The sequence below is a fragment of the Zootoca vivipara genome, chromosome 7, assembly GCF_965207765.1.
Source record: "Zootoca vivipara chromosome 7, rZooViv2.hap1.1, whole genome shotgun sequence".
In the NCBI taxonomy this organism is placed as follows: Eukaryota; Metazoa; Chordata; class Lepidosauria; order Squamata; family Lacertidae; genus Zootoca; species Zootoca vivipara.
Genome location: NC_142590.1, coordinates 29,789,999 through 29,911,894, shown reverse-complemented (window position 1 = coordinate 29,911,894; position 121,896 = coordinate 29,789,999). Strand labels below are relative to the sequence as shown.

General features: G+C 40.4%; 4 protein-coding genes and 1 long non-coding RNA gene across 73 annotated transcripts; 3 read left to right on the top strand and 2 right to left on the bottom strand.

Moving 5' to 3' along the window:
* Positions 1 to 587: 587 nt before the first annotated feature.
* Positions 588 to 30,152, top strand: NEXN (nexilin F-actin binding protein). 33 transcript variants are annotated; one of them, XM_088673177.1, is made up of 14 exons: positions 588 to 725; positions 13,439 to 13,524; positions 14,312 to 14,503; positions 14,718 to 14,793; positions 15,242 to 15,390; positions 18,654 to 18,698; positions 21,540 to 21,737; positions 21,930 to 22,109; positions 22,521 to 22,709; positions 24,591 to 24,788; positions 25,086 to 25,307; positions 27,054 to 27,239; positions 28,532 to 28,892; positions 28,990 to 30,152. In XM_088673177.1, exons 2-14 carry the CDS (start codon positions 13,498 to 13,500, stop codon positions 29,001 to 29,003), a joined length of 2,037 nt encoding a protein of 678 aa, XP_088529303.1. In that variant the 5' UTR covers positions 588 to 725; positions 13,439 to 13,497; the 3' UTR covers positions 29,004 to 30,152. The 33 variants fall into 33 exon arrangements, with proteins under 33 accessions (XP_088529303.1, XP_034978210.3, XP_034978211.3 ...); XM_035122319.3 differs by having other exon boundaries at positions 27,054 to 27,248; XM_035122320.3 differs by having other exon boundaries at positions 588 to 1,690.
* Positions 30,153 to 30,278: 126 nt separating this feature from the next.
* FUBP1 (far upstream element binding protein 1) lies at positions 30,279 to 61,932 on the bottom strand. Of its 35 annotated transcripts, none has more exons than XR_004693026.3 (24): positions 61,719 to 61,932; positions 57,662 to 57,752; positions 56,827 to 56,889; positions 55,980 to 56,021; positions 50,058 to 50,097; positions 47,683 to 47,732; positions 47,523 to 47,594; positions 47,197 to 47,254; positions 46,547 to 46,709; positions 46,362 to 46,460; positions 46,167 to 46,268; positions 45,395 to 45,497; positions 45,205 to 45,305; positions 43,797 to 43,938; positions 43,221 to 43,381; positions 42,556 to 42,707; positions 42,051 to 42,130; positions 41,502 to 41,627; positions 38,826 to 38,900; positions 35,267 to 35,326; positions 35,036 to 35,181; positions 33,487 to 34,663; positions 32,612 to 32,657; positions 30,279 to 31,788 (listed from the first exon to the last, which is right to left on the bottom strand). XR_004693026.3 is itself a non-coding variant. In XM_035122331.3 (23 exons), exons 1-23 carry the CDS (start codon positions 61,830 to 61,832, stop codon positions 31,751 to 31,753), a joined length of 2,124 nt encoding a protein of 707 aa, XP_034978222.1. In that variant the 5' UTR covers positions 61,833 to 61,932; the 3' UTR covers positions 30,279 to 31,750. The 35 variants fall into 35 exon arrangements, 22 of the variants coding, with proteins under 22 accessions (XP_034978222.1, XP_034978221.1, XP_088529286.1 ...); XR_015950797.1 differs by having other exon boundaries at positions 33,487 to 33,584; XR_015950803.1 differs by having other exon boundaries at positions 33,487 to 33,584; positions 61,815 to 61,932.
* A 344-nt stretch (positions 61,933 to 62,276) lies between these two features.
* DNAJB4 (DnaJ heat shock protein family (Hsp40) member B4) lies at positions 62,277 to 79,914 on the top strand. Of its 2 annotated transcripts, none has more exons than XM_088673205.1 (4): positions 62,277 to 62,436; positions 71,412 to 71,688; positions 74,429 to 75,003; positions 77,548 to 79,914. In XM_088673205.1, exons 2-4 carry the CDS (start codon positions 71,478 to 71,480, stop codon positions 77,779 to 77,781), a joined length of 1,020 nt encoding a protein of 339 aa, XP_088529331.1. In that variant the 5' UTR covers positions 62,277 to 62,436; positions 71,412 to 71,477; the 3' UTR covers positions 77,782 to 79,914. The 2 variants fall into 2 exon arrangements, with proteins under 2 accessions (XP_088529331.1, XP_088529330.1); XM_088673204.1 differs by lacking the exon at positions 62,277 to 62,436 and adding an exon at positions 67,704 to 67,827.
* LOC148685027 (uncharacterized) lies at positions 71,987 to 87,081 on the bottom strand. 2 transcript variants are annotated; one of them, XR_015950809.1, is made up of 5 exons: positions 86,948 to 87,058; positions 86,137 to 86,228; positions 84,409 to 84,458; positions 72,615 to 72,689; positions 71,987 to 72,071 (listed from the first exon to the last, which is right to left on the bottom strand). It is a non-coding gene; the product is annotated as an uncharacterized LOC148685027 (long non-coding RNA). The 2 variants fall into 2 exon arrangements; XR_015950808.1 differs by lacking the exon at positions 86,137 to 86,228 and having other exon boundaries at positions 86,948 to 87,081.
* GIPC2 (GIPC PDZ domain containing family member 2) lies at positions 87,001 to 110,031 on the top strand. Its single transcript, XM_035123689.3, has 6 exons — positions 87,001 to 87,652; positions 96,264 to 96,449; positions 98,269 to 98,449; positions 101,213 to 101,322; positions 102,308 to 102,389; positions 106,789 to 110,031. Exons 1-6 carry the CDS (start codon positions 87,335 to 87,337, stop codon positions 106,938 to 106,940), a joined length of 1,029 nt encoding a protein of 342 aa, XP_034979580.3. The 5' UTR covers positions 87,001 to 87,334; the 3' UTR covers positions 106,941 to 110,031.
* The last annotated feature ends 11,865 nt before the right edge of the window (positions 110,032 to 121,896 follow it).

Here is a 121,896-nt window from a genome sequence, read left to right as displayed (position 1 = left end):
AGCATAGTCCCATTTTGTGTCCAGAAAAAAAAGCAATTAAATCTCTCTCTGCTGCCATCTACTCTGTAAAGTAATTCAGGAACAGAAGTAACTGGTTCAGGATGTTCAAGCATTAATTTCAACAATTGCATCCTTGCAAGTATGAAAGGGATTACTTTTAAAATGTGTCTGTGGGAGGAGGGGTTTATTGGTTTGTTTTGCTTTTGTTTTATTACGAATTTTGTGTTTTCATTTTGTACTTTTATGCTGTGAACCACTCTGGCGATCTTCAGATGTAGCATGGCATTCAAATTTAACAAAAAAATAAAATGCTGGTGTTTATAGTAGGCTGATCCTATATTATGAACACTAGCAAAATATTCACAACACACAAATACTATAGTCATAATTGGAACAGACCCATTGAAAAGAAACACACATTTATTTCAGTGGGTCTACTCGGAGTATGAGTAATGCTGGATATCACCCATATAGATAGGGTACTGAGTGGACTTCAGGCTGCTACAATTATCTGGTAAGTTACTATTATTAGTTACTTGCTCTCAGTCAGTTTAGAGCTATAAAAAAGCCACCAGGATCTCGGAGTCAGAACAGTTTTTTCTAATATACAAAAGTGAAGCTTGTCAGGAGTTGATCCACTGCCCTAAAGTACTGCCATCAACTGGACCAGAAATACTTGTATGCGTGAAGGGAGAAGGGGTGAAATACATTTTCAAGTCTTGATAGTAAGTATTTTTCTAACTGCTAAGTAATGACTGCATGAGTGCCTTTTAGATCTAACGGATCTGTTTTGAATGACACACTGATATTTTTTTTGGGGGGGGTGCCTGTTTACGTGGACATCTTCGTTGAAGGATGGTGGTGACCCTACGGAGTCTAGTATATAAGGCATTGTGGAAGCTGAGGGTTAATTGGGTCTGTGTTTTTGAAGAATGAACGAGGAACGAGGTTTCCCCGTTGGACCTCAGCAGAGGACCTCCCCCCCAAAAAAAAAATAAAAATAAAAAAAAATTGATGGGCATTGCCATTCAGAGAGAGAGAGAGAGCCTGTCATGTGATCGAATGTGCGGGTTGGGGCTTACCTGCCCCCTCCCAATATTTTATTCCGGAGCAACCAGTCCTTGGAGGAAATGCACTCCGCACCTGGTCAAGGACACTTTTGCAGCGCAGAATGAGCGCTGGCAGGGATGCCGGCTCAAAATGATAGCCTGGTCTCTCTTCCCCTCGTCGTCTCCATTACCCCCGCTTTTCATTTCGCCAGAGCCCCCCACCCCTCCAGGACGGCCGGGAAATTCTCCAGTTTCCCCGAGTCCCTGGGTGTATTTATAGCTTCACGGCGCTTCCAGCCTAAAATAACCCGGCTGGGCCAGAGAGAGGGGCCCAGGCGGCGCGGCCAGGGCGCTGAGAGAGGAGGAGGAGGAGGGGGCGGCCAGGGCGCGCGTGTGCTGCGTCGGGACAGCTGCAGCCGGGCCGGGGCTCGCTTGGAATGCGGGAGCGGGCTGCGCACCGGGACTTTTATGGAAACTTGCAGAGCCCGGCGCTGCTGAAGCGGCGGCGGCGGCAACAGCAGCACCACCAGCAGACGGTAGCAGCAGCAGCAGCAGCAGAGCAGCTTTCCAGCTTCCCTCACGCCCACCCAGCCGCTGGGATTATCTGGAGACGCAGAGCGAAGCGCGCAGGGGGCTCTCAGGTACGGGAAGCTGCCTTTGGGGGCACGAGAGAGAGTGTTTGGTTTTATTTTGGCACCAAGGTCGGCCTGAGAGGCGGGCGTTTTGGCGCGCAGTGAGGCGAGGGAGCCCCAGGGGGGACGGTCGCGAGGGAGAGCTCTCTCCCTCTACAAACCAGAGGTTCCCTTTGGCTTGACCTTGTCCAACTTGACTTGTATTTTGTCCTTAACTCGGTCTTCCTGTAACAGGAGAGAGGGAGGGCTAGCAACACCCCCCCCGTTCCCCATGGCTTTTTTTTTTTTGGCAGTGAAAATTGCTTTTTCTCCCCCCTCCCCCCTTCTCTCCACCAGTCAGCGCGATCTGTTTCATGTCTCCTCAGACGGTTGACTTTCTCTGTCGTTCTTCTCTCTCTCTCTCTCTCCCCACACCCGCCAGTCGCAGGGCTTTAGTTTCCCTTGACGTCCGAAGAGCAACAGTTGGCTCACATTCTTGTCTAGACTAGAAACGGTTTTTATTTGGAAGAACATTCTGGGGAGGGGGGCTTCCCTGTGGGTCCCTTTGCAGCTTCTGAGTTGGTCGGGCTAGTTGTGCATTAACAGCCCTGAAGAAGTAGGCTGTTGCTTGTGTGGCACCGCTGGAACAGGCTAGTAAATCCATTTCCAACGAGGGCCCTCTTCTATTCTGAAACAAAACTCCCTTTTGGACATACCGCAACGCTCAAAATCCGGAGCCAACAGCTCTCACTTGGTGTTTTTTTTAATGGAATTACAATTGAATGCAACTTTCCCAGGGCGAGGGGTGGGTTGTGGAAGGGAGTTGAACTAAGTCTTGGAGAGAACATCTTGGATTAAATGCAGGTGCCTTTTCTGCTTTCCAGAGGTCAGAAACCTTTTGCTGAAAGGTGTGGAACTGATCAGTGGCTAAGGAGATGACAACTAGGAATAAGGTGCTGAGCTAATATTAGAGCCAAGGGGGTAGGGCGGCAGCAGCAGCGATAGTGTCGCCAAATAAGTGGGTGGGTGATCTCTAAACCCGGCTCAGCAAGCCTTCCTTGCTCTTGTCATTTGTTCGTCTTGTAGTACTGTAGTGATTTCGCCTTGTTTTGCGCTTATGAGATGTCAGAAAGCTGGTCTGGGTGACATTGATAATCTTCATAATTCGTTAAAAGTTGCTCCTCGAAGTTTCAAGTGTTTTAGCTGCTTGTATCCGCTGCGTAGCCCTTTTACGTGCTGAAATGCAGAGAAAGATATACTGTAATCATAAATGGAAAAGCAAAAGGTTAATTAGTCAACAGTGGAACCAAAGGAAACCTAAACTAGGAATCCCATAGCTTCTTGTTTAGGAGATATATATTTTACAAGTGAATCAGGGGTGTGAGGTTTGTGCATAAAATATCAGCTGCTTTTAGGTAGAATATTTTGAATTTAAGACTATTTGAATAAGAGGGGTGTGCTATGGGCGAATGCACCTTCATGAATGCCTAACATCAGAAATATTTTTGTAGTTGCATTAAAAAATATATCAGATTTGTTGCTGAAACAGAAAAATGCATTTTGTTTCGTGTGCCAAAATATCGTCAGCCATACTTTTTATTAAACAAGGTGGTGGGTGGGCAACCATTGTTGCTTTTTCTTTTATATCATCATGTAGCTGATCTATTTTACTAAATGAAACTTTTTTATTTTTCTTTCTTTTTTATTAACTTTTATTGATAAATACAATACTCACAAACACAAAACAAACTTATTATACATATATACATACAACTCCTTAATTCCTCTGAAAGAAAACAATTAAACATACATTAACCCAAAGAAATATCAATTTAAATTACATAAAAAACTAAACATAAAAACATAAATCTTGACTTTCCTCCACCTATGTGTGGCTTCCTTTGTTTCTTTTATTCTTTTCGCTGTGTTATCAATATTATTCTTGACTACCTCATCTTATAGGGGACCCAGGTGGCGCTGTGGGTTAAACCACAGAGCCTAGGGCTTGCTGATCAGAAGGTCAGCGGTTCGAATCCCTGTGACGGGGTGAGCTCCCGTTGCTCGGTCCCAGCTCCTGCCAACCTAGCAGTTTGAAAGCACGCCAAAATGCAAGTAGATAAATAGGAACCGCTACAGCGGGAAGGTAAATGGCGTTTCCGTGTGCTGCTCTGGTTCACCAGAAGTGGCTTTGTCATGCTGGCCACATGACCTGGAAGCTATACACCGGCTCCCTCGGGCAATAATGCGAGATGAGCGCGCTACCCCAGAGTCGGTCACGACTGGACCTAATGGTCAGGGGTCCCTTTACCTTTACTTTTACCTCATCTTATATCCATTTCTTCTTAATTTTTTACTCTATAAATTTCATTCATTGCATATTGATATATTTATACCAGAACAATGCTTTTTCATGTATTCCTTCACGCAAGTCCACTCCTCTATCAGTTTTTTATCTGCTTGGCCTCTCACTACTTCTGGAAGTCTTGCTGATTCTATGTATTCACAAAATCTTATTTGCCATTCTCTTATTGGGGGAGTTTTTTCTCCCTTCCAATTTTTTGCTATAATCATTCTAGCCGTAGCAGTTGCATATAAGAAAACTTTTTTCCTAGCAACAGTAATGCCAGTCGATATAATTCCCAAGAGGAACACCTCTTTTTTTTTTGTTACATGATATTTAAGCATCTTTTTAATTCATCTTGGATGTCACTCCAAAACTGTTTAATATGAATGAAACTTATTTTTCATTGTGACACTTCTCAAAGCTCTGGTGGTATTTTATCGCAAGGAGGTCTGTGTGAATGCCAACCCAGCTGGAGCAGTTTCTCTGTCAAACCCTAAATGTATATATATATATGCAACTAATGGTCAGAACTATTATGTGAGTAGCAAAGTGCACAATCAGATCTGACCTCTGCAATGAACCTATTAGATTAGATTAGCCTTCCCCAATTGTAGTCCAATTATTGATGTTTTGGACTACAATTCCCATCATTCAGGGCTCACTTGAGGCATTTTGACACCAGAGGCGAACCACAAATTGGCACGAGAAGGGGGTGAGTTAAGATCTATGTCAAGAACAAGCAAGGATCTGATGCCCATGTGGATCCTTCCACCTGAGGCAGTTGCCTCATCTTGCCTCTTGGGTGGAACGCCCCTAGCATCATTGGCTGTTCTGTCTGGGACTGATGGAAACTGTAGTCTAAAACATATGTTTCAGTACTGTCCATGCTGACTAGAGATGGCTTTCCAGGGTTTCAGGTAGGGTTTTCTCCCAGCCCCACCTAGAGACCCTGAGGTACCTTTTGCAAATAAGTAACATGTTCTGCCACTGAGATATGACTCTCCCTCATGTAGCGTGCCTGATATCTGGTTTCCGTGCAGGCCCAGCTGTCATTGACATCACATACTCTTGCAGGTTCCTGATAGGCAGTTTTGGAATTTAAAGGAAAATGCCATTTTATTTTAATTAGTGTGTATTTATGCGTACCTAGAATATCTCCCCAGTATGTAGAAGTCATTACCTTCTTTTTGGCTGCCCCATTTCACTTCCATATTGATACGTGCTCAACCACATGAGTAATTAGAGGGAACCTGCAACAAAATGTTTCAGTGTATCTTCACCTCCATGTCACCAAGGTTAGCTGGCCTTCAAGTGACAATGCTGGATCCAGGACTCCCCAAAGACTGTTTCTTCAAGGGGAATGCAGCCTCATCCAGAACAGACTGCATACTCACTTCCTGAACATGGGAACCATCTATCTGTAGTGCATCCATCTTGTCAGGATTCAGCCTTGGTTTATCGAGCCCATTACCAAACCCAGGCACCAGTCCAGCACCTACGTAACCTCACATGACTCGGATGACAAACAGACCTGTGTTTCAATGATACACTGATGACAGAAGTGTGCATGCACACGAAAGCTCATACCTATGACAAACTTAGTTGGTCTATAAGGTGCTACTGGAAGGAATTTTTTTATTTTTTGTTTTGACTACGTCAGACCAACACGGCTACCTACCAGTAACTAACACTGATGACAGCTCACTCCAAATCCTCTGATGACCTCAATTAGCAGTTTCATCCACATGTTGAAGAGCATGGGAATCACAATGAAACCTTTCAGAGCTTCACAGCACAGTTGTTGGGGCCCAAGCAGAAGTCCCCCAATGTTACTTTCTAAAAATGACTCATGAAGTAGGAATTATGTCATATCACCATGTCTCCAACTCCCATTACACAGAATCAATCCAAGAAGATACCATGATTGATAGCATCAAAAACCATGGAGAGATCCAGGAGAATCAGCATGTTTTGCGCCCCCCCCTCCATACACCATCAGAGGACCAAGGGATGTTTCAGTTCCAGCCAGGTCTGAACATGGATGAAACAGGCCACCATCTTCTTAGGTACCTTGTCCCTAAAAGGGGGATATCAGTGACAAGGTGGTAGTTGTTAGTCTCATGAATCCAAATAGGGCTTCTTAAGGAACACCTGGGACCCAGGTGGCGCTGTGGTTAAACCACTGAGCCTAGGGCTTGCTGACCACAAGGTCGGCGGTTCGAATCCCTGTGACGGGGTGAGCTCCCGTTGCTTGGTCCCAGCTCCTGCCAACCTAGCAGTTCGAAAGCATGTCAAAATGCAAGTAGATAAATAGGAACCACTACAGCGGGAAGGTAAACGGCGTTTCCATGTGCTGCTCTGGTTTGCCAGAAGCGGCTTTGTCATGCTGGCCACATGACCTGGAAGCTATACGCCGGCTCCCTCGGCCAATAATGCGAGATGAGCGCGCAACCCCAGAGTCGGTCATGACTGGACCTAATGGTCAGGGGTCCCTTTACCTTTATGCTACAGCTCCCGGCACCTTCACACAAAGAAGAATCAATGACCACATGAACCTACCCAGTCAATCCCTTCCAGATAGTTCTGATTCAAGAGCAATCCTGTTTTGAACTAGGTAAAATAGTTTATTATAACAGTTTATTTGCAGTTGCTATGTGAATATGTAAATTGAATGTATTCTGGTTTAACTGAAATAAGGCACCAGAACTAGGGTGGTAATCTGAAAGCTCCCTGGAAGATCTGAGTTTTGAGGAGGGTCTGAACAGGAAATCAATAAAAGTATTTGATTGTATGTTGTTCTTATATTAAATATAAAAAAATATTTAAAAAAAGAATAGTAGTTGCATTCCAAGAATAAGAGGCAACAAGGAAAAATGGCTAGCATCATTTAAGGGAGCTGGAGACCTTTGGACAGCTGCTGGTGGGTATAAATGTATAGGGCTGCTTGTACCTTTTATTTTATTTTTAAGAAAGCAGTGCCCCCATGCCATATGGCATATTGCTTTTGAAACTGAAGGGAATTATAACAACCAGCTTGTTTTATTATGATGCAGAGTTCAAAGGCAAAAAAGAAAGAGTAGAACATTCTTCTGACTGCAGAAACTCTCTTGTATGACCCAAGCAGCTCTTTGAATCCTGGCCTACCTAAGTTTTTTTTTTAATAGGACTATTCAAGGCAGATACAAAGTGGTGTTTCTAAAAATGTTATAAAGTGACCCAGAAATTTGGGGTGGGGATGCCAAGGAAGTTATGTTGTTCTTCAGTACCTTGGAGCACCTTGTTTCCGACGCCTATTCTGAATTGCTGGTATCTTGGGAATCATCCTTGACACCCGCAAATTGCTACTGGAATGAAAACTGCTAGGCTTTGCACATTCATATTTCGTTTATATGCTAGGCAAATAAGCTGGTTTCATTGTTTTCTCTGTTTGCGGTTTTATTGGTAGCAGTGGATGAGCATTTTTGTCTTTTGTGCAGTCTCCTCTTCTTGCCATCATAAAATAATGCAACATCACTGTTTGTAGAGTCTGATGGGAAAATAAAAAGGGGTAAGATGGTGTGGTATATGTATGATGATGACTTCCACATATGGATGTGGAATAAATAATTCAGTTAACAAGATCAAGGAAGATGTTTTGGAACAATGTGCTCCTTTTTCTAATTTATGTGCTGCAAGTCTGCAGTGAAATGGAAACTGGCAGCTATTGTCCAGGACAGGCTGTTAAGGACTTTTTTTTAATAAATAAAGTAGACATATAATGACTGGACAACCACCACAACCTAAACCCTAAAACCTGAAATAAAGTAAAACTCAATGAGGAATGTAATGTTGAATATAAAATTCAGCTCTGTGAAGCCTTTTAAAAGTTCAAGAGATCACATGGGAATTGTATAAAGCAGTCAGCAAGCTTTTAAAAAAAGTGACCAGACTGGTGGAGTGATGGGGAATTAATGATTTTGAGTCCACTTGCTGACATAAGCTCTATTTCTATGTCTTGCATGGTATAATGCAATGATCAGGAACATGTCCTCAAGATGTTGCTGCATTAGATCTTCCAGCATCCTTGATCCTTAGCAATGCTGCCTGGGGACTGGATTCCAAAAGGTTCCCCATCTCTGCTATACTGGAGTGGTTACATTGTGAGCAACAAAATGCCAGTAGCGTTCAGGAACTCCCTAGTCTACCCTGTCTGGTGCTTTGAGTGTTTGTCTAAAATGCCATTTTCTCGTTGGTTCATATGGATCTGCCCTATTTAAGGCTTGAAGATAATACCTGGTGTCCAAGGCCTTTGTTCTAGAGCAGGCATGTCCAACACGTAGATTGTGATCTACTGGTAGATTGTGGGGTGTTCCTGGTAGATCCTGGTAGATCTTTGGGCCCCCTCAGTGATCCCCCCCAAGAAGGGGAAAAACAACAACAACAAAAGCTCAACATCTTTGTCTTCCTAAAGAAAGCTCAACAACTTTGGTCCATTCAACGACAATGGGTAGATCAATGCCAGTTTTTTATACTGTGAGTAGATTGCAGCCTATTGGGAGTTGGATGCCCCTGCTCTAGAGAATATTCCCCCCCACCCATATATTTTGATCCCATCCCTATTCCCACATAAGATCAACAACATTCTGTAGCTTGACTGTGGATTAGACATGAGCTACTCCTGTCCTGAATTGTGGAGGATTACTACTTTTTCCTCTGGTCACCAGAGTGTGGTTTGCCTGAAATTTTTTAATATATATAGATATATATATATATTTAAAAAGAGCCAGCAGGCTGAACTTCAATGTGCTTTAAGAATAAAGTGATTTTGAAAAGTGAAATGAGGAAATGGGGTAGGGTTCCTAATTAAGTAACTATCCTGGCCTCTCTTTTTTTACAAACTTGTAATTCAGGTCTTGTTATATCTGCACACGTTGCCAGGTGTTAAGGCAGTGTTATTTGCCAGAAGTGCTTGTTCTCACTTGTGTTGAAACAATAATACTGGTACATTTTGTTTTGCATGTTGATCCTTTCTGTGAGGATCTATTTCTTTTATTGGTGTGCTATTGAACTGTTGCAATAGACTTCAATTTAACATTACTTCCTACAAGGATGGCCATTTGACTGCATCTTGATGTTATTATGTATAGCTGACATGTCCTCTTCCCCCTGAAGTACTATGCAAACTATAGCTTGAGGAACAACCCACAAGAAGGGTTAAAATAGTAAATCAAGAGAAGGAGAGCACCCAAGACATGCATTTTGCAAATGTCAGAGCACCTAGTCTCTTACTTTTTAAAGACTGTGCAGAAAAATAGCTTATGGTTATTTAAGTTTATGATTTTTAAAAAATATCTATAGGGTTATATCCTCCATGTGCACACATGCAGTATGTTATGTTTTTATTTTCCTTTTTTTAAAAAAATGGTTTTGACTGTCAAAATCTTCAGCAAGACGTATATAGCCCTGATTTTTTTTTGATTTTTTTTTCAATCAACTGCATTAGCACAATTATGTGTGCATGCAAACACATCTATGCAAGGGGACCCAACTAGCACCCAACAGCATCAGTGTTGCCTCTGTCCCTCTACTTGTACATACAGGCATTACATCAGCGCACCTGTTCGTTAAAGAGGAGGTTTTGCCTGCTGTACTCTCATCACTTAGAACAGGGGGAAGCAAACTTTTTCAGCAGAGGGCCGGTCCACTGTCCCTAAGACCTTGTGGGGGCCCAGACTATATTTTGAGGGGGGGGGAGAATGAATGAATTCATTTGCCCCACAAATAACCCAGAGATGCATTTTAAATAAAAGCACACATTCTGCTCATGTAGAAACACACTGATTCCTGGACAATCCGCGGGCTGGATTAGAAGGTGATTGGGCTGGATCCAGCCCCTGGGCCTTAGTTTGCCTACCTATGACTTAGAATCTCTAAGTATTAACCTTACTGAGCCTGGCAGAGGGGGCAAGAGCCGCCTCAGCTGCTGAGAGACCTTCTGCTATTGTAGAGCAGCTACCGGTAGCAGGAAGAAAATAAATGATAGCTCCATTAGCTTATTGAGGCTGCCATAAGTCTTTTTAGCTGCCATAAGATCCTCCATCTATTTGTCACCTATGTAACACATGCATGACAAATATGAAATGTTGGATCAAATAATAGACTCTTCATAAATCAGATTATTAATGTCTAGTGCAGGGGTAGGCAACCTAAGGTCTGTGGGCCGGATGCGGCCCAATCGCCTTCTCAATCTGGCCCATGGATGGTCCAGAAATCAGCGTGTTTTTACATGAGCAGAATGTGTCCTTTTATTTAAAATGCATCTCTGGGTTATTTGTGGGGCCTGCCTGGTGTTTTTACATGAGTAGAATGTGTGCTTTTATTTAAAATGCATCTCTGGGTTATCTGTGGGGCATAGGAATTCGTTTATCCCCCCAAAAAAATAATAATCCGGCCCATCACATGGTCTGCGGGACAGTGGACCAGCCCACAGCTGAAAAAGGTTGCTGACCCCTGGTCTAGTGAATGTACCATCTCCTACTATACTCCTATACTGAATAGGTTATCCATATTGTCAAATAGCCCCTGCCTTCTTTCAGACATGTACTATTTGCACAAGCCCTCACAATATGAATTTATCTTTTTAACCAACAAGTGTCTATACATTTCCCTCACATTTTAAATTGTTTAAACATATTTATGGGCTGATTTTATCATATCAGTTGTAAGTTACCTTGATGTACTTCATGTGGACTATAAATTCCTGTATGTGATTATGCATGTGGGTACATGAATGCATAGAAAGAGTTTTGTGAATAGAGCTTTTTTCCAGCTATTATTAAAAGCAAAGTTGCTATCATATAAATGGCTGTCAGCAGCTTACATGCATAGCTTGCTCATGTATCCACAATCACAAGAGGTTATTCCAGCAAAACATATAAAATTCAAATACTCCCCTCCTTTTTTTGGAAAAAAAGAAGAAGTATGTGCTATAGAATTTTCAGAAAAGAGATGAATGTTCTAAATGCTTCTATTGTATAGAAAAGATATATTTAGAGACAGTGCGAATAGAGAACCAATGTTAACTTTGAATAGTAAAACAATGCAACAGCTCGCATGTGGCTCTTCTTAAACTCTGACTCCTGGCTACTTATCTGTTTAAGAGTGGCACTCATCATGTGCCCCTTTTCCAATGGGTGATGATGTTAACAATATAATAGCACTTAAATGCCATAAACAATGCTTCTTGACTTTTTATGGTTGCCATGACAGTGCAATTGGAATGCTAGCCTTACCCCCAATTTTCCCCCAAGAATGAGTTTTGATGGAGTATACCCTCCATAGTACTCTGGCTGCACCCCTTATTAAGCTGTTTCTGTATATTACTGAAATAAAACTGTGGTCACTTACCTGGCCTTGGAAGCAAGACAGGGTTGGAAAAACTTGTCTTCTACATAGGGTTGGATTAAGGGAGTGCCTGCCTGCCTGCCTGCCTTCAAACTTCTGTCCCTTTAAGAGAAGCAAACTGCATATGTATAAATATGCATTATTTAAAATCCAATGGATAGTTTCCTAATGGATAAACAACTTGGGTGGCAGCGGCAATGGAGTGGGGGGAAGATGAAGGGAGTTTAACACCTTCCATCCCTACCCACTATTATCTTCCCAAGCAGCTTGCATCTCACATCATCACCTGTTTTTTTTGGACCAACTGCATTTTCTGGGTGGCCTTCATGGGCAGCCACCATGTAGACCACACCATAGCAGCCTAATCTAGAACATGAAATACTGGTCTGGTTTCTCCTCCCATGTGTGCAGCTAGTGTACAAGGCAAAACTGGTAAAAAGCGTTCCTTGGCAACTGTTCCAATCTAGCCATTTAGAATTTGGGCTGGATCCAGATTGCAAACAGGCTGTTGCAGGAAGTGCACCCTTGCCCAGGACAGGCTGTACACCTTATTCCTGTCCAAAAGTGTCTCTCTCTTGTCTGGATTTAGATTCTTAGTAAGTGAAATGATAAATACATACAAGCCACCATGTGCCAACACTCCACATCTGCTAGCAAGTGACTCTCCCAAGGCAAAATTACTTCATTCAAGCCAGGGAAGTAATTTCAACTGCAAGAATGTGGGAGTCAGAAGCCATTAGCTTGGTCCCTTGTAGCAGATATTAGGCTTCCTTGAAGCTTTTGCAGACGACCAATCTCTTCGCATTTCCCCTCTTAACAATTTACGGTATGTGAAGGCTTAATCAGGATGCAGATTTTACTGTGGTGATATAACAGGGCTAGAAGAAGGAATGGGGGAAAGATTAGAAGAGCCTGAGATTGAGATCATCTGCATATGTGTGGTTGGTTCCAGAGCTAATGTGGTTTAGTGGTTAGAGGGTTTGAACAGGACTGAACAGTCCAAGGCCACTTTCTATCTCTCAGCCTAACTTACATAGCAGGTTTGTTTTGAGGATAAATTAGGGTAATGTACTGTGCATGATACCTTGTTTTCCTTGCATGAAAGATGTGATATAAACAGAATAACATTTCTATGTGGATATGAGGCCTTAATGTTTTATAAGACATGTTTTTTTTGTTTTATTTTTTTAAAATTATCTTTATTTAAATCATTAAAATGCAATACATAGAAAAAAGAATATGTCATTTACACAAATATTTGTTAAAAAGAAATAAAAAAGTTAACTTCCCAGTCACCACACATCACTTCGCTTCTAAATTCTCTTTAGTTTGCGTTCCTAACCATTGCGTTACATCTCTAGTTGAAATTATACAATCCCTTATTATTTTACTTATTTTACTTTCCATTTTCCCATCCTTTTTACAACTTTCCCCATTACAACTTAATTTAGACAGATCATCAACTCCATTTTTATATCCCTTTTCTTAAAATATTCCTCCACTACCCCCCATTCCAGTTTAGATTTTTGTTTAGGAGTATTCCTGATTGCAGCCATCATTATTTCCAAATTCATAAATTCTATTAATTTTATTTGCCAATCTTGGATTGTGGGCACCTCAGTTTTTCTCCATTTTTGAGCGATCAATAATCTTGCTGCTGCACATGCACACAAAAAGATACTTTTCCTATTTGCAGGCATGTTTTCTGGCATTATACTTAATAAAAGATATTCCGGTTTTTCTCCAAAAGTAATTTTCAGCATTTTCTTCATTTCTTCATATATTTCTCCCCCAAATTTAGAAATTTTCCTACAACTCCAGACATGTTTACAGGCTTCCAACCTCACTGGAAATGTAAATGTGCAGTTTGAATTTACTGGGAGGCGGGGGACTCAAGGCCCCCACTTTATTCTCTACTGGGATAGATACTGCAGGGACCTAGTTCTTGAGTACTTAGAGAGGGAGAGGGAGAGAACCACCACCACCCTCCTTAGTAATGTTTATAGATATATCAACCAAGTGAGGTCATATCTCTTTTTTTCCTTACAAAGGTAAAGCCTGGACACATCCCTTTTTGCACACTGCTGCTGCTAGATCACAGAAAGTAGCCATGAATGACGTTGCACAGAAGGCAGAGGTATGTATGGTGGTATGAAGGGGGAAGTACAAAGAATAAACTCTGGCTTTATTATAGTAGCCTAAATTAAATAATATAATATAACCAAGAGTCTTAGATCCTTGATTCTCAGCATGTGTGAAGTAGGCACCTGTAGGGTGAAGGGATAGTTGTTAGGGAATGCACACATCTTAGGGCTCTGCATATTTTCACTCTGTCCAGAAAACTGTGTGAGTTCACATGCACAAGGGGAAAAGGCATGCACAGATCATCATCCACTACTACTGAATGAATGGGGAAGCCACATTTGATAGGATTTCCATTTGTTACAGAAACTGTCCCTAAGATGTACATCTGACTTCTAGCCCAAAAATAATGCGTGTGTGTAATCCTAAAGCAAAAACTGTAGAGTATTTCAGTTTAAAACAGTACAATTGTCAAATGGTGAAGTTGTTCTGTGGCATTAAAATAAATGGAAAAGTAAAGAGAGGCAAAAAGTCTGGTTTAATTAGAAATTGTGTTGTTTTTTTAATTACAAGTTTTTCTAGACATGACTGTGATCCAACTGTTATTGGAAGCTTTAAGTTTAGGTTTAATACAAAAGCAACTTCATGAGAGCTTCCTATACCTGTGCAAAAGAAAGAGTCTGTTTTTCTCTTTAAAATCAAACATTGTAATGCAGCTCAGGTTCCGATTTATTGCCTGTCTCTTCAAAAGTCTCACATTCTGTCTAATATTCCATGCAATTTCTCTTCATCTGCTTCTACCATCTTTCTCTTGTCTTTGCCTTCTCCCTGTCTTCACAAAGATTCTGCTTTCTTCATCTAAACCTGTCCCAAAGTCCTATGTGCCCAAACTTCGAAAGGGTGATGTAAAGGATAAATTTGAAGCCATGCAGAAAGCAAGGGAAGAAAGAAATCAAAGGCGATCTAAGGATGAGAAGCAAAGAAGAAAAGAACAGTATGTTAGAGAAAGAGAATGGAACAGGCGAAAGCAGGAGGTCAATTCCTTTGCAAAAATTCATTTCTGTTACTTTTATTTCCTTTCAAGCTTTTAAAAATAACTTACCAACTTCTACACTGCAGTACTAATAAATATACTTTGATCCAGCAATATAAAATATTTTATAACCTTGCATAAACTCTCTAGATTTTTTACGTTTTAAATCCTTCAAAAAAAGAAGTGAAAATTGATGTTTCTTGTCCATTATTCAGATGATAGAACTACTTGCTTCTGATGACGAGGAAGAAAAGTCTAAAGTTGAGAAAGCTTATGTTCCAAAACTTACAGGTAAGAATTAAGAGTTAAAGTCTATTTTGCAAGAGATTGGACCTCCGTCACCTATCCTTTGGTAACAGCTCACCTCCTTCCTTAGGAAGTGTATTGCTCTGTAAATATACAAAAGCAAGGCACACTATGCTCTTTTTCCTATGAAGGGCAATTGACCAATGGTGGAAGTCATTCAGGAGCCACACAGCACCATGTGGCTGTATAATACGTTTTCTGTGTGCCATCTCATTTCTGGACCACTTGAAAATTAGTGCAAGAGCAGTAGCATGTCTCCCACAAGCTGCAAGGTCCCTATCCAAGCTCTAGACTATGCTTCTGTTCAACTTGCTACCTCCTCCTTCGCATTTCAAAACAAATATATTTATACTAATGAAAACTAGTGTTTTACGAATAAAGGATAGTCAGGTGATAAACTGAGGCATTCATTTTTCCCTTTCATTTTCCATAGGGACTGTCAAAGGGAAGTTTGCAGAAATGGAAAAGCAGAGGCAGGAGGAAGAAAGGAAAAGAATGGAAGAGGAAAGGAAGCGGAGGATTGAACAAGACATGATAGAGAAAAGGAAAATTCAGAGAGAACTAGCAAAGAAAGCACAAGAGGTAGGCTTATAGTAATTTACAATATCCCATTCAAATGTTAAAATTAAAAAAATCCCTAGCCATGTAAATTATAAACAGTAGTCTTCCACTTCTTACTGTACTCCCAAGACAAACAGTGCATTTGAAGCAACAGGTAGTATATGGAGCTTTTAAAAGCCTCTTTACCTACCACATCAGTATTTTGTTTACTATAACTATGTATTCTTCCATTCAATTATGTTGGGTATTTGAAACATTTTGTTTGTTTGCCTACATGGTCACAGAGTGTCATATTCAGAAATGAAGGAGATACAATGTTCTGATGTTTTAAATTGCTGAAAGTACAATTTGACCTCAGCAGCAAATGTTTATTTACAAAATGGAAGGGTTGCATTTGAATGTTAAGAGACTAACTGACCCTGGCTTGACTGTACTTGGTCCTCTCTGCAGAAAGTGGGTAAAACCAGGGCAAGTTATAAAGTCTCTTACCTACTGTACTGACACTGAATATCAATTCTGTAGCCATTTGTGAATGCAACATAGCCACATTCTTCCTTGGGGAGTGTCACATTTGGTGTGTTGCCTGCATTCTTGGCATTCAGTATTAAAGCGCCATTTTCTTTATGAGAATTGGGTGCTAGGATCAGGTGTCACATGCATTAATTTCCGAATGTGTGTATATGTATGAATGACTGGTTGCTATCAGTAGAAAAATGCCCTGTGCTGTGCCGGTACAACCACACTAATCAAGCCAATTTGCCAGTAATGCTCATATACCTTTCAGGCTTATAAGATGCAACATGTCACAAGATGCTGAAATATATGTTTTCTGGTATTTGAACAATAAGAGAAATAGAGAAAAGGTTATGCAAGGCAGTTTTTTACTGGTTTGAATAAGAAAATGCTCTTCTATTTGCTACGGAGGGAGAACGGTATGGTATGTTATAAGGTGAATTGCACTTGGAGTATCTGTAAAGGATCTGTATTACTGGTACTTATTAAAGTGTTTTTGTATTTTGAAATTGATAATCTATCAGTTCAAAAGCAGTTATGAGGCCAGTATTTTGTATGAAAAATGATTTGTTTGTTTCAGGGGATGAAATGTACAGAAGCAATTAAGATGCTTGTGATCTAACACTAATTATGGGACACGGCTGTTGTCCAGACCTTGTACTACAAGCCATTGCTCACAACTATAAAATAAATACCATTAGAAGTGCGTGTTCCTCAAAGCCACCCTTTACAGCATTGAGGAAGGTTGGCGATTTTTTGCCCTAAGGGCCCAAACAACCGCTTGGGTTAACTTGTCTGCTGTGCTACTGAAAGCTTTTTGCAAACAGGATAATTTGTGCAGCCATGCTTTCTTTAAAGCATTCCTTTCCAGCTTAACTCCTAAGAGCTGCATTCAACATTATGGTCAGAAGCCACCAGAAACCCCATGCAGTGTTCCCTGCTGGTTGCATGCTTCACCTTTATACTTCTGTGGAGCTGGAAGTTCCAGAAGTACAGATACGACATATGACAGGAGAGGCAAGATGTTAGCTTTACATGCTGCAGAGCCATAGCTGCAGGGGGGTGGCTAGCCAGGTTTTTTGTCCCAGGTGAAGCCTCCATTGGGGTGCCATTGAGGGTACCTGCCTGTGTGTGTGTGTGTGTGTGTGTGTGTGTGTGTGTGTGCAAATGTGCAAATGCACATGAGGAGTGCCAAACTCGGTCTTCGACCCGGGTAAAATAAAGCCTAGTTTTGCCCCTGCATGCTGTGTGTTGTGTTGTATGTTGACATGGGCTTTTGGGTGACCTCCACACAGGCATTGTAGCATTTCAATTTACCCAAAACTTTTGATCACTGGAAAGGTGCCCTTTTAGAATTCTTTCTCTTGTTTTACAATGCAACAAACATTCATTGTTGCTGTAGACAGTAACTAAGCCACCCTCAGCCTGCCAGAAATTCCAGTATTCTCAGTATCATAATGAAAGGTGAAGCATGAGTAATAAAGGTCTAACTGAACAGTTAACCTTACAGACTGTGGCAAGTAGTGGTTGCCAAATATTTAATTGAAGCAGAGAATGCCTGTGTATTGTGGGAACTACAGTCATACCTCGGTTTAAGTACGCCTCGGTTTGAGTACTTTCCGTTTAAGTACTCTGTGGACCCGTCTGGAACGGATTAATCCACTTTCCATTACTTTCAATGGGAAAGTTCGCTTCAGGTTAAGTACACTTCAGTTTAAGTACTCCGCGGATCGTCTGGAATGGATTAATCCACTTTCCATTACTTTCAATGGAAAAGTTCGCTTCAGGTTAAGTACGCTTCAGGTTAAGCACAGACTTCCAGAACCAATTGTGTACTTAAACCGAGGTACCACTGTAAAGGATGGTTTTACACATTAGATATTCACACTAGATGTTATAGGCACCCTCAAATGAATACAGTGTGTGAAATTTAGGAAAGCTACCTTAAATTGTTATTGTTGTAATTATATTTATATTTATATCCTGCCTCCCCCCCCCAGTCCTAACCCAAACTCAGTCCCGGACATTATCGAGGAAACAAGAGCTTGGTCCACTCTGATCACATTTGAGTATTTATATGTGCAAAATGTTACATGTGGCTCATAGTTGAAGGACCTACGTATCCACAAATGAGCACAAAATAGGGTTGTGTGAAGGAATCGGCACGTAGATTAAGGCCTTGGGCAGACATTATTCTCCAGGAGGAAATCTCAACCCAGTAAGCACGTTAGGCTGTGGAGTAAGATACAAATTAAGGGCACTGTTCTGGAGTAGCAAGAATTTTTAAGGCTTTCCAGATCACAGGGACAAGGAGACTGTGCTTTTCCAGTGGGCATGCTTCAGCTCAGTTCACCTGTTACCAACCCTTCACCAGCCATCTACTGCAGGTCTCCTGGGGCCTGCTGGTTTTGCTGCTTGCACGAGAGGACAAAACGGGGGCTCTGTCCAACACATCACAGGCCATGGTACAAAGTTAGTGGGTTGTGTTCAGCGTGGGAGCTTTCTAGATGTTGCACATGGTGTACGTTGGAGGGGGGCATGCTAAAGTCTGAACCTCTTGCGCAGTTGAGGTAAATACATCTGGAGAGCAATGTCTGACCAGCGGCTGCTTAGATTAGATGTACACACTGGAAGCGCACCTTTTAACGCCACATTTCGACTTGTCATTCGGCACAATATTTTCATATTTTTTTTTTAAAAAAAATGTTTTTTTTGCAAGGGGGAACCAAAGAGCCAAAGTAACATTATTGTGTGAAATTCTTATTTAATAGATTGATGAGCAGTTAAACAATTCGGGAAGCGAATCGGCACCGGAGGTAATCATACTTCTTTACCATGAAACATTCACCTATTTGTGACTCACTGTTTATTACATATCTAGTAATGGCTGGGTTAAACAAAAGCACTTGGGAAAGACACGAAAGCACACTTTGGTAGCAGAGTAGACTATCAGACTGATCAGTGCTTTCGGCACTCGCCATGAGGTAAATGTGACCAGAATGACAATGACTTTTCCTTCTTTACACTGTGACTTTTCTTGGCTCTTTGCCATTTGCCGGTACCTGCTGATGACATGGATGCCTGCAAATTATTTTACAATGCTGTTTCTTAATCTGTTTACTTAATCTGCTTCTCGCCGGGGCTGAAGGGAATGGTAGTGTAATACAATTGGAAGGCACCATGTTGCTTAGCCCTATTCTTACAGTAATGTGAAGTGCATTCTGAAATGAGGTCAGTAGCCCCAAGGTAAATGTTGTGGTCTCATAAACCCTAAGACTGCTACCGTATTTACTGCTTCAATTTATGTAATGCCGTTATAGACACATTGTATGTGGCCTGTGGGCTACCTGCAGACAGCACTATCTTGATTCCACTATGGCAGTTGCAATACATCTACCGTGTTTCCTTGAAAATAAGACACTGTCTTATATTTATTTTTCCTCAAGAAGACACACTATGGCTTATTTTCAGGGGATGTCTTATTTTTATTACGCGTCCAGCCTCGCCTCTTCCTTGGCACCCTCCAGAACTGCGCCTATCACTATGTCTTATTTTTGGGGTATGGCTTATATTGCACAAATGCTTAGAAATCCTGCTACGGCTTATTTTATGGGTATGTATTATTTTCAGGGAAACAGTGTACATACAGTAATTAACAGGAATTAGGAATGCATCTACACATTATGCTCTGAGACAACATTCCCCCACCCCCCAAAAAGTTGTGGAACAAGTTAATAGCCAAATGATTAACTAGACACAAGAGTGTCTTAATTAAAGCCAGCTTAGGCTTTCAGAGCTGTTCACTTTCTAAGATTGTCTTTATGAAGTCCTTTGAAATTTTTATGTTATTTGCCTTGGCAGTATCTTTTAAAATTTAAGATCCCTCAAGAAACTGGCTACATTTTAAATGACTAAGATTTAGGTAGTCCCAGATGGGAAAGGACCCTTGCTTGAAGCTAAGCTGATTTGCATCTGGTCAGTACTTGAGTGTGGGGTTGCTTGAGAATCCTAGTCTTAAATTCTATAATGGGAGAAAACATAACAATCAAGTGAATAAAAATGACATTGCTGAACTCTCCCCACCCCTTGGACCACTTGAAAATTGCTGATGGACTTGGCAGGCCACTTAATGGTTTTCCTGCCTGTTGTAGCAATTTTAACAGCTGTGGTAGATGCTGTGTGATTTTTCATTGTATTTTCATTACTATCTGTTGTGTTGTATTTTAACGCTGCAATCTGAATTTTATAGATTGCAAATGGTAATCCAATAAAATACAAAAAAAACACACAAAAGAAGCAATGAAAATCAACATGAGTATTTAATATCAACGTGCCTTGGACCACCTCAACGAAAGCTCATGGGCCATTGATAGTCCATGAATCACAGTTTGGGTACTCCTGTTCTAATGTATTTACCAGAAATTAGGCTAACAAAACGTTTTCAGATATCCTACCATGATTCCATGGAGTGTAACTCCCATCTGCTGACAGTCATCAAAATAGCTGCTACTGCATGAAAGTGAATTCTTCTGCATAGTGGATGAGGAGCATAGAATCTGACACAAGAATTACTACACTGCTGCATGGTCCCACAATTTTATCATGCCCTTTGTGTGGTACCACCAGTTATTAACACCATGGTGTTTTTCTGTATTTTTTATTTTTGCATGGAAAGTAGGTTTGAGGACAGAAGAGGGTACCATCCCAGGGCTGTGTGTATGTGTGTGTGTGTGTGATCTTCTTTTCCTAGCAAGTGTTGTAATAGGAATTGTAATACTGAAGTGTAGTAGATCTGTGCCTGTATTAGTAGTACTTCCCACATATTCATTTATATCATACTCACCGAAGTGGCACAAATAGGAGTGCCCTGCCCACTAGAGATGGTCCAGATAAACATGGACCTTCTATAGTTTTATTTGAGCATATGCCCCAGGCATTTAATAACCATATCTGCTCTATTTATTCAAGAGCATCCTTTCACACTTCACAACATTTACCTAGATCAGATTAGGAAAGGGTATTTACTACATTTGGAGCTAATCTTCTGTACCCCCCACCCATCTTTTAATGCTTGAAAAGTAGAAGTAAAGCTCAATTAAATAGATGTTGTTGTCTTGAAATAACTCTTATCAACTTAAGTACCTGGTAAGCAGCATATCAATGTCAAATTAGGTGCTCAGCTTCTATCCGGACTGGGTTTTTACCTGAATGACCTGAAGTTTTGAGAAAAAGATACAGTAAATGGAGTCACAATATGTTTGAATCTCTCAATTGTCACGGACTTACTAGGTGGTTTAGGCAAGTCAGTCTTAGCTTCTCCATCAGCAATATAGGAATAATACTCACCTACCTTACAGGGTTGTTGTAAGGACTACAAACAGCTTCATAGATATATATTATTCTGCTGAATGTTCAGAAGTGCTGTGCTGATGGCATGATTCAAGTATTCACAAATGATTGACAGCAGCTGTCCCCAGAGCTGGAGCAGCATCTCCTCCTAATGCCATTTTGCTACCCTAAAGACAGTCAGCTGTGGCCACAGATTTTGTACAGACACCCTCCAAGAAATTTAACATTTTGGTGGAAGCGTAATTCTTCAAGGCAGTAGTAGTCGCACAGTCCAAATGTTCACAGCGACATTTGTTTTTTAACAACAGGAAGGTGATGATTCATTGCTAGTGACAGTAGTTCCCGTAAAACCTAGCAAAACACCTGGGAAGATGAAAATAAGTTTTGAGGACCTAGAGAGAGAGAGAGAAGAACAAGAAAGGCGAAAGCTTGAAGAAGAAAAGCGATTGAGATATGAGCAGGAAAAGCAAGCTCTCAGGGAAGTCAAATATTTCTCACCAGATGTGGTAAGCAAGATTGCATGGGGAACCCCTTGCATTTGACCCTAAGCATGCTTCATTGGAAAAAGGCCCCAGTTATTACAGCAAAACTTGCTTCCAACTAAATGGATTCAGGAGTGCAGGGAAACCTGGGATTTTAAGTCTGCATGCATTGAATATCATGAGGATTTAAGTCGGAATAACAAACTTTGTATGTAGGATGAAGATGAAATGCTTGACAGCGAAAGAAAAGAATCACCCAGCCCTGGCAAAGTGAAACTAACATTTGAAGAATTGGAAAGACAGAGACAAGAAAATCAGAAAAGGCAAGCAGAGGAAGAGGCGAGGCAACGTCTGGAAGAGGAAAAGCGTGCCTTTGAGGAGGCAAGGCAGAAAATGGTAAGCATATGGAACAAAATATGGTCTTAGTGGAGGATGGATGGACTTGGAGACATGTATGCCTGACCATATGAATAGTCAAAGCACGGGGACACATGCAACCCTGCCTCAGTGTTCTCTCTCACATCATGTCCTCCATGAATCCTTGTGCTGTGCACGGGACTTCCACTTGCATTTGCTTGAATATTACTTGAATTACTGTACTATTTAATTATATCTATTTTAGCTTCCATGCATGACCTTTGGTATATTTTAGTGGGAAGGGGGTGGGAATCTACCGGTATATACATTATTTTAATTCTAAACCTTTTTCTTGGTTACTTTTAAAAGTTCAATAGCTCTCAAATTTGCTGCACCTTTCATTATTATTATTATTTACCAGTAAATGGTTTTTTCCCTCTTTCCTGAAAGCTAAATGAAGATTATGATGATCAGGAAAATGAAAATTCTGTCAAGGAGTTCCGTCCTGGGAAACTGATACTTACCTTTGAAGAAATAGAAAGGCAGAGGCAAGAAGAAGAAAAAAAGAGAACAGAAGAGGAAGCCAGAAGGCGCATAGAAGAAGAGAAAAAGGCATTCGCTGAAGCAAGAAAAAGCATGGTAAGTCATTTATTTATTGATAAAAAATACTTGTATACCACTATTTTACAAAAATATACAGAGCAGTTTGCCAATTATATCTATACAATCAAAACTATGTAATAATTTTAAACCATCAACAAATTTAAAGAGCATCAACAAACTATCCCCAAAGTATTCCCAATTGCTTGGATAAGCCTAGCAACATAGAAACGTTTTTAGCAAACACTTTAAGGTCAAGGGGAGGTGCCCACTAAATCTCTCTTGGAAGAGCATCACATAGGACTGGGCTGATGACACTATATGCCCCATTTCGTGTTAATGTAAAATGAGCCTCAACAACTTGCATGATGACCAGCACATTTTAGTCACTTTGGTGGCATCTCTCTCTCTCTCTGTACACACAAGAGGAGGAATCCAACAGCTTAGTGGGTCACATAGATCGCTCAAGGCAAACTGTAGCAGGAAAACCAACTAGTCCATAAGCTTCAACAAACTTGCTCTTCAGTCTCCACATGACAGGCGTTTCCCACCAAATTTCCCTTGTAGTGCCCATGTCTCCTTTCTGTTGCAAGAGCTCCCCCACAATATTTGCAGAGAGGCACCCAAGGGTGCAAATTATGCTCATGGGATTATAATCTGCAGAAGATCAGAAACACACCGTTCTGTTTCAATTTACTGAAATTAGCACACATAAATACAAAGCATGTCCTTCAAGAACTTGTTTCCATTAAATATGCAACTGGTCCCTGTCCCATAACCATGTTACTCTGTTTCATATGAGCTTGGCAAAGGAAAAGGCTAGCAGTTTAAGAAGTTAGGATAAAAAATGCCATCCTCTAATTTAGCTCAGAAGAATAGCACTTCTTGGAGCTACTAATAAGTAAGTAGGGATTGCGACCATTGTGCAGAGGGTAAAGATTCCATCTGGTGAGGAAATGGAGCATGTGGTGTTTTGTTTTAAATGTGGGAACATCACGGAGCATTTGGTTTCAATTTCCTATTTGAAATAACTGATTAGTGTCCAGATCCTGTGTCAGCATTCTGCTGGCAGTGTTTGTAGGGTTGGATTTATTTAGTATTTCACTTTTCACAATCCTTTAATACATTAATGTGCTTTGGTACATTAACATCTTACCTTTCCCCGGACAAGCTGTAACTTCCATATACATAACTGCCCTGTCGACTGAAGGTGTGTGTGTGTGTGTGTGTGTTTTATAATCAGAGTTCATTATGAGGAAGTTGATCCCCTTAATTTCAATGGAGATTTTATCCAAGAAGCAATCTTTTATATCAAACCCTTAATGCAGAGTTACAAATAAGCGAACATATCACAACTATCATTAAGCATAGCTGCACTCTAGACCAAAAAACACCTGTACATATAAATTTTATAGGTTTGGAGCAAGAGAAAAGCCTGCAAAGGAGGCCTAGTCGAAGCTGATTTTCTTAGTTCTTTCTTCCAATCAGGCGCTGCCGTCACCCCTGAAAAGCTTTTCCAGACTTTTGCTGAATTGAGATGGGGGGATAACATGGGTGTAGCCAGGGTTTTTGTTGGGGGTGGGTGGGGCAGGATTTTTGTTAGTGCAGAACCAACGTGATTGGTCAGTTACTTAAGTATTTCTATTGTTTTACTTGATATGGGAGAGCAACTCCCCCCCCCCGCTCGGCTACGCCCATGGGGGTTAAGGAGAAGGCATACTGAAAAATCATATAGAAGCTCTTTTTGTGAGTGCCAGAGGTTTGCTGGGGGATGTTGAGGAGCCAAATAAAGTGAACCTCTTCCAGGGTTTCTCTAGATCCAAGTCACTTTGTGGATCTAAATTATAATATAATATAATGGGATGCTCAACACAAATGTAATCTTTCATCAGTGCAATGATAAAACTATATTTTGAACAGAGTCCAGATGATGAGCTTTCGTCAATGTCTAAAACTGTATCCCAAGAATCTCTCACACCTGGAAAACTGGAAATTAACTTTGAGGAGCTACTGAGACAGAAAATGGAAGAAGAAAAGAGGCGTACAGAAGAGGAGCGCCGACAAAAACTGGAAATGGAAAAGCAGGAATTTGAGCAGCTCAGACAAGAAATGGGAGAGGTCTGTCAATTCTTAACATGAATGGTTGTGATAAGTGCATGCAGAATTTTCTGCTTCTTGAATTAATATGCGGGGTGAGAAAAGCATGCAGTTTAAAAGCTTGTTGTGAAAAATTAGAGTTAGTAGCTAACTGGACTTCAAAATAAACAGCAGGCAGGGGGTTGCGGACCCAGGCAATTCAATGCCACTGCTCAAAGCAATGTAAATTACATAATTAATGCTGTGTTATTTAAGCACTGCACATATTTAGGTGTTTTTTGCATTTGATAACTTTGTGGCATATTTTCCTTTAAATAGGAAGAGGAGGAGTGTGAAACCTTTGAGCTAAGCAGGGAATATGAGGAGCTAATACGATTAAAAAGAAGTGGTTCTATTCAAGCAAAGAACTTGAAGAAAAAGTTTGAGAAAATTGGGCAGCTGTCCGAAGAAGAAATACAGAAAAAAATTGAAGAAGAGAGAGCAAGGAGAAGAGCTATGGATCAGGAAATAAAAGAAAGGGAAGCAGAGAAATTTCAAGAGGTAGGTCCCATTTTAAATTCAGTGGCTCCCTTGCGCTAGCTTCTGCGAGAGCTTGTGTGGCTACAAGACTTGAAGCCTTGCTGATAGCTCTGAAGCACTGTTTGTGTAAACCTGTCTCCACACGGTTACTACTTTTGCATAACTGGATCCTATGGGATGGTGGGAATGTTTCAATCTAGCAACTGCAGGTAGGAAAGGTCACATACAGTTACCAAATTTAGATGTTGCTGCATTGTGTGATCCAACCACGGAAAACTTGCAACCATAATACAGACATGTACTCTTATCTACCAAAGGAGCAGTATTCTGAATCTGCCTCATGATAACATCTGAGCACCACTGGCTTGGATGAACAGGTCTTGTTTTTGTTTTTCTTTAACCATTTTGAAAAAAATGTGAAAGTGCTTTTAAAAAAAAAAAAAAATTGCATAGTGTGCACAGGACAATACAGTAGTACCTTGACTTACGAATGCCTCGACTTCCGAAGGTTTCGACTTACAAAGTCCGCAAACCCGGAAGTATTTTCGCCATGCACGCGTTCTGCGCAAAGCACAAAATCGCACTTTGCGCATGCGCAAAACGGACCGCCTTCGTAAGTCAAGGTACCACTGTATACTACAGATTTACTGTAATCAAGCTGTAATTTTACACAACTAGTTATAGGTATCAGCTAGTAGCCCAAGAAGTGGATGTGAATCCCCCATTTGGACGCTTGCAAAAACACTTTTACTTCAAACAAGCCTATCCAGATAAGCATTTGCTTTTAAATTTTACTGATTTTCCTGGGTTAAAATGTAGTCTTATACGGTATGTATATACAGTGTCTGTGTGGCTAAACAGAAACTATGCTGATCACCTTCAGGCATGGCTCTGCTATGCCAGCAGACCAGGCATAGGCAAACTTGTCCCTCCAGATGTTTTGGGACTACAACTCCCATCATCCCTGACCACTGGTCCTGTTAGCTTGGGAGTTGTTGTCCTAAAACATCTGGCGGATGTCTATGCCTGCAGCAGACCGAACAAAGTTGTTCCAGAGATCTACTAAATTTAAGAGTACAAAAAGAATCCTCTGTGGTCAGAACAACCACATTCTGTCTAATGTTTTCTTTCCCTGCCTTTTGAAATGGATTTGGGCAAAAAGGAATATCTAACTCCAGGAACCTATTAAATATGATGCTTATCTTCAGCATGTCACATCTAGTCTGAATGCTACCATATGTCACACCGTTAATGCCGTATATCTGATTGCTACTGTATAGTGACAATGAAATTTTACTTTTTTTGCCCTGCATCTTGTTTTGATGCCCTGCATCTTTGCTCCTATTTTACCTCTAGCGAGGTAGATGAAAATTCCTTTTCAGATTTCATGCGCATTATCTCCACAAAATGGAAAGATCAAGTAGGCTTATAGGCAGTAGTATTTATGATCTAAGTTTCCTGCAAATCATGTAGCAACCACCACCCTTTCAGGATTATAAAGCTTAGAATTTTTTAATTGTGACAGGGCACTGTAATTTCTTTTCCCTGAAGCATTAAATTATGGTGATACTAAAGGATATGCTTTATGTCAGTAGAAACTTGTTTTGTTTTGCCTTGACATCTTGTGGTAACAGACTATATATATTCAATTTATTTAGTAGCGAGTTTTCTGCCTGCTTTCCATATCCAGTAATAACAGCTCTCTCGCTCCCCTACGCTTTCCAAAAACTTGGTGCCACCTCACAATGTTTTTAATTATTATTCCAGGAAGATGAAGTAGATGTAAAGCCAGCCACAAAATCTGAAGCTCCATTTACACACAAGATAGACATGAAGGCTCGATTTGAACAAATGGCAAAGGCAAGAGAAGAGGAGGAACAGAGAAGAATTGAAGAACAAAAAATGCAACGCATGCAATTCGAACAGAAGGAAATTGATGCTGCATTGCAAAAGGTGATGCAGGTGATTTTTGCATGCCCAAGCTATTAGCAAAGTGTCAAGTCAAGTGAGATCAGGGATTTGCTCTGTGGAGTCAGGAACCCACAAAAGTGACTGGGTTTAGTGGGGGCAGGGAAGGGAACGTAAAACAAAACCAAGGAAATGCCCTAACCTTGAAGGGGTGGGAAAGTGGGGCTCCCCCCCCCCCGGTGCAACAGCGAATTCCCTTGGAGAAACAGCATCCTTTCTCTTTCGTTATCTTTGCTGTGTGACATTTCCCCTACCCCAGTCCTTCTTTGGGGCTCATTCTCCTTTTCCCACCGCCTTAAAATTCATGTTAGCCACCCCAAAGTAATAAACTCTTCCCTTGCAGAACCCCTGCAGCCATAACTCCGACATTGGGGAGGCCTCATCCCCTCAAAATGGGAGACCATACCTGCAAATGCGTCCACGTCTCACGGGCAATAATATACTTTAAGGTGCTCTGCATAAATAGCCTTAGGTGCAACTGCTTACAATTTGGCAGGGTTCATCAATTCTGGAGGGGCTCCTATGCCTGCAAATTTTATCTATCGCTCTGAAAACGGAAAGCGTATTTAGGGTATTGTCCTTTACAGTGAATAGAAGGAAAGCAGGGGTTTTGTTTGTAAGAGATAAAAATTTGCTTCTCAATACGTCAATTGGAAAGTGCTTCGATAAGGCTGCATCCTGTTGTTACATCCACAAGTTTAATCTTGGAGTCAATGCACATCCCTAAAAAGTTGAGCTCTTAAAAATTGAAAGCCTATCTACATGCAGGTTTGTTAGAGTAAGAGATGATCTATTATCTAGCAGAAGCTCTGGGTACATCAGTGGAACCCATGCTTGTTTTTTTGGCAAGCGGGCAGGGATTACTATTGCATTGTTCTACAAGGCCTAGAAAACACAAAACATTAAAGGCTAAAATAGCCTGGTTATCCCACTGACTTGTTTTTGAAACTTAGGCTTGCTTCTCTTTGCAGAACTCCATCCTTGCATTGTTTTAGTTGTCACACTAGTGTGGTTAGTGAGACTGTTGTGATAGATGTTGAGAATAGCTGTACCTATTGTAAAAAAATAGGAGGGACCCAGAGGATATTGTCCAAACCTCTGCAATGTAAGAATACACAGCATCCCATACAGGGATCAAACCTGCAATCTTGGTGTTATCAGCGCCACACTAAACCAACTGAGCTATGCAAGCTATGACCATACTGGTACTGTTCAATGTGATGTACAGTATAATGTGTTTTAGCATTTGTTGTTGCAATTTATATTTCAAAATGCAGAAAAAGGAAGAGGAGGAGGAAGAGGATGGCAGCATTGTTAACGGCTCAGTCTATGAGGATGAAGAACAGCAAGCACGATCTGGTGCTCCATGGTTCAAGAAGCCTCTTAAAAATGTGTCTGTTGTGGATAGCGAACCAGTAAGGTTTACTGTTAAAATAACTGGGGAACCCAAGCCAGAGGTTACTTGGTGGTTTGAAGGTGAAATGTTGCAGGACTGCGAGGACTATCAATATATTGAGAGAGGAGAAACCTACTGCCTTTACTTACCAGAAACCTTCCCAGAAGATGAAGGAGAATATATGTGTAAAGCAGTGAACAGCAGAGGAACAGCAGCTAGCACCTGTATTCTCACGATTGAGAGTAAGAGTTAGTGTTTTTAAAAAGTTCTCAGATCTTCAGTTCTTGCTCATGTTTGTTGATCTTTTCTTAACTTTTTCTTTTCTTTTCTCTTCTCTAGCTGATGACTATTAATATCCTACTTTTTCTGGAGCCTTCCTTCCCTAAATTTACTGCATCCATCTTTCTTTCTCTCTCCTGTGGTGGGGCCAACAAGAAGTTGTCTATCATTCCTCAAATAAGATACCCAATTGCCAGATTTATCTCATGGTTTCAGACTGAAGTTTGGCAACAGAAGTTTTGTTCATTTGACATACAAGGGCTCAATTTCCAAATTTCCACTTGTAAACAGCATTGTGGCTGCTTGTTAATGCCACTGAAATTGCTTCTGTGACAAGGAGATTCTTATCAGGAAAGCCAAACTGTTCATATGAAACAGCTTGTCATATGATCTCATCAAAATGCACGATTGTCTTGAATGTGATCGGCTACTTCATGTAAGGTTACCCTAAGTAGCAGACTACTTAATGTTAGTTTTCATATAGAAAATTCAGCCAAAACCATATACAAAAACAGTATTAAATCCAAAGACCACTTAATTCGCACTACATAAAAATGATATTTATTTCTTTGGTCCTGGAAGCTTTGAGAGCAAAAAGTATATTTTTTGGTTAAACTATTAAGTAGCCAAAAATAATGTAGTGGTTTATTTAAGTTATGCCTTTGTTTAATGCAACTTTTCCTTTAATATGCTTTAATAAAATTAAACCAAGATTATAATGGCTTGAAAGCAGAATTATGTAACTAAATGTGTACACACATTTGTATGTCATGTTCTTTGAAATAAAACATTTGCATTTGTTTTGTATTAGATGGTAGGCATTGTCCAGCATCTTGCTTGGAATATTGAACCAAATTTGCATCTTTCAGGTTGGAAGTGTTAGAATCATAGTGAATGTTTCAACTTACATCTCGTATTGTACAATTTACTGAATCATCTCACTCAGTATTTACCAGACACAATACAGAAATATGTATGTATATCAAGATATTACAGCCATGCTTTTTGCTACATGAGAAGCAACCAACTAAAATGTGTGCTGGAATGGAGAGATACGGAAGAAATTTGCATAATCTTCCATGGGATTTTGGCTTACATTTATTGAACAGGAAAACTGATTTACATTTTATGCAGGAGATAACTGGGTCTCTTCCTTACGATGTACCAAATGACTTATTCTGTACCCGAACTGGAAGGTTAATAAATATGTTCAGTTCCTAAAATTGAGTATGTTCTTTATTTAATATTTGCATAGCTGCAAACACTGGAAGAAATGATAAAGCTTTCAGGTGGAAGATGAAGTGTTAAGTACCTGCCCCCTACCCCACAAAAAACCCACAGGAGACAAATTACCCATTAGTTTACATTTATTGAGAACTTATACAAAAACATTACAATTAATGTGTATTCATGAGTACATACAGTGTCAATATTGCAAGCTCAACACAACATACTGTAAAGCATTTGATTTACCTCACGTCCAAGCTGCATGTCCCTAAGATACTTCCCATCACAGTAGCCTTTAAAAGACAATCTTCTTTTTTTAACACGGGTAGTTTCTGTAGAGAACACTATCTCAGGACGAAAATGCATCTTGCATTCATATAAGATAAAGGTTGCATAAACACAGGACTTTCATAGGGTACTACCAGTAGGAAAGGAGGAGCTACTGTTTGCATTCTGTAGGACCAAATGTTTTTCCTTATGAACTGCTAGTACACACAACGAAAACCAAAAAGTTCTTTCTACTGCCTAGATTATGAAAAGAAAGATTTCTCAGCAGCTGATGTAATATTTTCAGAGAGGTGAATGATATAGCCTACCTAGTTACTAAAATAACTGCAATTTACACGAATCTAAAGATCACTTTTTAAAACTAGCAAAGCATATCCTATACAGCACACATACTGAAGGGTGATCTGTAAACATTGTTAATAGTTGAAATTAAGATCAGCTTTTCAAACATTCATTACTCTCACTGCCTAACATTCTGTGACTGGGAAATTTGCCCTTATTTTTCCCCTGCCATAGCACAAGAACCGCTCAAGGAAAACGAGGCAACTATGTAAGTTGGATATAAAAGTTCTAACTCAATGAATGGAATGGAACCTTTTGATTCAATGCAAGGTTTCTGACAGAAATCAGACAAAACTGAATACCACAACTACACTTGGTGCAAGAAGATGCCTGTAGGTCCACCAGCAAATTGATAATGAAAATAAAAAAATGCTTAGTATAAAGATTATCAAAGCAGATGCACAGTACCCTATGCCAACAATTTCATTCTAGTTTCTATTACATCCCTTCCCTTGAAATTTCAATTTAAGCTATGTTTATTAAAAACTGAGCAGCGAAAACAAGCTGTTTTAAAATGGAGAAACAAAATCCAACTGAGATGAAGCTCTTCAGCACGTATCTAGTTCTCATATAATAATGAAATCTGACATGTTGAACTACAACAAAATATGAAGTGGCTCGAGGGAATTCAAGTACAACTATTAATTTAGTTGTGAAATGCAAAACATTATCTATGCTTGACTATTTAGCAAAGTGTAAATTGATAGATGGTTTGTATTATTACCACATAACAAATTATGGAACATTTATGGTCAAGCAAATAGCACTTTAAAGAACGAGAAGCGATTAAAACAGGCAAATTATACCCTACACCATTAAGTATGGGATACATTTAAAATCGGTATTGTTTTGCCAATTTTACCTTCTACATGGAGCCCTTCTATGGTCCATGCTCATCGGCTCATCATGGCCATACACTCAAAGGAATCCTCTTTATTGGAAGTAACTATCTCAGGACCTGATTTTATGAGCTATGATTTGGTGCTTGCAGCATCTTCAGCACTGTGTGTGAAAATGAAGGCAGGGTTTTTTGAATATTTTTCTTTGATGCAGAGAAAAGCAGGACTTTTGATAAAATCAAAGCATTTTATTAAGTGACAAACAAAAAACTGATGGTACTGCCTTAGCATCGTCTATCTAAACTGAAAAAAATGCACCAGTTAAGCTATCTAGATAAGCCATATACAAAACATTTAAACTGGCAAAAATATACAGCGATTCAGCTGAAATAGCAAAGTAGGAAGGAGTTTCCTATAACAAGGAAATATTTGCTGAACTGTTAACATTTTACTGGTAATACATGCTTTCTACAACTATTCTGCAAAATTCAAGTCTAAATTTTCCTTCTTTATCAAATAAGCAAGCTAGGTTATGTTTTATGGTGTATAACTTAAAATCCGTTATTGCCTTGGGAATGAGAAACACACAGTATGCTTGAATAAGTAGTATTGGGTATAACATCCTTTGAACATTATAAAAGCATTTGTGAAGGCTGTTGAAATTCTGACCAATATTTCCTGTATCTTGAAAAAATATTTTATATTCATTTGTAACAACTCTGTTATTGAGGGAAAAATAGTAAAAGTGACTTACTCAAAAATTATTGCAGCAATCCACTTATCTTTTAAAAATAAAGATACACATTTACCCAGAAATGTAAATAATTGTTTCAGACTTTCCATTGGAATTAAACCATGAATAGCAGAATACATTTGGGGAAGATATTGGCAGATTGCTTTTGAATACACAAGCACAAAAAATTCTCACAGGGACAACATTAATAAACTGAAATATGTATTTATACACTTCCTTAGGTTGTGCTTACCTGTGCTTTTTGCAGCAGAACCTAAGGTGGAAGGTCTGGGAAGGCACTGTGAAGTATAAATAATTGCACTGTTTGCAATTAATAAAGATTTTATACTTTAAATGAATCAAAATCAACAGCCTCCATTTGGTGAATGATAAAGAATCTGGTGAATTGTTGCTCTGTTTAGTTAGTAACTACACCATTTTCCAATAAGCTACAGACTAATCATGCAAAATATTTGATCTAGAGACTTTATAGCCTACACTAAATATATTTAATAACTTCCTAGTAGTCTTTTCAAAATTTAAATCCTAACCTAAATTGGGATAAAAATAATTCCCTCCTGATTCTACAGTACAACAAAATGCATTTTTAATTATTTGTGCAGTAAAACTACTTCATTTCTGATCTCATTTTGTTCTTTTCTTGCAGCCATCCTAAGAGTATACTCCAAAACAACAAAATAGTTTTCCAAAAATAAGGCTAATAGTTTTAGAAATTAACATATACTTCTATCACCAAATAAATGCAGACAACTCAAGACAATACAACTTCCTCCTGACAAGCATTTCAAACTTTTGTTTTTAACAATGCACAAGTTTATATCTGAATATATCTCATTTTTGAACCCTAATGAACAATTATTACTTAGGTAAATGACAATTTCTTTTGCTAAAGCTAAATAGCTCAAGAATACTTACCATTAAAGCTCATACACATACATTTATGAACACCTAGGTTTCTGAATTAAGAAGCAATTATGATTTGCTAAAATATCAGCACTGTATTTTATTCCAACATAATATTCACACAGGTATGGCATTTGCATTATGTGGAACACTGACAAAAAGATACTGTTGCAGTTCATCATTTTGTCATTCTGATGTACTTACAGTGCAATGCTCCTTGAAGGAACAATCAAGGATGATACACAGCACAGTCCTCCTCACCCCTACAGAGCTAGTTCTATACTGGCTGGATCAAACCTGCACTTCAACAGACAATGGCAAGACAGACTGTATTGCATGTAATCTAATAGATGCAAAAAAAGCAAACAGTGGATTTTAACAGTATACCAATTTTCAGTATGAATTAGTAAAAGTAAAAAAGTTTTATGGAGATTTTTCAAAATATAACTTAATGACTAGTCTTCAACATTTAAAAACAGAGCTCATCTGCAAGACGTTTTTTCTGTTAAGCACTCCCAGGCTCCAAATAGCATATTTCTAACACAAACGCAGTTTTAGTAACTAAAAAGCATATAATCCTTACTACACTGAATTCTTAAGCAAAGTGCTGCAAACCGATTGCTTAGCACATATTGCCTTTTAGAACGATTCAATAACAAGCCTGAAAAAATATACTAAAGAATTAAACCATGTATAAAAACAAATGTTAGCTATAGCAGCTATATGGGTCTGAGACAGTGGTCATGGATAAAAAAGAAAATGCAACTGTTAATGCAGTAGAAGTATGTCAAGGAACATCTTCATGTACATGCAATTTTTAATCAAGTAGAAAGAGGAGGATATCAAGATGCCAAACAGCAAAATACAGTAATGAAAAAGATCCTTCTATAACTATTCTGCAAAGGGAGAATACCAATGTAAAGCTCAAACTTTCAAGGAAAAAAAAATCTTAATTGTGTACATGTACAGCATTACTAAGAAACCCTTGAATTCTCCGAGTACCCACATATCCAACTTACCGACACAGGAGGTTTCATATTATTTATTGTAAAGCACAAAACAGGCATTTAAAAGTGATCAAGTATACATTGAAAAAGTACATTTATATCACAAAGCATTGACCACATAATAGTTGCAAATACATTTGCTGGAATGTGTACATCTACACTAATGTACTAAAAACAAACCAATTTCCATTTCTACACAGAAATATTACCTCCTATCAGTAGTGATAGATATTTTGTACATTTTCAAAAACACTATTTTTAAACCAAACAAAATTATGATCTTCAAGAAGGCGTCTGCATCCATACATTTAACAAAGGTATTTTCCCCCACATAATGAAGCAAATACTGTATTGTCCACTTCTTATTATTGGCCCTGTGCGAAGAAATACATAAGAGATACACAAAAAGTTAAAGAAAATCTTTTTTAAATTGTGCTAACTCAGGAGTGAAGCCTTTAAGAAAGAAAAATTGGTTAATGTAATGGTGGTGGCTTCCTGCATGGCTTCAAAAACCCTGGGAGGAGAAATTTTTTGATCAAAAACATCGAATGTATGCAAAGAAAGACACAGAACTCCAGTTAACAGAGCATAAATCAATTTACGGATTATCATTTACCAGGAAAAATAATGCATACTCCAGGTAAGATATCAAAGTGGGAGACATGCAAAAAAACAAAAAACACCCCATGAAATAAAGGTTAAAAAAATCACTAATATATCAGCCAAATAAGTCAAGATTGTTATACCTGTGGTGCTGGAGGATGTTGTGGCATTCCTTGTGGACTTGTCTGGGCATAATAGGCTGCCTGCTGTCTATAGTATTCAGCCCACGCTGCACTATAATCTGGCTGACCCGCTGGTGGGGCTCCGGCTGGAGCTGGAACTGCCTGACCTAGAACAAACATACATTACACAACTCTGGTGCCATAAAAGGGACAAAAGAAGCTCAAAATAATCTCGTTTCTAACAAACATTACCTTGCTTCTTGTAATATTCCTCCCAAGCCTTTGAATAATCTTGTGGCTGCCCTTGTTGACCTGCAAAACCCCCCACATTTTAATGTAAACACAGCTCCCAGGTACACCAAAATTACAGACAAGAATACAGTGGAAGAGTTCTTTGTGTTTTATTTGACGTTTAGTGCAAACAAAGAGAGATAATATTAAATCTCTAATTTGTATAATATTTTCTTCTACACATTGTTCCAGAGTTTAAAATAAAGATTTAAGCACTGTATGCCTACATTTGAGCTCAGCATTTGTAGAATGGTTCATAGCCCCACTCCTCAAAAGTTTACGGCAGAAGTGTGTGTGTGTGTGAAATCTATAGCATGAGATGCCTCACTCCATATAAAGTATATTGTTACATACATAAACTATCCCACCCGATCCATGTTATTGCCCCCTCTGTGAGAATTGTATTGCATTTTTTGGGGGTGTGTGTGTATACACAATATTCTACAAAGTGGCACACAGGAGTCACTGCCGTGTTCCTACAAGGTGAGCCAGCCCTGAAGTGTATCAAACTGAGAAAGTTGGAATATTACTTCTCCCAACACTGCTTCAAAAATTAAGAATGCATTTCCTGTCAAATCATGTTTAACACACATTTAACGACATCAGATTTTTCAATTGCTGCCTATGCAGTACATAGAGGAGTCAGGTTGGTCAATTCCTAGTGGCCACATGGGTCCCTTTAAATTAGTTCACTGATTAATTGTGTATGTTTTAATTAAATAATCAAAATTAGATTTTCGAAGCATATTATATATCCATAGTGAATGAAGCAAGATTTAAACTTAATGAATGAAGCAAGATAAAAGCCTTAAAGTTGCAAGTGTCAGCAACTCTGAAACAGGAAAGAGTCACAATAAAAAACTAAAAGAAATCAAGCCTGTCCTTGATGTTTTCCCCACGCCTTCTAAGTGAGTTGGCATGTAATAGTGGGAGAAGGAACTCAAGGGATTTAGAAGCACCACATCCTGCCATTCCTCCAAAGAACTATCAGATATATGGAGTTACACTTTTAACATCACAAAGAATCCTGTGAAGTTGGTTAATCTATGAGATAGAGGTCATCTACTGAGCTTCATATATAATATCATGAGCCCCCAATTTCAGGTAACAACAACATACATATTAAATTAAAAGTTCTGTAACTGGCTCATATCTTACTTTGGAATTATACAAGTCCAAATATAAGGACATCCATGGCTGAAGGCAAAGTACTGCTATACTGATGTGTTACAAGTCTTTTCTGCGAGTTGTAATTGATCAGACCAAAAAGTGGCCTCCAAGTGCCTACTGTTAATTCTATTCCTTAAATAATCAAGGCGGCTCAAATGTTTAGGAATCTTTTAAGTACTGAACACCTTAGGAAAATTGCAGGATAGAAATACTGAAGTAATGTTTAACATTAATGTGATATTTAAAGTATAGCATCTTGTTTCAATTTATCGATGCATGCTTTAATTTTTTACTATAAACAAGATATTAACTTGATCCATGAAAGGATTAATTCTACATAATTTTTAAATACATCACTGTATAGTCAAAGGGAGTTGAGGGGACACATGAACAAGAAATGCACGCAAAAAACTAGTGCCAAGTTGTAGCAAAACTTTTGCCAAAATGGAAATTGTTATACTAACATAACAATTTGGTTGGATACTGTTCTTGGTGCACAGCAGCAAATGTATTATTTTCTGACATTTAACTTAAGGTGGTATACATGGTTCCCAGATAGTTGCCCATCTAAACACCATAACTACTTAGCTTCAGCAAGGTGCTGACATTATTGGACACATACTATACACTGGGACTTAAGCCTTTCAATCTGAAGCTGTGCAACATTCAGGAATTGAGGGCATAGATATTTCCTGCAGTGATGCTAATAAGTTACTTTTAGAAGTACGTCAGTCATAAAAATAATAGACTTGGATATGACTACTATAATCTTTGAATTGATCCAAAGATCCCACTGCATCAATGTAAGGCATTTCTGCTTGTCCGCAGGAGTGTTTTACTGACTCTACCACCCTCTGTTCTCAAGAGCCATTCTAGAGTGTCTACCTGGAACCAGGTTAAATGGATGCATCACTTCTTTCAAAATGCCCCTCCACCTGAGGGAAGCACTTTCTACTCATACAGTTGGGTCTCTGGATCCAAACCTCTATTTTGCTCTAAAAAGGTTTGAATAAATTTGTAGCAGAGTAAGTAGTAGAAAACCACAAACAAGGGTGTTATTGTGAATTAATTCATACAAGAACTCCTGGTACAGTTTATACTCATCAAGTTATAAATATTAAGAAAGCAGTACTAGGGTCTTAGCAGTTCCTTAAGAGAAACATCATTTGGAATTGCTGTAGTTGAACTAGTCTATAGATCATATATGCCAGGCTGATTAAAAATATTTGGAAGAATTCAAAACTCAAGAAAGTGCCTACCGTACCTTTATGTGCTAATAAGGCTATTATGCCCTCAAGAGCTAATTTGGCATTCCTTGAAATCTGACTGAAAAAACCAGTCGTACATATACTCTATTTTAAAATCTCTGCTTCACAACTCAGATTCAGTCATGCCTTTAATGAAAAACATGGCAATATCCAGAGACGGGCAGAATAGTCATGACAATCACTATCCCTCCCCCCCCCCCGCTCTGCCACACACAATCAAATGAATCCAGGAGTAATGTAACATAATTTTAATTTACGGGCACACCCAAGCACAAATACCAGAATGGGGCTGGTCTACGTTAAGAGATTTAGCATCCTGTCAGACCTATTTCCTTAATTGAGAATACCTGGCTAACCTTAGGTCTGAAATATATGGGATTTATTGTGAATTTCTGAATTATGCTCAGGTTAAAAAAAACCCCAGGATGTGATAATTCAATAAGAATGGTTAATGTCCCTTGAAATTCCAAAAGGACTCAAGTCTGTCTCAACCACATTTTTGTTTTTCCTGCCTCAACCTAATTCACATAGTACAGCTTCACTTTTCCTCTCTTCTCTTTGCAGGCACAGTGACACTGAATTCTGGTGTGTCCTTCCATTAGAGAAAGAACTACTTGGGTCTTGTCGTGACACACACCTACATGATGCTGGCTCATGACAAAACTGTGAGATGGTGTCAATTAAGCGTGGCAGACTTTTCCATTTAGCTAGCTAGAGATATGCTCATTACTGGCAGTGTACATCATCTGATATGATGATGGTCATTACATGTAATGGCTGTTGTTATCAAACACTGATAATTCCACAAGGTAGGGAAAAAGATGGTGAGATGTTTTGGTTACAAAATCTAAGTTATTCTACACTTTATGCAAAATAACTATCCTTTCAATTCTCTGAGAACCCACTTTTCTTGATACGTATTGAAGAGGTATTCATAAGACACTCTCCCAATTCTTAATTTCTGGAGCAACTGAGTAAATTGTCTTGCTACTTAAACAAAAAAGCATATGAAACAGCAAAGCTTTTTAGAGAAGTAAATAATAAAAGCCTCCTTTTTACATCAATAAAAATGTAAAACATACCCATTTTTTTATAGTACTCTTCCCATGCCTTGGTGTAATCTACCTGCCCTGCTGGTGCTGGATTTGGCTGATCTCCTACATGAAAAGAAAGTTAAAAGAAAAAGTTTTTTGTGCGAACATGCATAAAAATACTGGCAGAGATAGTTCTGCATTTAAATTCACACACATAATGCGAAGTCAACAGCTGACAAGAGACCAAAAAACCCACAAGGTCAACTGGAACGTATCTCATGGCACAATGAGAAAAATTACATTATGGGGTGAGTGTCAGTCACTTGTTTACGAACTGCATAGGAAAAGCTTTGCCATATCGAGATGCCAACACTGAAATGTAGAAGCATATAGCTTTATGCATCCAGCTGATGCAAAATACAACACACACATTTACCAAGTAGTCTAAAGCAATGATTCTGAAGCTGGTATTTTTTACAGTAAAGACTCAAGGCATAGGACATATACATGATGACTGTTGGTGGGCACCCCACACCCATCAATGTCCTTTCTTCAAAAAGTCAACAACAAAATATCCCTTCCACTGATTTGTATGGAGCCTGGTTAAGAGTTGCCTCAAACAAGAGTGGCTGGGTTTCCCTAGCCACTCCTTTGCTCTACCAAGGCTTCCTCAGATTCCAATCTGACCAAGTCTTTGGCCACATGTGTCTGAAAACATGTATGCATTGCAGGTTTTTTTTTTTGCAAGAGTTGTTTGATAGTTGGCTGTAGTACCAAATAAAAGCACTAGTATTTTGATCTATTAATGGTATCAGCAAGCACACCAGTGATGAAATATAGACAAAATTTGGGCATCCTACAGTTGTCATGCACCAAGTTGTTCAGGACTAAATTTCTACCCAAATGCACAGATTAGTATATGGTATCTGGAGCACTGGTTTCTTTTCTATGTGTTCTACTACAGGTGTTTACACTCTGGCACTTCCAAGCAGGAGCTGAGTATGTATGGCTGTGACACTAGCCTTATCCTATCTCTGGATAGAAGGAAAGGTGGAAGAAATGCAACATCAATGATTTGTCACTATAGGTCATGAACAGTTTAAGGTTCATGTTATTCTTCTTGCTACTTACCCACAGAGATCCAAGAATTTCAATCCAGGACTTGCAAACACATGATTTGCATTTGCCAAGCTTAATGCAGCTGTCTGGATATTATGACAAACTACAGTTTACTGCTAAATCAGGACAAGAATCCTGAACTGCAATGGTGAAAAGGTGACAGCATGTCAGCCTCTGACATAATGTTCACAACACTATCATAGCAAAAAGAATGAGAAAAAAGGGTAAGAGAAAAAAGGGTAAGAGAAGGGTAGAAAGGTGACTGATATAGCAGCAATCCAGTGGCAGCCAAGACCTTGACAATGCCCTGGACACTTTTGATAAAGTAAGATTAAGAGGATAGAGCCAGAAAAAGTGAAACTTTGGATAGGGTGAGGTAGGACATATATACGTATCAATCTTTCTGTGTACCAATGAGTACTTTCCCTCCTTTCCATTCCATACTTAGGAAAGGGACTGAAAATAAAAGTGCCAGAATTGCAACACAAGGATCATACTGGGATAGCCCAGTTGGTAGAGCATAAGGCTCTTAATCTCAGTGTCATGGGTTTGTTGGGCAAAAGATTTCTGCATCGCAGGGAGCTGGACTAGTTGATGCTTGCGGTCCCTTCCAACCCTACAATTTTATACAATCTATTGTAAAATTATACTTGGAATATGGTGTACAGTTCTAGTTGCTTCACTTCAAAAATGACATGGTAGAGCTGGAATAATTATAGTAAAGGGCAATCAAAATGATCAAGAAGATTAAGCAACTTCCCAATGAGACAAGATTGCAACATTTGGGGGATTTTTAGTTTAGAGAAAAGGTAAGTAAGAAGGGACAGAAAGGTGCATACAATTATGCATGCTGTGGAGAAAGTAAACAGTGAAAAGCTTTTCTTCCTCTCACAAGATACTAGAACTTTGGTGACATCCAAGGAAGCTGAATCTTGGAAGATTTAGGACAGGAAAAACTTGAGGTAGAGATGGCCGCTGACTTGGAAAACTAGAGGATTTGACGTGATCCAGCAGGCACTTCCTAGGTTATGCCGATTCCCCTTACATAAACTGGTAATCTCTAGTCTCAATGTACCAGCATGCCACATAGTGCTCAACACAATTTTCAATTCCAGTCTTAGAAACATCTAGCATTCATTTTTGCTACAAATCTTTTTTGTTATACCATCAAATTCTCAGAATTTCAGGTGGAATTTGTGAGGCAAGACTGTGTGTCTCAGATTATATGTGACAATCTGGTCATAACAATGCCCTGGGTTCAAAATTTTAATGAACTCAAGGAAGTTCATGAAATGAAATTTTGCCACCCCTCCCTCCCACCAACTTATGCCTCCCTGAAAAGCCTCTTCTGCGGACTGGAGATTTTTTAATGGACAATTTGGGATGGGAGAATCAGTCCAAATTGAGCAGACCTCTGCACCATTTTAGGTGAATCATCCCTCCAAGGGATTCTTGCACATTTTCCTACATTATTCAGGAGAGGTCCCTGAAGAGCTTTTTAAAAGAGTCAAACGTTCCTTCAGTGAACTTCCTTAAATTCAAGTTCTTAGGATCCAAGTCTCCAAATACAATGATCTTACAAAACTGAGTTTAATTAATGGGTACCTTGTCCATTGGTCTGAGTGGCTGGTGGTGCACTAGGCGGAGCTGCAGGTGGTGGCTGTGCTTGCTGTTGATAGTAGTGAGCATAATAAGCTGCCCATGCTGCTGAATTAGGGTCTGTTGGCTTACCTAGGAAATTGAACATTACTTTAAGTTCAACATATCTTCGGTAGGCTTCCTTTATTTTCCATAAACTATAGTTTAGTCACACAGTTCATGTCTAATTGGCTGTATACAAACCATATATTATCTCTTAACACTATGGCATGCACAGGGATTTTGCTTTAAGTCAAAGTAGCCCAGGTCAATTTCTTAAACTTTCAACAGTATTTAGTTTGTAGTCACATGACTCAAATTGCAATCCTATGCAAACTTACTTGGGAGTGAATGTCAATAAATTCAGTAAGATCTGTTTCAGAGTCAACATATTTAGGAATTTTAAAAATAATGTACCATGTTGTCTCTCATTTTAAACATGGAACTCAATGCAATCGAACACAATCTTGGCTGGACACGAGAATACATGTAGTTTTAAAAACTCTTTACCCTTACCAGGATCTGGAGGATTCGGTGGCTGCCAGTGTGGATAAGCATTACCCCATCCTTGCGGAGCATATGGTGCTGGAGGGCCACTAAGGAGGAAGCGTATGTGCAATCATTATTAAATAGAAATGGACAGCAACAAAACACAGCAGCTGCAGCTACTTCAGACTTCTAAACAAGTCACATGGTTGCCACTGGTGCTTGGAGGTGCCAATTTACAGCACTTTCCCCACGCAGTGCTGGAACACCCCATTTCTGGGGAAAGCTCTAATTAGCTATTTGCAGCTGCAACTACTGTAGCAAATGCATTAAAAGCAATCCTGGAAATGGGTTGAAACCAAAGGGTTGTACAATAATATTTTTGGTTACTTGGTGAAGAAAAATGTTAATTTACTAGCACTTAGAAAATGTTCTGGCCTGAGTTCTACTGATGTAGTCCCGTGTTCGAGGAGAGTGAAGGTGGAGAAGGGATCTGCTCAGTTTTGTGGTTTATTTGTAAGAGTAAGTTACTTACTGAGGTGCAGGACCAGGAGGGCCAGGTGTATAGGGAGCTGGATTGTAAGGTCCCATTGGAGCTCCAGGAGGCGGCCCGGGTGGCCCATGTGGCCCAGGGACAACACCATGAGGTCCATGTGGCACAGGTGGCCCCAAAGGATTTACTGGACCCTGAAAGCAAAGATAAAATGACATGGATGAAGTTGCTATCAACCAACTGTAAGAACAAGCTTGTTCAAATATCCAGCTAATGCTCCTCTTCTCTAAATATTTTCTTCGGAGAAGGAATTCCAGCTCTCTATCCCTCCAGAAATCCTTTGCTGTAAAAAGATTCTGCAGTCACACTAACATTTACAGAACTCACATTATTTGGTTCTCATGTAACTTCTTGCAGTAATCAGTGGACTAAGAGGACATTCAAACTTAGAAGTAATAGCTCCTTTACTGCTAACAGTTCATGGGGTAAACAGCAATTGTACTAGGGCAAACAGCTTGACATATTTGCTACTCAAATAGCTCTATGACATGTGAGAAAATGCATCAAGAATGCAAAGTATATTTTGTGTATTTCCCCCCAAAGCTGCCAATTACTAGCATCATGAGGCAACTTCCACACAACTATCATAGGAGCTGGTTTCCTCTTACTTTACATAACAATTAAATATGGTTTTCCAGAATACTTACTCCAATCTTTTCTTCTATGAGCTGCCGAGCATAGTCAATCTGCTGTGGTGTCCCCCGGATGGTAAACAATTTCATATTTGGATCTGCATTTGGTGGTGGGTTTCTCTGCAGTTCTATTCTCGCACCAGATTGCTGGCTAATGCTCTTGATAGTTTCACCACCTGAAATTTTAAGTACAAATTATTGCACTGAATTTGTTGCTAGTTCCTAAAGAAACAGAGAAGGGAAATTTTAAACAAGTCTATGCTCCCCTGAAGAAATATCAGCCTAAAACAGAGCAAGACCTCTTGAACAGATTCACGTCAGGCTATATTTGAATTTGTGGTGGGAACTTTTTGGTTCCATTGTTTTACTGGCTCTATTCAGGAGGAGGAGGAGGAGGAGTAACAAGTCACACATCCTCTAGCGCAAGGAAAAGTGACACTTCCACCACCTCAGTCCCAGTGCCTAATGGATGACAGTAAGATGTTGTCACACATCACTCAACACTGAATACAGCTACCCCATTCAGAAAATATCAGTTTAAATGTAACAGAAGATAGAAAAGCAATCTGCCAAACAGATCAAGTTTATTACCTTTCCCAATAATTAATCCAGTTTTTCCAGTCGGGACAATGAAATTAAATTCTTGCAATCCACCAGGTGGTCCCATATTCCAATTGCCCTGACCTCTACCTCGTCCACGACCACCAGGTCCTGGACCACCAGGATTGCCAGCCTAGGTTCAGATGAATAAAACAAAACAAAATAAAAAACAATTCAAAATTAGTGCAACCTAAAAAGCCTAGCAATTTTCCCCGTCAAAATTACAAAAATGCGATGTCTAAAAAAGAAGAGGAACAATATTTTTGCAGATGTTGCAAAATCTATTTTACCCTTTTCTGATCCTTCTGATACCATGGGGATGGGTAAGGCAGGGATAGGGGTTTAGCTAAAATATGGCATACATTTTATGTGCACCTGGGGCAGAGATGTGAAACATAAAGCATAGCTATCACTATCACATGTAGTTTGGTCTTTAGCAAATGTCTGCCCAGGGTATACTGCTTCAAACTGATGATGCGAGTATTGCTCTATATAGTGGGGTAGGAGAGCTGAAAGTAATGCCAATATATTTAACAACTGGCAACCAAAGGAGTGCATTTACCTCCATACCAAATAAATGGCATGGAATAGGGTCCATACTTAGCCCTTCTTTGACATGCTATTTTTCTAAATACAGTATTTATTTATTTTTTGTATGAGCCTATACCTGCCATCTGAAGTAACTCAGTGCAGACATAGCTTTAGGGATACAAGAGGCACTCTGATGGACCAGACCAATGGTCCATCTTATCAAGCATCCTGTTCTCCCAAGGAGCAACCAGATGCCTATGGGAAGACTGCAAGCAGGATGAGCACAACCACCTTAGTGAAAACCATGTCGTTGACAAACAACCTTAGCTATCAATATCATCTGTATTTCCCCAGAATGACAGCTTTCAGTCAACAATCTTTCTATGTACCTAACCCACACTGAGGTGAGGCTCAGCATTTATCCCATTGAAAACCATCAAATGCCAAAAAGCTTAGAAGGACAAAGTTCCATTAATCCTAGAATTAAAAAGTGTCTCATGACAGCAGTTTTACATATGAAAGCACACCCCAGAAACTGATGAGAACTCGTTTAATACCATTAAATCATTTTGCACAATATTTTTTCCTGAATTGCGGATTTCTGTAGCCCTGCAGTGATGAAAAAGAATCACAAACAGGGACTGACAATTTTGCAGAATTGATGTTTTCTTTTAACCCAGAATGGCTATCATAGATAGGCTAGCAAATATTTTTAGTTTCAAGGTAGAAATTTGTTAACACAGCTATTTAAGTAACTATCACTAACGCTCCCATTAGCCCACTTCCTTTGAAGTTGAGAAATGTAAAAGAAACCCAGTAATGCTTTATAAACCACTCGATTTCATATTCCTAGTAGCTATGACCCAACCTGAACACTTCGAAGAAGATCCGTAATAATTTCTGCTGCATGTTGGCATCTGTCTGGAGGTCCTGTGATTTGGGCTATTCTGTCTGGAGTTGTTCCATCATCTGGAAGAGGAATGGAATATTAAAACAAATTTCCTTTAAAAATTAGGAGAAAACCTCTTAATTTTATGTCATGTACATAGGCAGTTCACCTGGTTTGAACTGTATCCTCACACCAGCATCATTCTGTATCTTTTTAATCATTTCACCATTTCTTCCAATTACAATACCAACTGCAAATCTTGGAATTGGTACCTGAAGAAACAAAACAAATTTTCAGCAAATTTTTCAAAGCAATCAAAAGTATTTATCTAGGTTTAGGTCACTACTTTTGACACATTTCAAACATACAAGCAACCCACAATAAAGCCGCTGTGAAAAGGATTAGGTTAAGAAAAGGTCAGAGAACAGCAGGAAAATTAATAGCTGTAAACCAGGCTTCCTCAACCTCAGTCTTTTTTTGCCTACAACTCCCATGATCCCTAGCTAGCAGGACCAGTGGTCAGGGATGATGGGAATTGTAGTCTCAAAACATCTGGAGGGCAGAGGTTGAGGAAGCCTGCTGTAAACCCTTTCAAGCTATTTTTCTAACAAAATATTTAATACAATCCAGAAGTATAATGACCATTACAAAGAGTTCAATAATTGTCAAGAAGTTCATCACTAAGTTTATAAGGGCCAAAAAATGAAATAAAAATTTGTTATTATTCTATCTATTTATATCCTTTCTTCTGCAAGAATCAAGGCAGCTTACAGCTAAAACAGAAACAGCTAAAAACATAGGGGGGGGGAAGCAATCATTAAAAAACAACAAAACATTAACAGTATATACAAACATATCAATATACTTTCCTGCCCTTTATTCTAATTTGAATAAAAAGAAGTGCTCTGAAGGACACATTGCATAAAATATTCGATACTCACATCTAATCCTTCATTTCCTCCTATTCTTGAGCCATATTCATTGCGCACCTCTCTAAAACCACCCTGATCACGAATTAGGTCCAAAACCATTTCCTTGGCTTGCTAAAAGAGAATGAGGTACAATTCAGATGCAACCATCTTAAAATTAATTCATATAGAGGAACATTATTTTAAAAAATTAAAATATCATCTTACTTGAACTTTGTAAGGATCTCCTGTGATTCTAAGAGGTTTGTCTGCTCCAGTGTTCTGTGGTCCATCTTGAATCATTACCATTTTTACACCAGCTCTCTCCTATATTCAACAAAATTAATCTGTACAGATCATGCAAATTTAGTACTTTAATGCATTTGCCCACAAATTAAAATTCTTCAGCTTACCTGAAGTTGCTTTATTGTCTCTCCACCTTTTCCAATAACTAATCCTGCTTTGCTAGCTGGAATCATAATTTCCTGGACTGCATTTCCTGGACCATCCCCATGATGGAATCCTGGCGTAGGCCTTCCTTTTTCAACTATCTGATCAAGTAATCTCTTTGCAGACCTTGAAAAATATACAATTTATAATAGTGGCAAGACTGGGGGAAAACATAACTGGAACAAACAGCAGATTCAAATGGGTGATGGCCAACTAGAAAAGCAAGTAATCTGCTTAACAGGAAATGAAAATCTTTGACCCTTTACCGTGCCCACAGCACTTCCATTTAGGAAGTAGGACAAGAAAAATGTCATTGAGTATAAGCAGCATGGATGTGGAAAGAAAAAGGCAGGGCATGCAGACGATCGAAAACACAGAACATGAAGATCTGCAGAATAGTGCAGATAAAAGAAAGGTAGGTTAAAATGTACTGGATATACCGGGGGGGGGGGGGGACCTCAAACTATACAAGTTTAGCCATGCCTAAACAATGATCATTCTTTACCTAGGACACTAGAAAGTAATTTCTGACATAGTACGCTATGCTCTTTAACATACAGAACCATCATTAAAAACACATCAGCCTATTTGAAAGTTTTAAGCAAACACTTACTGTACTGACTCTGGGGTTCCAGTTAACATGCAAGATCTTTCAGGCATGCCACCACTATCTATAAAATGGAAACAGTACAGAATTAATACTACTAAAGAAGAAAGAAATCAGTAGCTAGCAGTTATGCATTAAAACTGAACTGCATATTCAAAAGGTACTCAAAATCAATTGTCCAAAATGTATCCAAATTTTAACCCATTATTTAATTGTTTCTAAAATAGTTCCTCCTAACAACTGGAAAATAATTAAAAACATTGGTGTGGTTGTAACATTACTTGCTTGTGTTCCATATTTTTCATTAACAGAACAGGAAATGAAATAGTTACCAGGTGCAATCTGTATTTTGCATCCAGATTCTTGTTGTATGCGAGAAATCTGTTCTCCTCCTCTGCCAATTACTTGAAAAATGGACAAACAAACCAGAATTATTGCACTAATAGCATTCAGTATATTTTAATTACTTTATAGCAAGGTCACACTACTTACTGAATCCAACCATTCCATCAGGAACTTTGTATTCTTCTGTCATTACAGACCTGAAGAAAATAACAAAAACTATATTGCACCTTGCTTGGAATTCTCTCAATAAACTTCAGAATTATATTGTGTTATCTAGTTCCTATTAGTTTATTTTCTTTGCCAGATTTGTAGTTTTGCAAGCCTACAAATAAATGATATTAATTTTATCAGTAGCCAATTATTTTAAATGAATAGGTACAATAATATCAATACTTTGAATAGATTTGAATTTCATAATCACTACATGTGATTTAAGGCAGAGGTTTGGACAAGAGGACTTCCACTTATGCAATAGGATTTTACCTTGCTCTTCTCCATCCTGCATCCCCTTACATGCCTCTAAAATTTACTCTGGTTTCCCCCAACATGCAAGAGTAGATTTTGGGGGCATGTAGGAGGGAGGAGAGGAAGGTGAAGCCCCACTGTGTGAGTGGAGATCTATTCTGCTCACACAAGAACAGCAATGGACCATTTGCGACCATTTGCTGGGGATGCAGGAGAAAACATTGTCAGGTGGAGATGCCTCTGAGTCCACAAAAATAGAAAATAGCACTGTCTACTTTTAATTAAAAAACAGACGTCACATATAAGAGCAAATATATGAAAAGCATGTATTATGTAAAGAGAAAGAAAAGATTGGAGAAAATAATAATAATAATAATAATAATAATAATAATAATAATAATATATTATTTATACCCCAGCCACTCTGGGCGGCTTCCAACAGAATATTAAAATAATCTATTAAACATTTAAAGCTTCCCTAAACGGGGCTGCCTTCAGATGTCTTCTAAAAGTCTGGTAGTTGTTTTTCTCTTTGACATCTGGTGAGAGGGCGTTCCACAGGGCAGGTGCCACTACCGAGAAGACCCTCTGCCTGGTTCCCTGTAACTTGGCTTCTCACAGTGAGGGAACCGCTCCTTCAGGTATACTGTCTGAGGCCATTTAGGGCTTTAAAGGTCAGCACCAACACTTTGAATTGTGCTTGGAAATGTACTGGGAGCCAATGTAGGTCTTTAAAGACTGGTGTTACGTGGTCTTGGCGGCCACTCCCAGTCACCAGTCTAGCTGCCGCATTCTGGATTAGTTGTAGTTTCCGGGTCACCTTCAAAGGTAGCCCCACATAGAGCACATTGCAGTAGTCCAAGCAAGAGATAACTAGAGCATGCACCACTCTGGCGAAGACAGTCTGCGGGCAGGTAGGGTTTCAGCCTGCGTACCAGATGGAGCTGATAAACAGCTGCCCTGGACACAGAATGGATCTGTGCCTCCATGGACAGCTGTGAGTCCAAAATAACTCCCAGGCTGCACACCTGGTCCTTCAGGGGCACAGTTACTCCATTCACGACCAGGGAGTCCTCTACACCTGCCTGCCCCCTGTCCTCCCCAAATAGTACTTCTGTCTTGTCAGGATTCAATCTCAATCTGTTAGCCGCCATCCATCAAGACACTCACACAGGACCTTCACTGTTCTGATTTGAAAGAGAGGTAGAGCTGGGTATCATCCGCATACTGATGAACACCCCACAAATGAAAGCCCAGGAGGAAGGAGCGGAACCACTGTATAACAGTGCCCCCAGCTCCCAACCCCTCTACATGCATGATCTATCCTACAAGGAATGAGGAAATTCAGTAATGAACACATTCTTTTTATTTACCTTTTCAAATGAACCCTATCAAGCTGATCGAAGCCTTCTTTCTTGCCCTTAAACATACTAACACCCTTACTGGTCCAAGCTCTTTCGAAAGAGGCAACATTTCTCTGTCATGCTGAACTGAATGGCATATTATTTTCAAAGATATTTGAGTAGCAATGACAGATTTGCTTACATTGCCATAAAATTAATGAAGAGCATCCTGATTCAATTTTAGCTGAAGGTAGTAAGAGAACATTGGTTTAACATGGATGGCATATTTTTTTTAAATCATACTTTTTGGAAAGTGGCATGGTTACTCTAAGAAACCACACACACATGCTACATTATTTATCAGTTGCCCGTTTCTAAAATGTGCCTTGAAGGCTCAGAATTGAAGCTCACACAGGTAAGCATCCATGCCTGTACATTGCTTGTTTAGAGGTACGTAATAAGCACAAATATACCAACTGTAAGGGTATACTATACACACTAGCTGAAGTAAAGCAAGCTGATGCAAGTTAAACTGGTGTAAAGTTACACCATATCCAAATTTCCTGGCATTTTTTAGGTCTATTCACAAGGGACAAATTAAATTTGCCAAGTTGATGAATTAACCTACTGGAGTCATACCTGCTTGGGATCGTTACATGCAATTTTGAAGTACTTTTTATAAAATTTTGGGAAATTCAGAAAAAAGTATCCTACCTCTGTTGCTGATGCATGGGTGGCATCTGATTTCCAAAGGCTAAAATAAATAAATAAATATTTTAATTCCATTAAATGCTCTGGAATAAATGACAATGGTGCAACACATAGCCTACCTTCTGAACAATTTGCATAAATATAACTTTTTTCATCTCTCCCAGTCAACCCAAAATATCACAAGTACAATTACAATCCTAAACCCATGTACTGGGAGTAATCCTCACTGAACTCAATGGATAGACTGCACTATAATTATCTCACACAGGGAAATACAGCACTGGGTACAATAGCTAAGCTCAGACAGAGCACTAAACCATGAACTGCTGATTGCACAAGCCTAGAATGAGACATCTGGCTTTTTCTCCTGTCGTATGCCCAGCGTAACCATTTCCTTCCAACTTTGCTGATAGCTCAGAACAAACAAACTATGACTGAGGTTTCACAAGGTATATCTGGATTGCAAACCAATATCAAGCCCTGGTACGCATGGAAAACAGACATAATCTGCCAGCCAGAAAGTAAAGACAAATTATAGATTGCTGCAAACTGAGAAGAAATGAATTAGGTCAAGAATAAAAGGATAAGAGAGCAAGGGGCAGGCTCACTGTTTTTCCTACTCTTATGCACAACGTCCCCTCTCTCTCCCTACCCTTATAGCTTGAGCTATACAGCACATTATTCTGAAGTAAGATCAATGGAACTTGTCTCTTCAGTGGGCAGAACATTTTTGCCTTCACCTTTAATGTTATTACCTCTCAGATTTCTTCTCCTATCCCAATGAATAAGCAGTCAGTAAACACACATTAGGATTTTCTTTTTGTTGGGGTAGCACACTGTATGTACTTAGGTATGAACAATCACCAACCCAAAGTCCTATCCCACTTTCTTTTGAAACAAGGTGTAGGTGTTGCATGCGGCTTGCCACTTTAGTAACAGAATATCATTGGTTCTAGCCAACACTGCAGCTTCACTAGCACAATATATTGCATTGTTAGCACAGAACTTCCCTCTCCTGTTCCCTTCCACAATATCAGCTCCAGAGTTTGGGGGACCCACTAGAGCAGATGGAGGGGGCAGAAGAGATGAAACCTAAGTCCTGTTATGCCAGTGGAACCCTGATGCCACTGCATTGGATAGAATCACCTTCCCTCTTTTTTTTACAGCAGCTGATGCCTCCTGTAATAGCAGCATTGGATTTAATCTGCTATTGCTAGCCTTTCCAGCTGTAATACTTCGAGTTGTATTTAATGCTGCTAGTTGACTCGCACAATGGCACTCCTCCCCTGTAGTCCACAATGCACCCTGAAAACCTTCTCCAGAATGCTGGAAAACCCTCCAGAACAGATTGTAGGGCAGTTGGGAGAAGAGGCAGGGGAAGTCAGTTGCACAAGCAGAACTCTGCTGGCGAAGTGTTGGATACAACCCATTATTATTTTGTATTTTGCTCCTCACCAATAGTAACTTTCTTTTTTGTTAAGCATATTATTGATAGGGTGCATATTCAGCTGTTTAAAATGTAGGGCTCCAAAAAAGTAAAAGGAGATCCTATATGCCTTGAAAGATCGCAGCAAACATTCAGTATACAGTGTTTTCAATTATTTCACTTCCTGACTCCCAAAATCTGTTCTAGAGGATTGTGGCACCTGTCCTCTACTGTATGGAAGGTGAATGGCAGATTTCTGAAGAATAAATGGGATGGTTCTCTAAAGTGTGGTCTCCCAAGGATGAATCATGGGACTTGCACTTTATACTTGCTCATAAATGACCTCATTAAGTGAGGTGGCCAGGCTTGCATGATATCAAATTGTTGACCCCAGTCTGTGAAAAAGGCAAGCTCCATTCTAGAAATCATTACCAGCCCATATCACAATGCCTTCAATTCAAATGCACTTGGAATACTGTGTACCTGTGCACCTTTCTTGAGGCCAGAGGTGAGATGCACTGTGGAGTTTGTATTGTTCCTGCTGCTGCTTGTATGTTTTCATGATGATCTGAAGTGTTTTTATATGCTTGTTGTGGTTATAATGCATATGTATGCCATATATCATTTGGCAAAGGCAGGCTATAAAATTTCAAAAGAAAGTTCTGATCATCACAACTACAAAGAGGTATTGTAGAGCTGGAAAAGTTTCAAGAAAGGGCAACCAAGATGATCATGGGGCCGAAACAACTGCACTGAGGGAACTTATAACATTTGAGGATTTATAGCAGGCAGGCAAACTCGGCCCTCCAGATGTTTTCGGACTACAACTCCCATCATCTCTAGCTAACAGGACCAGTGGTCAGGGATGGGAGTTGTAGTCCCAAAACATCTGGAGGGCCAAGTTTGCCTATGCCTGATTTATACTTTTGAAAGGGCCCTGCCTTGGACTGTGGCTGCTGCTCTGCAGAGGGCTCCTCTTTTAATTTTTATCTGTGTTGTTTTAAATGAGACCATCCTGGCTGTGAGCCCTGGAAGACTGCACCCTGCCTTGCTGGCCTTTTCCCATCTGGCCTGCAAGAGTGGAATGCTCACTGACTCCAGCTACAGAAACTGAGGCTGTTGAACAGATTCTTGGGCTGGAGTATTGTTTATGGGGGGGTTGAGAGAGCTCGTTGCTGTTATTGATATTATTGTTGTATCTTTAGTTTTAGATCTTATGATTTACGTGGAAATTGTTTACATTTGGTTGTGTACTTTTTGATGTGTTTTATTTATTGTTAACTACAAACATCACAGAAGTCATAATGTAAATTTTGTCATGTTGTAAGCTGCCTTGAGCATAGTTTCAACTATGGAAAGGTGACATACAAATAAAATGATGATGATGAAAGATGGCAAGAGATGCATAAAATGGATGGAGACCGCCCCCCCCCACCCGTACTTTGGAAGATTCTGAACAGAAAGAATTTATTCACATAGCACATAACTAAACTATGAAATTCACAACCACAAGATTTAGTATTTGCCACCAACTTGTATGGCTTGAAAAGGTTGTAGACAAATTCTTGGCGAATAAGGCTATGAATTACTAGTAGCTATTATCCTTAGCTTGCAGGACCAGTAGTCAGGGATGACACCATTTGGGGACCCAAGTTTGAGAAACACTGTACTAAACTTTCTTTATGGACTTGAGAAAGCTGAAGCTTTGCATGAACGCAAACAAGTTTCTCAACACTTTTACATTAGGCTGGTTTTACTTCTGTGTATTTCACAATATTAACCAACAGATAGAGATGCCTTGATGAATGACTAATTAATGTGCTTATCAGGCTTCCAGACTGCATTTCTCACACACCGAAAGATGTGCTGCTCTATACAATAATTGCAACTATGGGTTGGAACAATGAACTATTAACAATAGGAAAATATAAACTAATGCCTTTCCACCAATACTTCTGTAAATGCTAGCATAAGAGTTTGCACAAAATATGAATTAAGGGTTTATATGAGTTATTACTGCTTGTGTAAGAACACAGTTGTTTTACTTTTCTTACAGAGCTCTTTGGAATGAAGTATAAAAGAGTCCTCCAGTGAGCAGAAGACATCTTCCACACAAAGAAGGAAGCCTTTGGATCTAACAAAGTATTTCCAAAGTCATTATCTGGTCTTTCGGAAGGCAAAAATAGAAGGAAAAAAAGTTTTTTAGTAAATTCACCACACCCCTTTCCCTCATAATGCTACACATATGAGAAACCTGTTCTAAATTCCACAGCACAGTGGCAAATCAAAGACTTACTGTGCACACACAAATTCAAATTGATGCAAACCATACTCTGAACTGCTCCAACTAGATACTGTGCTCAATCCTTTTATGTTGCAGCCATATATTGCTACCTGTCTCCCCAGTACCATTATAGAACCTAGCTGCTCAATAAGCTTTAATATCTCTATTCTCTATTATAAGCAGGCAAGGCAAGGCAAGGCAAGGCATAGCATTATACTACAATGCCTGTTAACAACTTGTCTCATTGGGTACCTTACTACTTAAGTTCAGCATAGTGTTGGGAGGTATTTCTAAACATGAAGGGAAGAACACATTTCAAATGCATTGAAAGAACATGCTGCGGCATCTACAACATTCTATAACCCATTAAAAATGTAACCTTACTTAACCAGTTAAGATTTTTATAACTGAACTCTAAACAAGTCTGCAGGCTTATAATGAAACCAATTGTGCAGTAAGAAATTTCCTGTTGAAATTTTTACACATTTTTCTATTTTGGGTTTTCCATTAAAAGCAGCAGCATATTTAAAAATAGAACTCATATAGTCTCCTTCCAAATCCATGTAAGCAGCCACCCCACTGCTTTTGACCAAACATTGCAGAAGCTGACATCTGCCCACAAAAAAAGGGCTTTCAATCCCTTTCCTGTTACAGGTCCTTGCATTTCCTCAAAAAAACCTTTCCAAGGAGAAAGGTGTGATGTGAGAATATGTGAAGATCATGGAGGCACCTTGCGCAAACAAACTTCTGATGCAACACTGAATCCAACCCACTGTCTAAATTTACTTTTAACCTTTTTACACTGAATATTTGGGCCCAACAAGATATAAAACATGATTAGAAGATAGGACGGAGCAAGAAAAGTCCTCAAGAGGGATAATAGAAAACTATAGAATGTCCCTTCCTATATTTCCGCTTCTACATAAAAGGCTGCTACAAGCTGAAAAGCAGTAATAAAGTATGTTGGATTAGCAGCTCACTAACAATCTGTCTATGAAAAGTTTACATCTGTCTCATGGCTTGTCTTTTGCATCACTTCATGACGACTGCTCAAATGCTATGTTCTATTCTCATGTGTTGGTTACTTCCAAGACTGGATTATGCAATGTGGGGTTTCCTTTGTGCTTGATCCAGAAGCTACTGTTTAGTGCATAATGCCATGTCAGCATATAACACCTGTGCTGAGAGATCTGCCCAGGTTGCCAATTTGCTACCGGGTCAAGTTCAAGGTGTTACTATCACTTTGGACCAGTTTACTTACGAGATTGCCCTACCCAATGTGTCCCCTTGACCACTTCACTCAGCAGAATTGACACTAATACAGATGCCACATAATATCTGTTCTGCAATTGTATGAACTTGATCGTGGTTAGTGAGGCAGTGCGTACACTTTGGAACTCCCTGCCTATTGAGATCAAGCAGGCGTCTTCCTTGTACTCTTTTCAGGGCTTGCTAAAAACATTCCTGTTTAGATAAGCTCACATAGATGCTTAGAAATCTGAGGTAGTTTTATTCTGTATTTTAACTTTTGTATGTTTTAAAGTAAGGTGGTACAGTAGATTTTCCTTTATTTTCCTGTTTTAGCTTTTGTAAACTGTTTTGAGTTTTCTAAATCAAATGGTGTTTAGATTTTATTAAATACATACAATGATATAAAATAAAATGGGAGGTAAGGGCCAAAGCTCAGCAGCAGACCCAAGGTATCTCATAGTAGGGGAAAAGTCCTGTCTAAAGCCTTTGGCAGCCACTGACAGTTACTAAAGAAAATACTGCTCTATGGATACATGTTCTGACTCAATACAGCATATCTTCCTGAGTAAAACACTGCCAACTACCACTTTTTAACTATCTAATGTTCGGCTCATTTCAAAACTATATTCCTTTTATTAGTATGAATATTCGGTTTTTTAAAAGCAGATAACAAGTGATATGATACAAAAAGACTCCTTCCACTCCTATTTAAGATAGTCCTCCCACAAACAGAATCCCTATATACAACACATGTGTTGCAGTTTCAAAAGTGGTTTGTAATGCAGATCTAATTACTGTTTCTGGGGATAGAGGCACAAGACCACCCAGCAACTCTGCTTCATGCACTCAACCATTTGTGAGCACATAAACGTTGGTATATAATAATTATGTATAGAATAGAATACTAAACACTTGCTTTGAGAAGTACACTTAAGAACTGACCATAAGGTAAAAACATACTTACAATCATTATTTGGAGGAGCAACTTTCTTAGGCTCTGGTTGATCTGCAAAAGTAAGATTTTTTTAAATGTTTTTGTCACAATGATAGGCAATTTAAATAAATGGTTGTTCCAGAAGTGAAAATGCAACTTGTCCAATGCATTTTAGCATGTTTTTGAAATTTCAGGGAATAGGTCATCTAAACAAGGAAAAATCTTATATGTTTAACACTTGGTTAGTATAGTCAGGGGGAAAAATGCAAAGTACTTCCATTTATCGGATAAACTGTTCAAAGGTTTAATAAGGCACGCAGGTTTAAACACTCTATTACGGATGTCCAGGTCACTAAAGCATAACTAACAAACATTTAGCTGTATTATTAGTAATTTGACACTAAAGCTAATGATGCTTCTGTAACAAAAACTGAAAAGACCACCATTGTGAGAAATAATCATTTTACAATTATATCTGACAACGACCACAATACTAAATAGAAAATCAAAATTTAAGATTCAACCAACACATAGCAATACAATCTCAATCTGGGAACTGTCATACAGGCTTCCTAACCAAATACTGAAAATTTCATGGCATAAGACGTCAAAACAGCAGATTCAAAGCCACTACCATCACTACCATTCAAATCCGTTTAGTATGAGTGAAAGTCGTAGATAACTGATATCTGATAAAAATTACCTCAAATGTTTCCGTCCCACCCCATATTCAGGAATGTATGATGAACCACCATTATTAAGTGCAGTAAAAGTCAGACACATATTCCAAGAAATATTTGTGTCATCCATTTCAAAAGATCCACTAGTTCATTTCACGTTTACATACTAAACACAGGTAATAAATAAAAATTCCTGCCTTTAAAAGGAGAGGGCATTCCCTCCCAGTGTGTTGTACTGCTCGGACTTGTCCAAGAGCCATCTACACATAAAATAAAAAGAATACATTACATACATCATTTGAAGCATCATTAGCTCATTTTTGAATATTAAAAACCTCACTAATAATAAAAGGCACTTTAATAAAGTACACAAGTACTCCTTGTCAAGAGCCTTAGAAATTTCTGTAAACAAAATTATAATCCTTCAAAACCTACATTCTCCTCCAAGGTCAGAAACTGTCTTCATGATTTTTTTAAAAAATTACACAATGCTTTGCTTTTAGAAGATAAACATATTAAACCCGGTTAAGCCCACAAAAGCTTTTTAATTTTTTTTTATAAAAATGCTACACATTTCAATAACGTTTTAAAAACAAACAAAAGGTTCAAGCAAGTTAGAATAAGACATTTCTCCAAACATTTTAATGCTTGTCTTTTTAATGAAATAACTACATTTTAAAATGTTGTGCCTGCGCAATGTAACTTAGATACCAAACCACCAGGTTTGAAAAAGATTAACAAATGAGCAGTCTCCGTATAATTTAAAGGAGCTGTTAATCCTCTGTCACAAATATTTCAACACTGTGCTTCTGATGCATTTTAAATAATACATATTTTACCTACCTTAGGTTCTTAGTTATGTCTAAAAGATCATATCCATGTTGAAGATGGACTATTCTACCTTCTAATCAATAACCATGATTAAAGTAATGCAGAAAAGCTAAACTAACACATGCACTCACACACACACTATCAGTTTATAATTTTCAGAATTGAATATATTAGCTTCTTATATACTGATTGACAGCATACCTCCATCTTCAAGAGGTCTTTTTTGTCCTCCATAACTGTAATCATTTGAATTCACAGATGTTCCCGATTCATTTCCAATTTTTGCTGCAATCTGAAAGAAAAGCAAAGGCAAGCATATAAAGTCTTTTTTTTTACTATGTTGTAAAAAGTAATGTGTCAAAGAATGTTTTTTTTTTGCACTTGCTGTAACAGATACCTTACATCGTACATTAATATGTTGTCAAGCATTAGATTACACTAAACGCAAGTTGTCTAACGCTTTATGATTTTTGCTCTGGGAGGCCAAAATCTGAAGATCAGGGCAAACCTTTATGTTAAGAGAGGAACAATTTAGGTCTTGCTATTTTGCCCAGATGATTAATTTAAATGTAACAGGCTTTTAAAACAATACTGTATAGTGAGGGTGCCTGCCTAAAGTCAAAGTGCAGTGTTACAAATCACAGGTGCTTCTCCTCCTCCAAGGTAAAAACTGGCCCCAAGCCAGTGTCTAGATACTTCATATAGTAATTGCACTAAATTTTCCAAAGGTTACTGTCAAGGAAGATCCTTTTGAAATCTCATGCAGTGCATGTGGTTTAGACCAGTATTTGGATTTAGTATGGGATTGATGATGGCTAATAAACTGTAGTTGAACACTGACAAGATAAAACTGATTTGTAGGAGATGCCCATGTCTGGAGACTTAGGTATACAGCCTGTTCTACTTTCTCCCTGAAAGAAGGGGTGCAATTTCGGGGTATTCTTTGATCTAGCATGGTCACAAGAGGCACAGGCAGCATCAGTGACACAAAGCGTCTTTTTAAAAGCTGTAACTGTTCCTGGACATGGATAGTCTGACCATAGTGACTCATGCTCTGGTAATCTACTGACTGGGTTACTGTAATGCACCGTACATGGTTCTATCACTTGAAGACAATCCAGAAACGTAAGTTAGGGCAGAATGCAGCTGCGCTCTCTCTCCTCCTGGACAGACGGAATGACACCACAGTGATTCTAAGAGTTACATTAGCTGTTTATTCACGTCAAAACACAATTCAAAGTGCTGATGCTTATCTTTTCAACTCTAAGCAGCTCACCACCAAAATACCTAAAGGAACATATCCACCAATGCCAGGTTGCCAGGGTGTTTAGATCCTCCAAGGTGGCTTTTCAGTTCCATAACCAGGGCAATTTCAAAACATACCTATTTGCGTCCAGGTATTTTATTAAGTTGGTAATTGATCATCTCACTCTATTTTAACTGCCTTTATTTGGGACCCAGGTGGCGCTGTGGTTAAACCACTGAGCCTAGGGCTTGCTGACCAGAAGGTCGGCGGTTCGAATCCCTGTGACGGGGTGACGGGGTGAGCTCCCGTTGCTTGGTCCCAGCTCCTGCCAACCTAGCAGTTCGAAAGCACGTCAAAATGCAAGTAGATTAATAGGAACCGCTACAGCGGGAAGGTAAACGGCGTTTCCATGTGCTGCTCTGGTTTGCCAGAAGCGGCTTTGTCATGCTGGCCACATGACCTGGAAGCTATACGCTGGCTCCCTCGGCCAATAATGCGAGATGAGCGCGCAACCCCAGAGTCGGTCACGACTGGACCTAATGGTCAGGGGTCCCTTTACCTTTATTTTATTAAGTTGGTAATTGATCATCTCACTCTATTTTAACTGCCTTTATTTGGTTTGTTGTTTTATAGTTGTATGGTGGATTGTTTATTTTATGTTCTCTACTCTACCTGAGAATCAATAGATAAAAGGTAGGTAATTAGCATTTTTAATGACTATAATGAAATTAATTTATGATCCTGTAAATTTGGGTTCTCCTGTTTTAAAAACAAGAGCCTACATCATATTTATTCACAAGTAAATTTGTTCAGTGGGACTTTTTTCCATCTAGCAGACCCCATTTCAGGAGAACTTACTTTTGAGTGTTTTTAGAATTGCATTATTTAGTATCACAGCCTAAATGAAATACAACCTAATTGGTTCAGGCTTACATTTGAATGTTCCCTTCATCTCCCTCTTCCCTATGATTCTCTCTCTTTCTTTTAGTTTGAAAGAAACAAGCCTGCCAGTTCAAATCAACAAAGCACAGCCTGTCTCAAAGCAGAAAGAAATTACAGTACAAGGTGAAAGACAAGTAGGGAGTGTGCAAACCCAAGTCTTGACAGACTCTGTATGTAACTCTGAATTATGGCATGATGCTGTTTCTTAGCCAGCTCGGTGTGCCAGATTTGGAAAAGGAATTGAGTAACACATTATACTACTCCAAGTTGCCCTTAGTCAAGAATTTTTTTGTTGTTGTAAGTATGTATTAAAAGCACCCCCATAACCTTATTTGTTTTATCTTCAGCAACTTAGAATGGAAACTAATTTAAAATTATTTCCCTTTGCTCAATGTTCAAACAGCCAAAATGTGTAGAATGGTTCATCTATTAGTGTATATGAAAGAGTGCAGCTATAAAGAATCTCTTTATAGACAAGTATATTCAGTCATCTATGGGGTAAAGTGGTAGTGTTTGGCCCTGAAAATTAAGCTTCATACTAGTTTATAAATTATTTTGCCACTTCCTTGCCGTTAACAAAACTACACCTACGATTTACTGGATTCAGTACTAACCTCCTTGCCTTACCTCACCCACTTGCAAGAAAGAGGATTGTGATCCTGTCTTACTGGAGCTTTCAATTTGTATGGACCGTTTGAACAAAGGTATTGGCAACTGCTGAAGGCAAATAACTCTTAACCAAATGCTTTCTTAATTCTCTTTGCTTGTATAAAGTAGTAAGATGTGGTTTCTAGATCAAACATTTTTCTGAATTTGGGCTGGTTGTTACATCTAACTGGTCTACGTAAGTTGCTAGGAAACACGAAAGCTTAAGCTAACTAAATAAATGGAAGGGAAGCATTACAGTATGTACTGCTAAAAATGGCGACAATTATCTTCAACAGTCAAGTAGGAAGCCAATTATTTCCCCCCCCCCCACTGCCCCAAACCACACCAACAGGACAGAGACACTTCAGTCAGGACTACTGTAGTTGACAACTACTGTATAGTATTTCAAATAAACTCTTACAGAATTGAAAGGGAGTCTTTTTCTGATTTAGAAAATACTCTTATCTAAATCTTACTCTTATCTAAATTTTTCAGCAGGCGACTGAAAAAATTAATCTAAAAACTCATGGGGTCACATATAGTGATATAGAAACACCTAATTACTATGTGAACAAGAGGAAAGGAAAGAGTGGAACAGTTCTTATTAGATAACAATTTCTATTTTATAAAAGCGGTGTTTCGGGTTTCTCCGTGTTGTGCGACTGTGTAAAAAAATTGGGGAAACCCTGAACTGTGAGTAAAAGAGAGGGGGGAAATATCCCAAGTAAAGAAAGAGGCAGAAATTCAAGTAAAATGTGCCTCGATCATACAAGAGGCTACCCCACCCCTTGAGCACGAGCGCTAATTCCTCCCTCATCCTGTGCAGTGGAAACTATTCACCAAACGATAAAAATCGCTACAAATACAGGTATTACATGCGGGGAAGGCAGGAGACGGTCCTCGTGGACGAAGAGCGAGCGAGCGAGGGAGGTGGAAGTTGGGGGGAAATCAGAAATGCCGACCCACCCGCCTCTTTCTCTCTGGGTTGGTGGTGCACGTAGAGAGGACGCCGCCATTACGGGAAGGCGGCTTAAGAGGGGGGGGAAGGACCCTGAAGAAGGAATTCCCTCATAATCCGAGGGATAGTGTCCCTCAAATCTCACTTCCCTCCCTCGCTCCCGTGAGGCGCCACAGGACTCTCTCTTTCCATCCCCTTTTTCTAGTCACTGAAGGAACTACGGCGCCCCTGCCCGAAAAGGCTTCCCAAAGGCCCACGAAACAAAAAACCGCCTCGGCTCCTAACGGAGGGAGCGCCTCTGGCGGCCTACGGGACGGCGGTGGTGGTGGTGGGGCGTGCCCCGCTCGCCCTTGCGCAGGACGCCGAGCGACGGAGGGGCGAATTGGGCGGCCTGCTTGAAAAAGCCTGCCGGGCCAGGCCGGCCTGGGAAGCGGCACCCATTGCCCGGTGCCGACGATACACACCTGCCTAGCCCGTTGCAGCGCGTCTTTAAAAGCATCATTGACTGCCCCGCCACCTCCTCCGCCTCCCCCGGGCGCGCCCGAAGAAGGAGGGGGTACCGTAGAGTAATCCGCCATGTCCGCTTCGCCGCTTCCTACCGCGCTCTCTGCCTGCCAAGAAAGAAAGAAAATGGCGGCGGGCGGGAGCCTTTCACATTCCTGCGTCGCATCGTGTTCCACGAGAGGAGGGCGGGGGTTTGGGAAGGGGGAGGTGGCGCGCGGCAAAAGCTCGCGAGACGTCTATGAAAAGGGCATGAGATTTCAAGGCGAGAAGGGAAAAAAGGGGAGGAGAAAATCCTTTTGAAGAAGGAAAAGGGAGGAGATTTTCGCGAGATGGCACGAATCACAGGCCGAGATTTGCAAATGTGGAAAGGGGAGGGGTTGTGTGCTCCCTTGGGGGGCGGGAGAGGCTCGCGCGATTTCTTCGCCAGCGAGATGCAGTGGTGACGTTTTAATCGGGGGGAAGGGGGTGGGCGGCATTAAATCTCGCGATAGGTTATCCCCCAAAGCCCTCCCTTTCGCGCTCTTTTTTTTTTAACCCCCCTCGGGCGTTTTGACGTTTCTCCGGAGCCGGCGCGTTCGGACAATAGCGGAGGGGAGGAGGCGGCTCTGAGGGAGTTGCCGTTGCCGTCGCGTCTCTCGAGGAGCGCCGTCGTCGCGGCCTTAGCTTCTGGGCCTGCGAGTGAGTCTGTCAGGGCGGGTGTAGTGAGCGCGACGAGGGCCTCTCTCCCTCTCTCAGGGGCACGTAGAGTCACGGGCTCGGGCCGCCGTTCGCGGTCGCCTTATATATATAGCGACAAACCCAAGCAAAATAGTGGGCCTGCGAATTGCAGCTAAAGGTTTGATAAACGTTGTTAAAACGGAAGAGAAGCGCACGCCCAGAAACAAGCATGTAAGATATGAATGCTGATTTCGTATCTGCCCATAACGTTTATATTAAAGCTTTTCCACCTGCTGTTACCCAAAAACAAACACGTGTTTTTTTCCTCAAGGCGGTGATATGTCTTAAATTCTTATGTGCCGGCGGGGGGGAGGGGCAAATGTCTCCTGGGTTACTGGTACTGATGCATAGGACTCAGAAACACTCCAGGGTCTATGCTATCTATAAGTAATACATGCCCTAAGCGGCTTGCATCCGATTCCCATCCCTAAATTCTGGGAACAGTTTGCCTGTGGGTGCTAGAAACCATAGCTCTGCAAGAGGATGAACTGCAGTTCCCAGGATTCTTAAGAGGTGGGGATGTGCTTTTAAGTACCATATAGGGTGTGTGTTTTCCATACACCATCATCTAATCCTTTCTAAATGCATTACAGTTACAGCATCTTGGACATTTTGGGTCAGACAAACTCCTCAGGCTGTATCCAACAGGAATCCATACCCCCCCCTTTGTGCTGGACTGAGGGTGGGGGACACACGGATTGGGTGTGGTTTCTGCCTGCACAGTGATGCTGTGAAAATTCACCTTCTGCCCTTCAAATGTGCAGGTTGTGCCACTGGCAGAATCTCAGCAGTGCAGAGCCCACACAAGCTGACCCTGTCGCTGCCACATAACAGCAAGCCCAATTTCGGCTTGATCTAGTAGCTCCAGGCTAGTGCAGCAATCTGCTTGACTCCCTACCCTGGCTACCAAATGTGTAGCAGGGCTGCAGGTGCAACAGGGAGTGAGTGGGGCCAAGGGTTTAAATTGCTTGCAGAGTCTTAGGGCTCATCCACACTTACTTTTGCTCCACATTTCTAGACACAGGTCCGGGCTTTCTATGTCTTTTTCTTTTTGCCCCAGTGCTTTATCCAAAACTCCCTGCTCTTTACTGCTAAATCAGACCAAACAGCAATCTGCAGAAAACCCATAATGCCATTTACTCCAATTTGGCAGTAAAGATCGGGTTTTCCTTGGGAAAGCGGCGGGTGACCTGTGCCTAGAAAGTATGGAGCAAAAGGTAAGTGTGGATAAGCTCATACTTTGGAGTAGATTTGGTGAATTCAGTAAAGTCTGTTGATTACAAGGGCTCTATTCTGAGTATGACTTAATTGGAGACAATCCTTTATCTTAATCTGTGATCTTAAACTTGCATGTCTAGTTTAGTGTAGTGTTTTTAGACTTCTGCAGAATCTTCAAGTTGATTGGAAATGTAACGATACCTCAATAATTTCAGTAATTGTGTACAACCTTTGCTGAAACACAGCTTATCTGCTGTTGAGATGTTCCTTTGCAATGTATGACTGCAGGGAAGTGTGACACTGGTTCATAGATGACAACTGTGGGGCCCAAAGATACTACTATGTGGAAAGTGTTTCTTCAGGATAGAAAAGTTTGAAAACCAAAATCCATTGGCGTCAGAAACTTTTTATCTGAAAGATTTACATAGGGTTCACTAGGCAAGATTTAGCGAGTTAAGGGACTTAGTGTTGACACTTGGCCTTGATTTACGGTAAGTTCCATAATTCTCTCTTAATTCCTTGAACATAGTGATTGGTGGAAACAATGATATGGGAGTATTGTGCAGCTTTTTTGCCTTCAAGCAGGGGAGATAGAGACAGTCTCAATGCGACAGACACCCTCAAAATAATTCATAATGTGTTTTTTTCTGGAATCCACTGCGCATCATAACATCTATTTTGAAGCTGTGAGCTTGCCGGGGGGGGGGGGGGAATAGGAATTATCATGGGACAGCCAGAGAAGTTTCATTATCAGTAGTACGCCACAAATTGAAATTTGTAAGATAGTCATTGACGTAGGTTCAAATTGCTGTTTGACATGAAAATAACATACAGTATTGACCCTGGACCAACCACTACCTCAGCCGTATACTGTATCTACAACACATGATTAAGACTAAAGAGGAAGTGGCAAAGAAACTACACTAGACAAAGAGAGAGTTTAATGTAACAAAAACAACTACAGCACTTCTTTTCCATAATGTTTCTAAACTGAAAACTTTGGGATGGTAAGATTTCTAGTACTGTATTTGTAAAGATTAATATTTGTTTAGTGACCTCTAGTGGTCATAGTCAGATGGTGCTCATATAAAACATCCAAAGGGTTTAAAACACAGCTTTTCAAAATGTTGTACTAATAAAATAGTTTGAAAGCGTTTATCCACAATAAGAAGTTGGTTACATTTCATGCAATTTTCCCTGAAGCATAAACATGCTGGCTGTAACTGATGAGAGTTGTAATTCAACAACATCTAGAGTTCCATAGGTTCTTGATCCTGCTTTACAGGATCAGCTTAATTCAGAGGAGAAGGAGCCCTAGACTGCACACTAACTCATGAACTGCATGTAATCACATGAAGTTCATTTTTTCATGAAAGTGTTCTTGCCCCCACAAAGAGGACTAGACTCTTGGAGAGGAGAGCTGCTTGGCTCTTCCTGCTGTTAACAACATAACCCATGCTAGGCCTTCATTTAATATTCTGCATTCCACAGGAGGTTTTTCGGGGGGAAGAATAAGAAGAAAAGCCTTTTGGAAAGAGCAACCATTTGAATAATGTTGGAGTCAGATCTAGACAGGATTCTGTGGTAGCTGAACGGATGTTTCTGAGGCGAATCATCGGCAGTGCTTAGATAATTCTGTACTTTTGTAAATGGCTCATTTACCGTAATAAGCTGCTCTCAAGTAGAATGGGGGTAGGGAACACCCCTCACTACTTGTTTGCAAGGGAAAACACATTATTGAGTTATGTATACAAATACTAAATATGGTAGTTCTGGGTTGTTATGAAATTATTTGTAACATGCTATATTATTTGTAACAGGTTCGAAGAAGGGCCTCTTGTGAGATACGGAGTGGCACAGGAATATTAAAACTCAAAGACTTAAGCAACCACTTTTAGTTGTTTCTGATCTGAATAGACAAATTATGCTCAGAGCTATGTAGCTTTCTCTTTCTGTAGAGCTCCTAATGTGTGACATCACCTGGGAATTTTAGTTCAAAATCTTTGTCGGTTCTGTCACCCAATTACCTGCCATGGATCTTCCTGCTGGTTAGGTTTAAGGAATCAAATTCAGTCTTTTCTTACTGGATTTCACAGCGCAAGAGAATTGGACTTCTAAGTCTTCTGTAAACTTTAACTTTAGCACTGTGAGTCATACTCCAATGTGTGGGTGGAGAAAAGCCCTTGAGAGTAAGTCTCTGGCATGGATACTTGGAAACACACTCCACCCCCCTAAAATACATTGCATGTCCACAGCTGAAATTTGTGCTATTCCTTTTTTGGTAAAGTTTTGATAGGAATAATTTTCTTATACATACATTACTTGGGATTAAATAGTGGGATAGACACTAAGTCATATTTTAAAGTACTTTGATTTGAATACATCTATATAATACTTGTAAAATGCTATTTTAAAGTATTCTAGAAAGTAAATGAGAAGAGCTCTAATTATTCTCTGGTATATTTTTGAGGATGTTTACCTTTTTCTCAACCCCATTACCCATGACATATTTTAATCTGCGGACATGCACTGGCTGAATTTTGATGCAATGGCTATAAGGTGGAGTTTTGAAGCTTTCATTCCAGATTAAAGCACAGTTTAGTGTCTCCACCCCTTGTTGTTGTTTAGTCGTTTAGTTGTGTCCGACTCTTCGTGACCCTATGGACCAGAGCACGCCAGGCACTCCTATCTTCCACTGCCTCCTGCAGTTTGGTCAGACTCTTGTTGATAGCTTCAAGAACACTGTCCAACCATCTCGTCCTCTGTCGTCCCCTTCTCCTTGTGCCCTCCATCTTTCCCAACATCAGGGTCTTTTCCAGGGAGTCTTCTCTTCTCATGAGGTGGCCAAAGTATTGGAGCCTCAGCTTCAGGATTTGTCCTTCAGTGAGCACTCAGAGCTGATTTCCTTAAGAATGGATAGGTTTGATCTTGCAGTCCATGGGACTCTCAAGAGTCTCCTCCAGCACCATAATTCAAAAGCATCAATTCTTCGGCGATCAGCCTTCTTTATGGTCCAGCTCTCTGCCCCTTAGATAGTGGTTAATCTTAACTATGATTAGTTGAAACAAGTCAGCTTCATAAACTGCTATTATGAAGCTGGCTTGTTTCAACAAACCATAATTAGGATAACTATGGTTACAGGTGGGTAGCCGTGTTGGTCTGAGTTGAAGCAAAACAAAAAAAATCCTTCAGTAGCACCTTAAAGACCAACTAAGTTTTTATTTTGGTATGAGCTTTCGTGTGCATGCACACTTTGTCAGATACACTGAAACAGAATCCACCAGACCCTTATGTATATTCAGAGGGTGGTGGTGGTGGGAATGGGTGATGGGCTGATAGGAGTGGTAAACCTGTTGATGGCTGTTAACGACTGCTGATGACTGCAATTGGTCCTGCGGGGGGGGGGGAAGCAAGGGCTGAGCCGCTAAAGAAAGCTAGATCATGCATAATGAGATAAGAATCCAATGTCTTTATTGTTTGCCTGTGTTCAGATGACATGGGTAGCTGGAGGAAAAGTGTGGGAGCCTGAAGGCTGATGAGGCTTGTTCTCATAGTCCTAAATGAAGTAGCTTCAAAATGTTCAAAATGTTGATTGGCTTCTTTAAAAGTACCTGGCAAATGGTAGGCCAGGAAGAGGAAAAATGGTAGGCCAGGAAGAGGAACCTAGAGAAAATTATTTGCTTTCAGAACACAACCCTTGCACTCTGATCATGGATTCCACGCAGTTGTTGTGTCATGTTAATTTTCAGCTGCTTAGTGTTCAATATCATTTGTGTGACATTGAACTGAGTGTCTGAGTAAAATTCTCCGCTGATGTACAGTACACAAATAGCATGAGCCGCAGCAGAACAGACACTTTTTCTATAAGCTTCAGTTCTCTTCTGTCTTTACTCTCTATTAAGCCCATCACAAAAGTTGGTTTCTATGTTGGTCTTGCCAAAAACAAAGGCAGTGAAAGAATCTGACCAGAGCTTTTACTTGGCAACTGAAATACAAAGAGAGGATGTTTACACAAAATATTCCCCGCTCAGTTCCAGAACATGATATCCTGAGTTCCTTTCTCGCAAAAATAAACTGAGCAGATCAAGATTAGAGGTAACTACACGTATTGCTGCGTGTAAGGATTGTGGTCAGGTAAGGTCCTGTTTTCCTTTAAGAGAGTTATTTACTTTTTAAGTTAGGTGGGCAGAACATAGCCCCTGAAACAGCTGTCCAATATGTATCCATTTCTGCCATAACCTTAAAATTGCCAGACTGTATGTAGATGAACAACAGCCACCATTTGTGCTGTGGACGCTGCTCATTCCAACCCCTTCTTGCTCTGGTCGTGCAGAGAAGTGTATAGGAAGAAGACTGTACTAGGATATGTTGAAGGCAGAATAATGGGGCAGGATGATAGAACAGAGGGAAGCACCCACCCATTAACTTTTATTTACATAGCTTGGCAAAGTAAGATAATAAGTTTTTTGTAAAATAAGTTCTTGTTGCCTCTCTGCATACAAAAGCTATTCCTACCAATTCTTTACAACAAGTTACAGCATGCTATATGATGCCTCACTATATACACCTCACCTTGGTTCCAGTAAAACCACCAGCCTTGGTTTTAAAGGCTAGATGTCCAGACCAATAGATAACTCCAATTCCATGTTGCAAAAAAAAAAATGGCTTTACAAATAGAAATTTGTTTTTTTATTATTTAGATTGACCTGTTATTTACTTTGAATTGTTCACACTACTTGAACTATTTCGGTTAATAGAATAGATCACATCATTTTTGAAGCCATGTTGTAGAAAATAGAATAAGCTCTTCCACCTTGCTGTTAACAGGAATATATTATTCAAACAAGCTATAAATACACTTTCTGAAGAAAAGACCAGCTGTATTTTCATCTCATTTTCTGGTTATATAACGTGTCAGAAACAGCAGCACAAATACCACCTCACATGTAAAAAAAGAAATATACACATTACTAATTTTAATTGCAAAAATGTTTTTGATGAATATGTGTGTTTTCTATTGGTAAACGGGTTTGACATAGGGACTTGAGTCCATAAAAGAAAAAGAAAGCCAAAATGTCATTTAAGAAGTCACATACAGTTTCATGCCCACATATGCTCAACTTACGGTGGCAGCACTGCTTTTTGTTTTGCTTCACTCCACATCTCTGTGGACTAAGTCAAGCAGAATTGTTAAATGGCTCGTGAAATATTTCAGAGTTGGTATGAGGATAAGGACTCACCGACATGTAATGAAGAACCTTCTGGTGTGGTGAGAGGTGATACTAGTGAAAGAAGAGGAATGTGTTATTTGGATTGCTTGTGTGTCCAAATTGGCTACTAGAGTATGCTGTGTTCCAGAGCAAGGCAAAGGTTTCTGTGCGCACATCTGTGCCCTTTCCATTCATATCTGACACACAGAGGACACAAGTGTCATTGTTGGCATGCCTGTTTTATTTTTGGTAAAAGGTTTCTAGGCCATCTTTCAGACACAAGTTTCAAGGTAGCTAACAAAAAATAAGTTTGCTTTAGTTAGGATGATTTGGAGTAGGCAATCTGCGAGGTATGAGAACTAAACAATTCAGAGGAAAACTATCTTGAGTTGCTCCTGAGGCTATAGAAAATGCTGCAACACAAGTAGGGTTGCCAGACTCAATAGAGGACAGGACTTCTGTGCCTTTAATTGCCCTGCTCTCTTTTGAGTCTGGAAACCTTAAAGAGAAACCAGCAGACCCTTTGCCTGGAAATTAAACAAAGGGTCTGCTGGTTTCTCTTTAAGGTTTCCAGACTCAAAAGAGAGCAGGACAATTAAAGGCTCAGAAGTCCTGTCCTCTATTGAGTCTGGCAACCCTAAACACAAGTGTAATTTTGCTGGTCGTAGCCTATTCTACTTCCTCCCAATGTCTCTTGGTAGGCTTTCTCCCATCCTCATTCTTCCCCACCCGCCTCAAACATCCATCCATTCCCTTATCTGGACAGCTGTATATGAGAAACTTCATATAATTTCAGCTGTTGCACTTCAGTAGAATTTATTGGGAATGGAATGCTGACTGTCTGTTGGGGTGTGCAGAAGAAAACTGGGAGGGAAGAGAAATGCAGTGAGGAGAGCTGAACAGGATCACTCTACACTGCATCTCTTTGTTGCACACCTCACATGGATTTCTTCAAATTATAAGAAAGCTGCAAGGGAGATGGGCAAAGGGAGGGATAAGTTCCCCCAAGGACCCCCCCCACCCTTTGTAATCAGGACTGAATGAGCAAGCCGTCTCTTTTGGCATGGGGCAGCTGTTGAGGGCAGGTTCCAACTCTCTCTTTGGAATTCCGAACATTGGTAGAAAGAAATTCTAGTCTTGATGTCAATGGCAGTTCTATTCTGAGAAATTTAAAGGCAAAACGATAATGCCTTCATGGATGTTCCAAGGCTCTCCTACCCCAAGACTTGGAAAATGATTGATTGTACTGTGCTATTCACCATGTCGCCTATAATGCGTAGTTTCTGAGAATACAGGCTCCTTTTAAAGGTATCAGAATCCACCGCTTACTGGAATAAGCAAACAAACATAAACTAGAATGCTTGAATTTCACTCCAGTGTGAAATCAATGTAACAAACAGATGATTCTAACTGCTTGGGTTAGGCAGACAAAAACGGCCTGGATAGAGAATATGTGAACAGGCATGTGAACTGGCTCTCTGGGAAAGAGAAGAGTGCAACTATAATACATAATTTAAGCTATGGTCTTTTGTAAGTCATACTTACTACGATCTAAGGTTAACTGAAAAGCAACTATTAACCCCTATTTACTTTTAAATTCCCCCTGAAACAACTGAAATTGGCTCTTGTTGCTTCTGCTGTTTCAGCTACATGATTGTTCTGTCCACCTATATATTGGTGCCACCTGCAACTAAAATGACTGCAAAAAACTGACAGGTTGCTTTTTGTACCCTACTCTGTGCTAGGCTTTCCCCCCCAACATTTGACATTCCACAAGGAAAGCAAATGCACGCAATGGCTTAATCTATTTTGTATCTGTCACTTGTGCCTAGAGGGTAGCATGAAAAGTGACTGGTGCTGTGAGGCAATCAATCATTCTGTTGTGTTGCTGCTAGTGAAACACGTGCAATTTGCTTTTATAGGCTGAATGTGAATAAATCAAAACCAATGTACTGGGAGCAGGAGACATGGCCTGTACTTTATAAGATCTTTACTTTCCCATAATTTTTGTTGTTAATTGCCATCTCTATCCTGTTAACTGATTCTTCACAACTAAGAAATCCGGGTGGTTTGTTTGTTTGTTTATTCTATCAGTTTCGTTTTTCACACTGATTACTTTATCACATTGTCCAAAATTTGACCCGTGTCTGAAATACACAGGTCCATGTATAAAAGGAAAGGGGGGGGGAGTTTAAGGTTTTTCCTTCCCGATCATCAATTCATTCAGCTTCAGAGGGAGAAGGACATTGAAGAGTTAACTGCAGAAAAGGAACACTGCAGAGTTTGGGCTGTAGTTAGCCTGGGAAGTGACGTCTTATAGCATTTGCTGTTCTAGAAAGAGCACAGACACGTAGTATAATTGGGAGGGCTCTGGGTGGCAGTGTCTCTACCACTGTGTATATTTATCTGTATGAAACGACCAAGGAAGGGAGAATGTAATGTAACAAGCAGTCTGCCCGCTGCTTACTAATACTGCCGCTCTTGTGACTTCTGTTAACGCTTTTCCAGCAACATTGCAAGCTGAGAAACTGGACGCTGTTATATAGAAGGAAATAAACTTTGTGAACGTTCAGTATGGGAAAGGATTATTATTCCGTTCTTGGGATCGAAAAGGGAGCATCTGATGAAGACATAAAGAAAGCTTACAGAAAACAAGCCCTTAAATGGCATCCAGATAAGAACAAATCTCCCCACGCAGAAGAAAAATTCAAAGAGATTGCAGAAGCTTATGAGGTGCTGAGTGATCCCCAAAAAAGAGAAATTTATGATCAGTTTGGAGAAGAAGGTAAAATAATTTTATGTACGGTAGTATTAGCTTAAAATAGAAATGTTTTATTAACTGTCAGATGCAGGGACGCAGTTTTTAAGAAGCAGGTTTGAGCATTTAGATGTAGTAACAGTCTTGCTTGAGAGTCTAATACTTCTATGGCATGTTCTAATTTAGGTTATTTTCTATGTGAATATATTTGATTCATCTGTCAAACATGTTAGTAGATACTATTTAATTTATGTTACAAAAACTTTGCAATAGTGTGCTGAGTTTGTCTCACTCTTCCAAGGTAGCATAAAATATACGGATACAGTTTTATTAAAATAAGCTTTTATTCAAAATTGTCCTTCTCAGCCAGGGTCCAGGTGTCCAGACTTCAGCCAATATTGGCGTCTTGCCTGGAAAGGAAAGAATTTGTCTGATGTCATCAAATACTAGGACAAGTTTTCAGCTTAATTGTAAACAGTGCTAAAGTGCCAAGGGAATGAGGCCCAGAAGCACTGTGTTTATCTTAAAACGATTACAGTATGTTAAAATAATTTAGTTTAGATGGATTCTTAGACCTTTTGGAAATGGGTTGCTACCTTTATGGTTCAAAATCTTGTTCAAATGCTGACCTAAGTAGACTTCATTACAATAAGATACTCCCTCAATGAAACAAGACTTTTCACTTTAAGGGAAAGTTCTCAAGACATGATGGTCTATTGAAAACATGTGAACACTTAATTGATGAGCTCTTGATGATGATTGCTCTGAGAAGTTTGAATTCATCACAAATCCATACATTTCTATAAATGCTGGTTCTACTTGAAGTTTTAATACTGCAGCTCCAGGATCACTGTTTCTCTTATAGTCGTTGGACTTCCGCGAGGCCTTGAAACAAATGGGTTCCTTATTCTTAGTCAAGGATCAGCATTCTTTAGTCCCCTTTTCATTCCTACCTTCTTCTCCTAATTATACCAGTGTGTGTGTCTGCTTCTTTCCCAGCCAATATCAGCATGGATTTTCTACTTGTCCTGTGAGAAATTAAAATGAAAGGAATAGAAGCAGCTGTCACCAAACATAAAATCATGTCTAATATTTATTTCTGTTTAACACATTAGATTTTTAATGAGCCGATAAAGCTTTAAATCTTGGACATGGGCAGACTGTGGGTCCAGAGCCCCCTTTTATAGCCATGGGACCCGGTGTCCTTTCAGCAAAACCTATCCATTATCTATTCTAGGAAGTGTCATTCCGCTAAGCACATGGTATGGTTTGTCAGCCCACTTGGCATTAGTACTACATCTGTATATGATCATCATGCTCATCATAGCTAAGAGACTAGGTTTAGCCTGAAAAGCTATTTTAGCAACCTATTTTTATTTACTGAATATTTTCCCAGCTTGGAGAAAAGACTTGATTTTTGTTTTCATGGTTCTAAGTCAGGCATCCCCAAACTTTGGCCCTCCAGATCTTTTGGACTACAATTACCATCATCCCTGACCACTGGTCCTGTTAGCTAGGGATCATGGGAGTTGTAGGCCAAAACATCTGGAGGGCCGCAGTTTGGGGTTGCCTGTTCTAAGTCAATGCAAAATAAGATTTTTGAAAGTAGAGTTCTAAAACCTTTCTACAGGTTTGTATTCTTGCATTTCTGAATCCCATCCTAATGTAAATTTGATTAACATCCATGACAGCATAATTTATCTCTTAACTTTGGGTAGGCCTACTACATCCCCAACTTGCAAACATTCATGTTTTTTTTCTATTCATATTCATATTCTCTCTCTCTCCCTCCCTCCCTCCCTCCCATGCAGCAGGTAACAATTTAGAACCAAAGACTATAGAGTTAAGGCCCACAGCCTTCTTATGCAGAATCTGCTTAGGTGTTTTGAAGATAGACTAGAAAGCTAAGAAACTGTTTAAATTTAGGATGGCTGCGTAGGTGTAATTAATCACAGAGTGTAGGTGGGTGCCATAACGTTGGAAGAAATGGCAGGCTTGAAATAGCTGAGGTAACTGTCAGCATGAGTGTGATAGCATAACTTCATAAGATCTCTTTATAAATATCACTTTGCGTAACTTGCAGTACTTTAGCATTTTCTAATTTCTTGGGCTGTAGTCTATTCAAAACTTAGAAGTAGGTCCAATTAAACTCAGCTGGGCTTCCAAATAAATGCATGTAAGATTGGGCTGTGTTATATTTGGGCTGTGTTATATTTGATGTGGCCCAATCCAATGGTTGCTTCCTCGAAGTAGGCCCTACGGAATAAAGTAAGTCCCATCATTAAGTGTATACATGATTATAGTTGGAGATTGTACCTTGCATTTCTAAACCAGTATAATAATAATAATTTTATTATTTGTACCCCATCCATCTGACTGGGTTGCCCCAGCCGCTCTGGGTGGCTTCCAACATGTATAGAAGCATAATAAAACATTACACATTAAAAGGTTTGCCTATACAGGGCTGCCTTTCTATATCTTCTAAGGCAGGCATCCCCAAACTTGGCCTTCCAGATGTTTTGGGACTACAACTTCCATCATCCCTAGCTAACAGGACCAGTGATCAGGGATGATGGGAACTGTAGTCCCAAAACATCTGGAGGACCGAGTTTGGGGATGCCTGTTCTAAGGGTTATATAGTTACTTATCTCCTTGACAACTGATGGGAGGGTGTTCCACAGGATGGGTGCCACTACCGAGAAGGCCCTCTGCCTCATTCCCTGTATTTAAGGTTGGCATTGTTAAACTTATTTGTACCCTTTTGTAGGACTGAAAGGAGGAGCTGGAGGGCCAGATGGGCAAGGTGGTACTTTCCGGTACTCCTTTCATGGAGACCCACATGCCACATTTGCAGCATTTTTTGGTGGTGCGAATCCTTTTGAGATCTTCTTTGGAAGAAGGATGCCCGGTGGCAGAGACACTGAAGACATGGAAGTGGATGGAGATCCGTTTGGTTCCTTTACTTCTTTCAATATGAATGGATTTCCAAGGGAACGAAACACTGTTGGTAGCCAACCCCGTCGTAAGCAAGATCCCCCTATTGTTCATGAACTCAAGGTATCACTGGAAGAGATTTACCATGGATGCACAAAAAGAATGAGAATTTCCCGAAAACGGCTCAACCCAGATGGTAGAAGTGTCAGAACAGAGGATAAAATCCTCACTATTGATATCAAGAGAGGATGGAAAGAGGGCACCAAAATTACATTCCCCAAAGAAGGCGATGAAACACCTAGCACCATACCAGCTGATATTGTGTTTGTTATTAAAGATAAACTACATCCTCACTTCAAGAGGGATGGTTCAAATATTGTCTATCCTGTCAAGATCAGCTTGCGAGAGGTAAGCACCCTGTTATGATTTGGAATGGTATTGTTAGAACTTTGTGCCATCTGTGCTTCAAACTTGTTCACATTGTTTTACAGTCAAAGCTGATAATAGCCCAGGCATCCCCAAACTGCGGCCCTCCAGATGTTTTGGCCTACAGCTCCCATGATCCCTGGCTAACAGGACCAGTGGCCGGGGAAGATGGGAATTGTATTCCAAAACATCTGGAGGGCCGAAGTTTGAGGATGCCTGTAATATCCCATAGATCAGGCTTCCTCAAACTCGGCCCTCCAGATGTTTTTGGCCTACAACTCCCATGATCCCTAGCTAGCAGGACCAGTGGTCAGGGATGATGGGCATTATAGTCTCAAAACATCTGGAGGGCCGAGTTTGAGGAAGCCTGCCATAGATGATATTGTTTGATAAATATGTAGACACCCAGATAATGGGCGTGAGTCACCAAACTAGTCCTGTCAGTGCAAGCCCTGCAGAAGAACTTCTACTTGCACAATGGGGCTTTTCCCTCTCCTCACCCCAGCATGCCCCAAAATCGACTCCGGGGGAGTGTCGGGAGAACTCCCAGAGCAGCACCCAGGGAGGAGGAGAGGGGCATAGTTCCATCTGGCAAGCTGCAGTGTGACACTGGAATTCCACCCACTGTGTTGAATAGTTCAGCACCGTTTGGAAGAAGGATGACTGCTATTCTTTGACTTTAACATGTCATAACAGAGTGTGGGATAAAATATCCAAAGCTAACACTACTTCATAATTTTGGTTGCTGCTTTGGCTGACCCAATCTATCCTTGTGCCATCTCTTGCTTTCCCCTGATTGCCATTTTCTATTCTGGGATGAATCCAGTGCTAGTCCAACTTGAAGTAGACCCACTGAAGTTAATGGATCTGGCTAACTCAGGTCCATTTACTTCAATGGATCTACTCTGAGTAGGACTAGTATTGGGCACAACTCTGCCTGCAACAAAAGTTAGTCGTGTACTCAGTTGAGCCTGCCTTTTAACTGGCTGGGATGTTTTCTGATTCTATTCAGTTGCTCTTTGCAGTATGAGGATGTGGCATCGCTCTGCAGCGTGATAGAGAAATCAGTGCTATGTGGACAACAAGATATGCTTTGCTTCTAATTTTGTAGCAATTGAGTAGTTGGATACAAAATGGTGCAGTTATGCAAACCAACACTTGGCCAATGTAAGCAACAGTAAACTTAGCTGAGGTGGCATGGGTTTAATTTTAAACCAATGCATTTATATAAATGGGTGTTAAATTGATGTACAGGTATATGCACATTATGTTGCAGTTCGAACTAAACAAGCAAAATGAAATAGAACAAAACTAAACTAAATAGCGCTATGAGCTATGCCTTATAATAATATTACCGTGTAAATACCTCTCTATAGTGAATCTAAGCACCTAATATTTTGCTAATTTTATTTTTAATACAGCTTATGCCAGGCTTTGGTTTGTTTTTGTTTGAAGTACAATTAGTTAGAGAGTCTGGCATTCCTAATAGGTTGGCTGACAGTGGACTACCGGGATTCTTACATAAACACTGAATTCTGTGCATGTAGGACTCCTTCATTTTTGTCCATGGGTTGCAAAACGAGTGTAGTGCACTCATGCTTTGCATGAATAGATCATGGATAGGCAACATGGTGCCCTCTGTATTTGGAACTAAAACTCCCACCCACCCCATCCACCGTAACCACTGATAAGGAATGAAGCAAGTTGTAGACAGCATTATCTGAAGGGTACCATGCTACCTACATCTGGCATAGATGGTTCCTACCTCAAGGAGAAGATGGATGGTGTCCAGTGGGGCTGCATTGCTAACTTGACTTGCCAACACCATGAAGTCACTGCTGGTTAGCAAGAGGAGGAGTGGCAAAGCAGCAGGGAGCTTGGTATGGCTGCAGCCAATCTGATGCCCTTGCACTACACAGAGGTCCCCGTTGCCTTGCCCCTATCCCTCTTGGTAATGGGCAGCAATGCATGACATTGGGAAACTAGGTCAGCAAAGCAGCTCCACCGGCCACTGCCCTGCCAACCACTACTGGTAGTGCTTATATGCACAAGAAGCTCCATGTAAAGCAGGGGTGCAGAGCCTGTAACCCTCCAGATGTTGGCAGATGCCAACTCTCATAAACCTGAGCCAGCAATGTCATATGGAAGTGGCACAGGCTAGCCACTTCTGCTCTATGTAGTGGGAACTGTTCAGCTATGTTTGCTTATTGTTTTCCATTTACAAAACCATTTATAGTTATGAAATGCATACATAGGATTGTGCTGTAAGAATTTGGGCTACACAGTAATTATTTGTATAAGATTCAATCTCTGTTTCTGAAAATTAAACCCTAGGCTTTACCTGAAAATACGTTTACTTGTAGTGTTTCTAGCATTACCAATACACCCAACGTAGAGTAACAGTATAGGATGTATAATAACTGTATTTCTAAGTTATATTTCATAGATACTTATCTTTCTTTAAGTGCTTTACCAAAAAAAAATGTCCTGCTGCTTCTGATTTGGCTTCTTAAACTTATTTTTTAGGCCTTGTGTGGCACCTCAATCAATGTACCAACAATAGAAGGTCGAACCATACCTATGACAGTAAATGAAGTTGTAAAACCTGGAATGAGAAGAAGAATTATAGGATACGGCTTGCCATTTCCCAAAAATCCTGACCAACGAGGTGACTTGATTATAGAGTTTGAAGTAACCTTTCCAGACAGTATAGCTCCAGCATCAAAAGAAGTACTCAGGAGAAATCTTCCTGTTTCATAAAACAACTTACTTTTTTGAACTTGTTCCAAAAGGACACCGAAAATTGAAGAGTTGAGGTTTATGCTGTAAAAGTGCAATCTATAACTGTGGAACTTACCTTGTTTGTGTGTGGATAGGGGAGAGAGTTATGCAGTGCTGCATGAGAATAGAAGGCAAAAGTACAAAACAGTTGCAATCAAGTATGAAGCTAAAACCATTTGCTGTGCATTGGATTTTCCTTTTCAAAAAGTTTTATCCAGTATTTGCTTATAAGTAAGATGTATTTTTGTGTGTGTGTGAGGGGGGCACTTCTGTGCATATCTCATATGCACAGAATCACGAAGTGCTTGCGTTTTAAAGCACTTTATTTCAGATATTTCTTTATCATCTATGTGAGATTATTATATTGCAGGATCAGAAATTGGAACTCATAGTATGGATCTATGTAACGTTTGCAGTATTTATGTTGTGTATATTCCAATTCGCTATGTTTACATTGCACACAGAAGAAGGCAGGAAATCTCACTTGAAATGTTCATGAGCCCGAAGGGTAAGTTTCTTTTTCTGCATTGTTGTATGTTTTTGGATTCCTTTCCTCAGTATTCTACAGATGCTCGCCTAACAGAAAATTATATGTGCCATTTCACAGTCATACATATACGTACCATGCCATGAACATGCTCCAAACCAGAACACACAATGGGTGACTCAGTAGTTGCCACATATTCAGGGTGTCTAACCCCTACCCTACATTTATGCAGCCTCCAGTCCTATCCAGCCCAGGCCATGAGACTCCCAGACTTCACATGGCGTTCCTAAGTTTCCAAGGGAGCAAGGGTCAAGACCCTTTGCTGTCTGACCCTATTCTAAAAACACAGTACCTGGTAGGGAACTAAGCAGTCAAGTATTGAATTTAGTACCAAGGCATTACCTAAATAAAGCTTGCACGCACACACACAATTCCAAAAGGAGGTACATTTATTTGATAAAAGGAAACATTAGTGAGAACAAATATATTAGGGCAATTATGTCAGATCAAACAAACTGTGCTCAACCAGCCAGTTCTGTACATATCAATAAAATCATTGGCTTCGCAGGGACAAAAGCATACAACACGGAGCAAGATAATCCAAATATGATCCGAAGGTGGGCTGTTCCCTGCCAAAAGTAAGGGCCTGCTTTCTTCAAAAAGGCATAAACGACCTAGGTAAATCTTGTTAACCAGTAAAAAGGCCACAAGACCCCCCCAACTTTCTGGCACTTTAGCCTACATGCTTTCCCATGAAACCCAGCTCAAGCAACCATTCCAGTCAACAAGCTCACAGCTGGTTTACCAGATTTCCATATGGAAAAAATGTGACAGTTGCTTTAATGTCCATTAAAACATATGTGCAAATTGTGGAACCTGCCTGCTGAGAGAGTGAGTCTATATAGAAGGGTTATCTGAACAAATGTCAAGGGAATGGGCCTACTTCAAGCACACTAACTTCACAGTCTTTCATAGTTTAAGCCTCTTGAAACTTCTGTGGTCAGTAAATTAGTAGTACTCGGTCCCACTTAAGAAATTGTAAGCTTGTTCTGAATTATCTAAAGGAAGGGAAGAAAATGCCCTCAATTACAGTTTTCTAAAAGAAAAGAAAAAGAATCTATAGGGCTGGTACCCTTGGATGGCAAAAATGAACAAGTAAACATCCTTTTAGCATTTGTTTCTAAACTTGCTGCAATATGTTAACATCTGAAAGTCATATTCTTTAAAGAAAATAAATGATTTTATGTACATACAAATGTGCTAGGTAGCTGCACTGTTAACCAACAGGGTAATTAACAATTTTGTATGCTTTTATGTAGAAAATGCAGTAGCCATCTATAATGCAAAATAGTTATAATCATGGAGGGCGGGGGGGGGGGAGCAACCATTCTAGAAACTATCCATTTGAATGAATTGGCAACATTTCATAAGATTTTATACATGGGGTATGAAGAAATATGTGCATTCTGAAAGTAGAAGGATCCAGAACACTAGCACTCATGACACTAAAAGTGAGAAAGTAGAAAATGGCTGCTTCATCCTTATGCATATTGTTTATGCATTTACATATCATTCATGATCTGTATTGCATTCATATGTTTTTTAATTAAATATATTGTTTCTAACGTGTTTTCTATTTTTTGTAATTTCAACTGAGTGGGTGTATGAGAGCAAATGAATGTATTTATTATTTATCTATGACTTTATTGAATTAATATCCTGCTCTTGCTTCTCAGGGTAGCAGACAACAAGGGATACATAATCTTAAAAACAATTCCAATATAGATGCACACTGGGAAGGAGCTCAACTTAAATTACTTTTTGAAAAAGGAATGTTTTTACGTGCCAACAACCAGCAAGGATGACATCTGGTTAATACTTAAAGGGATGGAATTCAGTAGGGTAGATGCCACAATGCTAAAGGCCCGATTCCTATATTGTGTGGAACAGAGCTCCTGTTCGATGGTATCTGCAGGAGGCTCTCATACGCTAAGCACAGTGATTGACTGTATGTACAAGAGGTGACATGGCCTTTCAGGTATCCTGGTCCCAAGCTGTGTAGGGCTTTATACGGCAAAACCCAGCACCTTGTCCATAGACCAGAGATTAATTGGCAGTTGCTACAATTATTTCAACAGTGGAGTAACATTTTAGCAATACTATTTTAGCAATACTTTGCCCCAGTGTGCAGCCAATCTGCCACCTTTTGCAACAGCTGCACCTTCTGGGCTAACCTCAAGGGTAGCTTCACATCAAGCACATTGCAGTAATCAAGCCAGGAGATTACCAGCACACAGACCATGGTGGTCAAGCTATTGCAGTCCAGGAATGGCAGGAGCTGTCTTACTAGCCAAAGCTGGTGAAAGGCCACCTAGCCACAAGGCTACCTAGGTCTCTAAGCATCCAAGATGGATCCAGAAACACTCCCAGACTATGAACCTCCTTCAGGGGAAGTACAACCCCATTGAAAGCAGGCAACCACCCAATTATCTGGACCCAGAAACCGCTTGCCCACAGGACCTCCATTTTGCCAGGATTGAGGGTCAGTTGGGTGGTCTTCAGCCAGTTCAGTAGAGTCCAGGCTCTCAGGTGGGTATCATTGCCATTCTAAGAGAACAAGGTGAGCTCCGGCACCTCTTTTTATAGAAAAATAGCACTGCCTGTAGTACAACTGCCAGGGGCCTGGAAGAATAACCTAATGCTATTATCTGAGACCAGCTTTGAAAATGGGATCAGAACCACTGTAAAACAGTGCCTCTAACAGCCATCTCACATAGTCAGCTGAGAAAGATACCAAGGTCAATGGTGTCAAAAGCCGCTGAAAGATCAAGTAAGAATAGGCTTTTTGATACCATTGAACATGGTATCTTAAGCCAACTATGAAAGATGGGTTATAGGACTGTAGTCCCCTGTCGTAATAAAGATGATCCATCAGGGAAGCCAAAACTGATCGAGTCCCATAACCAGTCCTGCACCCATATTGAAATGAGTCAAGATAATCTGTTTCATCCAAAAGTACTTACAATTGGTGCACAACTCTCAGAATCATCTTTTCTAAGAAGAGGATGGACAGCATGCAACTGGATGTGAGTTGTCAAAAACCAATGGCTATTTAAGAGTTTGTTTAGTAACTAACTATAGCTGCAATGAGGGACCCAGGTGGCGCTGTGGTTAAACCACTGAGCCTAGGGCTTGCTGATCAGAAGGTCGGCGGTTCGAATCCCTGTGACGGGGTGAGCTCCCGTTGCTTGGTCCCAGCTCCTGCCAACCTAGCAGTTCGAAAGCACGTCAAAATGCAAGTAGATAAATAGGAACCGCTACAGCGGGAAGGTAAACGGCGTTTCCATGTGCTGCTCTGGTTTGCCAGAAGCGGCTTTGTCATGCTGGCCACATGACCTGGAAGCTATACGCCGGCTCCCTCGGCCAATAATGCGAGATGAGCGCGCAACCCCAGAGTCGGTCACGACTGGACCTAATGGTCAGGGGTCCCTTTACCTTTTTATAGCTGCAATATTAAGACTGCAATCTTATGTACACTTGAGAGTAAATACACTTTTCAACATTCAGTAGTAACCCCCTCCCCTTTTTATATGTTAAAGTTTAACAAAAAAATAGTTCAGAATCCAAGAGAAAAGTAGATATAAGTAATAGTACAATCTCTAGAACACATGAAGACTAGTGTGCATTAAAGGTTTAATCCTAGCTAAAATAATCCTTTAGATATATGGAATGCTGGCTGTTTAGGAAATATCCCAGTTCTATCCAACTTAGGTAGAGATGCCTTGAACCATGCTTGCTTTTGCAACTCAGCAGGAGAGATGCTGAAAATATTACCTTGCTGAAGGTAAGGATGAAGAAGGAAGTAGGAAGTAGGAAATGAGGCCAGAAACTCCCCCCCCAGGGGGGGGAGGTTTAAAAAAGTGTGGCACTTACTGTAACAACTTCATAGTAAGTACCGGCACCTATTTAAGAAGCACTGCTTAAGATTATCATTTTAGCACCCAAGGGAAAGACCACACAGGTTAGGTCAGAAAGGACCGTCTAGGAAACTTGGAGGTTCCTATTTCTATGTACTCTCCTATTTCTATGTACTCTGCTGGAGAATTTCCAGTCATAGGTAGCCAGGAAACAAGATACCATTGTGTCTAACTATTTCCCATCACCTACACATAACAGCCAATGTGTTGGATTAGGGGGCTGTGTTTGCAAGGAAATGTGTAACATCATGACATCATCTTATGCCTTTGTTTAATTGGATGTTAGCTAGGGAAATGCATGGGTCGGCAACGCTCATTTATTTAGCTAGGTCTTTAGTTAAGGTTTACTTAGGTCTTTAAAGCTGCCAGCAGTGTAGCAGCTTGGACAGGGCTCAACCAGGGGATGCTGTCTGTGAAAGCCTGTGATCTGAGAAACCTTCAGTTCCCATCAGTTGTCTGTCAAGGGAATTAAGATTTTTTTTCTTTTTGCTGCCACGAAGAGTTTTTCCTGCCCATTAAGTGGTGACAAAGCTGGGTTCCTTACTTAATTAGCCTGTAATTAAGCTTACCGTAGTACCAACTAACTGAAACAATTGCATATTCCTTCCTTCCCTCCCTGTTTTTGTTTTGCCTCTGTCAAACATTAGAATGTAAGTTCAATGGGGCAGGGAGTGGGGCTCACTATGCGCAGTGATTGTTTCACGCAGAAAAATCACTGTCTCTTGTAACACACAATGAACTGTAAGTCTGGACCTGATTAATTGTTTGCAGATTTTATGTAAACATTAAAGTGGGAGAATGCAAAATACAGTGGTACCTCGGGTTACAAACGCTTCAGGTTACAAACGCTTCAGGTTACAGACTCCGCTAATCCAGAAATAGTACCTCAGGTTATGAACTTTGCTTCAGGATGAGAACAGAAATTGTGCTCTGGCGGCATCCTTTAAAAACAACAACTCTTGTCAACAAACTATATCTAACAGTTTACATCTTGCACAATGAAGTTTTTAACAACACAGATCTGTAATTATCTTGCCCTTCCCTTCATGCTTACGCAGATTTAGGACAGAGCAATTGTCTGAATGCACAACAATCAGATTCAAAATCCAATGAAGAAAAATTGCTTTGCAATGTGTCTGCCCATGTATTGGCTAATCACAGAGGAAACTTCAGAAGAAGATAACAATTCTAGGCTGATTTGAAAGGAAGAGCTGCCTACGAATTCAAGCATTTCTTTCTGATGTTCTGTAGAAGCACTGCTGATACTCTAAGTGTGTGAAGAAAACAGGATGACATTCTCCAGCTTCCCTTTCCCCTCCCCCGCCTTACATCAAAAACAGGTTAAGACACAATAGGGGATGAAAGAAGCACCCAGCACATCAGCAGAGCAAACATGGCAGGCAAGAAAAGGTTGGCTATCAAAAGGAAAGTGCCTCAGGAGGGATCAGTACTAACTCTAGACACTACTGCAAGATGATCCTAGAGAATATAACCTTTACGTTCCTATGCACTCTTTCCCAATTCCTGCTGTGTGCCTTCATAAACCTTAACAACTCATTTACCTCCTGGAGTGCCTGGCTTGTGGCTGGCCTTCACCTGAAATGGTTGAGTTTTGTGTTTTTGTTTGTTCAAGAGTTTGCAAGTACTGTAATACAGGCCAATTAACCAGAGAAAATCTTTGCGCTTTCCATAGGCGGAGGCAGATACCGTAGTTCTGCTGCTTGGCATTCCATCTTACAGTGGTACCTCGGATTAGAAACACCTTGGGTTAAAGACTCCGCTCACCCGGAAGTAGTACCTTGGGTTAAGAACTTTGCCCCAGGATGAGAACAGAAATCGCGCGGCGGTGGCGGTGCGGTGGCAGTGGGAGGCCCCATTAGCTAAAGTGGTGCTTCAGGTTAAGAACAGTTTCAGGTTAAGAACGGACCTCCGGAATGAATTAAGTTCTTAACCAGAGGTACCACTGTACCGAAATTTGTAAAGTAGTCCTGTTGACCTTCAGTATTGTTTTTAGCAATGTCCTGAACAGTCAGTGTAAATAATTTATATAAATGAAGTTTGGCAAGAATCCTTGTCTCCATAATCTTATATACTTAATAGCATTTTCTACTGTGATCATCTTGATCAATATTTATTACTCACCATGATGTGGTTTAAAAGTGTGTCTCATTTTATTGCTTCTAAATGAAAACCTAGGAGAGAGCAGACCACAAGTCTAAAGTTCTACCATTTCAAAATGCATTTTTTGAGCACTTCACTTATTTTTCAAAATGACCTAATACATTTCCTTTAAATAGTTTTTCATTAAGAGAGATATTACAGTTAGTGTATGTTATACATATTGTATATTATATAAAATCAAGTTGCAACCTGGCTATTGCCTGGATTGATTTACCTGTTTCTCTGTTTACCTTGACCTTAGCCATTAGGTGAGTTGCTGTGATTTGTTCATATAATTTCACTACTGTTTGCCAACTTTCTAGTCCATTATTCCTTTATTTTGCATACAATCCTTCAGGATGTTTGTGTATAAAGGTTGGGTGCATGGTGGAAGTAGGTCTGAAGGGAAGGGAAACATACTAAACCTGTAACAGAACTTCCTTCAGTAGCACCTTAAAGACCAACTAAGTTTTTATTTTGGTATGAGCTTTCGTGTGCATGCACACTTCTTCAGATACACTCAGTGTATCTTCAGTGTATTCTTCAGTGTATCTGAAGAAGTGTGCATGCACACGAAAGCTCATACCAAAATAAAAACTTAGTTGGTCTTTAAGGTGCTACTGAAGGAATTTTTTTATTTTGCTTCGACTCAGACCAACACGGCTACTTACCTGTAACTGTAACAGAACTGTAAGACAATAAGCGGTCTGTGTGGTTAATTGTGAAACGGGTGGCAGAGGCAAGGAGTCTAAGAGATGGGAGTCAAGAAGATCCATGCAGAGTTTTGGGCTGAAAGCGGGAATATATTAAGTACAACCTAATTGGCCACTACTGTGGTCCGCTCCTATGCAGAATGTGTTGGAAATAAACCCTACTGATAACCATAGACAGGATGGAAGCTTCATGCTCAACCCTATGCGTGTTTTACTTGGAAGTTCCAAGTGGAATGGTTGTGCAGTGGCAATTTTAGACTCTGGACTTATATCACCTTATGATTTCTTGAGACACACACACAATTTAATTACAATTTTCGAGTTCACCTATTTCTAATTGTGGAAAGCCAACCATGCTGCTGACTTTGGAGGCCTACTTTCCCATTCTCCTGAGTGAGGTTTTGACCTTCAACCACAGATTGACATCCTATGCCCTTTTAAAATGTGGCTCTTTTTTGGGGGGGGAGGTGTATTGGGTTGTTGTCTTTATTTTGATTATATATATGTGGTTTTTATGTTGATCTTTTCTGTGAACTGCCCTGAGACCTCTGAGTATAGGGCGGTATATATATTCAATAAATAATAATAATAATAATAATAATAATAATAATAATAATTCGTGCTGATGGCACCCCTGAAGTGGCCTATAGTCCACAAAGCAATATACAACACCAATACTTCTTGTCTTTAAACTACCAAGGACTTGTGTTGTTCTGTTTTGTTTCATTGCCAAAATTTACTTCTGAAGGACCTCTTGTCTGCTGCCTCATAACATATCCTGCCAGGCAGTAAACTTTTGCCTGCGTTGGATGAAAAAATCCATGCATTGCAAGGGGTTGGACTAGATGATCATCATGGTCATAGGAGCCAGGTCCTAGGTGACCTCCCCCAATAAAATATTTGAGGTGGCTCGGCCCCCTCAAAGTTGACAGGCATTGCCATTCAAAAGATGTGCAAGTGCCGTGTCATGTGATCAATTATGTGGGGCGGGGCTTACCTGGGTTCCCCCGAATATTTTATTCTCATGTTCCCTTCCAACTATATGCTTCAAGTTACCTGGGTGGGCGCTGCCATCCGAAGCACATTTAACTGCAGAGAAGTGAGCAAAAATGTATAAATCTAAATTGTGTAGGAAATGTAAGGAGAAAGAAGGTTCTTTTTATTATATGTGGTGGTCTTGTAGTAAGGTTAAGGCTTACAGTACTGGGAAATGATATATCATGAAATTAAAAGGATGTTTAAAATAATGTTTGTAAAACAAACAGAAGCATTTATTGGGGTGGGGGTGGGGGGAATTATAGGAACAGAACAACCTAAACTGTATAGAAACTTATTCATGCAAGCAACTACAGTGGCAAGAATGTTACTTGCCCTAAAATGGAAAGAAGCAGAAGTCCCAGCAAAGGAAGAATGGCTACAAAAACTTATGGAATACAGTATGCAGGAATGGCGAAATTTGCCGGAAGAATAAGAAATCAAGATAACAAACTTTTTTAAAAAAATAAAAGAATGGAAATGGTTTATTTAATATTTACAGATAAATTCCAAACAGATAAGAACATTGGCAATATTACTGTGATAACCTGCAGTTTCATAAGAGTATATATATTTAAAGAAGATGAACAAATGAGCAAATTAAGTTAATTTGGATATGCAGAAGATATGAAAAATAAATTTAAGGAACCTCAGGAAGAGGGGGGGGGAGTTTTGAAATGTCAAAAGGATCGTAAAATCAGTGAAATGCATAAACCTGAAAAGTATAAATAAACAAACAAATAAAAGAGAAGTGAGCTGCTCCCGGAGCTTACCCTGCTTGACTTCGGATGGTTTAGGGCTGCAGTGCTTTGGTGAGGACTGCAGCCTTAAAGGGGCAGCCTGCTACTCTTGCGTGCTCAGCGTCCGTCCGTCCATCCATCCCCGGCGCGGCTCTAAAGCCAGGGCAGGGGGGGGAAGGTCCGGTGCTGCGACAGCGCGCACAGGACGCGCGCGGTTGCTCCCCGCTGCCCATTGGCTGCCGGGTGCCATCACCTGCCCGCCGGGTGGGTGAGCCGCGAGGAGAAGAGCGCACAGCCCTGAAGGGGCAGAGTCCAGGCAGCAGGGCGAGGAAAGAGCAGCAGCAGCAGGTGGCGGCGGCGGTTCTGCAGCTCGCCCCCCCCCCCCGCCCTCTCTGTGGCTGCGTCCAGGCGCGCGGGAAAATGCCTCTGGGGCTGAGGGGCAAGAAGAAAGGCAAGTCCAGGGAGACGTCCACGCTGGTGGAGGGCGAAGCCCCCTTGGCGCGGGGCAGGGGCGACGAGGGCGACGACGACGACGGCAGCGGTAGCGCCGTCGGCGGGGCTGGCGTCGGAGGAGGCTCCGCCGCCTCCTCCTCCTCCTCGGCACGCCAGGGCCCCATCCGGCTGGTGTTCCACACGCAGCTGGCGCACGGCAGCCCCACGGGGCGCGTGGAGGGCTTCGCCAGCGTCAGGGAGCTTTACGCCAAGATAGGCGATGCGTTCCACATCGCCCCCAGCGAGGTACGTGCCCAGAGGGGACTGGGCGGTATCCCCCCGCCTCCCTAGTGAACGGAAGCCCCCCGCCACGGGGGATTTGTTCCAAATCTCTCCCCCCCTTCGGCAGGGGGACAAAAGCCCCCAAGCCGGCTGCTCTCTCTCTCTCTTTCCGCTCTCTCTCTCCCTCTCTCTCTCGGGGCACCGGCTCTTTTGTTTGGTTTTGTTTGGCTTGGCTTGGCTGCTCACCTCAGACGCTCTTCCGTCACCCCGAGCATCGTTCATGGCTCCATGTTTGGGCGAAATGTTGGGCTTGACAATCCGCCCGCGGTAAGAATGAGCATCAAGGGGCTGGTGGGTTAGTCCAGAGACAGAGCTTTTTGCGTGGGTGGTTTTTTGTTTTTTTAAGGGATCTCAGCAAGGAAGTGTTTCTGGAAACTGAGATAACGGAGGGTGGGTGGGTGCCCTGCTGCCTACAGGAGTAGGCTGTAGTTAAAACGCACTCCTCACATGCTCAGAGGCCCTCTTCCCCACCAATACTTCACGCGTTTCTAGGCAGTACTTTCTTTTCCTTTTTTCCTGCTGACTCCTGAAACAACAAAAAAGTGTCCAGAATTGGCATTGTGGGCATTTCATCTGCTCTTAATTCTCTGCCACCCCTGTGTTTCAAAGCCCCTTAAAGTATTTTTTGGCAAGAGGGGCTCAGTAACTGAGTGGCTGAATGTGGCTCAGCCGCTGGTGCTGATCTCTCCTGGTTCAAACAACAGTGAAACATTTATTTATTTATTTATCATTATTAAAAAGTTGCCTCAGAGTGCATTTTTCTGTGCTCCACAGTGCTTGGCCCTATGTATCTCCTGGAATCATATACGTAACACCTTGGCTTTCATGATGGAAGAAAGCTGCGCTATATAACTGCTCCTGCCACCACAATGCATCCATATGATAACTGAACTACAGCTCAGGCCATTATTAGGAGCCAACACAGAAATCACATCCCCAAGACCATTGCACAAACCCACCGCAACTGTCTGAACTACCCTAGACATGTTTACAGAGAAGTTTTTTCTGAGTTCAGTGAGACTACCTTGAGGAATATCTGTTTAGGATTGCAGCCTGTATCTCTATTTTTCTGACACGCGGTGGAGCTTTGAGGCAGGGGTGAAGAATCCATAAACCTCTATATCCAGGGGTAGCCAACATGGTGCATGTTTTTGGACTACAACTTCATTCAACCCCAGCCAGCATGACCACAACGACCAGTGATGATGGGAGCTGCAGTCCAGCTCTACCACCTTGGCGACCTCAGCTCTAGATCTCGGTGGACTCCCATTGACCCTGACCTTTGGCCATGCTGGCTAGAGCAGATGGGTGTTGGAGCCCAGTGGCATCAAGAGCACCTCTGTTTCTCTACGCTTGCTGTAAGGTAGTGTGGAAAGGTGCATTATAGACTTCTACATGTGAGTCTGCTTCAATCACCTTGTTTTTTTTAATGTTTAATTTGGGGGGGGAGGGGAAGATGTGTGGATTTTCTTGCACCCTTTTAGTATAGGCACATGGTGAAGTAAGGATTCTGATTCGAACTGGAAGTCAGTACAGAACTGTAGATCGTAACTGCGTATTCATTAAAAGCACAATATATGGGTGCAATATTATGCTTGTGTCATGAGACTTGGTAGCTTTTTAGGGCAAAGTCTTGATCCACTGAACAGTTCGGCTTTCAGTGATAGCCCAAGTTATTATGGTACCTGAAGCAGAATAATGTTATTTCCCTGAAAGTAATAATAATTTTTAAAAAAGTGTAATAAACTATATAATCAGTAATTTGTTCTTTAAAGGCACCTGAAGACCTGCCACTTGAGATAGATTGTCTCACTGTGCCTAATGGCTGGGCAGGGCTCTGCAGCTATTGTTCTGAAGAGAATGCATTTACATCCTTCGATGGCATCTATCAAACCTCTTAGGTTGGTCAAGTTCCATTGTGGTTTGTATAATTGCTTCTGTAAAAGTTGCTAACCTTAAACCAATGGCAACATTTTTATTCATTATCCAAGTTGTTTTAATTGTCCTATATGTGTTGCTTTGAGCACTGAAAAAGAAGCAAGCCTGAACACATGTAATTATACTCCTAGCTACACGGATCATTTTACCTTGGCATTGCAGCTTGTCACAATAGTATCTCTTCTTTATTATCATGAAGAACAATAAGGTCTTTGAAAGACAGTGAAGTTTTCCCCAGTGACGAAGAACTGCAAAAGTTATTTCACACCAGACATGGTCCTCAGACTGGCGCACTATCGTTCTAGCAGCTTGCAGTACATAGAATGGGGCAACTCTTTATCCTTTTTATTCCTGTGCAAATAAATCCTGTAACTAGGAGTTGCTCAGAGTTCTGTACCTGGTCATCCATTACTTAGTTTATCTTGAAGTATGATGGTGTTTAACTTTGGCCTTGTTTAAAATCTATACACTCTATTTAACACACCTTATGCAAATCAGGGAAAATATGCTAGTGATATGCACTATTGCTTGGGAGTAGGTCATTTTATTAAAAAAACTGGAAATGGTAGTAGCTTGTTTGCTTCTTGCATCAGTGCAGTAGAGCTTTGTAAACTGTCCTGAGATCTTTGGATGAATGAAGGTATGGGAATTTAATAAATAGAAATTCTTCTTGAAGCAAGTGCAAAATATACAAATAATTCCATCAGAATGCTGTGTGAGACTTGGACATACAATCTCTGTTTACCATCTTTCTTCTAAAATTTGGAACGTGTATGGAAGAATTCTAATTCCTAATTTGTTTTTTGCAAACTATGTGAAGGAAATATTTAGACTATTTGACTTTCATCTACTAGGAACTGTGAATTATAATGAAGCGGAATTTGTAACAAATGGTTTACAGATGAAATGTAGTATTGTAACATCAACCACACATTTTTTCTGCATTGTGTCCAATTATACTTTTCAGTGTCATTGTCAATGATTGCAACATGGGCTCAAGTATTAGTTCTGTGTTTATGGAACTTCTGAATGGTGCTGACAGCTCAATTTCCAGTAAAATAAACACATTCCTCCTTTCTGAGCATGGAGGATTACAGCAAGATACATGGTTTAATTAACATAACTCCTTTTAGTGGCTCAGATTTCAAAAAGATTTCTTCTTAGTGTGCTTTGCATCCATTTGTAAATCCATATATCTATGGTGGCCCTGTGGCAGTTTTCTTGCACACTTTATTACTGTACAGTATTTTTCTTACTAGGCAAAGTACAAATTACTTGATTGCTTCTTGCTGTAGCTGAGAGGGAGTAGACTTTGAGGGGATCTCTTCATTTGCTAGCATGTCACTAATGCTTTATAAAGGTGAGAGTGGACATATTGTGGAAAACAATCTACCTAGTTACTCAGTTCCATTAGATAATTAAGTAGTATTGTTTCCATTCCTCTACACACCAGTCTTTGCCGTCTCCATTTCTTGTTGAACTTATGCCTGTTTCCTCTCCCTCTACTGATTATCTGTCTATATTTCATGAGATTTATTTCTGAATTTATATCAGAAAAGGATTGTGCAACCTGCATTTCATCCTGTGTCCAGTTCAATCAGCACTTAACATCTGGGTTGTTTTTTTTTAAAGGGCTGAAAAGTTAAGGACTGCATTGCTAACATTAACACAAAAAGTATAAAAGCAAAGCCCCTTTTTGTGTCAGCAGTGAGTGGTAAATTCTACTATACATTGTGGCAACATGTAACTTGAATGTATTTGTAAATAACTGAAAACAAAGGTGCATTTAACACACATGAAACATTCTACTTCAAGTAATGGATGCAGAATTCTCTTGCTCTAGGAATAGCTATTTCAGTGCTGGTTACTGTAAATTATTGAACAGTGAGTTAAACTTGTTGGTGAAGTGAAACTTTGATACAGCTAAAAATAAATCCAGGGCTTTCTTGATGTTATGTCATTCCTTGTGTGGATTTCCCATTGAATCAGTTGTTTTTAAGGATTGTAGATTTATCACCGCATTGCTATGAAATTTGTTCTACGAGTCTATCCCTTGTTGGACCTTTCTGCAAACTAGTACATCCTCCTTTGGGAGGCTGCACTAGGGATAGCAGCAAGAGGAGGAAACAGTGTTGAGTCAGCAGAAATTCTTTTTTGAGGCATGCATGTGCTCCACTTCCACAACCTTTTCATAATGCCTGAAAAGAGGGCATAGACAAAACCAGAGGAAGTGGAGTTTGTTTGCTTTCTATTAAGTGAAGTATGAGCCAAGTTCCCCCAAACCTTTGCTAGAATATGAACACTTAAGCTCTGGAATTTCTGCAACAGCATTATTATTTTTTAAACAAAATAAATAAATAAACTGAGTTTGATATGAAATGAAAAAGAACACTTGGTAAATGTTACAAAATGCTGTAGTATTAACATGTCTCCTTATAGGGAGCATAGAACACCTATGGCATCTCAACTCCCCTGGCTACCTAATTGCTTCCAAATTCGTCAATGTTGATGAACTTGGAAGCAAAGAAGTGTGTCCCTTTTACAGATCTGAACGGCATGGGTTTGGCAGCCTTCTAGAAACATCTTCTCCCATACATTCCCTCTGCCCACCCTGCCCGTTCCTTGAGGTCTGGGGTAGAGACTCGATTTCCTGCAAAATATTGTTGCATGCCACCTCAAGTCTCCAAGCGGTGCAAAATTCCAGGGGTGACAGACACTTACCCAGGGTTCATTGTTCCCTTTGGATTGAGGTACAGAGCTGACTGGTATCTTTATGATATGTGGTTTGTTTACAAATATATACAATCTGAGCCTACAAGGGAGCAGCTCACAGTATTAACACCCCAAGAAGGTGTTTATTATTTCGGGTTCATTTAGTGCTTTGTTTTTGTACAAATATTCTTTTACAGTATTTAACATTTTTTTGTATTGCTATTGAAACATGCAAGTCACCTTGAGAGATTTCTATTAATAAAAGTGACATATATAGATTTTAAATAAATAAAATGTTCATGTTACTATTTTATGTTTTTCTCTTGTTCTTTTCTTGCCATGTTTATTTTGAACTTTGAGTTACTCCTTTAAGAGTTCAGGGGGGAAACCTTTTGTTGTTCTGCCATTGCTCTCTTGTATCAATCAATCAATCTTCAATATTACAATCACAGATCAGGCTTAAATTACAGTCAAACAAATGCAGTTAATAGTTTAGAGGCCAGCAAAAGACTGTTAGGGACTAAGAAATGGGTGTGCTTTGTTGCACATTCACAGTCACTATTGGAATGGATTGCTGAGTGCTAGTATGGTTGGCAAAAAGATTTAAACACCAATTTCCTAACAATGCATGCTGATGGACAGAATTTTGTCACTTTCTCGTATAAAAATAAGAATAAAAATGAATTCTCACTAGAAAAACGCACAGTGGAATGAATAATCAAAGTTCTAGTTTGGCTGACATTTCTTCCCCAATGGAGGTGGCATAAAATTGGTTCATGAAGAGGCGGCAGTCTGCTTGTGCTGCCCAGTTGCAGTTCTAAATTGAGTTAGAGCATCTCATGTTTCTAAATATCACATTTCTTTTCTTTTGCCAGTTGTATCTAGTCAAAGGTGTGAAACCAGTTATGAGATTATAGCTGCATGTTGACAAGGTCAAAGTAACAAGAATATTTTTTTAAAAATGGCAAATGCCCTTGGTTTTTTTAAAAAAGAAAAACAACAGGAATGCAGTGATTTTGTTAATGCGAATCACAAGGCCTAGCAATGCTAATATTTGAGGAGCTTGGAAATTGCTATATGGAGGCACTACAATTATTTCCTGAATGTTTTATCAGGGCTGAACTGTATTTTTAGTACCGCTTCAGAGTTTTAATTAGCTGAAAGTTTTAGTTGATCTGCAGACTGCTTGCAAGTTAAAATTTGTTGAGAATGAAAAAGTACTTTCTAGATGCAAGTCACATAGAAATAATGGGTCTTTTCTCATTGGCTAACCTAGCAAAAACAAGGGTTATGAGGGCTTTTCTTTTCTGTTTGTATCTAAAGCTAGTGAAAATCTTGCATTTCAGTATGAATTCATAATGGAATAATTAAAAAACCCCACAGGAAACTCAAACTGAAAATGCTTATTTGAATATTGAATTAACCATTTCTTAATTAACATTTCTTACTCTTCCACAGTGATTATGGATTTTGAAATTGTTCATGTTTGAAGGCTCTGCTATACTAATGTGACAGGGAATAATGTATATTAGAGAAACCCAAATTAATGAAATGTAAAATAGCAAAGATGGCAATTCCTTCTAACAACTCATGGTAGCTTTTGTTTATTGAATTGCAATTTTGTGCACCTAGGATAAATTTAAGTGTTTTCTCCCCCCCCCCCAAATTATTCTCAAAGTCATTTATACTGAACTTTTGGTAATATGCAAATTTATTTTATCTTTAATTGGTTGGGAGACATTCAGATAAACAAATATATCCTGAACTTGGCTCTTGTTATAGGGTTCATTATATTGCAACTTGTTATCATACCTGGGTTGCTGGGTAGACAATGCCATATCTTTCCAGTCTCTGTAAAAGCAAAATACAGGTGAAACTCGGTAAATTAGAATATCGTCAAAAAGTGCATTTATTTCAGTAACGCAGCTTAAAAGGTGAAACCAATATATGAGATAGATGCATGACATGCAAAGCAAGATACATCAAGCCTTTATTTGTTGTAATTGTAATTATTTGTCATTAGGTGGGTCAATTATAAATGGAATGTAATTAATGAAATGTAATAGTGATGTTTATTTTTGTATTATCGTAACTATTTGCTTTATTACTGTGGAATTTCCAAAAGAAAGCATTTGTAAAAATTAAAAGAAAAATAAATAATAATAAGTTGCATTACTGAAATAAATGCACTTTTCAGCGATATTCTATTTTTCCGAGTTTCACCTGTACTTTGAATTGGTTAAGGCTGCAGTCTTATCCACATTTATTCATAGCTTTTTTATGCTAACCCCCCCAAAAATCTTTCTTAACCTGGGAGTGAACTCCATTGAACTCAATGGGACTTACTTCTGAGTAGAAATGTATAATCAGGACTACTTCTTGCACTTAAGGGAAAGAAACCATTAGCTGATCTGAAATTATGTTCTGAGTATTATGTTCAGATGGTTACTATTGAGCCCAGCCTGTACTTGGCTGTGAAACAGCACACAGCATGGATGTAACCAAGCTGTAGCAGAATGTAGGTTGTACAGTGCAGTTGTGCTTTAGCATACTGCTGATGTCAGGCTTATCTGAACATTTGTGTGGGGAAAACCAGTCTGTGCAAAACTTTATTCTTATTTAGATGAATTTTAATATAATTGGTTTTTGGCATTAGTGAAAAAGGAAGACCCAGCATTTATGATTTGCTCCAGGAAGTACAAAATTCAATGCCAGTGAATTGCCCTAGTTGAAGGATTACTTCCATGGGCAGTAACAACTTGTTTTTAAGTTGAACAAATTCATGCAATGTAGCATAACTTTTTAGCAACATCTAAAGACGTCTCTATTGTGTTCCCTTTTTCTTCTACTCAGATCCTCATGCTTATACCCCTCTTATAGATCCACTGCTTAGGATACCTAAGGAAACACTTCTTTTGCAAAACTGTAAAAACAATGTTCCTTCAGTCTTAAATTCTTGAGTTTTTATGTTACTGTTGCACATCACCCCCGATCTCCAAGTGGTACAAGATTCCAGGGAGTCCCAGGCAGCTTACACAGGGTTTTGTTGTTGTTGTTGTTTAGTCGTTTAGTCGTGCCCGACTCTTCGTGACCCCATGGACCAGAGCACGCCAGGCACTCCTGTCTTCCACTGCCTCCCGCAGTTTGGTCAAACTCATGTTCGTAGCTTCGAGAACACTGTCCAACCATCTCGTCCTCTGTCGTCCCCTTCTCCTAGTGCCCTCCATCTTTCCCAACATCAAGGTCTTTTCCAAGGGTTCTTCTCTTCTCATGAGGTGGCCAAAGTATTGGAGCCTCAGCTTCACGATCTGGGTTTTGTAGAAACTTGGATAAAGAGGGAATGATAGGTGCTGAAACAGGATAGGCAAGACACAGTTTTCTTCACTCTTTTCTGCACCCCAGTCTCAATAACTTTCACTTTTGAGCACCTTCATGCCTGCTTCTACCAACCGACTCCTCTAACTGTAGACTTAAAGACTTAAAAACTTATTAGGCTCCTACCGACCTTCTCAAGTATTGGTTATCTTCCTGCAAGACCCATCTTGCAGTACTTAGTGGAATGTTACGTCCCATGGGATATTTTATGTTTGGTTTATACGGCAAATCTTTATGTAACGTAATTATTGCAGAGATTTCAGGAGATCATTGTGTGTAAAAGCTACAGCTGCATAATTTCAAGGTTCTGTTTCTATGGGTGACACAGGCTTTCTCCATGGAAAAGCCTCTGTGATCAACCTACACATAGACAAAGGGATCACATGCTTCAGACTACAGGAGCACTTTGAAGAGTGTAGAAACTTTCACAGGGTACAGCAGCTTGCACCATCTGCATTCATGGGTCAGTTTTATTGGCCATCATATGATGTCAGTGTATGCCAGTTGTCTCAGATAAAATGCATTTGTTTCCCTCTTTTTTTCCTTGTAGATTATGTTTTGTACTTTGAACACGCACAAAATTGATATGGACAAGCTCTTAGGAGTGCAGATTGGTCTCGAAGACTTTATATTTGCTCATGTAAAAGGAGTCAAAAAGGAAGTGGAGGTTTTCAAATCAGAGGAGTCACTTGGGCTTACCATTACTGACAATGGAAATGGATGCGCCTTCATAAAGGTAGGAATAATGCCATGAGTTGTGAGAGATCTGAGCAGAAATGGAGTTGCAAATTGTTTCAAATACTTCTTTGTGTTAGCAAGAATGGTGTAGTATTGGCAGTATGGAAGTAAGTTAACAAACATCCAAAAGCAATAATTTGAATGTGGGCATTGAAGAATTAAACTCATTGGATGTTCCCACTTGGAGAGAGGTCTTTCCCACTGATTTCTTCTTTCCCCTTCAGCCCTCGGAAAAGCTTATCCAGACCCCTCTCCTCTCAAACTTCCACTGGGTTTCAGTTCCTTTCACAAACCAAAGGAAGCCTTCTGTTCATGGAAGGGCAGCTTTGGATGCAACTCATTGTTAGAATACACTAACTCAAACACAGTCAGCAACATTTTATTGACTATTATATGGTTATTGGTAGCGGTAGGCGTGAAGCGGTATGCTGGCTTGTTTAGGGACATGTTATTAGCGTACATATGCACTTGTCAAGAGATGTGTTTCCAAACTCAGTGCAAAAGTAGATCTGATATTAGGAGAACCATTACAGGCAACAACCGATTGATGCGCGTTCAACTTGTGCACGCACGTGCGCACACTGCTGAACCCAGATGTGACCCCCAAAGACACTAAAAGGGTGTAATGAGTGTGAGGCGGAACGGAACATTTACATGGATCCTGTGACATGTACAGTTGTCTGGAGCGTAACCCCCATGCAAAACGACAATTGCCTGTATTAGATTTTCCAACTCCAATGTAAAAAGCCACAGGGAGGGAAAATTGGGTCGGGGCTGTGGCACTAGGGGGAGTGGGATTCAACCCCCCCCCCATTATGCTTTCTAGTGAAAGCCATCCTTTCAAACACATACAGTATATTTTGGTCTGCTATGGGTTGGATTCAGCCTTATGCTTTCTGAATGGAAATGTCTCATTCATGGAGGAACTGAGGTCCAGTAGAGGCTGCCTCTGAAGGAAGGGGGGGCAGTGATTTTTGCCAGTTCCTCCTTCCACCTGCAGCCTGTTATGCCACCTCCATGCTGTTCCAGAGGGTCCCACAATGCTCTCTAGCAGCTTTTTTGAGGGGGGACGATGACTGCAGGGGGAAGGTGGAACTGGTGGAAATTATATTTGCCCCCTTTCCACAGCAGAGTGCCCTTGTTGATGGAGTTTCGCCCATGGGTTTGTCTGGATCCAGTGTTATGAGTGTATTGAATCTTCCTAATGATCTAATATCTTACTGGGAGTGATAATCACCTTGTTCCCAGAAACTGCTGGGTGACCAGAAATGTATTCTCCCTAAGAATTAAGTAGCACAATATTATAACTCAGCAGTATCATGTACATTTTATGAACATGTACATGGAGTCTGAGTTCTTGATTACACGGCATGCTTGCCTTCCTTAAGTATTGATTTTGATAAATATGAAATGTTATTTGTTGTAGGTCTAGCCTGAGGTACATTGCCTGCACTGAAGGTAAAGTAACTAGCAATCTGCCTGCGCAAGCACTGTTCCATGTTTACAAATGATTTATTTTTGTCAACAAAATTTATATGAAAAAAGGCCAAAAAAAGACCTATTTTAAAAATGGTAGGGTTATAAGCAGCAAATCAATTCAATCGAACAATAAGATTTTAAATTATATCCTAGTTTGGGTAACTGGGCTCTTTGTATCCTTTTACAGTGCTTCCTTGTTTACTCCCTCTAGCTCAAAAGGTGAGCTTTGTGGTTTGTATTTTGTGTGTGTCATACTGTGCACATCATAGCCCTTTTGGCCCAGGCTGTTTGTTTACTGCATTCATCGCAACTAACAATAATGCCTTTTTATCCAACAGAGAATTAAAGCAGGCAGTCTTATTGACCAAATAAAACTGGTATGTGTTGGTGATCACATAGAATCTATAAATGGAAAAAGCGTAGTGGGCTATCGCCATTATGAAGTTGCTAAGAATTTAAAGGACTTGGAGAAGGGTCAGACATTTACGCTAAAATTGGTAGAGCCTATGAAATCATTTGGTGAGTGACATGTATCCGCCATAAATTATACCTGTAGTTTCCTTTTGTATTTGATTCCAAATTGGGTAAAACTTGGCCTGTTTGATTAGTCAGAGGAAGCTTAAGCAATTAGAAGGGTGAGACATAAAACATTGTCTTATTAAGCTAATTGCAGCCACCATGTATGTATGATGCTCCGCTTGGGGTTCCATGAACTTGCTTTTATCTCTCTGTGTGGGATCCTAACAACAGGGGAAGCCTAAATGCAGCTGGGGGGGGTATTTTTTGGCATTAACTCTTCCTTCCCCAGTTGTAACCTCCCACCAGAATCACCTTCCTCATGCCACAGTTAGTCATGAAATAAGCCTTCTGCTGTTACAGCTGTAATTCAACAGGGGCACAGACTGAGCATGGGACCCAGACCTTTGTATTTGTGTTCTGGGTACTGTGTAGCAGGCTCAAGTTATGGGAACATAAGCTAGAAGGCTGGACGCTGAACTGCCGGTAAACTGGGATGCGTTGAAATAAATGGCTTTATTATTAGATCTTGTAGGGAAACAGTCCTTTTTAAATAGTATTTTGATATTCTAATGACTGATTCTTACAGATAACTATTTTAAAATCCGCTTTTACTGTGTTTAACTTTTCAAAACCTGCAGTAAATGCTACATTTATTCTTGCTTTAAGATTGTTCCGACGCCTTGATTTTCACCCCATGCCCAATTGCCTTCCCATACTGCCTGGTACAGTAGTCCGCTGGGTCAGTGAGGAAGTCACAGAGGATAAAGGGCTGTTTGGGTAGAGGCAGCCAGGAAAATAAAATACTTCCACTTGGTGGCAGCAGCAAAAGACCACAGGAGGGAGCTAAGATAGTAGGCTGGCTCATCTCTTCTTTCCCTCTCACAGTGCAGTCTGTGCTGTCACAACGGCAGTACGTAATTATTGGGTAGGTTAATGCATAGGAAGCTGGTCCTTCAGATGCCATGGATCCAGACTGTTTAGGACTTTATAGGGCAAAACCAGCACTTTGTACAGTGCCGTATGTAGAAACCAGCTGCAACTGCAATATAGCACAACTGTACTGATTATGGGTTCGAACACAAGATTCATTTGTCTGAAGGCATGATGTCAAACAAAGCATGGTGGACCCTATGCTGATCAGTTCAATCAGCTTCTAACCATCTACATTGATGTGGCTACCCTCTTCAGATAGATGACCAAACAAATCCTAGGGTCTCTGAATGACCTGAAGCAGTTTTCAGGAGTGAAGCCCAGTGATAATATTTTGTTTCTGCTGGCAACTTAGCCTTTGGAAAACAGTGATAAGTAATTTCTGAAGCTTGATATCGTAAAAGAAAAGAGGGGTAGGGAATAGAGAGAGGTCCTGACTTTGTTTTTTTTTTTTGAATGGGGGAAAGACCTTCCCTCCTTTTTAAAATAACATTTTAAATTTTATTTTTATTTGCTTAAATATGTTAGAAACCTACATTGTGGGATAACAATGTAAAAAAATGTTTTTAGCCCTACAACACTAGTGTGGGGGACTTTTGGATGACTGAAACATCATCATCCTTATTAATTTGCCTGCCCTTCAGTGCTGATTACAACAATTAAAATGCAATGTGAAAAACAGTTTAACACCACTTAGAATAATAAAATGTAAGGTGGACCCTCAAAATATGCATTTCAAGTGCCAAAAACCAGGGCAAAGAGTTATAAAGGAGGTAAACATATACTGCAGTTGTTATTGGCAGGTTTATTCTGTGTCTGCCCTTCAGTCCACAGGCATGTAGTCCATTTGAGTTATGAGAAGTTTCGTTCCTAACTTTTAGTGGGATGTAGTGTTGCCCTCTCTCTTTAGAGAAGGTAATACAGAGCATTTGATTGAAGAGCACTTGCCTAGCTCATTTTATTATTAGCTGCCCTAGTATAATTCCAGAAAGTTCCCAATTTTCAGTGGTATCTCAGGTGATTGAACTTGGGGTTAGTGGAAGGAAAGGAAAGGTATAAAATGATCAGCAGAGCTGTTGTGCAACCTAGCGGACACTTGGTGTCAAAATGCATACCTTTAAAAAGAGGCATTTTAAAACTGTTAATGCTGGCAATGTCTGCAATAGCATTGTAAGAACATATTTATTTCACAAAAATTATCTACTGCTTCATTGTAATAAAACCTCAAAGTGTTTACATAAGGAATAAAACAATAAAATATCTGTACAAAACAGTTAAAAACAACGGCTCAAAATAATAATAAAAAAGACAATCAACAATAAACTAAAAGCAAAGTTAAAGTGCATGTCAATATTCTATATGTCAATATTCTATAAAGTGCATGTCAATATTCTATAAGTCTGGATAGGCTTGCCAAAGCACATGAAATATTTCTGAAAAATAATTTACACAACGTTTTGAAAGTATTTTGCAGATAAACACTCAGTAGCTTAGATTAAGGCTCTAGGCAGTACTAAACTGTTAGTAATGAAACTTCTAAAAACAACAAGCTGTTTTTGCTGGATCTTGTCTATTTACTAAGTTTTTGTTGTTGTATGGATAGTTAGTGTTCCTGCCAGAGCTCTTAAGAAAGTGTTGTTTGAAACATTGACTTTTCCCAGCAGTTTAACAGCCCTGCAGAATCCAGTTTAGATGTTTGTGTTGATTGATTGCCAATCTCCATCACATTGCAGAATGTGACCCTAATCTTGACTTGCCATTTTATAATCTAAAAGAACAGCTATTATTTTTGGACCGCAATTCCAAATTGCCTAATTAATATGTCTGCTACAGAAATGATTGAACCACGGTCGAAAGGTGGAGGTTTTGCAGAGGGAAAAATCTCCCGAGGGAGAGAGACTCTTCGACTGAGATCCAAAGGCCCTGCAACAGTGGAAGAAATGGTGAGCTCCAACATCAAAACTTAAGTAGCCACAGTTGTTGAACAGATTATAACAATAGCAAAACACAGGGGTTTCTGTTTTACTTCTTAAACGTTACATAAGGGAAAATCCTAGGAATTTAAATGAGAGTTACTTCCTGCCAAGACCCGTTTGTGGCAACAAATGCAGGTCCTCCTCCTTTTCTTATTTTATTGGAAAGTGCTATTGCTTAAAAAAACACTGTGATTGTGAGGTATTGTTTTTTGAAAGCAGGTTATATACTTTTCAACTGTCCCAATTTTTCTGATTTGTGTTAGACTACAGATGCGGGTGGCGCTGTGGGTTAAACCACTGAGGCTAGAGCTTGCCGATCAGAAGGTCGGCGGTTTGAATCCCCGTGACGGGGTGAGCTCCCGTTGCTCGGTCCCAGCTCCTGCTAACCTAGCAGTTCGAAAGCACGTCAAAGTGCAAGTAGATAAATAGGTACCGCTCCGGCGGGAAGGTAAACGGCGTTTCCGTGCACTGCTCTGGTTCTCCAGAAGCGGCTTAGTCATGCTGGCCACATGACGCGGCCAGTAAAGCGAGATGAGCGCCGCAACCCCAGAGTCATCCGCGACTGGACCTAATGGTCAGGGGTCCTTTTACATTTACCTTTACAGCTGCGCAAACTACCAAAAGTCTACCTTAGTTTAATTGAAACATATTTCTAAGACAATCCTATTCCTGCCCCACCCCAGACAAATCCCCCTCATTCCTTACTTGCCTCTAATTGGTGGTGCTGGGATGAGCTGGAGAGGTGAGCACTGAGAACAGGGAAGTTTTTCTTCCTTCTCCCCCACTCTCTGTCACCCGGGTATCTGAGTTACTGCATGTTATAATAATCCAGGGGACCATAGAGGATGTAGTTCTTCTACCTCTGCAGAAGAAGGGGGAGGGGAGGGGTGGGAAAACCTATCCTTCGGTCCCATCAACGCTTCTCACCTTATGTGTTTTCGTTTTGACAAAGCCTTCAGATGTTGAAGAAAAAGCTACAAAGAAGGTAGATGATCTTCTTGAAATGTACATGGGAATAAGAGACCTCGAACTAGGTAAGGGTGTTTATAGAACTGCGAGTAAAGTAGTATTTCCCTGGACAACCCTGTACAAACTTACACAGGACTAAGCCCAGTGAGCCCAGTGGGGCTTACTTCCAATGCTACATGTACTGTATAAGATTGCGCTGAAAGTTTCATTTCTAGTTCAGCTGGAGAGCTGCCAAATCTGAGTCTGAGCATCTTCTGGAAGTGTTGTAAAATGTCTCCCCTGCATCCTACATTTTGTTTGCTTGTTTGTTTGCACTTTCAAAGTGTGAGGTGTTCTAAGATTTCCGGTTTGTTTAAATTTTGCATTGCATTGTAACAAGCATTTTAACATACTGTATTAGCCATATTCAGGCATTTGGAATGCAGCCTAGAGCAGCGCTTGAGTAGCAGAGGCTATGCACGAGTGCACAGGGTTCACCCTCCCATCCTCGCCAATGTTGTCCTCTGTGTTTTCCAAAGCTACTGTATGAAGTGGGGAATCCCCCTCTGCACGCGGAGGCTTCGATGCATGTTGGACCTCCGATTTTCCAGATGCATGCCTCCCATGTGTACAGAGGATTGCTTCCCTGATGCAAGCAGTCGCCCTGGAAAATGGGAAGGGTGATAGTGAACAAGACAAGAGGTTGATGCTCATGCGCAAACTCTGCTCCTCACACGCTGCCGTAAGCCGTATTCAGAACGACCTGGATATAGAGCTATTATGTGCCCAGAGCCACTGCCGCGGTAGGCTATGAATCCAATTAACTGACCACATTAAAATATGGCTCTCCAGTCTCTCTGCTCGCAGCACGGTTTCCAACACAACACCAGAACCATTTTAAGCTCTTGAAGATAAGCTGTCCAAAACATTTAAATGATTGCTTTCATGCACAGATCCCATTGCAAAAGAGATGTGTGGGGTTGAAACCTGCACGCTGCATGTGTGTGCTGCATTAAATCCCACATATGCATCTTTAACTGATTAATAATAATAATAATAATAATAATAATAAGTTGTTGTTGTTGTTGTTGTTGTTGTTGTTGTTGTTGTTGTTGTTCATATGCCACCCATCTGACTGGTGGCTGGCGTGGTCAACTTTTGAAAACACAAATCTCCTTTTTGGGACTTGATCACACTGAACACAATCATATACATGCCTGCTCATAAGTAAATCCTGCTGAGCTCAATTGGGCTTTCTCTGAGGTAAATGGGTAGAGGATTGCAGACTGAATATGTATTCCATCTCTCCCAAACAGTGAATTGGTGCTGCTGGAGTTTACTGTACCGATAATGTAGATGATGAATATATGCAAGCATATCTAAAAAAATTTTGGGGGGGTGCATTGCATATTCCACACACTGTTCCATGTGCATTAGGACCAGGGCCAAGTTTTCAAAACGGGGTTGTTGTTTTTTGTCGCAATCAAAGCATACACCGGTTGTCAATGTATATTGTGTGTGGAGCCGCTATATCATCTCTGCATATCCGAGAGCGCAAAGTAAGGCAACGAAATGATCACATTTTGTTGGGTCTCATGGTTCTTATGTCAATGTTCTGTTTATATATAACAATTAGCTATCACAAATCTGTTAAAGGACATGATGCCAGTTAATTTCATACCATGGTGGCATCCAGTGGTAACTGACAGAAGAGACTCTGTCAGTGGAACTGGGATGGATGGTTTTTTTTTTTTGGCCACTTCCTCTTTTTTCCTTCACCACCAAACCTGCTTTTGAGGACCCCTCCCAACTCTCTAGAGCAGATTTAGATGTGGGGCGCAGAGGGCACTGCCATGGGGAGTGCCAAAAATGGACTGCCTGCTGATGACCCCCCCCCCCCCTGTTAGCAGGATACAAGCCCATGACGGCAGATATGATCAATCACTCAGCGAAAATGAAAAGTGAAAAGTGGATTCGTTCCAATAACACCACTTACTGTTCAGTTAGGAATTTCATTTGTATTACTCATGCTAAATTAGCCTAATCGCTAGGACTGTGAAATGCACTCAATAGGGAAAAGATTAACGCTGCCCCTTTCCCACTGTGCTCATTTCAGAAAAGTTTACTCTTAGGTAACGAAGGCTTTCAATGTCCACTAAATGCTGATTCCTGCAAAGTCATTTGAGGTATAGAAGTTTACAATATAGCTGAGTAAGAACTCTTTGCTATTTGAGTGACATGGAGATCAATTACAAATTAAATCATGCACGTATTTTTTGATACTACACTAGATACACAGCGGCTGCAAATGTTTAAAACGTGTGGCATCTTCTTTTGAACTGTGAACCTACTGGCTCAACAGGAGGGAAATTTAAGAGTTACTCAAATTACCAAAATAATTCCACATCCAGCTGGGATCTAAAGGGACATGTGTGCCTTTCTGAAAATGGACCGTAACACTTTAAATTATTATTATTATTATTATTATTATTATTATTATTATTATTATTATTATTATTTGTGTAAAAGGTGTCTGTTTGGGGCACATTTAGCATGTAACTTCCTTGCAACGACTCTAGGCACACTTTGCTTGGAAGTAAATCCCACTGAAACCCATGGGATTATAGTTAAAGTACTTAGGACAGTGCTATAAGCAAATGCAACTTAGCTTGCCACTTGGGACGCTGAAAAGAATTTCTCCTGAAAAAATGCAGACAGCAACTCTATAACTAGATCAGAAGAACTGGTGATGTTTGACACTGTAATGGTGAATCTGTTGCATGGGTTTGGGCCCACAAATGGAGTATGTGGGTTTTTTTTTATTTAAAAAAATTACCTTAACTTTATGGAAGGTTTTCAAAGAATGGGAAAGGGCCTTTGATTTCTTGAAAGTCTCTCCCTTTGATATTCACACAGGTAGGTTACTTGTACGAGCACGTTTTCCCTTGAGAACCAGCTCCTGCTCTCATCAAATGCGCCCATGGTCCTGTAAATGTGTGTAGAATTGCACTTGAAAAGTCACAATATTTGTACTAGAAAATGTATATTAAAAAAATATTAACGTTAACATGTAAAAGCTTATAACATTATATAGCAGTTCTTTGCAGCGAGCACTAGGGGTCAGCACATGACCACTGAATACCAGCAAACTTTTGATGCTATATAAACGTGACACTCAAAATATAGTAAGTGTAACTAGAAAAGCATCTTAATAAACACAAATTAAAGGTAAAGGTAAAGGGACCCCTGACCATTAAGTCCAGTCGCAGACAACTCTGGGGTTGCGGCGCTCGTCTCGCTTTACTGGCCGAGGGAGCCGGTGTTTGTCCGCAGACAGCTTCCGGGTCATGTGGCCAGCATGATGAACCAGAGCAGCACACGGAAACGCTGTTTACCTTCCCGCTGGAGCGGTAGCTATTTATCTACTTGCACTTTCACGTGCTTTCGAACTTCTAGGTTGGCAGGAGCTGGGACCGAGCAACGGGAGCTCACCCCGTCGTGGGGATTCAAACCGCCGACCTTCTGATCGGCAAGCCCTAGGCTCAGTGGTTTAACCCACAGCGCTACCCACATTCACTAAACACAATTTATTCACTACTAAAGATGCGATGGTCACTAGAACTGTGGGCTTTTTTGGGTTAAAATCTGTCTTGAACTCTTATATTTTTGTTCGACAAATGTAATATGTCTGACTCAAATGCAGTCGTTTCTAAGATTGCTTTCTAGTGATCCTTGAATACTAGACATATTACCTTAACCTTTTTATTCACTGCACAGTTCATTCTCTTGCACACATTGATTTGGATCCAGAGAACTGCAAGTGGAAGAAGATGACTTTAATGAGGTTCCACCAACTTTTCTGCAAGGGCTCATGAAAGACCTTTTCTGGTGCAGCTCCAGTCCAGGGTTGGGTTACAGTGCCAGGAGCATAAGGAAATTACAGGTGTTAGCATATAAACTCCAGTGAGCAATAAAAAAAGGCTTTAAAAGAGCTAGAGCAGAATTTGTGCAACAGCTTGTGCTAAGAGAAGAACTTCCCTGCATTGTGATCACTTTCCTTACATGTGCTGGTTTCTGGCCAGGAACATTTCCTCTGTTAGTGAAGTGCTGTTCCTGGCCAGAGTGAAAGGGCACCTTTGAATCTAAACTATTTTGTGTGCATGTGTGTCATTTTATGTATGTTGAATTGTAGACCAGGAAGGGACCCTGAGGCTCATCTAGTCCAACTCTCTGCAATGCAGGATTTTTTTGCCCAATGAGCTATGCCCTTCCTTAAAACACTTACCAGAACTTGTGCTTCTAAACTATTAGAAACTTGATTAATGTTCTCCCTTAATTTTTTTTAAATTGCATTTTCCAGCAGGTTGCAATCCGCCCCTCCCCCCAAAAGCAGGTCATCTATAAGTAACCACCCTACAGTATTTCATATTTGTGTCTCTGAAAAATGCAGTAGGTAACTAAGTACTCCCCTCTTTTTCCTTTTAGCTGCAACGATGGTAGAAGCTGGGAAAGGCAAGAACAACCCAGATGAGTTTGCCATTGCCCTCGATGAAGCTTTAGGAGACTTTGCATTTCCAGACGAGTTTGTCTTTGATGTGTGGGGAGCAATCGGTGATGCAATGCAAGGACGACTTTAATGAGCACCAGAAAACTTTGCCGGAGCACAGCATCAGCTTTTCTGCGGGTGTAAAGCATATAGCTATAGACATGGCATGGAATACGGAAAGCACCTGAATGTTCAGAAATCTGGATGAAGTAAGCTGTTACTGGATGCCGATACAAATTCCTTTAAAATAAAGCTGAGTTCAAGACTGCACTCATGAAGCTTCAGGCTCATATAAGCACTTAATCTGAAATACTTTGCAAAGCTGTTTTATCTGCATATTTACTTATATAAATGAATATGGCTAGTGGTTAAAGAAGAGGGCAGGTTGACTATCCAATGAAAATGGAGTATGTCCAATGAAAATGGAGTATGTCGGAAGGCATGGTGCCAGTACCTGGTGAACCTGAGCAAAATTTCATTGGGTATATACTGTATACCTTATCCATTATTTTTCCCCAATTACTCCAGTGGGTACAATGCTGCATTTCCTGCATTTCCTTCCCCGAAACAGTACTTTGAGACTGTGAGGGTAGAGGAAAGAGGAGAGGCCATCATTGGTGGAGTGTATGTTTTGCACCTCGTAAGCCATTGGGACTTAATTGGGATTTTGGGAAAGCTGGGAATGTCTACGGTAAGACATGGACAACTGCTACCGCTACTGAGATATATGGACTATTAGTCTGACTCAGGATAAGACAACTTCATATTTATGATACTGTACTGTATAAGCAGGCAGATCAATTCTTTCACCATGTTTTGTGGTGGTGTTATTATGGATATGAGTCTCAGAACTTTGGCACTTTCACAAATGATTTTTAAAGCAGTTTTGGCATTTCCCGCTTCTGTAAATCAAATGGGAGAAACAACAGCTATGGATACAATGTACTTCTCGTTTTACAATGCCTTCTAGATTCTCTTTCTGTATCAATGCCATTCAAAGTGACACATCCCAAATTAAAGTTCAGTTTTAGTGTCACTTAGGGCAATGAAATCTTTTTTCCATTTGTTAGTGCTGTGGATGAGTGGGCTCAATCGAATGTATGAGTACAAAATGCTCTGGGAACAGTGCGGGGGGAAACCCCTTAATTTTGAATTTTTTTTGTTCTTGCATGTTAGAAAAGTAAAGAAAACCTTATGCTTTTGGGAAGCTTCACAAATGTTTTGAGGCTTTACTAGTGAAGGGTATCAAAGTGAAATATCTAATCCAGGTATGGTATGTTCTACCATAGAGTTCCACAAAACAACCTATTTTATGCTATGCCCATTTATTTTGGACAAGTTGGATACAGGGGAGGTTTCTAGGAAATGTGTGGGACTGCTCTGTAGGTGATTTTGATTATTCGAGATACACTGTTGCATGGAAGATACATTGATTGCTTTAAAAAAGCAGAAGTAATTTGTAACTATTTATTCATGTGATGATGTTGCAATAATGGTGTAAATATCCTTAAGCTTAACCTTTGATTTTTTTAATATACAGTCTTACCTCGGGTTACAGCCGCTTCAGTTTGCGTCTTTTCAGATTGTGCTCAACGCTGAACCCGGAAGTACCAGAACGGGCTACTTCCAGGTTTCGGTGCATGCGCAGGTGCAGAAGCGCTAAATCGCTCTTTGCGCATGCGCAGAAGCACCGAATCGCAACCTGCGCGTGCACAGATGCGGGTTGCGAACGCTGTGGGTTGCGAACGTGGCTCCTGCACAGATCATGTTCGCAACCCAAGCAACCACTGTATGTATGTGTGTGTGTGTGTGTGTGTGTGTGTGTGTCTGTGTGTATGTGTAGTTTTTGTAAATCTTGGAATATTGAGGAATTGCTAATGTGCCAATGATTGAAAAAGAAAGAAGACGAGAGAAATGAGAGTAATGATACAATATGCTGAGCTTTAATTAGAACGCATCTCTTTGAGACCACAGAAACCTTTGAGCTGCACACATTTCTTATTAGGCAGAATGAAATATTGCTAATCCTGAGCTTTCTATAGAGAAAAGGCTGTTTACTAATAAAGGATGTTTAGTCACATAAGAAATGAATCTTGCAAATAGAACTTTGCTACTAGTGAACAGGCTTCTTGGAATGATGGAAAGAGATTGGGAATAGAAAACCTCTTTTCCCCCACCTCTTGAAGCTGTTAAAGTGGTTGTCTTGTGCCAGAAGCTTATCCTGTCTTTTACACCACAGAAATGAAACAGAAATGCAAAGCCAGTAAACTGAGACTCTGGGTGCTTCCAGATGGGGGGCTTAATATTGCAAATGGGTGTTCAGCAGCAGGTTTTAAAAAATAATTATTATTGGATTTCCTGCAAATGGATGAATCCAAATTAACAGAAAAAAGGACTGGCATTTGATGCTGACAAAGTTGTATGGACACTAAAACAAACAAACAAACTTGGACAAATGAACAGCAAATTCTCGTGAAGGCAGAGACTCTAAAAAAGAAAATACTGAAATGATTTAAACAAGATGCTTTTTTATCACAACAGTGCCTAGAACAGGGAAGGACAACTGATTTAATGTGATACAGTTATTGAGCTGTGTGATTTATGCAAGAAACCAAGCAACTGGAGGAGGGTCCACAGCATGGAGATTAAGTCCACTTGAATACATTTTAAAAACTGTTAAAAGTCACTACAAAGCTATAGTCCTAAAGATCTGACACAAGGGGAAGGCAAATATGCAATTTAATATGTTTTGCTTAAAACATGATTAGAATTAAAGTTGGTAGGACTTCTTTTTGAAAGTCTGCTTATATGGCTGAGTCCTGCCAACTTCAATTCCAATCTCTCCTGCCCCCCCCCCTAATATGCTGAGTTTGTTATGCAGTGCTTCACTTTAATTTCACATAATTCTGCTAATTATTTTCGTTTTGTGTGCTTTTGTGTTCCATAAAGTTGGACTGTGCTTTTTATTGTTTTCTGCCCTTCAGGTTGAGTTCTAAGCAGTCCAGAAGGATGACTGAAGCCAATAATTAAAATTTGTTTCACAAACAGTAACTTCATATGAGCCAAATGTCTCACTTGAGCAAAACTGAAAACAGTTTGAACTTAACTTGTGCAAATGCTGTATCTTTGCAATGTTCTTTTGTATTTGGATGCTAAATAAACAAACCATATTTTCTATATCACTTTCGAGGTTTGCTTTTTATGATCTGAAATGTACATTTGCAAGAATCCTAGGTCAGAAAGAGAGATAAATGAGCAGAATTGCACGGGGAGTCACCAGCACACAAACCCCCTGCTCTGTGGGGTGGGGTGCATTTGTTTTGTTGTTGTTTAGTCATTTAGTTGTGTCCGACTCTTCGTGACCCCATGGACCATAGCATGCCAGGCACTCCTGTCTTCCACTGCCTCCCGCAGTTTGGTCAGACTCATGTTGGTAGCTTCAAAAGGATTCAATTGATTCAAAAGGATCAATTATTTGGCAATCAGCCTTCTTTATGCTTTTCTCCCAAGAAGCAGGCGTCTTTCAATTTCGTGTCCGCTGTCACCATCTGCAGTGATCATGGAACCCAAGAAAGTAAAATCTCTCACTGCCTCCATTTTTCCCCTTCTATTTGCTAGGAGGTGATGGGACCAGTGGCCATGATCTTACTGTAGGTTTTTTTGATGTTGAGCTTCAGACCATATTTTGCGCTCTTCTCTTTCACCCTCATTAAAAGGTTCTTTAATTCCTCCTCACTTTCTGCCATCAAGGTTGTGTCATCAGCATATCTGAGGTTGTTGATATTTCTTCCGGCAATCTTAATTCAGTTTTGGGATTCATCCAGTCCAGCCTTTCACATGATGAATTCTGCATTTAAGTTAAATAAGCAGGGAGACAATATACAGCCTTGTCGTACTCTTTTCCCAATTTTGAACCAATCAGTTATTCCATATCCAGGTCTAACTGTAGCTTCTTGTCCCACATAGAGATTTCTCAGGAGACAGATGAGGTGATCAGGCACTCCCATTTCTTTAAGAACTTGCCATAGTTTGCTGTGGTCGACACAGTCAAAGGCTTTTGCGTAGTCAATGAAGCAGAAGTATATGTTTTTCTGGAACTCTCTAGCTTTCTCCATAACCCAGTGCATGTTTGCAATTTGGTCTCTGGTTCCTCTGCCTCTTCAAAATCCAGCTTGCACTTCTGGGAGTTCTCGGTCCACATATTGCCTAAGCCTGCCTTGTAGAATTTTAAGCATAACCTTGCTAGCATGTAAAATGAGTGCAATTGTGCGGTAGTTGGAGCATTCTTTGGCACTGCCCTTCTTTGGCTGTATTTTGAAATAGTTACTCTACTACTGACTGTATATTGTTATCTTTGCAGGAATCTAGAGAGGCCAGAGGGCAAAAAATGCTTAAAATGGCAGTAGCAATCAGTTATACCAATCCTTATGAATACCAAGTTTTCTGACTCTCCTCTTAGGCTTCCAACAACTTGGGGGAACCAGCATTGTGTCTTCAAATGGTATGGATTGTGCGAGTCTTACCTACACGACACTTTCACTTGCGACTATGTTTTATGCAGAAGTATAACTTCACCAGAAGTCTACATTTATAGTGGTCTGGTCGCTTGAGATGGGCAGGCAGACATTTTAATTCTGGTGGCCAGTAGGAAAATTTTCTAGCATTCTCTGCCATAGAAATGTACTAAATCTGTAATAAGCTACCAGCAACTTTTAGAGTGCCTCTTTCAAAACAGCAGCAAACTCACACATGTCTTCACATGCTCGCTATGAACTCCACCATCCTACAAGCCAGAAGGTACAACAGGGGAGGACTTCTTGTGCCTCAGTGGAGGAGGAAGTCATAGTCAGAGCTCGGTGGCTGCTAGAAACAATGGCTGTCTACTAAAGCCACCTAAAATATGTAAACTCCACCCTGCTCTGCCTCAGGCCTTTGCCACTTTGAATATTACTGTGTTAACATATCTGTCAGGCTCCCATCCCAAAACACAGCACCAGTGACTCTTTCCTGCAAGTATTAATTCAGGCTTACAGCATTACAGGCTCAGCAGCAGCCCCCCTCCCAATATGTTATTCAAGTTGGCACCCCTCAGAATGAGGGGCACACCCTCTTTTCTGTGGTGTGCTCGCTTATATGTTACAGACTATAAAACTTTTTATTTATTTTTGCTTCTCACCCACCTCCCTTTCCCTGGTTTGGAAAAATAGTGTTTATTCATTCTTGCCTGCTCTGGAATTAGATCCCATTGGTTTTTATATAAGCATGAACGCATACATGCATCCTGCTTACAGTTCCTGCTCTCTGTCTCTCGGTATTTTCTAATTTATGTCGATCCACATTTCTTTGTTTTAATGTAATCCTTATAAGTCTGAGGTCCTTACCGTTTTGTTTTTTTTATTGCCCTAGACTCTTATTGCCTGTCAGCTGCAGCTTCCCATTGTCAGCAAGTGACATCACTTTATTGGTGCTGCTTGCGTCTTCTGGGTCAAGGAGATGAAGAAACCAGGATTGTAATCTGACGTTCATTATGTCTGTGGCTCAGAGCTTTGAATGCTTCAGCTTTCAAAATGGTGCACTCCAGAGAAGAGTTTACCAGCTGCTCTCTCTCTCTCTCTCTCTCTCTCTCTCTCTCTCTCTCTCTCTCTCTCTCTCTCTCTCTCCATAACAAATAAATTTTAATGCAGTGTCAGGGTTAGGTCCTTTTCCAGTGCATTTCTAATCTCAGCTATCATTAAATTTGAATTTATGTCAAAGGAGTTTCAGACTAGCTAAAAGAGTGATGCGATAATAAGCAATATTTAGTTGCCTAGTACAAATCACATGTTACCTTTATCGCTTTGTCTGCTGTTGAGTGCAAGCCTTTTTCCCCATTCACTTCAATGATAGCTCCCTGCTGTAAATTGCAGGTGCATGGGACACGATGCAGAGGAGGGCAAGACATTGAAGTTCCCCTATGCCCCACTAGGTTTTCAGTCCAGAATACATCTCACCCCAGCTAGCATTTTATGAAAGCAAAGGCTTGTGTTCAAGAGAAAGTATATGGTTGACACCTCCGTAATTTTGCCCTAATGGTCATAATTTGAAAATTTAGGGAATATGCAAGTAGATTGTTGCATTACTGAAAACATAAAACCTTCAGCGCATCAATTGATTCATTTATATGTTCTCTTAATTATTCAAAGAGATACTTTTATTGCCTAAAGAGTGGAAGCATTTGCAATGGTAATGAATTAATAATATTGCCCATGTTAAAGTACGAACAGGGCTTCTTCATAATAATCAATCAAGAGCATGCCTAAAACAGAACAAAATTATGCCATGTCAATGCATGCTGATGAAATATTAAAATTGCCAAGCTGTTAGGTATCCTCAGCCGTCAGTTTGGCATTTTCATCTTATCTGTGCCCACGAAACCAAATTTTTACTACAGTCTTTGAAGGACACTTTTCGGGTGACTATAGGAATAGCTTATAAGGTATGATGAACAGTTTACAATATTAGCAGTTACTATTCCATCTGTGAATTTAATTGAATAAAGTATTGCAGAAAAAATAATCTGAAGATGAAACTAGGGTTTTTTTTGCGGTGGGAGGGGACCTGTTTTCATTTGCAAGAGAGATTGGAGGATGCTATTGAATGGTTTGTGGATTTAAATGAATTATCTTAGTTGTAGCTAAACAACCAAGCATGTGAAAAGTTTAAGCATGGGCCAGGCGGTTACAATTAGCACCATGTACAGAACAATTGCAATCTGTCTAACTGACCTGCAGCCAACCTATAGTATTTGCAGGAGGAAAGTGTCACTCGAAGCCAAACTGACACACGTACAGTTACAAAGAGGGCTAACGATACACATCTGTTGCAGCACAACCGAAATTGTCGATCCTACCTTTCCAGAAACGGTGCTTGCAGACATGGCGTGTGGTGGTGGGAGAGGGAATTCTCCAGAGTCTTCTGGGTGGTGCAAAACATTATGCCACCACGTGTGTGGGACGTGGAAACTCTGGGAATGCGGGGAGCCAACCAGCTTTGTTGGTGTGCTCCCAGAGGCGGTGGGGTTCCATAGGTGGACCAGAGTGAAGACTACTGAGGTCTGGCCCGCCTCTGCAGCACAAAAGGCAGGTGCGCCAAGCCACCCTACCCCAGTCTTCAGCAGAGCTTCCCACTCACCCACCCTCTATTTCAGGGTTTCCCAACCTTGGATATCCAGCTGTTTTTAGACCACAATTCCCATCATCTCTGACCTCTGGTCCTGCTAGCTAGGGATGATGGGAGCTGTAGTCCAACAGCAGCTGGAGACCCAAGTTTGGGAAACCCTGTTCTATTGCATACATACGTCATGTGTATGTAAACCAGCAGGCACATGGGTGTTTAATCACATGGATTTGTGCCCAATATCATTGGGCCAAACCTGTTGCACTGTAATCAATGAAGTTGTGTCCTTATTCTATCCAAACCACAATTTGTGTCTGTCATTATTTACTTGCCGCTCTTGCGTTCCCAGGGGTGAGCCAAGGCGTTTTGTCACTTGAGGCAAAATGCCTCACCCCCACTGCCCCATGCAGATCAAGGGCCTGCTCCCCACACCCTCCCTGCTGCTGCTGCTGCTGTGGCACCTACATTGGGCAGTCATACCCTGCATGTCACAGGCACAGGCAGTGGCAGCGGCGGGGGAGGTAGAGAGCACAGCAGTGGTGGCTGCCTGGGAGTGGATTTATCACCTGAGGCAATGGCCTCAACCCGCCTCATGGTTGGGCCGGCATCCTCATTGCTCTGCTGCATAATGATTTCTGGTCCACAAAATGCCACAAAACTCTTTTCTGTATGGATTGATGTGCATCGCCCTGCTATCCTTTAGAACAGGGGTCAGCAAACTTTTTCAGCAGGGGGCCGGTCCAGTGTCCCTCAGACCTTGTGGGGGGCGGACGGACTATATTTTGAAAAAAAAGAATGAACGAATTCCTATGCCCCACAAATAAGCCAGAGATGCATTTTAAATAAAAGGACACATTCTACTGAAGTAAAAACACGCTGATTCCTGGACCGTCCATGGGCTGGATTTAGATAGCGATTGGGCTGGATCCAGCCCCCAGGCCTTAGTTTCCCTACCCATGCTTTAGTTTAGAAGCTTGAAAGTTTCAGTTGAGGAAGATGTTTTATACCATTGTTTCCCTCTAGACTTTCCAGAAGAGGTAGTTGGGAAAAGGTTTGCTAATGTCTAGGATACAAAATAGAAATATCTTTGGATCTGGGATATTGAGAAAATCTGTTGTTGTTTTTTTATGTGAAAACTCCCAGGTTTTATCAAGGCTTATTAAAACTCCCAGGTTTTATCAAGGCTTATTAACAATGTAATTCTGGGCGTGGCCCAGAATTACATTGATGTGTCTGCAGCCAGAGAGTGCACAAAAGAAAGAGAAAACAACCATGGCAATGCAAGAGAAAACCATGCTAGCATAATAAATAAACCAGAAAAATCAAAGAGTAACTGGAGAAGTACACTGTGGAAAAAGGACACTTCTGCCAAGTGTATGAAGCAGAACCACTTGCAAATTAATAGCAGAACTGGATAAGGCAAAAAAGGGGGAAAGCCATAAAGCAGGAATATTACAGCTGGGTCAGCCAAAGAGAATGATCATAGGAAGGCTGTCATTTTAAGAAAACACTGTGAACACTGGAAGCAATGACTAACAGAACAATCCTATACATGTTTCCTGAGATGTAAGCCCTGTTGGATTAAATGAGAGTAATTGTGTATAGGATTGCAGGTTAAAATCATTACAAGGAAAAATATGATATCCAGCAGGTTTAAACTGTGAGGATTATTATGGTAATCACTTCAGGGCATTGTAGCAAGCATAGTAGGTCAAACTCAGATTTTCTGCAGCGTCACTGCATCGTTGTCAAATGTATTTTGTTACTTTCTATTATTTGGACCTATGCAAAGGTTACATAATTGCATCTGAAACATGCATATTTTTTTTAAAAGGCAATTCTTTGTGAATTTGGGCTCCTCAGAGTACAAACAATGAATTCAATAACAGAGCACAAATGCAGCAACAGCATACCTGCAAAAACAACAATTTTGGAAAGGGCAGTAAAAAGATCTTTAGCTTGCACTGAAAAGATATCCAGTGAACCTTAATAGGTTATATGGTGGCTACCAAAAAGCCAGAGGCTTCCTATATCTCTACAGCCTCTCCATCTTCCATCCATCCAAGCAAGAATTTAAGGACACGTTCTAGAGGGACAAACACACTGGCTTGCATTTAAATTTATTGGTCCGCACCTAGTTCATTCCTGATTGGCAGGCACCTGCCTTCACCATTTCAACCAGAGGTGGAGAGAATAGCAAAAAAAAATGTGGGGGAATGAGCCAAAAGGTGGTAGGAAGGCATTTAGTTAAGCAGCGGACTATCAAGCCACTTGGAAGGCTACATTAAAAAGAGAGCTGGTGTGGGGAGAGGGGTTTTGAGGAGTTACCTACTCCTAGGGTTGCCAGACTCAATAGAGGACAGGACTTCTGTGCCTTTAATTGCCCTGCTCTCTTTTGAGTCTGGAAACCTTAAAGAGAAACCAGCAGACCCTTTGTTTAATTTCCAAGCAAAGGGTCTGCTGGTTTTTCTCTTTAAGGTTTCCAGACTCAAAAGAGTGCAGGGCAATTAAAGGCACAGAAGTCCTGTCCTCTATTGAGTCTGGCAACCCTACCTACTCCAGCCATTTGCTGTCTGGTTTAGAGTATTTTCAAGTAGCATTCAACAATTTAGAGTTAACATGGATGAAGTTGGAATTGGTATACCCCCTTAGATCTCAAATCTGTAGATAATTGTTTCTGAATTGGTTAAAGTACTTCAGCTAAGGTCTGGATAAAAGAAAGAAAGAAAATTGTGTCCTATATTCTATTGACAAAGTTGTTCAAGGCTCTGTGAAAAAGGAACAACCATTTAAAAGAAACTAATAATGTTTTTCTCTTGTCAAATAACAGACAAACGTTTTACACAGAGAAATTTCAACCATTGCTTTCTTTCACTTCTCAAGAGAACATGATTCACTATCAATCAGTGCTGGTAAAATACTAAGGGGAGCTATAACCTTCAAATAAAAGATCTTGGTGTACTGTAAAAGTTGGACAAGACATTGTTCATGCAGGCAGCTGTTGCAGTTGAATCATGTGGGATTAACTGGTTTCACATGGTTGAATTCTGAAATCAAGGAATGCCCGAGTCATCGCTTGATCCTGTACTATCATAGGTGGTGAGACTTTTGCAACAACGCACATCTCTTATCAGCCAAAGGAATAATATAGTGGGGAAAGATAACCATGTTTCTTGCTTTTATTAGTTTGAACTTAAAAAGAGGAGCAGGTGTGCAAGAAAAGGCTTTATTAATGCTTGTGTAGATTTCTCCCAAACAGCAACTCTTTGGCCCTGATCTAAAAGACAATTTCTGCAGAAGAAGAGGGAAAAAGAAGGGAGATCCTGTCAGCGTATTACACTTCTGCTCAATGATCAGCACTAAAGAAAATCCCGTGTTGCAAAATAGAACACTCTGAACAACAACAAGCAACACGTCGGCTAAGAATATACTGACAATATTTTACTATACTGTTTCAAAATTCACAAACAGAAGACATATAATATGTGCATGGAGTCACAAATTAATAAGGATCAAAGAAATGTTCCACAAACAGGAATGGTAGGAGTGGTAAGTCACTGTCAAAAGATCACTGAAATGGAGGCAGAATGCCTTTCCTCAGTCAGTATTTTGAAACAGTATAGTAAAATATTGTCAGTATATTCTTAGCCGACGTGTTGCTTGTTGTTGTTCTTCAAGGATCAGCACTGGCTGTTGATTTAGGACCAGGCCCAATTCAAGGTGTTAATGTTTGTATTCAAAGCTCTCAACAGTTTGGGATGGGTTGATCTGAAGGATTGGTTTTGCACATACTGTAGATGCCCGCTTGAAAGTTTGAACCTTGAACTTTCATTTTTACAAGTGCCGTGCAATGTGCATTCCCATGTTTGAAAGTGTGGCAGCAGCTATGCTTTAGAACTTCCCGCTTATTAACACCAGGCAGGCACCTTCATTGGACTGTTGCTCAAACCTTTATTATTATTTTTTGGCGGGCGAGCCCAACCAGATCTTTCTTTCTATTTATTTATTTCATAAAGATCATTCATTGCTTGATTGTACAACAGCAACAGCAACAACAAAAAAGATCCCTCGAAGCAAAGTTAAAACGAGGAAATCAAGAAAATAAACCCCACAGGTATACTTTAAAAGAGACAAAAGTTAAAATACTGAAACAGATTTAAACAATTAAGCATTCTCTGATACAGAGATGAGGGTGTCCAGATCTTCTGAAAAACATGTGCACATGATTTTCTTGAGCTGGTATTTATTTTTTATTTACAAAGTGCATCAATTGGCCCTAAGAGGAAAGTAGCTGTTAGTTTCGGATGTTTTCAGCTAATGAATCCTTCCAGTATACGATGTTTGGTTAGACAACCGCCACGGCAGTAACAAGACCAGGACTGTAGTAGGGATGGCCCACCCCTCAAAAATAACTGGACTATGGCAGGAAATGTTATGTACACAGAGCCTTAACTTTTGGGAAAATATCATTCCAGCATTACAAAACAACAACCAGACCCGCAGTATTTAGTCCAAGGCATTCCTTTGAAAACTGGTGTTGTTTTTTTTATAAGCTAAGATGTTCATTTTTCTTTTGTTTCTTTTTTTAAAAAAGAGAAATGCTTCATAAAAGTTATCGTACAGGAAAAACTGCATCTTTTGCTGCACATAAAATATATTCTGGAATTCCCATTTGAGACGTTAAGATTTTGACAAAAGTAATTTTATTAGCTGTTATTGAAGTATCGCAGGGTTTAAATCCTGTAACACATTGACACTTTTCAGAAGTGCTTGCTGTTGGAGCTCCTGTACTGTTCAGGGCAGGAAATTAGCAATTTCTTTTAAGGAGGGGGAAAAAATATCTGAAAATTATGAAACCCCAGTGCTGCATACTGGATGAAATGTTGAACTCTGCTTTGGCAGACTTTTGGTTTGTAAGTCTCTGGCAGCCATAAATGTGCTGAGTGTACTTGGATAATGTCTCAGTCTAGGCTTCTCATTTGCAAAAAGGGAACAATAATAAAAAAAGACCGGACTGCGTGTTTGTTGGTTGTGAGCCTGAAAAATGCCAGTAAAGCACTTTCAATGTCAAAATAATAATAATACTGTACTTCAGAGACAATATGGAGGCACCTGAACAAAGTGGCGGATTTAGAGGAGAGCAACCGGTTTGATCATAGTGCGGGCAGAGCCTCAGGGGAACGCCACAACTATTATTTAGAATGGAGTGTGAGAGGCAGGGGTGCATGCCAAATTTTGGCGTCGCACAGGTTTGCTCCGCCTTGCCAGATGCAAGAAGGATCCCAGTCGTAGGAGCTAATGCTTCTACCAGCTCTCTCCTATTAACTGGTTTTATTTCATGGAACAGCATAGACTGCCAAACGACCTGTAATTGCTTAAAAAGAAAAAGAAAACTTCTTCCTTCATTTACTTAGTTTAATTCCACTTGCTTGTCCTTTTTTCTCTCTCCAGTGGGGCGCATTTCTGCTTTAAAATTTGCTGGAGACTTTCCTATAAGAACATATGGTAGGTGTGCCCTCTTTGATACCTTTGGCAGAAAAAATCTTTTATCACATCATTATTCTAACCAATGCAGTGCTTTTATGTTTTATGTAGAGTATTTTTTTTCGGGGGGGGGGAAGGTTCATATAAAGCAAATGCTGAATTCATCATGATGTACCATTACATTTCTTCTACCTTTGTTTACATTTATTGCCTTGAAGTGCTTACATTTTGCTGCCAGAGCACTGAAGCTGGCTTGAACCAAAAGCATACTTTTAAAGCACCCAACCCCTTCAGATCAACACATGCAGGTGCTTTTACCAAATCTGGTTCCAAAGACATCTGGCGGTGGCTGATGGGAACAATTGCCCTGCCTTGCCCACAGTGGTGCTTCGACCTCCATGGCTAACATCTTGTTTCATTTCATTTGCTCTTTTCAGGGATATTTCCCATGCTTCTGACTCTAAACTAGTGTGTGCAGCTGAGAAGAGTGGGGCTCTCGCGTCTTTCTTTTGGCAGGTTTGCAGTACCATGGAAACAATATAGTGTGATGGATGTGCAGTTTTAAGTGTCCATGGACAAAGCAGATGATCTTAGAATCATAGAATTGGAGCAAGAACCTTCTGAGGGAGTCCGTTCCACTGTTGAAAAGCTCTTACTGTCAGAAGCTTCTTCCTGATGTTTAGTCAGAATCTCCTTTCTTGCTCAAGTTCTACCCTCCAGAGTAGGAGAATACAAGCTTCTTCCCTCTTCCATGCCACAGCCCTTGAGATATTTGAAGACGGCTATCATATCTCGCCTCAGTCTACCCTTTTCCTGGCTAAACATACCCAGCTCCTTCAACCGTTCGTCATAAGGCTTGGCTCCCAAACCTTTGATCATCTTGGTTGCCCTCCTCTGCACACGTTCCAGCTTGTCAACATCCTTCTTAAATTGTGGTCACCAGAATTCCAGGTGTGGTCTGACCAAGGTAGAATAAAGTGGTACTATTACTTCCCTTGATCTGGACACTATACTTCTGTTTTTTCAGCCTTGAATAGCACTTGACCCATTTGAATTTGGATTCAGGCGCAGATTCAGCACTCAGACAGTTTTGATTGCTTTGGTTGATGACCTATACTGGGAGGGAGAGAGAATGAGAGATCGACCTTATTGATTCTCCCTGATTCCTCAGTGACTTTTGACAGACACCATCAATCATGGTATTCTTCTGGAGTGGTTTTGTGGGCTGGGGCTGGCAGCAGGACTATTTCCAGAGACTGACACTGGGGTGTGTCTCTCTCTTGCACAGCTCTGTTATGCTGTGCATGTTCTACCTTTATTACTGAGTGGCTATCTTATGTTCTACAAATATCGAAGCCCTGATAATTATTTCAAGCCCCAACTGATTGCCTTAAGTGACATAATTTGTTCATCCTCAAGAAAGAACAGAATTACGGGCCAGCCTCAAAGGCCTTCTGGAGGTTCCTTCACTACGAGATGTGAAGCTACAGGGAACCAGGCAGAGGGCCTTCTCGGTAGTGGCACCCACTCCGTGGAACGCCTTCCCAGCAGATGTCAATGAGATCAGTAACTGTACAGTGGGACCTTGGTTCTCAAACTTATGGTAATCCATTCCGGGAGTCCATTCAACTCCCGAAACCATTTGAAAACCAAGGTGTGGCTTCCGATTGGCTCCTGCACTCAGTCAGAAGCTGCAGAAGCTGCGTCGGATGTTCAGCTTTCAAAAAATGTCTGCAAACCGGATCACTCACTTCTGGGTTTGCGGTGTTCAGGAGCCAATTTGTTCGGGAGCCAAGCCGTTTGACTACCAAGGTACCACTGTACAACCTTTAGAAGATATCTGAAGGCAGCCCAGTTCAGGAAAGTTTTTAATGGTTGATGTTTTATTGTGTTTTTAATATTTTGTTGGGCACTGTCCAGAGTCAGATGGGTGGCATATAAATAATAATAATAATAATAATAATAATAATAATAATAATAATGTATGTGACACTCAAAAGCCCTTACTCTTAAATATAAAGAGCATCCTACAATTCCTCAAAAGGTCTACATTATCCTTCTTTAAAGCCTTCCTTAAAGAAGGTCCTACATTCAATCCCTGGTAGGTCCGCTAGCACTGAGAGAGAATTCTATCTGAGACCCTGGAGAGCACTGCTAGTCAGTGTAGACAATGCTGAGCTACATGGACCAGTGTATAAATGTAGATTCCTATATTCTTATGTTCCATTGCTGATCCCCATGTGTCAGAGTCATAGTTGTCAACTCTCCCTTTTTTTTTTTTGCAGGAAACTCCCTTATTCCAAGCCACAGCTGTCAGCAGGGGCATAGGAAGATAGGGGCGGGCCTCCTCGAGCGGCGGGCTCCAAGGGGCGCCATCGCAGGCGCCCGCCCTGCCCCAAAACACACGC

Excerpts from the sequence above, each read along its gene's own strand:
- NEXN (XM_035122319.3), top strand. The coding sequence starts at position 13,498 with ATGAATGACGTTGCACAGAAGGCAGAG. Across the intron at positions 18,699-21,539 it reads GAAGCGAATCGGCACCGGAG|GAAGGTGATGATTCATTGCT; the intron begins GTAATCATACTT and ends TTTTAACAACAG. Across the intron at positions 25,308-27,053 it reads AAGCAGAGAAATTTCAAGAG|GAAGATGAAGTAGATGTAAA; the intron begins GTAGGTCCCATT and ends TTATTATTCCAG.
- FUBP1 (XM_035122330.3), bottom strand. The coding sequence starts at position 61,832 with ATGGCGGATTACTCTACGGTACCCCCTCCTTCTTCGGGCGCGCCCGGG. Across the intron at positions 57,753-61,718 it reads CGCTGCAACGGGCTAGGCAG|ATTGCAGCAAAAATTGGAAA; the intron begins GTGTGTATCGTC and ends CTTTTCTTTCAG. Across the intron at positions 46,710-47,196 it reads GGAACCCCAGAGTCAGTACA|GTCTGCAAAGAGATTACTTG; the intron begins GTAAGTGTTTGC and ends ATATTTTTCAAG.
- DNAJB4 (XM_088673205.1), top strand. The coding sequence starts at position 71,478 with ATGGGAAAGGATTATTATTCCGTTCTTGGGATCGAAAAGGGAGCATCT. Across the intron at positions 71,689-74,428 it reads TGATCAGTTTGGAGAAGAAG|GACTGAAAGGAGGAGCTGGA; the intron begins GTAAAATAATTT and ends ACCCTTTTGTAG. Across the intron at positions 75,004-77,547 it reads TCAAGATCAGCTTGCGAGAG|GCCTTGTGTGGCACCTCAAT; the intron begins GTAAGCACCCTG and ends CTTATTTTTTAG.
- GIPC2 (XM_035123689.3), top strand. The coding sequence starts at position 87,335 with ATGCCTCTGGGGCTGAGGGGCAAGAAGAAAGGCAAGTCCAGGGAGACG. Across the intron at positions 96,450-98,268 it reads ATGGATGCGCCTTCATAAAG|AGAATTAAAGCAGGCAGTCT; the intron begins GTAGGAATAATG and ends TTTATCCAACAG. Across the intron at positions 102,390-106,788 it reads AATAAGAGACCTCGAACTAG|CTGCAACGATGGTAGAAGCT; the intron begins GTAAGGGTGTTT and ends TTTTCCTTTTAG.